The sequence below is a fragment of the Gopherus flavomarginatus genome, chromosome 2 (assembly GCF_025201925.1).
Source record: "Gopherus flavomarginatus isolate rGopFla2 chromosome 2, rGopFla2.mat.asm, whole genome shotgun sequence".
Taxonomy (NCBI): Eukaryota; Metazoa; Chordata; order Testudines; family Testudinidae; genus Gopherus; species Gopherus flavomarginatus.
The window spans coordinates 198,880,986-199,025,164 of NC_066618.1; the positions used below are offsets into that span (position 1 = coordinate 198,880,986).

At 39.0% G+C, this 144,179-nt stretch overlaps 1 protein-coding gene across 11 annotated transcripts; it reads left to right on the top strand.

The window, feature by feature from the left end:
* Nucleotides 1-32,996: 32,996 nt before the first annotated feature.
* On the top strand, nucleotides 32,997-118,476 carry NETO1 (neuropilin and tolloid like 1). 11 transcript variants are annotated; one of them, XM_050941818.1, is made up of 11 exons: nucleotides 32,997-33,030; nucleotides 33,496-34,509; nucleotides 40,733-40,786; nucleotides 43,251-43,388; nucleotides 52,050-52,298; nucleotides 88,447-88,488; nucleotides 88,597-88,724; nucleotides 95,949-96,177; nucleotides 110,392-110,505; nucleotides 114,712-115,270; nucleotides 117,774-118,476. In XM_050941818.1, exons 2-11 carry the CDS (start codon nucleotides 34,482-34,484, stop codon nucleotides 117,856-117,858), a joined length of 1,626 nt encoding a protein of 541 aa, XP_050797775.1. In that variant the 5' UTR covers nucleotides 32,997-33,030; nucleotides 33,496-34,481; the 3' UTR covers nucleotides 117,859-118,476. The 11 variants fall into 11 exon arrangements, 9 of the variants coding, with proteins under 9 accessions (XP_050797775.1, XP_050797778.1, XP_050797780.1 ...); XR_007772779.1 differs by lacking the exon at nucleotides 32,997-33,030 and adding an exon at nucleotides 116,458-116,546 and having other exon boundaries at nucleotides 33,114-34,509; nucleotides 117,774-117,821; XR_007772780.1 differs by lacking the exons at nucleotides 32,997-33,030; nucleotides 117,774-118,476 and adding exons at nucleotides 116,458-116,546; nucleotides 117,348-117,374 and having other exon boundaries at nucleotides 33,114-34,509.
* The last annotated feature ends 25,703 nt before the right edge of the window (nucleotides 118,477-144,179 follow it).

Below are 144,179 nucleotides of genomic sequence, written 5' to 3' on the forward strand. Positions count from 1 at the left end.
TTTCACTGTAACACCTTTTGGTTGCAAGCCACTTGGGAGGAATTGGAACTGTTGATTTGGAACTGAAAATAACAATAACCTATTGCTAATTTCCTGAGCCATCTAGTCCCCTCAGTAAGATGCAACCCTTTCTTAGACAGTCAGATTTAGCCCTGATATTGAAGTCTGTGGGTTTAACCCCTAGTATTTGAAGTTTTTCAGTCCAGTATTTGGAAATCTTCTGGGGACATGGACATGACAGATCTAAAATAACCTTTTTTGGGAGAGGAAGGGGGGATGCTTCCTCACCCACATCTTGATTAAATCAGGTCAAAACTTTAGTCCTCTATCATGTTGAGAATTTTGTAATATTTATAGGTGCGTGACCCTAAAATAACTAAAAATATAATTTACAGTTATGTACATAACGTATATATTAAGTTCTTACTCATTAAAAATAAACCCTTCCTAATTAATTGCTTTTCTTTCTAGTGTAATTAGAAAAAAAATCTGTTTGTTTGTGGGTTCTTCTATCGTAATGAAATCCTAAATTTCTAATTCCGTCCTAGTAAAATGCTCTTCGTAGGCACAAAAATGTATGCTATATACAACTGATTTCTTCTTGCATGTCTGATGCTTTACTGATGCTGTCAGCCATCTGTTTAATAGCCTAGGCCAATTCTTGAAGTCTTTGCTCAGGTGAAATTCTCATTGAATAACCACTGAAATGTTGTTGCTTCTATGGTGACATAGAAGTGCATGATGATGCATAGACAACTACTGACTTCATCAACATGTTCCAAACATTTACATGAAAAAAATACATTAATTATAGATGAGTGGACCCGACAATGTCCAGAACTATATGCCACCCAAGTTCATTTGAGGTTTTGAAGTTTTAACTTAAACCCTGGAAGTCACTATTCAAACAGTTCGTGAGAAGCTTGCCCTTTTCCTCTCTACATGCTTAACCTACATCTGGGGTAGTCAATATGTGGACCATGGGACAAATCCAGATGGGCAGATGCTTTTGAATGGACCCCAAAATCATTTTATTTACTCATTATTATTATTATTATTGTTTTTTTTTATTTTCTCTGGTATCTGGACCTTGACTATACCTTGACCAAGAAATATGGACCTTGACAAAAAATAGACTACCCCTGACTTACATCCATCTGCTTGCCCTCCTGGACACCTTTTCCTTCCTTGTGGGGCTCCCACTAACCAATTCTGTCTCTGAGGAAGTGGGCTGTAGGCACCAGTCTCTTTGAGGCTCTTCAAAGGCATTCCTTTTACTTGGACTGCCTATGAGGAAGGCAGGATGACAGGTCAGACAGAGCCTCCTAATACTACAGGAGGCTTCTGTGATCCATAGATGTGGCAGATAGTGCTCCCCACTGTTCTATTGGTGTCAGACAACCAACATAAAGAAGAAAACCAGTGGCTCAGAAGGACAGTGGCCTCACTTGACAGCTTCCCAAACAGCAATGGGGTTGTGATCCCAGACCCAGCACCATTTATAGTAAGTGAACTCCAGGGAAAGGGAAGATGCTCATGGGAGGGTGGAGCAAGACTAGTAATTGGGCCTAATTTCTTCTGAATCTTAGAAGGGAAATTCTTTATGGGGATTGTATCTAAAACTTTGAAACATAATTCAAATTTCAGTCTAGACCAAACACCACCAAATTTCAGATCTATGGATTCAAATTTCTTTTGCCAGCTCATCTTAAATACCAATCATATAGAATAAGATTTCTCATTTTAGATGGCTGGTGATTTAAAAGTTAACATTTGCCACATGGATAAGAGATCAGTTTTAAAACTTGCAGCAATCTCAAATATCACTGTATGGTGTTATCAAAGTTTTAATAATAACCATTATGTCTCTTATATAATAAGGACCGCTTGGGTGATCACAGTCAACATTCTGCATCATGTGGAATTACTTTAGAATCTACAGAATCCTTCTGATACATGTAACTAATCTTGACTCAAACACCTCTACTGACTTCCCCATAGCTGCTTTGTTAAGCAAGCTGATCCATTGTCTAATTGTACTATTTTTTCTTTTCATTTACAGCTGAAGAAACTCTCAACTGTAAACAGTCTTTTGACAGATGAATGTATCAAATGTAATATAAACTTGATTAACCATTACTTATTCATTGTTTTGCACAAGTTTCAAAACCCACACTGTCTTGCAAACAGAATATTTTGAATGAGACGTAAAAGTTTGCCTGCCATTCTGAAGAAGTAATAATTTTAGTTTGAAGGACAATGTCCAAAGAAGATAAACTCACAGAAGTTGCAGAAAACTTGAACTATCATTAAGCAGATCATCACTAAGCAGTCACTTATAGGCTGAACAGATGGTAAAATGAATTTGAAGGAACAGGTAAATAGTTTTTCAAAGATCAAAGTATTCTAAAGCATAATGTTAGAATTTTGTTCTCTTGGACTCTTTTGCTGAATTAAAATAAAATAAAAAAAAATCCATTGAATAGAGGATAAGATAATGTTCCCACACCTACTGTACCAATATGAATTTGTAAGTGAATATACTGTAAATTACATTAACATTCAGGTTAACTTTTTATTACTACTCATACGTCCTTGAATCATTCAGGAATGATTAGAAATTAAAAAAAATATATAAAATCAAAACTTGTAAAAAATACCATGTGCTTGATACTATTCAAAATTTGAAACAGTAGTGTGTGCTCTTACACTTTAATCTCTGATGTCTAGCTACTCATTAAGTGGTGTATATTTAAATATGTCTATAGGTAGTTATCCAATATTTTTCTCTTTAATACATAGTGGCTGTGCTCCCTAGAGGCTAACAGCTAAGGAATAGCATATAAATGCTACTACTATGGATAGTAATGGAGCTTTCAATTTAAATAACAGTGGTGGGGATGCTACTCTTGAATTCCTGGTCTCTAGCAAGTTGGATTTTTTGTTTGGGGACTGACTTAATGGTTCCAGTGTCTGGATCCTTCTGCAACACTCATGTGCCCACAGAAAGGTACATAATACCCCAGTCCTGCAAACTCTTAGTGGTGCAAGTAATCGTTACTACTATGGATAAACTTTTACAGTATTGCGCTCCTGTATTGATGCTAATGTAGCTTAGTATTTTGTGTTACGATTTTATCTACATGTAATGCCAAGTGCATACTGTACTGGAATAAACTACATAGAAATAAGAATCTGCCCCAAATCTGGGAGGGTTTAGCTTCCATTCTTTTGGGGAACATCAGCTCAGGTATGCAAATGTTTGCAAATGTAGGTTGCTGATGATGACACAGTGACTTCCATGCTAGCTATCTCCATTTCCCAGACCTCCCTCTCCTTACCTTTTTGTTCCATCTTCTTCTGGTGAGTTTTGGGAGCTGTGTGGCTTCACCCATGTCATAACATATTTCCCAGATTTGGACCTTAGCGTCCAAAATATGGGTGTTAGCAGGAAAACCTCCAAGCTTAGTTACCAGCTTGGACCTGGTAAAGCTGCCACTACCCAAAAAAATAGAGTGTTTTGGGGCACTCTGGTCCCCCCAACAACCTTCCCTGGGGACCCCCAAGACCCAAATCCCTTGAGTCTCACAACAAAGGGGAATAAACCATTTCCCTTCCCCCTCCAGGTGTTCCCTCCCTGGGTTCCTGGAGAGATACACAGAGCAATCTCCGTGAATCTAAACAGAGGGACTCCACCCTCCCTACAGGGTCAATTGCTTAAAAGAAATATGAATAAACAGCCTTATCCACAAAGAATACAATTTAACACATTCCAGCAACTACACACATGTAAATACAAAAAAACAAACCTATGGTCTTCCTATCTTTGTACTTACAACTTGGAAACAGAAGATTAGAAAGCTGGAGATAGAAAATCACTCTCATAGCCGAGAGGGTCAGACACAAGATAAAGAACTCACACACCCAAAACTTCCCTCCACCCAGATTTGAAAAGTCTTGTTTCCTGATTGCTCCTCTGGTCAGGTGTTTCAGGTTACTCCTTTCCAGGTGAAAGAGACATTAACCCTTAGCTATCTGTTTATGACAACCCATATTCAAAGCATTCCTAAAAATGGGTGCGCCTGAAGGAGGACCAATTTACTCTCATCTGAGCAGTGTCTTCAGAGAGAGTCACACTTGGTATGGGCCACCACCTTCTCAGATGATACAGATAGCTCCCAATAGTGCAGCTGAAGGAGAGAAATTCTGCAGTTCCTCCCAGGCTAAGTGCAGATATCATCCTTCAGAATCTGTAGCTATAACTGTAGAACCTCTGTGGGCTCATGAGCAACAGTGTACTAGGAAAAAGAAGCCCACAATGCTAGTTTATAGGCATTGGGTAGCCACCAGCAGCTTTCTAAATAAAGTATTTTGGATTATCACTACCATGGCAATGTCTTCAGGAGGTAGGCTCTCAAACTGAAATAAGAGAAGACTGAAGTGTTGCTGGTGGAAAGAGAGGGACACTTTTTTTTGTGAAGGTCCCCAGAACACTTAACTCTCCTTCCATTCATGGATTCCAAGGACAGAAGTGACTTTTTTCTGTGATTAACTAGTCTGACCTCTTGTGTAACATAGACCATAGAACGTTCTCAAAATAATCCCTCTTTGAATTTGAGCATACCTCTTAGAAAAAACATGCAATCTTGGCTTAAAATGGCTAGTGATTGAGAATCCATCACAACCTTTGGTAAATTGTTCCAATGGATAATTATTCACAGTGTTAAAGTTATGCTTGATTTCCAGTCTGAAGTTTTCTAGCTTCAACTTCCAACTATTGGCTCTTGTTGTATCTTTATCTGCCCAGTTTGAAGAGCTCAACTACATGGGGAACAAGTAGGTACTTATACACTGTAATCAAGTCGCATCTTAACCTTCTTTCTTCTCTTTATTAAGCTAAATAGATTTGAGCTCCTTGAGTATATTCTATAAGGCATGTTTTCCAATCCTTTAATCATTCTCAGAGCTCTCCTCTGAACCATCTCTAATGTATCAACATTCTTCTTTCACTGTGGACACCAGAACTGGACACAGTATTACATTAGTGATCATACCTATGCTAAATAACCTCTCTACTCCTACCTGAGAGCCCTGTTTATGATTCCAAGGATTGAAGGCAACTTTTGTCTGTTTAGCATCTGATGAAGCCTCAGAGTCTTGTGGGGGCTTCATGCCAATCCTGGATATAGAGATAGTGACAGTGGTAAAAATGTTTTTTTTTTCTCTTCATTTTACCAGGAAATTGTCATTTTATCTTAAATAAGGATCTATCCACAATGACCCAGGTTCTTAGCACCTCTGGATTAGACTATTATAATTCACTATATATAATGCTAAGGGTGAAGACATCAAGGAGCCTCTGGTTTATGCAGACCACAATGACTTACTTCCTTAAGTGGAGAAAAGTCAAGAACACCTCACACAAGAGCTCTGAATCGTCCATATTTCCACTTTGCTTCAGCTACCAAATCAAAGCCATACTTGATCATTAGCTCTTCTATTGGCTTGGATCTGCACAAAACAATCTGCCTATAATTCTTGGTCCACCAGATACCTATCTATGCTCCTCTGAAACAATACACTCATGCACTACAGATCCAGAGTTAAGACATTCTCATTTTAAGCCTTTAACTATAGAATGACATACTGGAGGAGAAAATACTGACCCCAATCTTGGTCACGCTCACCTTTCCTTGCAAAAAGCCTCCCTTTAATACAGGCTTTCTCAAACAGGGGTCACTGCTTGTGTAGGGAAAGCCCCTGGCGGGCTGGGCCAGTGTGTTTACCTGCCCCGTCCGCAGGTCCAGCTGATCGCGGCTCCCACTTGCTGCGGATCTCTGCTCCAGGCCAATGAGAGCTGCTGTAAGTGGCGTGGGCCAAGGGACGTACTGGCTGCTGCTTCCAGCAGCTCCCACTCTTGCATGCTACTTTCAGTTCCCTATAACTCATGAGTTACTTAAGTTTATCTATACCAAAGGTTACAAGCATCAAGCCTAACACTATCTACTAAAGCCAAATCTTACAGGACAAAAGCCTGTAGGTTCCTTGCATTACTACTAAATTTAATAAAGTAGAATAACAAAGCAATGAATATAACACAGGTAAACTGGCCCACTGGGTATGAGGCATATCTGCCCTGCACTCATGGAGGGATCTCTGACAGACTAACCAATTATATTTTCTTCTGATCATCTTAGTGCTCAAATGTTGCATCTAGCCAGAGCCCAATACCCTGTGGAGCACAGAAGGAGTATAGCCATTGTGCTATCTTCAGAGATTAATCCATGCTCATTCCCATCTGGTTCCAGTCAGCTCTCCTGTGCGGGGGGAGGGAGTGGTTGTGTTTTTTGTGGGGGAAGTAAGACCTCTTGGTCCTGTTTGCCTATGGTCCATCAGAAGAACTACAGCCTTGTGAGGTCTTTGTACTCCCTGATGCAAGCACTGCCACTGTGAGCAGTCCCTGCACAGTAGATGCAGAGAGCATGAACACAGTGAAACTGTTCTGGTTCCACTGAAGTAGAGTGAGGGTAAAGGGACAGGGCATAGGGAGCAGTGCATTTACATTCATGTGTATCGTGGAGAACCGACCCTTGGAACTCCATGCATTCCAGTACAGACTAATGCGCAAGTATGACACCTCTATGTGTATGGTATGCACAGTACCACAGGGGCTTCTGTAGTTCTGAGGCTGGCCTACTATGCACTTTTAAAATGGCTTTTCTTGCAGGCTGGAGGAGCCAAAATTCTCTCTCTTTCCCTATTTCCAATTTCCACATTGTGCAGAATTTGAACTATTAATTCCTATTTCCTCAATATTTATACTGCACCAATCAGAGTAATATCTGTGTGCACTTTACATGGCTTGAATTAAAAGCAAAAATACTTCCCTGATACAGGAAGCTAATTCTTCATAACCCCCTCAGCACCACAACTGTGAAGGACAGAAAAAAGGAACCTTTTTTGTTTTGGGATGAAATCCAATTTGCTCCTCTACCATGACTTCTTTGTAGTCAGCTGCCATGGGGTTAGTTTGTCAAGGGATCCTCTGACAACCACATTATTATTGCCAATTATAGCCGGACTTCAGTTTGATTTAAACCAGAGTGCAGTACCTTTAAATAGAGAAATACCTCTCTGCTACTTCAGTGCAATGTCAGCAGAGGACATGAATTCAAGTCCCAATTTCAACTTGAACGTACCCTAGTTGACCACTGGTGAACCTCATCAATCAATCATTGTGATTTTACTAAATCCAATATACTTATAGGATTAGCTGAAAAGTTCTGAACATTAATGAAAACCATCACATGCATGATAATCAGGGTAGGCTATATTTTAGGTAATTAATTCTCTATGAATGAATATACATCTACCAGAAATCTAGCCAATCACTGGATGTCACCTTTAATCTACTGAAACATATATACAGGAACATTTATTTGGGAGAACAAAAATTGATTAAAAAAAATCTGAGTCTTCACCAGCACTATATTTCAATGAATGTTCAGCTCCTTGCCTGTTCCATATGTGATGTGTCATCCATCTGTAAGCAAGGCCTTTGCCAGTTGATTCATTTTTCAATGTACCACCTCTGTCTGAAGATACTGCACCTCAGACACACTGGTTCCGGATGCTTGGCTTACTGAAAGCATCCTGATCTGTCTGGTAAATTATCTATATTTTTTACCCAGTATGAAGGATCAGCATTAACTTAATTGTATACATCATTGGAAAGGTAGATGTCCCAATTTCCACTGATGTACATAAGTTTATAGACTTGGTGCTTCTTGGAACATTGAACCTTATAATCATTTTTTGCAGGAAGCCCTCTTGTTGTTCACTAAATCACGTGATTTTAATGACCATTACGTCAGACTTTTAGAGCAAGAACCCATGTCATTTACAATCTGAAAGCTTGGAATCCTAGCTTTAAAATGGCATAAAGTCCTGAAGATATTCTAAATTGTGCCAAAGAGCAAACTACCTCCAAACAGCCCCAGGATCAGTGGTAGCCATAAGGATGGCATTGTCCTATCCCAAGATCCTACATAGAATGAAGCTTGAGTGAACCAAAGGACTGCATTCAAAATGTCTTAAGCAACAGGTAACATAGTTTGTTTTAGTAACGCACACATTACTAAATCCCAGGGCCAGCTTTTATCTGTCAAAACCAACTTTGGACATTAAGGGTCTGCCTACACAATATGGTAATGCATGATTTCTAAAGAACATTAATGTGTTGTGGGTTATTTGGCCCATACAAATCCTGCTGGTTCTTACTAAAAGTATGCGTAACAGTAGTATGTTAAAGCACCTTAGGGAATTTTTAGTGTGCACCAGCAGGGTCTACAAGACCTAATTAATGTGCAGCACCTTAGTGCACCTTTAGCAATCGCATCCTCATTGTACACATTCTTGCACTGTGTAGACAAGTCCTAAGAAAATCTGATGAAGTTAGTTGTCCCACCATCTTACCCACTTACCTCTCCTCATCTTTACCCCATCATTTTCATCTGATCCATAGCAACAATCATTAGGAACAAGAATTTCCTTAAACCAATTCTGTCATATCCTTTTAAGCTCTCACTGAATTGGTTGCTGCTGTGTTTCCAGAAACTTTTAGATAGTAGGATCCACTGGGGCCAATCACCACTCCCACCTCTTCACCACCTCTCTCATACAGGTAAAATAAGTTTTACTTTAGCTCCTTTCACTAATTCACTAATTCAGGAATTCTTAGCCGAGACTCAGAAGGAGTCTCAGAAGAAGATGATAGGCAGAGAGTTTGAATATAGAGCAAAAACATTCTGGAAGAATACCAGTTATTCAGTAACTTCTCTTACTTTTTAGAGATGACCTCTGCATGTTCTACTTGTAGGGTTATGGTGTCTGCATTGTGAGCTTCACTACATAAAAGGTAAGTACAGAAAATCTATGCCATTAATAAACTATAAAAAGACCACTGTACGCCACTATATTAGATTGCTAGAATAATTCAGAAATTATTCATAAAATGTCACTAACCATAATTTCTAAGACATGCTAAATAATTCAACATTAAAAATATCCATAAAATAGCTGAAGGAGGGGGAAAAAAGGAAAATTATACTTTTTTGTACTTTGTAATGAAGTCAAGCTCCTGAGGAAGCAGTTTGTAAATTCTGCTATTTGATATACAAGGCTGTAGTCCAGATCCAGGGTAGCACTTACTAAACATTATGTAGGCAGCAACTTTCTGGGGATCTACTGTGTAGAAGAGTATATTGTCCTGGTTTTAGCAATTATAAAGTGATTGAATTGCATATGAAAACCTCTCAAAAGATTGTAAGGGCTGTAAATTTCTAGAGAGATAAGGGTTAATGCAACTTTTGGGGACAATTCAGAGTCTATTCACTGTAATGTCCAATTACCTAATAAGCATATAACAGAAAACTACACTGAAAATATCACTTAAAATGCAATTTGGTGGCTGGGCTCTTTTATTAGTCTGTAACCTTCTAATGCTTTCTGGGTTCTCTTATATCTGCTTGGAGGAGAGAAATTCACTCATAACATGAACTTCTGCTATAGCTCTGGTGAGAGACGAAGTGGAGCTGGATAATTCTGAATCAGGAATGAGGTGTCAGGTTAAAAAAAAAACAATAGCAGATGTTCCATACTATCTTGAAAAAAATATTTAAAATGGCTACTTATGCAAGAAAAACAAATTGTCTTAGTGTAGACAGAACAACAGTATGCCATTTTAATTAGTAAAATATCCTGAGGAAAAAGCTATGGTAAATATGAATACGCCAGTAAAAGATAAACTATTAAATTGTCATTTGAGGTATATGCCAAATATACAGGACACAGAAGCAGCAACATTAGCTTGGTACCAGTTGCCAAAGGCCTAAATAGAAATAAGAAAGTGATCAACAGCAGCAGTGACAGTGTGTGCCAGTATGTCTCCTGGTTAAATTTATATTTGATTGCTCTGATAAATCCTGTTCCTGAAATCAGATTGTGGCAAACATTTGATGTAGCAGCTAAATCTTTGTCCCAAAAGGCTGCATTTCTACACTAAACAAAGCATGCTTTCAGCTAAACAGTGCTGAGTGTAGACACCAAGGATCTATCTACAGAGCCTAATAAAGCACAGAGCAGTGGGACTCTGTTTCCAAGCCTTTGCTTGATCGTCCACACTACATTATTAAGCCTGTGTTTATTATTCCTTGACCTGAGTCTCACAACTGTACCACACATCCAGGCTGTGTTACATAGCCATTCTGACTCAGATCTGTGGTTTGAGCTGCATCCACATGGCAAAATGATGGGTCTTGGACCCGAGTCACAACAGGACTTCGGCTCTGACTCCGCTCCAGCAGGGTCCTATGACCTGAGTCCTCAGTGCTTGCTGACCCGAGTCAAACAGATTAGTGTTTCTACAGAAAGGGGGCTTGGCCTCAAACTTGTCACAGAGCCTGGACTTAGTGTGCTGTGTAGACATACCCCAAGGGACCAATCCTACTCTCCTACTAAAGTCAATACAAATTTTTCCCATTAACTTTTGGGCCAGAATGAGCATTTAGCTGATAAAACCACTACATTGTCAATTCATTTATAGCTGAAAAAGCAGAAGTTAAGAGTAGGTTTGCCATATTTCAGCAGTACAAAATGGTGAAACAGCTACTGCAATGTGACTAGAAACAGGGTGACTGAAGTTTCAGTCACTGAAACTCTGCTGAAGCTGGCTGCAGTGGAAATGCAATGAGTCTGAGAGACTGAAAACAGAAGAGATTAGGGTGACCAGACGGTGACAGTGTGCAGTAGATGATTATACTGGGCATCAGAGACTTGTGCCTGGGCAGACAACCTCCCTCCCTCTTCTTCCACCATGGAATTGACTTTCTCTGTAAAGGATATTTGGCTCAAGGACTTGTGCAATTCAGGTAGGCTCACTGGAAGGCCTTGAGGATGTGTACTGAGAATGCAAGGGTGACACTGCATGTCTGACGAAGTGGGTATTCACTCATGAACGCTTATGCTCCAATACATCTGTTAGTCTTAAAGCTGCCACCTGGACTCCTTGTTGCACTCCATATTCTTCACAGTGATATTATTACGATTTATGACATAATTATAATTTATGCAAGATAAGTCATGTGAGGTGTCATTGGCAAAGTTATGATTGTGCTGAATATGATTATTGTATTTGTATGCATATATCATTTTTTTATCTGAAGTTATGAATATTGACTATATCAAAGGGGTAGCCATGTTAGTCTGGATCTGTAGAAAGTAATAGAGTCCTGTGGTGCCTTATAGACTAACAGACGTATTGGAGTATAAGCTTTCGTGGGTGAATACCCACTTCGTCAGACACATGTCATCACCCATGAAAGCTTATGCTCCAATATGTCTGTTAGTCTACAAGGCGCCACAGGACTCTTTGTTGAATATTGACTATGTATCTGGATTTCAAATGTAGTTACACCTGGGTAATGACCACTAGACAAGATACTTTCGGTATAGATAGTGGGTGGAGAAGGGTCTATCTATGGCAATTGGCCATTAGGAAAGAACAACAGACCTTTGGAGAAGCTTTTCTCCCACCTGGGGTGCCTTCCTGAGAATGCTACAGGCAGCCTCCGAGTTATGGCTGCTGTAACTCTACAAGGACATGTAATGAGCCCATATGTCTTTAGACTCCATCTTGGGATATCAGTATTTTTCCACAGACTGGTCTGGGAACCAAGCTTTGGGAGCAAAGGGTTCCTATATAGCAAAAGCTATATAAGGCAGGGAGTGACATCTGGTGTTCTTCGTTCCCCACACAATAAGACTCCTGGAAACACATGAGGAACAAAGACTGAACAGGTGGAAGTGCTGGATCCAGGCCAAAGGGATTTTTAGCCTGTCAATGAAATACCTGGGAATTCCAAGCTTACAACGCAGTTTTCCCCTTAAGAATCTTCAGCCTGCTTGTATCATCTCTTAGGGTGAGAATCTGCTCTGCTATTCATATCCAATCTATTTAGTATATTAAGCTTAGCTTACCTTTTATTTATTTGCTAGATAATCTGCTTTGGTCTCTTTGGTATCACTTATCACTTAAAATCTATCTTTTTTGCAGTTAATAAACTTGTTTTTGCTTTATCTAAGCCAGAGAATTGGAGTGAAATGTGTGGAAATCATAACTCGGGGGCAAAAGGCTGTTGCATATTCCTCTCCACATTGAGGGAGGGGGTGAATTTTATGAGCTTACACTGTACAGTTTCCTGTGTAGCACAAGACTGGATAACTTTGAGTTTATACTCAGATGGGATGTGTGCCTGAGGAGCTGGGAGTAGCCTTCCAGTGCAGGTCCTGGTTGGAGAGAGCCTGCTTGGAACTGCAGCTTGATGTGCCCCTACCCTTATGTATGTTGGTGAAAGTGCAGGCTGGAGGACTTTGTAGTGTGTCACAGCAGTACAGTGTGAAAGGTAACCCAGGCTGCTGGGTCAGGGGACTCAGTGGCACCTCAGGGTGGGAACCCATCACAGCAGGGTGTTGGCATAGGATATGCCTGGTTTATCTGTAAGGGGTATATATGCATAGATAATCTGCTGTCTGTCTCACCATTTCAGATGGTCAGTGACTCATTCATGTGGCCATTCCACAGGAAGCTGTAAATACAAAGTCACAATACTTGCTATTGTAAAACCAATGGGGACTATTCTGGTTTTCAGGAACAATAGTCATCTTAACTTAGAAATAGCAGTGCTGTAAATTGTAGTGTCTACACCACAATGTTAAAAGTAAGTTTGAAGGATAACTTAAATGCTTACAGTATGCATGGAGTAAAAAAATCAAGAGGTTGAGGCTACAACAATTTTTAAAAGGCAGATTATCTATGCATATATGCCCCTTATAGATAAGCCAGGCATATCCTATGCCAACACCCTGCTGTGACTAGTTCGCTGATAACTCTACCCTTCCCTGAGGTGCCACTGAGTGCCGATAAATCTATTGTTGTTCAGCAAAAGTATTGCATTTACTTCATAACTTTTTACTGGTTAGTTAAATAAGTTATCCTAAAATTTTCCTCAGTGATCTCTGAAATATTACAAGGACACCTTTCTTGACCATGATACCCATTTAGTGTCCTAAGTTACTGACTCCTCCTTCACACCGTACAAATTAGACAATGGAAAGGAGGGTTACATGGATATATAACCTATGTCTCTTTCTTACAGATAGCCCCCTTTCAGGGTCAGTAGAAGCATCCCTGCAGATCAACCCTATATAGATCAAGGAGCTACTGAGATCACCACATCAAGGGTGCTGCTAGGGCAAGGATTTGGTACATTGGATTTTTCAAATGAAACCTGTTGGGTAAAAATCTCTCTCCTCATGGAGTTTCAAATAGTTTTTACAGATGAGTTTCCTTAATGGGATATAACACTTTTCCTCTGCATTAGTTTAATGTTGCTTTCCCCTTCAGATTGCAATTATCCATAAGGCAAACACTGAATAGTCCCCTTAGTTTATTCTGCAGCCTAAATTTACACAGAGATTTATCCAAAATGAGTATAGCAACTAAAGTTTACAGATAGCTTAACTTGCAGTATGGGTTGTAACCTTTACAGATCTTCAGAGAATAGCCACAAAAATTGATAGAATAGGATCAAGTTTGAGAGGAAAGGCAAGAAAGTAATCAGAATGACATCTTTTAAAAGAGGAAGAAGGAGGATCTGGGGAACTACAGGCCAGTTAGCCTCACCTCAGTTCTTGGAAAAATCATGGAGTATGTCCTCTAGGAATCAATTCTGAAGCACTTAGAGGAGAGGAAAGTGATCAGGAACAGTCAGCATGGATTCACCAAGGGCAAGTCATGCCTGACTAACCTAATTGCCTTTTATGAGGAGATAACTGGCTCTGCAGATGAGGGGAAAGCAGTGAACATGTTTGTCATAAACAGATAGTTAAGGGTTAATGTCTCCTTTACCTGTAAAGGGTTAAGAAGCTCAGTGAACCTGGCTGACACCTGACCAGAGGACCAATAGGGGACAAGATACTTTCAAATCTTGATGGAGGGAAGTTTTTGTTTGTGCTTTTTTGTTTTGTTCGTTGTTCGCTCTCGGGACTGAGAGGGACAAGACGTACACCCAGGCTTTCCCAATCTTTCTGAATCAGTCTTTCATGTTTCAAAATAGTAAGTAATAGCCAGGCAGGGTGGACTAGTCTTATGTTTGTTTTCTTAACTTGTAAATATGTCTTTTTGCTGGAAGGATTTTTACCTCTGTTTGCTGTAACTTTGAATCTCAGGCTGGCGGGGGTGGGAGGGTGTCCCTCTAGTCTATATGAATCTGAGTATCCTGTAAAGCATTTTCCATCCTGATTTTACAGAGATAATTTTTAGCTTTTCTTTCTTTAATTAAAAACTTTCTTTTTAAGAATCTGATTGATTTTTCCTTGTTTTAAAATCCAAGGGATTGAGTTTGAACTCACCAGGGATTGGTGGGGGGGAAAGGAGGGAGGATGGTTAATTCCTCTTTGGTTTAAGATCCAAGGAGTTTGGATCTGTGTAAGCCTCTCAAGGCAACCCAGGGAGGGAAGAGTCTGGGGGGAAAGGAGGGGAATGGTTAATTTCTCCTATTTTTAAGACCCAAGGGGTTTAAGTCTTGGGTTCCCCAGGGAAGGTTTTGGGGGAACAGAAAGTGTGCCAGACACTAAATTCTGGCTGGTGGCAGCATACCAGATCTAAGCTAGGAATTAAGCTTAGAAGGGTCCATGCAGGTCCCCCACATTTGTACTCTAAAGTTAAAAGTGGGGAAAAAACCTTGACTGTTATTTCTTGACCTTAGCAACACTTTTGATACGGTCTCCCACAGTATTCTTGCCAGCAATTTAAAGAAGTATGGGCTGGATGAATGGACTATAAGGTGGATTGAAAGCTGGTTAGATCATCGGGCCCAAAAAGTAGTGATCAATGGCTCCATGTCTAGATGGCAGCTGGAATCAAGTGGAGTGCCCCAAGGGTCAGTCCTGTGTCCGGTTTTGTTCAATATCTTCATTAATGATCTGGAAGATGGCATGGACTGCACCCTCAGCAAGGTTGCAGATGACACTAAATTGGGAAGAATGGTAGATACGCTGGAGGGTAGGGATAGGATACAGTGGAATCTAGATAAATTGGAGGATTGGGCCAAAAGAAATCTGAGGTTCAACAAAGACAAGAGCAGAGTCCTGCACTTTGGATGGAAGAATCCCCTGTACTGCTACAGACTAGGGACTGAATGGCTAGGCAGCAGTTCTGCAGAAAAGGACCTAGGGGTTACAGTGGATGAGAAGCTGGATATGAGTTGACAGTGTGCCCTTGTTGCCAAGAAGGCTAACGGCATTTTGGGCTGTATAAGTAGGTGTATTGCCAGCAGATCAAGGGATGTGATCATTCCCCTCTATTGGACATTAGTGAGGCCTCATCTGAAGTACTGTGTGCAGTTTTGGGTCCCACACTACAAGAAGAATGTGAAAAAAATTGGAAAGAGTCCAGCAGATGGCAACAAACATGATTGGGGTCTTGAACACATGACTTATGAGGAGAGGCTGAGGGAACTGGGATAGTTTAGTCTGCAGAAGAGAAGAATGAGGGGGTATTTGATAGTTGCTTTCAACTACCTGAAAGGGGGTTCCAAAGAGGGTGGATCTAGACTGTTCTCAGTGGCATCAGATGACAGAACAAGAAGTAAAGGTCTCAAGTTGCAGTGGGGGAGGTTTAGGTTGGATATTAGGAAAAACTTTTTCACCAGGAGGATGGTGAAGCACTGGAATGGGTTACCTAGGGAGGTTGTGGAATCTCCTTAGAGGTTTTTAAGGTCAAGCTTGACAAAGCCCTGGCTGGGATGATTTATTTGGGGATTGGACTAGATAACCTCCTGAGATCCCTTCCAACCCTGAGATTCTATAATTCTATGAATCATGACCTCTGAGTTTTACAAATTATCTCACAGAGCTGGCTGGAACATTTTCAGTCAGATGAAATTTTAGTAAATGCTGTTTTGTCAAAGCCAAAATGTTTAATGGTGATGTATCAGTTTCCATAAAACTTTTGCTGGGAAGGGTTTTTTGGGGTGAGAGAAGGGAGCATAAGAAAAAGGTGTGCTTTTCATACCAGGGTGACTAGGGTACTGATGTGGGCTGTGGAAAACCCACTTTCAGTGTTTCTGCTCTGCCTGATAGAGTTTTCTGAGATGAAAAATTCTGCTCTGAATCAGGCACCAACTGAACTCCCAGCACCCTATGCACCAGGCTATGGAGTGACACTGTATTCAGGGTTTCGTTTTAGTCCAATTCAGAATGAATTTATTTTTTGAAAGTTGCTTGTAACCTGGAACCTGACCCTGAGGTCTGCTCTACTGGCAGACCCTTAGAACTAGAGTTAAGATTCTATGCCAGCTTTCCAGAGGCATTATCTTTTAACCTTGATGATTCATGAGATATTGGAAAATAAAGTGGTTCCTTATTGTAAGTCCTAACAGACCAAAGTCCTGATATCTATCCCATCATTAGTCAAGTTGGTCAAGAATATATATTTTCCCCCTTCAGAGTTAATGCATCACTGGCAATTTTTATGTATTCTCAGACCTTTTGGTGGTAACTGTTTTTTTCCTACTTTCTTTGTCAATATTCCACTATTTTTAGGGAGCTTTTATTCTTACCACCTATATCATTCAATCCTAAGTGAGAAATTCCATGGCTAATGTGAGCTGGTGAAATTGGTAAATGAACTCTTGCCTGTCTCTTTGATTACTTCTGGAGAGGCTTTGTGCTTTTTTTTTTATTCCTGTAGGAATGGTACTATATTTTGCTTGAGGGTATTCTGCAGAGAATAGTCTATTTTTTTTGCACACTATTTTGTTATACCCTAGAATACTCTGATTTAGTACCTCCGACATCATGCTACTGCATCTGACAAAGTAAGGTTCCTTTTTTCCCATATCAGCATTTGGCCATATATATTATACGTATGTCTTATTCTCTCATTTTTCAAACCACTATAGAATACAGAGACAAACTGCAATGAAACACCTGCTCTAGTATGGTGGACTGTAGATGCAAAGCAAAGAAGACTAATTAGTCGCCAGTCATTACCTCAAGGTCAGAGGGGCAGGCTTATTTTAGTTAGTATAAAATTATTACCATTACTATGCTATCAGAATGGCTCTCCCTCAATGTATTTTTCCGCCTCATATCCTCAGTATGCGCAGCCAGGGGAAAAGATTCCATGATCCAAGTCCTAGTTTTAGTCATCAGGTCTTCAAATAATAATTTAATCTCCTTGTGGAGTCTGGTAACCATGCAATCAACTGACTAGTACAGCTGTATGGAAGATCTGAATATTGCTTCTTTAAGCTGCTTTTCAGCAGGTGGATAAGTTGATGGCTCAGCCAGTCCATCTTGGCGTGCAGTTTCCTCAGTTTGGGGTCTTTTATGATGCATGTCAGGATTCTGCAACTTTAAGTATTATGGCCATCTTGTGTTTCTCTGCTTATATACATAATGAGGAAATAATTATTCAGCCTCATTCAAGCTTTCCTTTTATGATGTCTTTGAAGCATACTAATGTTAGATCAAGGCTAAAAAAAAAGTGCTTTCACCATTTCTGGTACATTGTGTGATGTCTGTCCATTCAGAGCTATTCAAAATTTCACCCCAAGCACTTTTTCCTCCTCCAGCCAACATTGTCATTTTGGTATTTAGAAACCCTGAAACACTCAAGTTTTGGAATCTGCAGAAGTACTCCACCCACCACGTATCATTCAAAAATGCTTCTAATGTACTATTTTTTTATGTTTATAGCACCACAGTTCAGATGATTAATTATTCAGTGTCAACAAAGGTGCACATACACTGTTTTAAGCATGTTTGTTTTATCTGTAAACAATAAGAACTCTTCTAATTGGGCTGTGATTATATCATGGTGTACTTTAGGTAGGGTAGATTAGATAGTTAGATGAGCCATTCGAGAAAAGGTCTCCTTTTCATTGCATAAGAATTATGTATGCACAGTTGTCATAAGCACTCTGGAGAAAAGTTCTACTTACTCTGGAGTGCAGCCAAATCTTGCTAATACTGTTCTTGATAATGTCAGTTTCACTGAGAAGCAAACACTCCCTTTCATTTACTACATCTGTATGAAATAATAAAAACCCATTAACATCTCTACTATGATTTCAATTTTATCCTACTGTCACTTTATTTGTTCATTCATACAAATAGAAAGCAGTGTCCTGTCTAAACTGCAATATCCTAAACTAAAATAGTAGTTGAAAAGTTATTCCGCCATACAACCAATAAGTTAACATGGGTGAAAAAACACAAGTAGTAATTACAAGTCTGTGCTAAATCAAGTAAAGAAAGCAAATTCAGACTAGGATATGGATTAACAGAATAGGATTAACAGTCTCAATCTTAATCCATCTTTAACTCACTTTTATTGTGTCTAGATAGCAGTGTGTCAGGTACCGTAAGATCACTGGATCATGCATTTAGTGAATCACAGACACACCCGTAAACATGTAGTGCAGAAGAGAAACAATTAACAGCAAAATTTCTGAATTAATAGAATTTCCTTCCATTTGTATGTGCAAGTCAGACAATTAACAGCAAAACTTCTGAATTAATAGAATTTCCTTCCATTTGTATGTGCAAGTCAGACCATTAAAGTTAATTTCATTTTTTCCCCTCTTTTTAATATAGCCTTTGGGGAGCTTTTTACGAGGCTGTATTGAGAGACAATAAACAGTTGAAATGAAGAACACTATTTTAAATAGGGAAGGGCATCAGTTAGATAAATGAAGAGTTGGGCTAAAACCTCATCTTGAATTTATAACCAAACTGGCCTTGAAACTTTTTTTGACATTATTTTAAAAACAAATTAGATAGATAGATCTTTAATGTTTCTCTGCCCTTCCTGGTGTCAGTCTGCCAGGACTAGAGTTGAGCTGCAGGTGGGTCTAGGTATAGAACTGAAAGCAAAGAGTTTGTCACTGTTTGTGCTCTCCGTGACTCCGCTGCTAGCATCCAGAAGCATGGAGGAGGCAGCCATTTGATTCAAATATAAAGGAACAGCTGCCAGACAGAGACTTGCAAGGGAGGGCCAAGCGAGAAAATTGGAATCAGGAGTCCAAGGGGTAGAGAACTAGGACTGGTGAGGCAAGGAGACCAGCTGTGGGAGCTAGAGATAAAATGATGAGCTGGGGGAGACTGAACTGGCAGACTTAACAAGGAGCCAATGTGCAGGGGGAGAACTGGGACTGACTGGGTGAAGAGACTGGGATGGATTGCTAAGGGAGGTGAGGACACTGAGATTGGATGAGAAGGCCATGGAGGGAGACAGGGATTAGGAGTCAGTGGGGGCAGAGAATGTGAGGAAGGAAGGCAACTGGAGAATGAGTGTGCGAAGGAACTGGCAGTAACTTGGGAGGAAGACTAGAGAGGAGAGAGAATTCTAGGGCTAGGAATAGGTGGGTCTGGACATCTGGAGAAGTTCAGACTAGGATTTACTGGGCAAAAAAAACCTGAGACTGGGAGAGGAAGCCTGAGGAGAATGGGACTAGGGTGAGAAGCTAGTAGAAACAGGACTAGGACAGGGACCTGTTGGAACAGACAGGACAGAAAATGTCAAGCTTGGGAGGAATGGGCAGAAGAGTCTGCATGTTCTCCTCCATAGCCTGGAATGGAGCCCAAAACCCCCAAGTCTGACCAACTCTGCTGTCAACAAACATCTCTGAAATTACTAGAAAAGTGTACCATGCCCCTCTAGTGCTGGCCCACATAGAGGATTACAACCTATTACTGCCATCAGTTACTGTGTTAGTGCGACTGTTAGAGGCCTTTACAGTGGATTGAAACATTCCAACCCTGCTGATGAAGCATGTGGGTGACAATATAATGCCACATGTTGAAATTTGTTTTCCCATTATGCGTTTTTCCTGTGTTGGGCGGGGAGTGATTATGTAATTAAAGACTGTATCATAACACATACACACAAAAGGGGCACATGACAGTTTCAGAGGTAACTTTACATCTGGCATTTCCTAAATTTTGAATGCTTGACTTTGCAACCTTAAAGGTCTTAAAGGTAACATAGGTTTATGTATATCCTATACAGATTTTTATACTGTGCTGATCACCACAGTAACTGAGGGTATGTCTAGAATAAAAGTCCCAGGGCACAGCTGCAACTGGTTGGGTCAGCTGACTCAGGCTGCAGAGCTAAAAATTGCAGTGTGGAGGTTTGTGCTCAAGCTGGACCCCAGGACCTGGAATCCACCCCTCTTGTAGGGTCCATGAGTTCAGGATCCATGAGACCCAATATCTACACAGTAATTTTACAGCCTGGCTGCCTAAGCCACACTAGCCCAAGTCAGCTGACCTGGTCAGCCAGGTGTACATGTACCCACAATGCTTTCCAATGAGTAGTACATCAAGCAATGGACTAACATCTGTCATGTGTGTGTTCTCGCCTCTTCTCTGGCGTGTGCAGTGGAGTTTTTTTGTTTTAGAATATTAGTATAACATGTTGCTCTGTTTGAGAAGGCAGGTCACAAGTGCAGCTTCCACTTGCAGCAGCAGATGGTGAGATTCGTGGTAGTGCTTAGTTCCTGTGGCAGTTCACTCCACTGTTCTGACTGACCCCCAAGATATATTTGTCTCCCGTACAGATGAGCTTTACTCGTGTTGTAGAATGTCCCATTGTAGTAGAGAGATAAAATTATCAACCACTGTCATCATCCAGAGTTTGTCATTTGTTTAGATATCCTGGGCCTGGGCCATTGAGAACTTGGAAGACAGATGATGAGACTATTGTGATTGGGGTGATTTGTGATTTAGTTAGTCCTTTTGGGCCGATGTTCTTGAATTTGATTTGAGATTCTAGGGGAAACCTGTGTAGAGAGCAGAGAACAGGTCTGATGCATTCATGTTTGCCTGTGTTGCTGAGAGGATGTGCTGCAGTGTTCTGAATCAGTTGGCGTTTTCTACGCACTGAAGGCTTCGTATCCAGATATACTGTATTGCTGTAGTCCGACTGAGAGGTGACTTAGGCATAAATAACTGGGATAAGATGCAAAGAATCCAGTGGCACCTTATAGACTAACAGACGTTTTGGAGCATGAGCTTTCGTGGGTGAATACCCACTTCTTCAGATGCATGTGGTGGAAATTTCCAGGGGCAGTATATATATGCTAGCAAGCAAGTTAGAGATAACGAGGTCAGTTCAATCAGGGAGGATGAGGCCCTGTTCAAGCAGTTGAGGTGTGAAAACCAAGAGAGGAGAAACTGGTTCTGTAGTTGGCAAGCCATTCACAGCCTTTGTTCAATCCTGAGCTGATGGTGTCAAATTTGGTTTTCACACCTCAACTGCTAGAACAGGGCCTCATCCTCCCTGATTGAACTGACCTCGTTATCTGTAGCTTGCTTGCTAACATATATATACTGCCCCTGGAAATTTCCACCACATGTATCTGAAGAAGTGGGTATTCACCCACGAAAGCTCATGCTCCAAAACGTCTGTTAGTCTATAAGGTGCCACAGGATTCTTTGCTGCTTTTACAGATCCAGACTAACACGGCTACCCCTCTGATACTTGGGATAAGATGGAGCCCCCTAATCAATCGGAGAAACTTATTCCCCCACTCACGTTCAGACTCCTTTGGATGCAGATGCCATTACTGCTATGTAACTTATACTTTGAGTAACCTGAAGCAGTTTTAATTTAAACAGGATGGAGATCATTTTAACTCAATGTTTCTAGGGAAGACTTGTTGTATGTTTTACCCTCTCTGTGAACTTGTAAAAAAGCAATTAGTAGAATTTCACAATTGGGGACTAATTCCTCCTGTAGAGTGAATGACCTGAAGGGAAGGGCTATATATACCAGTTGGTTTGCTCATAGTGAGTTGGAAGGAGATTAATGAGAGATGTCCCACAGCATAATTAAGAAACATTGTGTCTGATCCTCTCAACTCCCATTAAATTCAGAGATAAGACATTCAGGTCCATGCCCTACACTTATTTTCTCTTCTATCCTTAAAATTTTTCTTTTAATTTAGTTGAGTACTTCTGGCTTGTAAACATGAGGTTCTGGGACATTTTTTATTTTTATTTTTTGTTGTTTTTTTTTAAAAAGAAACATAGACTAGTCCTCAAATGGTTTTCTCGGGTTGTAAGTAGAAAGCAGCAGGACTTTAGTATTTAGTGTTCTTTTAATTAAAATAGCAGTTTACTCTGAGCCTTAGAATTAATTACTTCTTGAATTGCTTCTCTGTTTTACTAACAGTGTTTGGCAGTTTTGCAACTGAATATCTGAACAGGAGGCTGTTCATTTTTAGAAAGCTGATGCAGAATACACTGAGTAAGCTGAACTATAATTGTCATGTACAAATATGTACTATTCATCTTAAACATGAAAACCTCTGTGGAATTTGCATATGTGAGCTTTGAGTGAAAGCTTGTTCAAAAGACAGAAATCAAAGCTAATTTTAACATTAGTGACCTAATGTTAATACATTTTGCTCCAACAAGGACTTGAAATACAGCTGATTATCCCTCCATAGACCAAGCAGTTTGCATTTTATAGAAAATATGTGCTACAAAAAGAGATTTTATAACTAAATTTGCTGTTGTACAGAGACAGATTATAGCAGCTGTATATCAAAACACACATTTTAAATATAACATTATGAAAAGATTTCATCATGTAACTACTCATTCATGGAAACAATATTCATAAAATAATTATATGTATAGTTAATCTTGGAGAGATTGCAACCACAACAAAATTGTCAAACATTTTATTTTTGGAAAATATAACATGTTGGTTTACCTTATTCAGAGCACTGTTTGATATCAGTTTCCTAAAAGCCTCATGTATGCAGAACAAGGCAAACATCTGCTTTAATTAAGAAGCTTGCTTTCTAGGCTGGTGCTTGAAAAAATCCTTTCAACATATACCATTCAGTAATAGCTTAAAATAAAACCTCTTCTTAATGGGAAAAACTATTAGCAATATTTTGTGTCAATGGTTTGCCTCTGGTTTGTCTTTGAACTTTCCTAGATATTTTGTTCCTTGCACAAACTGCTGTCACTTAGGGTGAAATTCATTTCACCAGGGTAAAGCCAGTGTGAAAAGGCTTTTACACTGTTTCAGTGCAGTGGAGATAGGGAGATGAAATCTGTTCCCCTGCAACCAAATGCAAGAGTTCAGAGATACATCGTGAAGCTTCCGTCTAGTCCTATGCGTACCTATTTTACTGAGTCTGGTCCCACTTGTAGCAACCCTATCATTTGCTTGATAAACATGAACATGGTGGTTTACCTCCATTGTTAACCTCATTGCTAGGAGCTGAAAGCTCAAGGGACATCTGTGCAGCACACAGCCTGTGTGGAGCCCATCCCTACTCCACATGGTTCCTCTGCTTGTGGATTTTTGAGTCTCCCTTTCTTGAGTAGAAATCTAAAGTCGTGGTGTTGCATTCCTTATTTGGTGACACCATCCTTAGTAGTCTCACAGGGACAACACCCAGTGAAGTCAATGGAAAGACTCCCAGGGCTTTATTCACAAGGGAGATTTAGACTCAGCATTGTCATGCCTAATGTTTAGGCACCCTGCAACCTAATGGAATCCATGATACCAAGTTAGGCATCCAGGTCTCCAAATATAATGCATGCAGAGATATGGGCACCTAAAAATGTTTTGTACGAAGCCCAGCAAGCTGAGTGGAGAGCTGCCTAAGCTAGCCAATAGAAAGAAAATGCTGAGGAGAGGGGTGAGGCCTAAACTCCACCTCTCCACAGAATGTAGGTGTCTAAATCCAGGCTGGTCCGAGGTTCCTATCTCTACCTGATATTCATAGCTGTTAACCCTTTCCAAAAATTCAGTGCTTATGGCCTTTCTTGATAACCTTTAGCCCACTGGTTAGAGCACTCACCTGGGATTTGGAAGACCTAAATTCAAATCCCTACTCTGCCTGCTGTGGTGCAGGGACTTTGAACCTAGGTCTCCTACCAGTCAGCTGAGTGTCCTGACTACTGGGCTATGGGATATTCTGGTATACAAGAGGGGTCTCAATCTCTCTTGTTGAAGCTGCTCCACTTTGTATAAATAAAGCCATTGGAATGGGGACTTGAATTTGGTTTTCCCACTTTCCAGGTGAGTGTCCTAACCATCAGGCACTCACATGCTGTGCCTGAATAACCATTGAATTCATTTATTCAAAGTGGAACAGCTTCAACACCCCAGAATACCTTGTGGTTAGAGCACTCACCTGGGAGGTGGGTGACCTAAGTTCAAATCCTTATTCCACATCAGGCAGATTTGAACCTGCATCTCCCTCATCTTGTGTGTGAGCATCAAACACTGGGCTAAAGATTTATGGGGGACACCATCTCCTTTGGCCTTGTTTTGTGCAAAGTCCAATACTTTAGGCTTGCTCAGAACACACCTACTGGATCAGGCTCTGTAGGCAAGATAGGCAGGGGAAGGCCTCGTTCCCGGTCTTAGGCATGAACTATGTGCCCTGGTGTCAGGACATAGATAGATCTGCACATGCCCAGCAACAGAAATATAGGTGTCCAGGGGACGTCACCAGCAAAACGTAGGTTCCCAGGGATGTTAGGTGCCTACCGGGTTAGGCAGAGGTTGAGCAGGAGTTTGATTATCTAAATTTTGGATTTAGGCACCTAAATCCCTTTCTGAATTCTTCCCTTCTATTCATCTCCTTCTTTCTTCCCTGCCCCCTTCCTCAACAAAACCAAACCTCAAGTCTAAAGTAGATGTTAGTCTGGAAATTAGCAGTGAAGCCAGCACCTTAGCTGGTGTAAATCAATGCATCTCCATTGACCTCAGTGGAACTGTATTGATATATACCAGCTGAAAAACTAACCAAAGATATACGACAAGTTCAACACACAAATAGAACTCTTCCTCATCGACAACTGCTTCAACATACTTACTGGTACACCATCCAGTTACATTAACTTTGTCACATAATGGTGCAATTCTAGGTGCAGAAAAACAATTAAATAACATGCACCATTCAAACTTCTTTTTCCCTAGGGAGAACAGTACAAACTAGTGCCTATAGCAATATATGTAGAAATTAGTGTTTTTCGGGGCACCTACCAATAACTAATTTGAATCCAAGAATCAGTGGGATGTTTGGTCTATCGCTGTCCCATTTACTGTGTCTGAAGGTTGAAGTTTTTAGCAGGGCCACAGGATTTTCACAGTCCTCTATCTACCATATGATACTATGAACAGTCTACTTTATTTAAAGTATTAAAAAGGACCTACTTTTTCTCCCTAGAGTGAGGGGAAAGTATTTGTTCTAAAATTTAAATAAAATCCTATTAACAATCCCCTGGAAAATGTAATTAAGATATTCCCCCCAGAAAACTGATGAAATAAAAATTAGTTGAATTTTCCAATTAACTGCTTTTAGGATTATGTAATATAAGTTAGCTATATCACTGTAGTTTATCCTAATAAAAAGAGGTGAGTTTTTTGTCAAAGGCTAAAGAAATTGTGTAGTAAGCAACAATGGAAAAAACTAGGTATAGTAGAACCTCAGTTACGAACACCAGAATTACGAACTGACCGGTCAACCACACACCTCATTTGGAACCAGAAGTTTGCAAATCAGGCAGCAAAGACAAAGCAGGAGAGGGGGAGAAAATACTGTATTGTGTTAAATGTAAACTACTAAAAATAAAGGGAAAGTTTTTAAAAAATTGATAAGGTAAGGAATCTGTTTCTGTGCTTGTTTCGTTTAAATTAAGATGGTTAAAAGTGGGATTTGAGTACAAACAACCTCCATTCCCAAAGTGTTCATAACTCTGAGGTTCTACTGTATCCTTAATTGAATAGTAAGTTTTGCCCTAAGGTACAGGACAGAACAGGTAATTTTACTGTAAATCCTTTGTCTCTAGTTACACCAAATTATTTTTTAAAACAAAATTTCCAGTTCCGACCACCACTTGACATTTGGCATTTTTTCATACAAATGTATGCATTGAAACTGCAATGCAAGCAAGGCTGTAATGAGCTGTGTCAATAGTAAGCACAGTTGGATCAAGTATGTAGTAAGTTATTAAAATATGGACACGTGATGCTGCATCAACTACGATATCCTGTAAATTCTGTTAGTCCTTGAAACTTATATAGTTAGGCCATAAGTCAGTTAATCAACCTTAATGGACCAAGACCCATTGAAAACATTTTTCATTCACATCTCAAAGACAGATAGACAAAATAGTACCCTGTTTAGTTACTGCAAATACTACACACCGTAGTTAAATGTGAATTATAGAAGCATATTCTCTTCTGTGCCAGATTTCTGCTTGGCATTCCCCAGCTCCAGGTGGTGGGGGACAGCAGGCCCAGAGCTGGCACACTTACCCCTAGCTGAGAGTTCTCCTATTTCATGAGAATTCTCTTTTGACTATATTTGGCCAATTCCTAGACACTTTACCTTGTAATAAGTGAAGGCTTGATAAAGGCCCAGTATGAGGCCTGAGGCCTGAACTAAAGTAATGGTCAAGACTTAGCTAAAAGCAAAGTTAAGCTGTGAGCTGGAGGCTGGCCCTGCCAACAGAAGTTGGCAAGGAAAGGGTTGATGTTGCATAAACATATATTCACCTAGCATATTAAAGTATAAACACGGTACCAGAACACCCTATACTGGAACATTCCACTGATAACAAGGAACAGGCCGACCTATCCCAATGACGGGGGCAAAAGGGTAATATGATGGATAGAGTTGTTTTGTTCGAACCAACATGTACAAGGTAAGAGGCAGCACCTGACCATGTAGAAGGGTTGTACCTGGCTACGTAGAGGAGTTGCACCTCAATAGGTCAGGAGTGATGTGTAACTTGTTTGTACCTGTGTATAAGAATTCATCCCTGGGGCAGTGTCTTTGTCCGGCCTAGGGGGCAGTGGAAAGTCCCACGGCTGACTGAGACAAGTCCATTGTCAAGAGGCACGCTCTCGTAGCATGCCCGTAGACTAAGTAATCTACGGGGAACTACTAATGTGTCCATAAGGCAATAAACCTGGCTGACGTGCCTTCGTACCTTACTAGACTCTGTGGTCATTGGGGGTTCTCGTTGAGTCTGCTGTGTCAGCTATCTGCAGATCTGGGGCAGCACGCAGAGGGAACACACGCACGCAGCCGAGTGATACCAACATTGGAGAGAGTAGAGCACCACACTGGTAGCATCTGACAACACCTCTGACAACATACCTCTCCTAAAAAACATGGGAAAAAGACAGGTTTTAATAGAGAATCCAGACCAATTTCCATCCTCCAGTTTTGTTCTTTATAATTTTGCTAAATACATTGCTTTTGATACTTTCTTCAGTTGGTCTCATCCCAGATGTGACTTTTTAAAAAAGTTTGAGCAAAATGTATGCAGGAGCTCATTTTCATATATGCTTTTTGGAGTTATGCAAATATGAAAATGAGCTCCTCCAATATGTTCTGCTTTTTTCTCTTCATATTTGAACTGATGTAACTCATAAATAGATGGAAATATAATTTTCAGCGCTTGTTTTAGAGTCCTCATTGCAGAAGGTAAGAACAATTCCAGTCATAGGCACTGACTCCATGGGTGCTTCGGGGCTGGAGCACCCACAGGGAAAAATTGGTGGCTGCTCTGCACCCACCGGCAGCCAAATTCCCCACCCATCTCCAGCTCACCTCGGCCTCCTCACCTGAGCATGCCGCATCCCCGCTTCTCCTCCCAGCACTTGCCGCCATGAAACAGCTGTTTCGTGGCATAACAAGCTGTGGGAGGGAGGGGGGAGGAGTGGGAATGCAGCGCGCTCAGGGGAGGAGGCAGGGAAGAGGTGGGGCTGGGGCAAGGATTTGGGGAGTCCAATAGGGGCAAGGAAGGGGCAGAGTTGGGGCAGGGACTTTGGGGAAGGGGTTGGAATGGGGCAGGGCATGGGTGGGAGGGCGTGGGGCAGGGTCGGTGGGGGGTTCCAGCACCCACTGGAGAAGTTAGTGCCTATGATTGCAGTATGAATAAAATTAGATCTAATTTTTTCACATTAGGGTTTGTGTGCATGTGCTACACTTATGTTAGTGCTGTTTAGTAAAGTGAGTCTTTACAGATTAAGATGCCTTTGTTAAGGATGTCTCAGATTAACAGCACCATAGATCTGAAACTCAAGAACCAATGAGTTCTGTTATTGATTGTGTCCCTGTCTCATCTTAAGGTTGTGATTAACTGCTCTGTTCTTCAAATTTGGGAAGTAACAATAGTTATTTTCCTATCTTAAAAAGATGATGTGAGGACGTTCTGAAAATATTAATTTTCATCTATCATACTCCAGTAAAGTGGAGGCAGGAGGTTTAAGCATGAAGTTATTACAAAGGCATTGGAGAAGCAGTTATCAGTAACATAGTACTTGATACTATAAATGATTCAGCATTTTATGTTTTTATGAAATTACGTAATATAACAATCAGAAGGGAACATACACATCTGACCTTGCATTGTACAATACAATTACTTTCTACCCAAATTTCTTCATTAAGGATTGGTAACATGTTAACTTTCATGTTAAAGGGTCCTCCATAATTGGAATATGAAGATCTAAATCTACTGACTCTTCATCAAAAACAAACACTGCTGTATGTTGATCCCACATTCAGCAGAACTTTTCTACCCTGTTAATGATAGAAGGTTGGTGGTGATTGAACATCTAACATAGTGAATGTCAGTGAAAATGAGGTAGGATCAGAGGCTAAAATAAGAAAAGAACAAGTTAAAAATTACTTAGACAAGTTCGATTTCTTCATGTCACCAGGGCTTGATTAAATGCATCCTAGAATACTCAAAGAGCTGACTGAGGTGATATCTGAGCCATTAGGGATTATCTTTGAAAAGTCATGGAAGACGGGAGAGATTCCAGATGACTAGAAAAGGGCAAATATTTGCCCATCTATAAAAAGTGAAATAGGGACAACCCGGGAAATTACAGAGCAGTCAGCTTAACTTCTGTACCCAGAAAGATAATGGAGCAAATAATTAAGCAATCAATTTGCAAGCATCTAGAAGATAAGATAAGTAACAGTCAGCATGGATTTGTCAAGAACAAATCATGTCAACCAACCTGATAGCTTTCTTTGACAGAGTAACAAGCCTTGTGGATGGGGGGGGGAAGTGGTAGACGTGGTATATCTTGACTTTAGTAAAGCTTTTGATACTGTCCCACATGACCTTCTCGTAAACAAACTAGGGAAATGCAACCTAGATGGAGCTACTGCAAAACTGGTTGGAAAACCATTCCCAGAGAGTAATTATCAGTGGTTCACAGTCATGCTGGAAGGGCATAACGAATGGGGTCCAGCAGGGATCAGTTCTGGATCCAGTTCTATTCAATATCTTCATCAATGATTTTGATAATGGTATAGAGAGGACACTTATAAAGTTTGAGGATGATACCAAGTTGGGAGGGGTTGCAAATGCTTTAGAGGATAGGATTAAAATTCAAAATGATCTGAACCAACTGGAGAAATGGTCTGAAGTAAATAGGATGAAATTCAATAAGTACAAATGCGAAGTACTTCATTTAAGAAGGAACAATCAGTTGCACACATACAAAATGGGAAATGACTGCCTAGGAAGGAGTACTATGGGAAAGGATCTAGGGGTCAAAGTGGACCAAAAGCTAAATATGAGTCAACAGTGTAATACTGTTGCCAAAAAAGCGAACATCAGTCTGGGATGTATTAGCAAGAGTGTTGTAAGCAAGACACGAGAAGTAATTCTTCTGCTCTACTCCATGCTGATTAGGCCTCAACTGGAGTATTGTGTCCACATTTCAGGAAAGATGTGGACAAATTGGAGAAAGTCCAGAGGAGAACAACAAAAATGATTAAAGGTCTAGAAAACACGACCTATGAGAGACGATTGAAAAAATTGGGTTTGTTTAGTCCGGAAAAGAGAAGACTGAGAGGGGACATGATAACAGTTTTCAAGTATATAAGAGGTTGTTACAAGAAGGAGGGAGAAAAAAATGTTCTCATTAACCTCTGAGGATAGGACAAGAATCAATGGGCTTAAAATGTAGCAAGGGCAGTTTAGATTGAACATTAGGAAAAACTACCTATCAGAGTAGTTAAGCATGGGAATAAATTGCCTATGGTGGCTGTGAAATCTCCATCATTGGAGATTTTTAAGAACAGGTTAGAGAAACACCTGTTGAGGATGGTCTAGATAAAACTTAATCCTGCCATGAGTGCAGGGTACTGGACTAGATGACCTCTCAAGGTCTCTTCCAGTCCTATGATTCTATGGTTTGGGTGGGGAAGTGCCATTATGTGTGGCTCCTTCACTCAGACTTTTTGACAGTAATTATCACACTGCTCACCCCATTTGGCTTGATGGGCTGTCCAGATAGAGGCCAATATAAATACATTAGGCATTTATTATGTAAACTATTTACCTGTATAAAAGCTTGTGTAGTGAAAGGTTTATGCTGGCCAGTAAAGCTACCACGTTCCTTAAACTGATTATGTACATATACATAATAGGTTTTGTAGCTATAATCTGCAAAATGTTATACAAAGCATACATCCACTGAAGAGAGGAATTAAAAGGTGAAGATTACTGTGGTGGCTTGAGGCTTACATCTTCCAAGGCTATCTAAAAAGAATCTACTCTAGCAGAAACTGATTTGTGGCTAGCTTCTAATTATGACACTTCCACATATACTTTTTTCCTCTAACAGCTTCAATTTTTCTAAACTTATTTGTAGAAACATACTACTTATTTTATTGTAACATCTAACCTAATTGCAGAATTCCTGAAATGAAAATACTACCATAAGATAGCCATATCCATAGTCCATTGATTTAGTTGGGGATTGGTCCTACTTTGAGCAGGGGATTGGACTAGATGACCTCCTGAAGTCCCTTTCAACCCTGATATTCTGTGATTCATAGTAGCTGAGGGATACTATGACTGTCACTTCATTGCTGTTAATTTCCAAAACCCAGCTATTCTGAACAGTGTTCTGGCTAAAATGAACACATGCTATTCTGTATTTGTTCTGTGCCTTCCCCCTAAAAGCTTCTTGGGGGCAGAGACCTGTTACTTTTTTCCCACTTCACAGCATCCAAACCAGGTGCTATATAAACCATAATATTGTGCTGGTGCTCTCAAATTAAACAGTTGCACAGATCAAGAAGCCAAGGGAGCTTTAAAGCAACCAACACCTGTGTGGCAACATAAAGAATGTATCTAGCAAGAAGGAGAATAGGGAAGCATAGCCTTGTAAAGTGTGACACAGCACATTTTCCCAGAACAGCAAAATCAGCTCTTTTGTGTCTACTTGTACCTTAACCTTTTGTAAGTAATTATAGCTTGAAACTTAGCCATATGGATGTCTGCATTGCCCTGCAGGAGATGCGGCCAATCTGCTTATAAACAATCTTATTACAGATTGTTTCCAAGCCCTCCCTTTTCAATTGCGCTACATATTGCTTGTCTAAGAAAGCAAGACTTTGCACATCTGCATGATGGAAGTTGATCCTCAGCTGACTCTCAGATACACCGCAGATAAGGTTCTTTTTGATTGGGGAGGGAGAGCGAGCAGAGAGTGCGAGTGTAACCAATTTATTAAGAGTAACAACTGCCGTCTTGATTTTTGCCTCTAGTAAGAGGAGTAACAGAAAAACCTAGTGAATATCAGGCGAACAACGCGAACAGTCTCCTTGCCAGTCTTGTTTCCTCTGTATTCCTTAACACAAGTAGTTCGCTGCTGTGTCCGCCTCACCCAGCAGGATTTTAAAATACATAAAGTCAGGCAAAATGGATGGATTGACTTGCGAATCCCATTGGCCAAGATTACTTCACACTCTTCTTGTGTATGGAGCTGGAGCTAACAGAATGCATATTTAACTCTCTATGGCAGATACTTTCCTGGCTCCAGATTACACAGCAGAGGATCCACGGGACAACTGGAAATATGAAAGAGGAAAAGAGAATCTTTGATAAATCCAGGCTGGTTTGCTGTACAATCAAGTTTCTTGTCATCCACCTTTTGGGCTAAACAGCTATGCGATTCAATGGTGTCCTAAAGGTAACACAGAGACCTGTTTTACTAAAAAATACGTATTTTTTGTGAAAGGATCCAAGTCAGTATATCACGCATCAGCACCCGATAATCTAGTTACACTGCAACGTGTGCGGCCATTTAAGGACAGCTAACTCTGCACGATCACACATTAGTCATTACACTACAGAGGTTGTATTAAAGCCTCCCCAGAAAAACTGGGAGGTAACTGATTTGCCGAAATAGCCACCCACCTTCTTCTACAAGGCTGCTCGCAAAACAGAAGTGCAAAATCAATCTTCATGGGGCATTTTAGAAGCACAAGCAAATTTGCATCGATTGGAGACACAACGAAGTTTACATTAAATTAATATTAATGAATGACCTCTCTCCCCACTCCATTCCCAAGCCGAACCTCAGTCTGTTTAGTTATTGTCTATGTGCTTTCCCTCAAGGCAGGGGGTGAACACTTTTCTCTTTGCAGATGGAATGAGCGTGAGGTACGGAAATCAGGGGCTTTTGCTTTTTGCATTCGGTCTATTTCTTTTTTTTTTTTTTTTTTTGGAAGCCTGGAAAAGAGAGTTGGGTTTTTCTGTCTGATCCTGGCTATACTGTGGTCAGGACCTTCTCTCTCCAGCAGTCTGTTCGTCTCCCTCTTCCTCACCCCAAGCCCAGAGGGAGAAAGGAGGAGGAGATACACGCTTTCTTTCCGTGCCTCAGCTTCGCTACAGCAGCAGGTGCTGGGGAGTCGGTGCAGCAGGCGTGGGAGTAGCAGGACCAGGGGTGGGAACACCCCATCCTTTCTCGCTTCGGGCAAACACAGCTGTTCTTTCTCTCTTCCACTGCCCCCCGCGCCTCCCACTTTGTTTCTTCCTCCATTTCCTCCTGATCGGGTGTCTTGAGGGTGCCAGGGAGGAGGCAACGGGTGCAGACTGGAGGTCCCTGTGTAGAAGGCGCTGGTGTTGCGGACTTAGCCCAGGGCTGCTGCGGTGGGAGCTCCCCGCTACTGCCGCTGCTGGCAGGAGCAGGAGCGGAGGAGGAGACTGCAGTTCCTTTCCCCCTCTTCCCTTGCGTTTTCATTTCTTTCTTTCCGCCTTCCTTAGCCGTCCTCCTCTGCTCTAGATTTTCTCCTTCTCTCCCTCCTTTTCCCCAGTATTCCTCTGCCACCTGTATTTAGGCTGAGAGCTGGCTGGGGAGGGCGCTAAGGATGAGGAAATAGTGAGGCTGAAAGATTTCCCTGCCTGGCTGTGGGTTGATTGGAAGAGGCGATCGTATCTGCAGCCGAAGGATTAACAGCTAAACTTTTATTGCTGCCTCTGTGCTCTGTGTGTATGTGTGTGTGCGTATGTAAATGGGGGAAGTCTCAGCTCAAAGAGGGAACGTGTCTTGTTTCCTTTTGACAGATGCAGTTGGTGGGGTGGAGAACAATGAATATTTTCTTTAGGACATAAAGTGAAGGAGGACCCCCTTTCCCCCCCCTTCAAGAATCTACACCATCCTTCTTCCCCCAGCTGTGGAATGAATGGAAGCATCTCCGGGATTTTCTGCTGCTCTTCGCCCTGGACTGTAGGAGTGAGGGGATCTCTCTCTACGTACATCCATCTCTCTATCTCTCCATCCATCTCCGGGAGGATTTGAGCCGCTACAATGTGCTTTCAGCCGCTGGCTGCTGCTGCTGCCTGATACTGTGCAACACGCAGAGAGAGGGTTTTGCACAAATGGATTTGTTCGATTTTAAAGGATTTCTTCTCTAATACGGATTGCATTGCCCACAAATATGACTAAATCTCCTGTTTGGTAAATCTTCCTGCCCCCTCCCCTTTGGGCTCCCTCCTCCCACCCCTTTAGAGGAGCAAGCCCAGGGAGCTGATGACGGACCCATTAATCCTTCCTTCCATGCATCAAAAGAACCCAAAGGTCTGGGAAACGTTGGGCTTGAAATCCTACAGGAAATGCTTCGACCGGCTTTTGGTTTTGTATGAAACTGGTGATTAGGTGGAGTTGTGCGAGCGAACCCCCTACTCATTTGCCCCTGCTTCTTTCCTGGCCCCTTTAGATGTGCTCTTTGTCAGGTGCTTGTCCTCTGGTCTCTCTCTGGCCCGTCGCCGCCAGTTATGCAGACTCCCTGTCGTACTCAGCGGCTGCTGCTTTTGATATGATTCAAAGATGAGGGTGTTGATGATGATGATGATCGCTCTGGTGTGATGGGGTTGAGACGGCGGTGATTGTTTGGAGGCAAGGAGGAGAGAGAGGAAGGGCTGCTGCTGCTGCTACCCTTCGCTGTGTGTGGGTTTCAGTTTTCCTACTCCATCCTCTCCCCACCACTGGAAATCCTCCCGTATCTAAATGGAATTAGTGGAGATCGAAGCCCCTTGTGTAAGGAACAGACATGATCCATGGGCGCAGTTTGTTTCACAGTAAGTATCTTTCCTGAAGCTGCTCTGCTTCGCGGGGCAACTATTTTTCCTTCTTCCAACAGCACAGGTGGAGGAGACATCGTAGGACGGTTGGGAGGCTCACAGCTTTAAGGCGTGGGTTTAAACTTTCTCCCCCCTCTCAGTGCACTGCAGTATAATTGAAAGAGGTGCAAGAGAGGCGTAGATGTAGTCTGGCGTTCGCAGTGACACATGCACTCGTTTATTGAGTTTGTGGTGATAGCAGGGAGGACTGAGTATACCTGTAATTATATAGAGAGATAGTAGCTTTCAAAGTAACCAGTGGGCGTGCAAAACTAGCCGCTACAGGGTGCTGTAGGGACTGATAGGTATAGCAGGATGTACCATCCGTCACTATTTCATTCTTGATTCAGGTCTTCTGGTGTGTGGGATTCTAACCAAGGTTAACTCTGAGGCTTGGGTTTGAACCCTCAAATGACAGACTCGAGGGATCTTCAAACACGGAGCTAATTTCTGCTCTCCTCCTAAATAACATCGATGTTAATCCAGAATCGCTCCACTGATTTCAGTGGCAGTACTCCGGATTATCGCCGGTGTCACAGAGATCTACGTTTGGCCTACGGTAATCAAAATAGTTAAACACAATGTGGTGGATTAGAGGAAAGAGTTTCAGTCATAACTCGGAGTTTACTTTTTTTCCCCATCAGACCGTTAAATGAGATTTTCAGTGTTACGGGCGGTCTATTCCTGATGCTAGTATGTGTTCTGTATTGGTTTGGGAATCATCAACGGGAAGGAATCAATAGCCCTGGTGACTTGTTCGTGGTTATGAATCTATTCTATCGCTGCAGCGTTCCCCATCCAAAATCTGCTAAACTTTAGCAGTAAAGCATGTTACTCTTGTAGAGCATCGTTACGTGAACGTTGTGAGTTGCGCACTGACAATGGTACACATCCGTAATAATAACCTGTCCAAACAGGAATAGTAAGGAGCGCTAGGAGACGTGCTCCCTAAACAGGACTTGTGTCAAACAAACAAAAGCCTCAGTACTGAGGCCATTTGAAACACAAGTTCTTGTGTGACAATATCAATGGGGCCTATTGCACAGTATGACTATGGGTGGTCTGGAAATTGTCATGTTCTCCCCCACGCCCCAAGAAAAGAGAAGGTGTGGGGGTGGTTTAAACTGAAGCGTCTGCAGCAGTACTCTGAAACAATATCCTTTAAAGATACAGCTAATTTTAAAAATAGCAATAATATTTTTTTAGAACTTGTTTTCACAATTATTTACTGGGTTAGACCCTGCATATCAAGTTACATTCTCCAGCAACTGGTGTGGCCAAATGCTAAACCTCTTCAAATATGGATGTGTAATGGAAATATGCATATGTCCATAACCAGAGGATCTTTAATAAGCCTAATTACAGTTAGATTAGATGATGAGGAATCGGGGAGGAGGGGAGATCACAAGAAATTAGGTGGGATCCTGAGTTTAAAAAATCCCCATATCTACATGATTGCTGATATTGTTGTCTTCCTTCCAACAAAACTCCCTGACTAGCAGTTTTGCCTGAGTAAAGATTGCAGGATCAGGCTCTTCTTTTGGCTTTTTGTTTGTTTGTTTTTTGTTTTTTAAATATGGGAAAGATTGTATTTGTCCTGGAATAAGAAGGGAGGAAAAGGGGAAGGAATCAGTTTATTGCAAAATATTGTGTTTGTAATCCAGAGAATTTAACCCACTGGCAGATAAGCATATTCATCCTGAGAAATTTCTCCACTGGTTAACATTCAACTGCTTGACAGAAATATATTATTGAGTCTTTGCCTTGAAATTTTAAGGGGTAAGCTTCGATAATTCTTTAACAGTGAAGAAAGAAGTGGGTTTTGTGGCAATCTAAGTATTTTTTGTGATGTTGGCTTTAAAGCCCCGAATCCAAATTACTCTACTAAAAGTAAAGGGAACAAGTATTTCATTTCAACAGTACAGCTGTGTTGGATACAGTATATCACGATTAAGCAGAGTCTCCTTAAGATTTTCTTGTTTGTTTGTTTGTTATATTTTATTCTAAGTTTATTTTTTACCATTTATTGTCAATAACATCATGCCAAGTTGTAAGCACAGCTCTCCATGCTCTCCATTTTGGAGCAATATAGGTAAGTGAATTAAAAAGCAAAGATTTACTAGATTGAGGGGTTGGGTGGAAGAGCATACTCCTTCTCCATTGACTCATCAATGATTCCCATTCTCTTTGCAGAGCATAGGTCTTTCAAATGCTATTTTATTCACATTCAGAAAATGCACAGATCCAGAATCTCAAAATATATACACTTAGAATTAAAACAGTAATAAATAAATAACTTATAAACTGTGCCAGCAGAAAAGACATTTACAAACATGCCATTCAACCCTCACCCTCAGGCAATATGTAGTCTTCTCTCCAGGAAAGCCAGAGGAAACAGGGACACACTGTAGCATGACCTGAAGTTCACCAAATCTGGGTTCTGGGCAGGAGGGAAATATTAAGGAGTTGGGCCCCCTCACATCAATGCCTTGCTAACAGATTCCTCCCATTTTATCCACGGATCTATTAGCTTGAGTACCTCAGATTGCAATTGCCATGGATTCATGAAGAAAGAAAGAGCCTCTGCAGTTAGCTTTATATTGTAAGTCTAAACCAACATCTTACACTCTCCATAAATTAGCTGGCAACCAATGGAGATCATAAGCACAATTGCAATGTGCTTCCTGCATGGAACACAGCTTTAGTGAATGAGCAGCTGTATTTCACACTAGCTTCACATTCTGAGATGTTTGAACATGTACTCTCATGTACAACATGCTGCAGTAAGGCCGTGGATGACTGGAGAGATTCATATCTGAAAAGCTGCAATTTTCTTGCTAAATTAAGAATGCTTTACACCATTTGCAACTTCTACCTGAATATCCAGTAGCAGCTGCAGGTCCAACAAGACAGCTATACTGGATAAGTAATGGTGGATATGCTCCCAGTGCGTTGTTTTTTTTCATCATTTCAGTCTTTCTTTGTTTGAGACTATAAACTTTACCACAAACCTCTGCAAGGCTCAGATCAGAAGACCTAGAAATACAGATTTAGGTGTCATCAAGATACTGAAAGCACCATAGACTATATTTTCTCTCCAACTGTCCTAATGGTTTCATTTACATTTGAGCACAAAAAGTGACACAACAGAAAAGTGTTCAAAAGGGTTATTGATGTAGATGGCAATTTCCCAGTGTTATCAGGACAAAAAGGAAGGGAGCTATTCAAAAGCAACCTTATTTAGGTTTACTGTGATCCGTGAATATATCAAAACATTCTCATGGTCAGCAGTAGTGAAGAAGGAGAATCTGGGGAACTAGAGATGGGTCAGCCTCACTTCAGTCCCTGGAAAAATCATGGAACAGGTCCTCAAGGAATCCATTTTGAAGCACTTGGAGGAGAGGAAGATGATGAGGAACAGTCAACATGGATTCACCAAGGGCAAGTCATGCCTTACCAACCTGATTGCCTTCTATGATGAGATAACTGTTCTGTGGATATGAGGAAAGCGGTGGACATGATATATCTTGACTTTCACAAAGATTTTGTTATGGTTTCCCACAGTATTCTTGTCAGTAAGTTAAAGTATGGATTGGATAAATAGACTATAACATGGATAGAAAACTTGCTAGATCTTCAGGCTGTGTGGGTAGTGATCAACGGCTAGATGTCTAGTTGGCAGCCAGTATCAAGCGGAGTGCCCAGGGGTCTGTCCTGGGGCCAGTTTCATTCAACATCTTCATTAATGATCTAGATGGTGGGATTAATTGCACCCTCAGCAAGTTCGCAGATAACATGAAGCTGGGGGAATAATCTGGACCCTGTCCCTACACTCCAGTGTCCTAGACAAATTGGAGGATTGGGCCAAAAGAAATCTGATGAGGTTCAACAAGGAGAAGTGCAGAGTCCTGCACTTAGGATGGAAGAATTCCATGCAGTGCTACAGTCTGGGGACTGACTGGCTAAGCGGCAGTTCTGTAGAAAAGGACCTGGAGATTACAGTGGATGAGAGGCTGGATATGTTGCCAATAAGGCTAACGGCTTATTGGGCTGCATTAGTAGGAGCATTACCATCAGATAGAGGGAAGTGATTATTCCCCTCTATTCAGCACTGGTGAGGGCACATCTGGAGTACTGTGTCCAGTTTTGGGATCCCCACTAAAGAAGGAATGTGGACAAATTGGAGACAGTCCAAGGGAGGGCTACAGAAATGATTAGGGGGCTGGGACATGTGATTTATGAGGAAAGGGTGAGGGAACTGAGCTTATTTAGTCTGCAGAAGAGAACAGCTATCTGAAGGTGGGTTCCAAGGAGGATGGAGCTAGACCATGGATTGGCAACCTTTGGCACATGGTCTGCCAGAGTAAGAGCCCGTTTGTTTACCTGCTGCGTCCGCAGGTTTGGCCAATTTGTTGCTCCCACTAGCTGTCATTCAGGGGTGGCGGGAAGCAGTGGCCAGCACAATCCTCAGCCCGCACCGCTTCCTGCAGCCCGCATTGGCCTGAGACGGTGAACCGTGGCCAGTGGCAACTGCGATCGGCCAAACCTATGGACATGGTAGGTAAACAAACTGACCCGGCCCTCCAGGGTGCTTACCTTGGTGAGCAGCGTGCCAAAGGTTGCCAATCCCTGAGCTAGGCTGTTGTCAGTGGTAGCAGATGACAGAACAAGGAGCAGTGGTCTCAAGTTGCAGTTGGGGAGGTCTAGGTTGGATATTAGGAAAAACTATTTCACTAGGAGAGTGGGGAAGCACTGGAATGTGTTACCTAGGGAAGTGGTGGAATCTCTATTCTTAGAGGTGCTTAAGGCTCGGCTCAACAAAACCCTGGCTGCAATTATTTAGTTGGGATTGGCCCTGCTTTGAGCAGGGGGTTGGACTAGATGCCTCCTGAGGTCTCTCCCAACCGTAATCTTCTATGATTCTATGAATAGCAAATGGACTAGGGTGCAAGTTGTTCTCTACTCTCTTGTAGAGCCACAACTCCCTCCCGACCATGTGATCCAAGACAAGGTGATAACTGTAGAAACTGTCAATATCAAGAGATAATTTCTTGAACAAAGGTCTAACAATCACCTTTAAAGAAACTGTCCCCTTGCTTTTCTGAAGAGATACAGTGTTTCTGATAATGGCCCCCAGTATCTTCTTACTAGTCTTCTCTAGTCTAAAGTGCCATGGATTTAACTCCTAGTCTGCAACTTCCAGAAACTCAGGAAGCATTAGCAACTTGAACTGAAGCAAAGAAAGACTTAGTTGGTTTTTACCAGATTTGATCCGCCACTATGGATGCAGATATTTTGATCCAGATTCAGCTATTTTTTTCTGCAAAAGAAGTTGCAAATTCTCACAGCAAGAAACCATTGCCTCTGAAAGAAAGTTCAAATAAACCAGATGTACCATTTCCCTCCTCCCCCCACAACACACAAACACACACACTCAGAACAGTTCCTCTAAGCGGGACTTTGCAGATGCTTTTGGTCATGCTGTGAAAAAAAGGTTTCTCCTTCTTGCACAACCACCTCAGTTTTCAAAAGTTCTTTATGCAAGACTGGCCTTAGGGAAAATGGCACCCTGGCAGACCTTGTCTTTTGGCATCCCCAGTCCCTGATACCTCCCCATTGCCTTGAGCTCCCTTCTGTGGCCTCACACCCCAGGCCTGCCCCATTCCTTGCCTCTTGACCACGGTTCCCTGGGCAATCATCAGTGTTGTCCACCATAAGGCCAAACCTGTCTTTAAGTCACAACAAAGCAGATTTGAAATGAGACTTATGCCACCAACCCATTATAGCAGTCTTTCTTCTCACTGTGCTCGTAGCAGTCACTTGCCTTTTTATTGATCCCAAATCATGAACATACCAAAAAAATAAATATTGGCAGCCCAGTGTCTTATTTTAAGATTGAAAAGAGGGGTGGGGGGAAGGAGGGAGAACCCAAATGTTGGGAAAGGTCTTTTAAACTAAAAATATTTAATCTTTATCTAGACACTTTTATCAGGCTAAATACGCTTTTATACTTATTTTAAAAATGTCTATTTGTAATTTAAATATTGTAATGCCACCACAAAACAGTCTGTTTTTGTACTGTGGTTATCTTTAATTTGTATTATCTTGAGAGAGATTGTTACAGTTGCTTTAATTGCAGGCACAAACCTCATGTTGTACCTAATATATTTTTTTCTTTCAGTTGTAGCAAGTCTAATCATTCTACATCTGTCTGGGGCAACAAAAAAAGGAATAGGTAAGTTGTGTTATTTATGGGGTATAGTCTCAATTTCTGGACACCTGTTTAGATATTTAAATATTTAATAGTGTACTCGTATGCATTTTTTTCATGAATAAAGTGAACTGATGACAATTTAAATAAAAATATTTTATAACTTTGCAGATTGCAAAATTAGGCACTGGGTCATCTAATGCTATGGGAGGTTATTCTGAGTAAGGACTAGCGTTTGTCAATTAATCATAGTTAACTCACACAATTAACTCAAAGTGAATCACAATTAAAAAAAATGTTTTTCTACATTTTTCAAATATATTGATTTAAGTTAGAACACTGAATACAAAGTGTACCAGTACTCACTTTATATTATCAGAGGGGTAGCCGTGTTAGTCTGTATCCACAAAAACAACAAGGAGTCCAATAAATGGATTCAGATCAGACATCAGGAATAGTAACCTACAAAAGCAAGTAGGAGAATACTTCAATCTCCCTGGACACTCAATAACAGATTTAAAAGTAGCCATCCTTCAACAAAAAAAAACTTCAAAAACAGACTTCAAAGAGAAACTGCAGAGTAACAATTCATTTTCAAATATGGCACTATTAATTTGGGCTTGACTAGGGATTGGGAGTGGCTGGGCCACTAGACAAGCAATTTCCCCACTCTTGATATTGACACCCCTTCATCAATTATTGAGAGTGGACCACATCCATCCTGACTGAATTGGCCTTGTCAGTACTGGTTCTCCACTTGTAAGGTAACTCCCTTCTCTTCATGTGCCAGTATATTTATGCTTGTATCTGTAATTTTCACATCATGCATCTGAAGAAATGTTTTTTTTAGCCACAAAAGCTTATGCCCAAATACATCTGTTAGTCTTTATGGTGCCACTTTATATTATGTTCATTACAAATATTTGCACTGTAAAAATGATAAACAAAAGAAATAGTATTTTTTCAATTCACCTTATACAAATACACATAGTGCAGTCTCTTCATCGTGAAAGTGCAATTTACAAACATAGATTTATTTTACTGCATCCAAAAGCAAAAATATGTAAAATTTTAGAGCGTACAATCCACTCAATCCTACTTCTTGTTTAGCCAATTGCTCAGACAAACAAGTTTGTTTACATTTGCCGGAGATAATTTGGCACATTTCTTGTTTACAATCTCACCTGAAAATGAGAACAGATGTTAGCATGGCACTTTTATAGCAGGCATTGCAAGGTATTTACGTGCCAGATATGGTAAACTTTTGTATGCCTCTTCATGCTTTAGCCACCCTTCCAGAGGACATGCTTCCACGCTGATGCTTGTTAAAAAAATGTGTTAATTAAATTTGTGACTGGACTTCTTGAGGGAGAATTGTACGTCTCCTGCTCTGTGTTTTACCTACATTGTATCATATATTTAATGTTATAGCAGTCTCGAATGATGACTCAGCATATATTCATTTTAAGAACACTTTCACTGCAGATTTGACAAAATGCAAAGAAAGTACCAATGTGAGATTTCTAAAGATCTAAGAATCTGAAGTGTCTTTCAAAATCTGATCAAGACGAGGTGTAGAGCATGCTTTCATAGGTCTTAAAAGAGCACCACTCCATTGCAGAAACTACAAAACCTGAACCACCAAAAAAGAAAATCAACCTTCTGCCTTTGGTGTCTGACTGAGATGATGAAAATGAACATGCATTGGTCTGCACTGCTTTGGATAGTTATCAAGCAGAACCCATCATCAGCATGGACATGTCCTCTGGAATGGTGGCTGAAGTATGAAGGGACATATGAATCTTTAGTGCATCTGGCATGTAAATATCTTGCAATGCCAGCTACAACAGTGCCATGTGAACACCAGTTCTCATTTTCAGGAGACAGCATAAGTAAGAAGCTGGCAGCGTTATCTTCTGCAAATGTAATCAAACTTGTTTGTCTGAGTGACTGGCTGAATCAGAAGTAGGCCTGAGTGAACTTGTTGGCTCTAAAGTTTTTACATTGTTTTATTTTTGAATGCAATAATTTCGTGTACATAATTCTACATTAGCAAGTTCAACTTTCATGATCAAGATATTACACTGCCATACTTAGATGAATTGAAAAATACTATTTCTTTTGTTTTTACAGTGCAAATATTTATAATAAATAGACTTTGTATTATATGTTTGTAATTGAAATCAATATATTTGAAAATGTGGAAAACATCCAAAATATTTACATAAATAGTATTCTATTATTGTTTAACAATGCAATTAATCACGATTAATTTTTTAAATTGTTTGACAGCCTAGTAAGGACTATCCATTCAAGTCCTGGAACGCAAACCTGTTCCCACTGAAGTCAATAGTCAAACTCCCATTGGCTTCAGTGTAGGCAGGGTTAGGTCCTTAAATAGGAACTTATTATCTTAAGTAGTTATAAGTGTACTAAATATTTTGTGTGATGTGATTTTTCCCCTCTTTCCCCCACCCTCATTTTAAAGAAAAGCAAACCACTTCAGAAGGGCAGAAACCAGTGCAGTGTGGAACTTGGACAAAATATGCAGAAGGAGGCATCTTCACTTCTCCCAATTACCCCAACAAGTATCCTCCTGACAGAGAGTGCATCTACATTATAGAAGGTGACCAGCAAGTGACTCCCATTCTTCTGAGATTAACTAGGTTTTTCACAAATAATGTCTTTCATCTCATATGTGTCCTGGGAATTTGTGTATCATAATTCTAAACATTGGAAAATATGTTTTGATAGTTTGGCCAAATGAGAGACAAGATTTAGAGAAGCAATTCCTTGACATCTTAAATGTGTGCACTACAAGTACCTTTCCCACAAAGCAATCAAGTGGAGTCTTGACTAAAACTGAAGTAACACACGGTTATCCATAATAACTCACTAGTGAATAATGACTACAATGTAATTATGTAAACTCACTAGGGGAACTGACTCTATCTAAAATCAGTACCATAACATTAAAAGACCCTAGAATAAAAAGAGATTAAAATCCTTTAACTCATCATGGCAGCTTCTTAAACGTACAATAACTGAATCGTAGAAGGTATGCATAAAAAAAGAAGCAAGAAGGCAAGATTCAAAACCAACCCAATGCAGCTGAACAAAAAAGTGTGTGTGTGAAAGGAGCTTATTCAACCCAAACAGGTGCCTGTAATTAAAAAAGAATTAATAATAAAAATAAAGTGATTCCAATAAAAAGGACTATGTGCTATGGCAGGTAACATGGGATATAGAAGAATGAATAGCCAAAGGTATCAAAACAACTAAGAAATTATGTAAGTACATTAGGAGCAGGAAGTTTCAAAGAAAGCATTTAAGGACATTACACACAAGCTACATGATTTCTTTCCTTTGCAGTAAAGATTAATGGACATTGAGGAGATACTTGAAAAGATGAGGTCTGGGAAGGTAATAAAGATTCAGGTACTGTCAGTTTACAGGTAGGTGCAGGAACAGACTGATAAGTCATAAGGACCAGATACAATTTCTGTAAGAGTTGGGAAGGCAATCAAGATGCTACAGTGATGATGGTCCTATGACTGACTAGATAGATAGAAACATTAGGTAAGAATGAAGTAACTGAGTGCCAGATATATAAATGTACTTAGATGCAGATAGGTGTCTAATGGGATTTTCAAAACCACCGAGGATAGCATTGATTTCAATGGGTTAGGCACCTGTCTGCATATTTAGGCACCTCCATACTTTTAAAAATTTGGCCCAGTGTTGCTAACAGTATGCTATCTTATAAACATCTACTGCCATCCCAGAAGACTGAAGGGCAACAAATGTTGTATCAATCTTTTTATTTTCGAAAAATAAGTGAGACAAGGTGCGGGAGGTAGTATCTTTTATTGGCCCAGCTCCTGTTGGTGTAAGAGACAAGCTTTCATAGAACTCTTCTTAAACCAAGTGGTAGAGAGGATCTTGGGAGCTCTAGATTACTGAGCTTTACTTTACCAGGCAAATTGATTAAAACAAGAATTAGAGAGAATTATAAAATGCGAAGATGAATATGATATGGGGACAAACAAGCATGACTTCTATAAAGGAAAACTGGGCTTCTCTAATCAACCGGAATTCTTTCTGCTCAAGAATCTGTTAAGGAAACTAAGCAGTCATGAAGTAACAGGTTAAATTCTGTCATAGATTAGAAATTGGCTAAGAGAAAAACACAAGAGTAGGTCAGTTTTGAATATGTAAAAGGTTATTTCACTTCTTTCCATTACTGTGGCACTTACGCTTCTAGAATCTGAGCTTCTCGCATACATTAATGTATGCATCCTCACAACATCCATTTGAGGTTTCTTATCCCCATTGAACTGGAGATGAATGGAGGCACAGTGCCATTTCTCAGTTACAGAGGAAGCTTGTGGAAGAGATGAGAACAAAGCTCTAGTCTGGTGCCTTACCACAAGACTATCTTTTCTCTGAATAATGGGGTACCCAAAGGATCAGCCATTATTATTTGAATATATTCACAAATGATCTGGAAAATGGGAGTGGACAGTGCTGAGACAAAACATGCAGTTGACGTAAAATGATTTAGGACAGTCAAAACTGCAGAAGTCTGTGCAGAATTTCCAAAGCATGTAACTAAGATAGGCAAATAGGTTGCAAGATGTAGATGTAGTTCTATATTGACAGACACAGTGCAATGTACAGTGTAAGGAATAATTTGAACTTGTATACGTTACTGGGTTCTAAATTAGCTGTAGCTACCTAACAAAACAAAGCACGAACCTAGGAGTCCTTGTATACAGCACACTTAAGTTCTCTGCTTAATGTATAACTGCTGTCTGTTTGTTTTTAAACAAACAAACAAAAACCTGAAAATTAGGATATACATGGAATGAGATGGCGGTGGGCGGAATTGCTGAAGCCTTATGATGACATTATGGAATGTGATAGTAAGCTCTCCCCTTCAATGCTGTGGTCAGTCCTGGTCTTGCGCTCTCTCTCTTCCTCTTAAAAATAAATAGAGGCAGGACACGAACAGGTCAAATGGTGGGCACCACAATAACTAAAGGAGTAGAAAGACTTCCATAATAAGAGAAACTGAAAAAAATTGTAATTGCTTACAGAAGAGACAAATGGGGACAGGATAGCAGTCTATAAAATAATGGCGCAGCACAGAAAAAGTAAATTTTGTGTTCCCTTTTTATTCTTTCTACAAGACATAAGTATGACAGTCAATGAAACTGAAAGAATACTTTTAAATATCATATTACGCGGTGTAACTCCTTGTCACAAAATATTGATGTTGAGGGTTTTCAAAACAAAGATTAGACATTGATATGGAAAAGAACATTTAAAGTTACATACAGTACACACTAGAGACAAGGTGTGAGTGAGGTAATTTCTTTTAATTTTGTCTCTCTAATATCCTGGGACCAGTATGGTTACAAAAACACTGCTTATAAGGGGAAAGTTTGTTTTAAAGGAACGAATGGCTGATAAACTTGGTAATGCCGTTTAACTCACATCATGCAGATGACACTGTCTAGTCTGTGGAAATCTCTCTAAAGCTTATAAATAGGACATAGTAATGTAGAATTCCTATACGAGATCCATCTAATTTGGTATCTTGTCTCCAACAGCAGCAACTAACAGAAACTTCAAACAACAGTGCTAGAATCCCTGTAATGAATAATAAGGAATAAAGTGCACATAGGGGAAGGTTCAAGCTAATCTCTATCTCTGTGGATGGTTTATGCCTTTGTTTTCAAAGCCTTATATGCCTTATACATTGTTATCCTATCTTATGTAACTTGTGACAACGAGTTTCACAGAATAATATATTTAAATGTATTCTTTCAATTCTGATATAGTACTAATATAATAAATAATACGTAAAAATATAATAGGGCAATAAAAACAATAGCACAAATCCAGAAGTCTCCACTGAGGCAAAATTTCCACTGACTTTAATGGGACTGAGTAAGAATTTCAGAATTTGTCCTGTTGTACTGAAATGGTATTTCATTTTGCTATAAAAGAGTTTCAAAATACTGTAGCTCATCTTAAATGTATGCCATTCTTTTAGCATTTTAAAATTGCTTTGATAAAGAATAGGTGGCCACAATAGGAGCCAATAGTACCTAAATGTGGGGGGAGGGGATTCCATTAGCAGCCAGTTCTTTAATCTAGCCTTCAAAGACGTAACAACATCCAACAGTTGGAAGCTGAAGCTACACACATTTAGACTAGAAATAAGATGTAATTATTTTAAGAGTCAGGGTAATTAACCATTGGATCAACTAGGGATGTGGTGGTTTCTTCATCGCTAGAAAACTTGATTTAAAGATTGGATGTTTTCTAAAAGAGATTACGGGCTCGATGCAGGAATTCCTGCTTGAGGTTCTATGACCTGTTATGGAGGTCAAACTAGAAGATCAGACCAGTCCCATTTGGCCATAAAATCTATTAATATGGGTGTGGTCTTGCCTTCTTTAGTGGACTAAGAAAGTTCAGTGTGCTTAATTTCATATTGGGACAGATCCTGCGAATGCATCACACATGCACAACTCCTGTTGGACAAAATTCACTACTGGCATATTCAGGAATAACTCTAGTAACTGCACTTACTTTTGCCAGCAATGAATTTGTCCCATTGATTTCAATAGGAATTGTGCACATGGTGCATCTTGAAGAACTAAATCCTTTACTTGTGTCAAATATATTCTGAGAATGACACAGCCAAACGTTTTGTGCTAGAAGTGTAGAATATTACTTGCATATTTAGAGCACTTCAATAATTATTCTCTAATTAAATGTGTAGTTATAAATATAAGGAGGGAGTGCCTGGGACCTTTTTTATTAATTTGAGAAGAGTTGTCAATTAAATCTTCCTATATATATTTTTGGCCTTAATATTTCCTGCATGCGTCATTTATTATCAATAGAAAACTGATGGTAGATCAGTTGAAGGACATCAGTGCTTTTCCAAAGATCATTAACTTTCTTGTATACTCTTTCTCTATATATAAATCATGTAGGGCTGTCATATTTCACTATACTAAAAAAACAATCTGGTTGAGTAACAATATACGTGCATTTACATAGTATATTTCATGGAGTTTCATGTTTTCATAACTTATTTTCCAAAAGAAGTAAAAGATCTGAACAACTGGAGATACCAAGGATTAAGCAAATCCATTAGTCCTGCAGCAATTCACATTTCTGAGGGGTAGCTGTTTAGATTATTCCAGACAATCTGCTAAATGAAACAGATTTTTTTCTTAGCTTTAGCTGTCACTTAACCTAGACTTACAGGCTGCTCAGAATTAAAACCGTAATTGTGTGTGTTTTGCTCCAACTGTTAGAACTAGTTAGCAACCAATGTTTTTTTTTCCCCAGCAAACGTAAAATCTAAAGACAGCACTTGTGTAAGCTCATTAAATTAAAGAGATGACAAGACATGCAAGCATTAAGCAGTCTTTCCATGGTATTAAAAGTCTCAGAAGAAAGATAATTAGAAGCTTAATAAAGAAGATTTTTAAGATTTGATGAGACACCAGCGGTGTTTTTACTCACATCTTTTGCCTAAACTGTAACTATAGGCAAAATTCCTATGACCTTCAATGGACTTTAATCATGAGTGAGGATTCCAAGATTGACCCTCCCAGTAACTAGTACATTTTCCTGTACATTGTGAAAGAAAGTATCATCTAATAGTTGTGGTGGGCCTGCTTGAGAGCAGAACTGTGTTTGCTGTGCAGTAAACTAGGGCACAGGAAGGGCTTCCTAGAAAACCTGCTTGCAACAAGCAAAGAAGAAGTTTTGTAGAACTCATACTCTTGTGTTTTGCCCTTCAGTATTTAACCAGAAGTAATTATTTGAGCTGCGGGTTTTTCAATCATCTATAGCTATTTTCAGGAACATTGGATTACTTTGTTGCTCAGACGGGATGTAGTCAGCCTGAAACTTTGATCTTTAACTCTAAGCACAGTATCCAAAAAAGATGATGCATTTAAAAGCAAAATATAATATGGTCTGAAACAGTTAAGGGCCAAATTGTTCTTGACCTATGCATGGCAGAACAGGAGAATGGAGTAGGGCCTGGGACCCCTTCCTCATTTGGCATATCCCCTGAAAGAATTAGGGATAATCACAGTCCTTACAGTTTGGGGACCACAAAGAGCTGCATCCCAAATAGAGAGGGTGAGGGCGAAAGCTCTGTCCTCCTCTGTACTGGGCTATCTCGTAGGCTGGGCATAATAGGAGTAGTAGATATTCCATCTTTAGATCAGCTGGTGCATGTTCTGTACACAAGGGAACTCAGGGCGAGCACAATCCCTCCGTGAACACCCCAGGAGGCAATGGGACCCTGTGCAACCTCTACTCAGAGCTACATACTCAGATACGCAAAACAATCTCGACTTGGTTTAAAAATAAATATAAGGAGAGGAAAATAAACAGTAGCAATATTCAAATCCTAAAACCAATATTGATCTAAGATTCAGAATGCTGTTGTACAGAATGAACTAAATTTTGCACTCCTTAGTCAGTCAGAGCTCTCACTAATGCCAACGGGAGTTTTAAAGGAGTCAGGACTGCAGGTCTGATTCTCGTTTACCTTTTACACCACTCTGGTAGTGTAATTTACTTATCAATGACAAAGCGATATAAAAAGATCTTGGTATAAGTCAGAATCCTCCCTGCAGTGTTTCTCACAATGTGTTTAATAATCCTTGGAAATCAAGCAATGTTTGGTCAAGCATTTGTTTGACTATGAATCATCACCGGCAAGATTTCTCGTAGGATGTATTGGCATGATGGAGAAAGGGTTTTCTAACATAGGCAGTTTAATTAAAAACAAACAATACATGAAATTAATGTCATGCTCCCAGAAGCAAAAGCAAAGGGCCCACATAGAGCCAGATCCTTGTCTTCAGTGGCAGTGCCAATTAAGGAAATGTGGCTATGCATGCAGAAAGCTCTGTGCAACATGAATAAAGGTGTCAGAATCTGGCCCTACCTGAACTAACAATTCATTGTCAGTTTTTGAAATAAATTGCAAGAAGTTTGATAGAATTACATATGAATAACATGGATAAAAGATGTTCAAGTCATCAGCGACCATTTTTATTGTGATGTAAAGGCACACGGTCAACTTAAAAATGCAAGGGCCTGATCCTGCAGTCCATAAACGAATTGAGAGTTGATCTCTAAATATCTCCTTAAATCCAACATTAACATGCAAAATATGGTCCCAGTTTTTCAAGGTGCTGATTCCTCTCAGATGCTCTAGCATAACTGTTAGTTAACAAAAAAGTTTAAACAAAATTAATCAATGATATTTTCAAGTTATTCTGTTCATCACTGTAATTGAAAAGATCTTTCTTTGAACCTTATTCATAGTAGATTAATAAAACATTCTTTACAAACTGTAGATTAAAACATGATTTTGTTTCAGTTTTAGAGCCTTTGTCATATTCACAGATTATTTTCTTTCCCAGGAACTGTGAACGTGGTTCATTTCTATGTAAAGATATAGGTCTACTCCTGTTGTTTACTGCACAGGAGTAACGAGATGAAAAAAGTGTGTGTGTGTATCTATAGTTAATAGTTTCCTGACTCTAAATGTCGAATTTGAGGGTAGATTATTTAAAAATTGAAAAAAAACGTATTTCACAGTAAACGTGAAGCACATATTTAGATGAATAATTTAAAAGTCAGTATATTTCACCATAAAGAATTTCTCCTTTAACTCTAATTTGCATACAATATTTTTTCTCAGATTCTCATATAATTAAGTTCTCATACATTTGTGCTATATTTTTTCCTATCGCTGTGCCTCTCCTTTATGAATAGAATAGTGTCTCAAATCACAAGTGATTCTTATTGAATATTGTACCAGTTTTATTGTTCCTTAGTATGCAGTAATTTAGTATATTGCAATTAGTCTGCTTTCTGAAGTCTTTCTCAAAAGCTCTCTTTTTTAAATGACTAAAAAGTTGTGTGTTTTTTAGGTTTTGTTTGCCGAACTGTTTTCTAACATTTTCTTGTCACTCTACCATGAACCCTTGCCAGGGATGAAGGGGTGAAAGATACACCAGGATCAGAATACTGTCTGTATTTAGTTCCCATACTCAAATTATGCACTAGGCCCAGAATTTGGCTTTAAAGTTCTGATTGTGAAAAGCATGGTTATTCCTGCAAATATCCTTTTGACTTCAATGAGAGTTTTATCTATGTGTAGAATCCAGGACATGACCCAATAAGAGGAATGTAATAAAATTGTCTCAGAAAATGCCTGATAGTAGAAGGTTCTCTAATCTAACAGAAGCATAGTAATATCCAGTAGTTGGAAATCAAAGCTGGAGAAATTCAAATTGAAAATAAGACACACATTTTTTAACTGTGAGAGTAATTAACAATCTGGAAAACTCAACTAGATAGATTCTCCATTACTTGCAATCTTTGATTTTAAAAATTCTTTCTGAAAGAGATGCTGTAGTTCAACCACAATCTATTGGATTTAATGTGCAAATTACCGGGTGAAATTCTCTTGTCTTTGTATACAGGAGGTCAGACTAGATGATCAAAATGATCCGTATTGGCCATAAAAAGCTATGAATTTAGTATTTCTTTAATAGTCAATCCTTTGATTAAATGACCTTTTGAAAGTATCTTCAGGGTTTCCAGTAGCATATTGTTTGATCCTTAGTTAAGGTAACTAATTTTGCTTGCTCTTTGAGTGGTTTCGTAAATGATGTTTCCCTGTATTTAATGTTACGTATCAAATAAGATGGTAAAATTATTCAAGGCCAAATTTTGTTGTAGGATTTATACACAGGCTTCTCATTGATTCCAGCGCATCTGGGGACAGAATTTTTCTTTAGTGTTATACTCTAGTTCTGGAAAAGGAATTCCTCATCTTCATAAGTACTGGGAAAAAAAGGAGATCTTCCTTAAGAAGAGAGATTTTCACACATTAATTTGATTCTTTCAGAACTTCTCTGTGAAACAACTATTGCCAAGTCATATTTTGTTTTTCGATGTAGATGGTTTTCTTAGCTTATTTAAAAAATAGTGTTGGAAGTGCTTTTTCATAGGAAAAGAATAGGCATGTAAGTTAATGTAGTGAAATTTTAGTTAGGCTACTGAAGATGTCATAATTTTCAGATACTGACTAGAACCATTGATTTAGGAAAAAAGGGTAATAGTATATAGAAAAATGTACACATTCTAGTTTATCAAAATTCTGAAAGTAAAAAATATTAGCAATTTTTTAACTGCACAAATTTTGTTTTCTTTCCCCCTCTAGCTGCCCCTAGACAATGTATTGAGCTACACTTTGATGAAAAATATTCTGTAGAGCCTTCTTGGGAGTGTAAATTTGATCACATTGAAGTGCGAGATGGACCTTTTGGCTTTTCCCCAATCATTGGACGTTTTTGTGGACAGCAAAATCCACCTATAATAAAATCTAGTGGGAGATTCCTGTGGATTAAATTTTTTGCTGATGGTGAGCTGGAATCTATGGGTTTTTCTGCTCGATATAATTTCACACCTGGTGAGTACAAAGTGTTACACTTTTGGCAAATGGTTTGATTTTTACAGCTTGCTTTGGTGGTGATGTAGAATTGTGACACACTTCAATATTTTTAATGGGAATATATTTTTATTTCAAAAAGTATATATTTTTTAATTTAAACTCCTAATGCCCAGTTGGTTTATCCATTTTGCACAACACACACAACTTTTTTCACAAAATTTATTTTTCAGTACTTTTTTATGCTAGCTGGACATCTTGATCTGAAGAACTTGTGTAATTGTAAAACACTATTTCAACAGAATTTTATTATAGGAAATCATTTAAAATCCTTTATGAAGAAGTATATGGTTTATATTTGAACATTACGCTGTGTAGTTTTTCCTTCAAAGTGATCAGCAATTAAAAAGTATTTTAATAAAAAAAAGGAATTGTCAGAAAATTACATCACTGCTTTTTCACTCTGCTTTATTAGAGAGGTCCTACCCTATACCTCTGCTTATAAGGGGAGATAACTGGAAAACTGCTGCATGCATTCCAAAAGGAAGTTTAAGATCCAGAGCATAAAGTGTTCAGCTAACTGTTCCAGTGAAAGATGTTTCCAAATTTCATTTACAGTTGTACAATTACACTTTCTTTGTCAATTTGTCTGTTTAATTTATTAAAGTAAAATCAAGATTTCTAGTCATACTTCCAGTTAAATGTTGCCTCAGATCATTACAATAAAAAAAGTTATTTATTTTATTTTTTGGCTTCAGTAGCACCACACTGCAGTCTTTAGGATTTCATGGCATTCTATAGGGTCTATGACATATGGAGCAATGGGTCATATTTTAATATATCTTGATCAGAGAGGTTGTACTTTGACAAAATTACGTAATTATGTCAATTATGTAACCAATGATTCAGTTAAATTGTATTGGGTGCAGCAATATTCTTTTAGAACATAAGCAAAAATCAGTCAGACACAAATCCTGCTTGCTTCCTTATTCCAGTGGTACCACAGAAGTTAATAGGACTACCTGTGTGTAACTAAAGCAAGCAGGAGTTAACCTCAAAGGGCTCTACACAGCTTTATTTATCTGAAACAAGTACAAAAGATAACATAAAATTAACAACTGGGTTTCAACTAGATATTAAGCTGAAGGATATTGTCTCTTGAAGGGGAAAGTGTACCTATAGGACATGCATTTCACATACACAATAGCAGGACTACTTACTGATGTCTGTGGGAAATTCTTCAGTAAGCTGGTGGGCATATACAGCCATTTGTTTATAGAAAAAAAATTGTGAATGGACAGAACAATATTCCTTGGGTGAAATTTTACTGAAGAGCCACATGTGCTTATCTCTAAAAATTGGATTAGCTATGATCTGTCAGTAACAGAGGCTGTGTGGGCTTTTACCATATTCCCTCACCTCCCTGCCTCAGAAAAAGTACTTAATATTAGATCTCCATATCCCTCATATTTCAAAGGACCTATGGTACTTTGGTTGAAAGGGATGGTGTTAGCACAATCCACAATTTATTCCATCTAAAAACTTCCCAACTGAAAAAAAACAATTTCAGGTACCATGTTCTATTCCTCATTCCTCTTCCACTGATGTGAGTTTTTTTTTCTGAGTAAAAATCAATATCAGTAAATTGCTGTAGCAGCATAAATTATTCCAGACTTCAGGTGGAATAACTCTTTTTTTGATAGCCTCCTATATGAGCACTTGGAAAAAATAAGTGAGTCTAAGAATACAGGGCATAAATAAAAGTACAATTCATCTGGACACAATTCAGAGTAGTGTTGTCATCTTCCTTACCTTTGATTTGTGTATTGAGAAGGTTAGGGATAGTTAGATCCATAGTCAGTTATAACTTAAAGAGTTGGATGTAGAGGATCCCACTCATATCTTCCTAGATAAAGACAAAGCTACATCTCTGAATTGTATCTATATCTATCTATCTATCAGATAAATAAATAGATAGATAGATAATCTTAGGTCTACCTCATGTTTTTAGCTGGAGGACTGGGATTGAGGAGGGGAAGCAGAGAGAAACTCATCAGCAACACAAGAGAAGTAGGGATGAGGATCATAGGTCTTCTAATTTGAAGAGGTGATAAGGGTGGGATAATACTCTGAAACAGGGCTGGCTTCCATGAAAGGTGATTTTCTCCTCTTCCCCACTTCCGATGTTTGTGTGTGAGGGATCAGGGCTGGATTTCTCAAGACCTGCAGCCTGAATGTGTGGGTGTAGCATAAGGGAAGGTAATTGGCAGTCCTACCATAAAGACTGACAATCCCCAGTGGAGTGTTAAAGAGGAGCAACGGGAGGAGTGGCTGGCTCATGTGCCTCTGTAAATTGCACTCCTGAGCCTTCAATGTCACTGAACTTATTCTTATCCTGTGCCATAACTGTCTCTGATACTCACTTTTTTTTTCATACAAAGTAGAAAACTGACAACAAGGCTTGCAAACAAATCAGCAGAAAACAGATTTAAACAGAGAGACATTTGGAAAACATTGATACATAAAGAGATGTAGGGGTTATAATGGACAGCAAATTAGATTGCAGATGGCTTTGTGGTTTGGTGGAAAATGTAGTAGATGCAATCAGAGCTTTCAGTGCAGAGGTTTCACGTGATAATGAGAGACTAAAATTCCTTTTTGCATCTGGATTGCCTCTAGAATGCTGCATTCAGCGCTGGGCACCTCAGTACCAAAACAATGCAGACAAATTTGAGGGACATTTAGAGAACTAAACCAAAGGTGATTATAGTGGAGGGACTGATTTATAAAGAAAGATTGAAAGAAAGAAATGTGTATAACTTGGCTAAATAATGGCTAAACAGAAAACACAACTGTTTATAATTACTTGAAAGTTGTGTGCATGAGGAGGGAGAGGATTGTTTAGGTTGTCTAAAGGATGTATAATCACGCCAAAAGGGATTAAGTTAAGAAAAGAGAAATAAGGTTGGATATCAGGACATACAAACTTCCTAATGGTAAAATCTTTTAGTCTGGGGAAATTATAGAAGCCCCATTAGTTGAGATATTTTAAATCTAGGCTGGATGAAGTACTAGAAAGGAAATGATATAGAACAATCCTGGTGGAGGAATGGATTAATAATTTACTAGTATTGGACCTTTTCTGTCTCTAACTTCTTTGATTCAAGAGAGAGAGCTGCCCAGGAGGTATTTGGAAACCTAAATTTTTGCACACAGACTCTGCTGTATCTATTTAACGTAAAGGTTCCAGTGCAAACTTCAGAAGTCTCTTGTGGATTTTATTCATTAACAACTTTTTTTTGGGAGGGTGAGGTGGGGTGGGAGAGGGTGGTCTGGCATCTTGTGACAAATGATACCATTGTCATACTATTTAAATGGAACTGTAGCTATTTTCTTCTAATTAGTACTCTGAAATTAAAGTATAAAGTAAAACTTTCAGCATGAATAAAATCAGAAATAAACACACTACAAATACGATGCTACACACAAACCTTCGTATTTCCCACTAATAACTGGGAGAATTATTTCAAATTACTGCATTTTGCAAATAAATCTTTTCTAAGGAACAGTAGTAAAGCAAAATGTGGATTAATGAAGTCATATGTACAAACTCCTAATTTATTTCTTTGTTTTTTACTTTTGAAATTTCAGATATTTGGGCTGAAAAAAAATTACACTGCTTTTCTGTTAAATGTTTTATGACTAAATACTTGAGATTACAGAATGCAAGATGGTTATACAAATGTTGAAGCATTTTGAGAATGTAAGGTATATTTTTTAAATAAATGTACTCATTGCTCACCCTTTCAATTTTATTTTTTAATTCTCTAGCTGCTTTAGTTTAGGCCTACATGGAGCTCTGTGAATGTGTGGAATTCTTCCTAATTCACAAACCAGTGTGTTCACTCTTTTTTTTTTTTTTTTTTTTAATTTTTAGTTGTTTGCAAAATTTTCATGAAAACTGAATGATAAATGTTGTACTCCATTTTTAGGGCCCTGAGCATTTTGAAGCTGCTGTTGTCTGGCACACTTTGATCTTAAACCATGTTGGCTGGAAAGGTGTCTCAACTTATGCATATGTTTTTGGTGTTTCAACTTGTGCATATGCAAGGGAACTATACCCTGTACCCTCTGGTTTCCTAAAGGGTGGTATTTTAACATGGTCAGACAATCACTGATTCCTCCCATCTATGGCTTCCGTTGTACTGTCAGAGCCGTTTCCTCCTTCCATACAATGTACTTTTCTGAAATTCTCTCTGTGTTTGGCTACATCACACAGGCCCATTCTCCAGCCCGACCTTGGAGCTGCTGTGGCTTCACACCAGGTGTGCACACATGCACCTCTTTGGGCTCATCTTGTTTAGAAAACCTTATTACATTAAGACACATTAATAACATGATGTTAACTGACCTATCGTTGTCTACAATGAACAATTAGTTAGCTAACACCTGTTATAACACAATGCAATTTCCTCTTATAGACAAAGCCTCTATAGTGTCAGCCTTCCTGACACTATAATATAGTTAATTTCACCAACCTAACCTTCCAACATCTCTGCAGTTTCTCACCCAGCCCCTCTCTGCCCCCCACCCCCACCCCACCCCAGTATGGAATTATGGTTCTCACACTGTTCTCTAGGCCAAGGCTAAATACATTGTGGCAGTGACTACAGTGCTAAGACAAGCTCCAGCAAATGTCAAGTTACAGAAAAATAGTCTTAGACACCAGACCTCACTCTGTACCTTGGGTGAAATCCTGGTCCCACTGAAGTCAATGGCAAAACTCAATCTTCAGTAGACTTTCACCCTTGTGTGCAGCAGGGGCAGGATTCTCACAACCACCTGTCACCACCATTGCTACCGGCATCTTCTAAGCCACTTTAGATAGTTATTCTATGTAGTCTTCCTCCACACTGATTTTTAAGTTTGTGTATGTGTATATTTCTTTTGGCTTTTTATTTTAAGTTTTCTGTCTCCACATTTTAGATGTGCCTCTTTTTCCTTTCTGACCCTAAAACAACCAGGATATTTTTCAATATGGCCACTGTGTAGTTTGTGGATTTTTCACAAGGCAACTCAGTCAGGACTTTAGGAAGATCACAACATATAGTTTATTATAGCATCAGCTCAGCAACTTTGAGTATGTGCACTGCTTAGATGGCTGTCTCAGAACTGCTCACAGCTCCCCCTAATGCATCTGTTCAGCTAAGCTGGGTCCAGCCCTTAAAGGGAAATCCTGACCACCACTAATTCCAATTCAGTTTCTGGAAAAACAAAGAACCACCACAAAGCCTTTTGAACCTGGATGACTGTCCATCGCTCAAAGGTTCACAATGAGTATGGAAATGTGGAAAATGGGTTAAGTGGAACCCAAACTTTTTTTTTTTTAATGTCAGGGACCACAAACTAGTTCTCTTGGGGAGGGGGGAGGAATGAATGAATTTTGTTTTAATCTCATTTTCGAAAGGTTTACAGTGCTGTAATGCACAGAAATTCAAATGGTTATAAATAGCATTTTCAGGTTATACATTTGCAGAAGGACAATACACTACTTCAGTGCTATTTAAACCCTGTTTAGAGAGATTAAGAGGCTCATAGACCTTGTGATGGCTTTCCGCAAGGGAGTGAATTTCATTTTGATGAATAAGGCATTTCGTATTTGCACTTAGAAAAGTTAGATGCCTGCAAGTCACCAGGGCCTGATGAAATGCATCCTAGAATACTCAAGGAGTTAATGGAAGAGGTATCTGAGCCTCTAGATATTATCTTTGGGAAATCATGGGAGACGGGGGAGATTCCAGAAGACTGGAAGGGGGCAAATATAGTGCCCATCTATAAAAAGGGAAATAAAAACAACCCAGGAAACTACAGACCAGTTAGTTTAACTTCTGTGCCAGGGAAGATAATGGAGCAGGTAATCAAAGAAATCATCTGCAAACACTTGGAAGGTGGTAAGGTGATAGGGAATAGCCAGCATGGATTTGTAAAGAACAAATCGTGTCAAACTAATCTCATAGCGTTCTTTGATAGGATAATGAGCCTTGTGGATAAGGGAGAAGCGGTGGATGTGATATACCTAGACTTTAGTAAGGCATTTGATACAGTCTCTCATGATATTCTTATAGATAAGCTAGGAAAGTACAATTTAGATGGGGCTACTATAAGGTGGGTGCATAACTGGCTGGATAACCGTACTCAGAGAGTAGTTGTTAATGGCTCCCAATCCTGCTGGAAAGGTATAACAAGTGGGGTTCCACAGGGTTCTGTTTTGGGACCGGTTCTGTTCTATATCTTCATCAACGATTTAGATGTTGGCATAGAAAGTACGCTTATTAAGTTTGCAGACGATACCAAACTGGGAGGGATTGCAACTGCTTTGGAGGACAGGGTCAAAATTCAAAATGATCTGGACAAATTGGAGAAATGGTCTGAGGTAAACAGGATGAAGTTCAATAAAGATAAATGCAAAGTGCTCCACTTAGGAAGGAACAATCAGTTTCACACATACAGAATGGGAAGAGACTGTCTAGGAAGGAGTATGGCAGAAAGAGATCTAGGGGTCATAGTGGACCACAAGCTTAATATGAGTCAACAGTGTGATACTGTTGCAAAAAAAGCAAACATAATTCTGGGATGCATTAACAGGTGTGTTGTAAACAAGACACGAGAAGTCATTCTTCCGCTTTACTCTGCGCTGGTTAGGCCTCAACTGGAGTATTGTGTCCAGTTCTGGGCACCGCATTTCAAGAAAGATGTGGAGAAATTGGAGAGGGTCCAGAGAAGAGCAACAAGAATGATTAAAGGTCTTGAGAACATGACCTATGAAGGAAGGCTGAAGGAATTGGGTTTGTTTAGTTTGGAAAAGAGAAGACTGAGAGGGGACATGATAGCAGTTTTCAGGTATCTAAAAGGGTGTCATCAAGAGGAGGGAGAAAACTTGTTCACCTTAGCCTCCAATGATAGAACAAGAAGCAACGGGCTTAAACTGCAGCAAGGGAGATTTAGGTTGGACATTAGGAAAAAGTTCCTAACTGTCAGGGTAGTTAAACACTGGAATAGATTGCCTAGGGAAGTTGTGGAATCTCCATCTCTTGGAGATATTTAAGAGTAGGTTAGAGAAATGTCTATCAGGGATGGTCTAAACAGTATTTGGTCCTGCCATGAGGGCAGGGGACTGGACTCGATGACCTCTCGAGGTCCCTTCCAGTCCTAGAGTCTATGAGTCTATGAGTCTATGTTGTAATAAAAATCATGATTCACCTGCAGAGACTTCTCTCAAAGTTGTGGATGAATCACGTACTATTCACTGTGTTCTGTAGTGTTGGCCCATATCGGGAGCAACTGCAGAATCAGGTCCTAAATGTAGATGATGTGTATAGATACAGAGCCTGATCCTGAGTGGCCTTTACACAGCCTCATGGCAGCAGACAAAAGCACACAGGAGAAGCCTCCTTTCTCCTTGTGTAAAGGGCCTCTCAATACAGCAAGTCCCAGCAGTGGTTGAGTGGTGTTCCTGAAAGTGTAAAAGTCTGGAAGAACTATAAATTCTCACTGATTTGAGCTGGGTTTACAAGTAAAAACATGGGCATGGAAGCCACTGTTGAGCTCAAACACTAATATGGTAGGTGTTTTAGAAATACCTAAATCAGATAGGGAATGTCCTCTCATGGATCAGTAACTGGGTATAAGACAGGAAACAAAGGCTAGGAGTAAATTGTCAAGTTTCTACAATGGAGAGAGGTAAATAGCGAGGGTCCCCCAAGGATCCATACTGAGATCGGGGCAATTCCATATATTCTTAAATGATCTGGAAAAAGGAGTAAGCAGTGAGGTGTCAGTCTGCAGACAATACAAAATTACTCAAGGTTGTTAAGTCCAAAGTTTACTGCAAAGAGTTGCAAAGGAATCTCACAAAACTGGATGAATAGGCAACAAAATAGCAGGCGAAATTCAGTGTTGATAAATGCAAAGTAATGCACATTAGAAAACATAATACCACCTATACATAGCTAATTTAGATGCCATCATTTTGTATCAGCACCCAAGAAAGATCTTGGTATCATTGTGGATAGTTTTCTGAAAATATCCACTCAATGTGCAGTGACAGTCAAAACACCTAATAATGTAAGGAACCATTAGGAAAAGGATAGATAATAAGATAGAAAATATCATAATGCTTCTAAATAAGTGCATGGTACACCCGCACCTTGAACACAGTATGCAGTTCTGGTTGCCCTACCTGAAAAAGGATGTATTAGAATTGGAAAAGGTACAGAGAGAGGCAACAAGTATAATTGGGTTCAAAAATTAATTCTATTAGTTCATGGGGGATAATACTATCAATGGCTATTAGTCATGACAGTCAGGGGTGTAACCTTATGCTCTGGATGCCTCTAAGCCTCTGATTCCTGGATACTGGGACTGGACATGAAGAGATGGATCACTCATTAGTTGCCTTGTTCTAATCATTCGCTCTGAAGCATCTGGCATCTGCCACTGTTGGAAGGCAGGATCGTGGACTAAATGTACCATTGATCTAATTCAGTATGACCATTTTTCTATTAAAATTCTTACGATACCTGACTTTTCCCAGAGTTAGGGAGTAGAGTAGAATTTGGCCTAATATATGGAACCATACTACCATGTTGCTAGGTGTTACTTACAAAGGAATAGTATCCCCGTTCCTCAGATCAACAGTCTGATACTTCAGAAGAGAATAACTCTTGAATGAACTCATAAATACATCTGAAAACACATCTGGTATCATCTTGAAAAACATCCAATTTCTAGAATGAGCCATGTGGGTACAGCAGTGTTCTGTCACTATTTCAAAATATCATAATACTGTTCACCACATAACTGCTTCCCTCATTTTTGTGTGTGTGTGAGAGAGAGAGATACAGGGGGAGGAAGTGGCATCACTTGCATCCTGCTGCATGAATGTCAGTAAAGTGCATAAAAGCTAAATACCGTTTCAAGCTAGAGGTGGGCCTGAATCTAAACCCCAGATTTGAACAGCTCAGGGGCTTGTGGTAAATTTGATTTGTAGGTCTGAACACACAGCTTAATGTTGTGCATTGCCCATCTCTGTTTTAAAACCTTGTCTCTCCTGTGCTGTGTCTTCTCATTGACTCTCATTTTGCCCCTGATGTTTCATAAGCAATTAAGAATGGTTTAGCATCAACTGCATGGGAAGTCTGGGTGGCGTGTTTTTTCAGGCTTCTGAAAACACCTAGTTCTTAATGAGTATTTTCAGAGGCTTAACATGTATTAGCATAGTCACCCCCACTCTAGTAGTTAGTTATTATCATTCTTGACATTTCCCCTTCCCCTTTTTAAAAGTTACTTTATTTCTTCTAAGACAATACTTTTAACCTAATGTATATTTGGTTAATAGATTCTGAATATTTTCAGATTACAGAATTATTACAGTTCACATCACTCCCATATCTGGCAAGTTTTTCTTTTTTCTAATAGCCCTTTCCAGATCTACTCCAGGATGATTATGTTGTAGTTTCATCCTGGCACTGCTGTGGTGTATGATAAATCTACACTTGGTGATGTGGAAGTCTGCAATGATTCTGCTGGAACTCAGACAGTTCTTTTTCCTCTCCCACTTATGTCTTCTTTAAGAAGTTGATTTTTTTCACTAAGATGTCCTGTATCAACAGATATCCCAGGTGCCACAAAGACTGCAAGTAAGGCTGAACAATTGCCCTTGTACTTCCGACAGTCTATTTTCTACACATAGGATTGTGGCCCTTCTGCAGGAGCAAAGAAGGGTGATATCTCTTGCTCATTTTAAGCTGTTGCACTCAGTTTTCTTACGGACTGGTTGTCAGGTTGTCCATTTAGATGACAGTGGTTTTGTATGCCTGCCAAAGATTTTTTTTTTGTATCTCCTTGTCTTTCTTCCAGTTATATTTGTAAATCTGGTATTTGCTTAGGTCTGAGTAGCTGAGGTCTTTTGGGACATGAAGACTTTGTTCATGTTTCCATTAGCATCTGTTCCTCTGTTGATGTATGTGACAGACACATAATCGCCTGCAATATGCTACAAAGATCTTTTTGAATTAAGTTTAGGTATGATTATGTCAGGATTGTATGTAACCCTTCGAAGTGGAAGATGTGATAGATGTGGGACCTAGGAGTTCAAAAGACTATACAGAAAATGTGCCAGACAAGTATGGAGTTTTGGAATAATAAGTGTTAAGTGGATTTTCTGGGGAATCTCTTGGAAGAGGTTAATGCAACTTCCCCAACTCCGGTTATGCAAGTATCCAGCCTTTTGAAACCATGCCCAGAGGAGAGGGTCATTTTCTGTTGATTACCTGTTACAGAAGGCCAAGATCAAAGACCCAAGCAGTGTAAAGAAATGGCTGATCTGACCATTCTAAGTTCTGGTTTTGGGTTTAGGAGGGATGTAATTTGTAACCATAGAAAACACAGTTATGGGGCTTATGAAGGACTAAAACCTACCAGGTTGAAGTTGAGGTGACCTCTGGTGAGATTTTTAGTATACATGTAGGGTTTTTATTTTCTCTGTAATTCTTTGTCTTAGAAATTAATACCCTTCCTTAGAAAGAGCTGTGTGGTAACTTAGAACTGGTCTTAGCCCTCAAAGAGAAAACAAAGCACAGGTGCTGGCCATTTTTGGCAATCTGGCTTGCTGGGGTATCACAATGTAAGGTGGGGAGCCATGCAGCCTTAAAGTCCCCAGTCAGAAGGGACTGAGACATCTGTCTCTGTCCAAGAGAAGAGATATCTGGGAGCCAGAAGCCTAAAGTGGGTGCCCTTGGTGGAATATTTTATCAAAATACAGGTGTGATTACCCTGAAGCCATGACAATTTTTAAGATCCAGCAAGGATAGCTATGGTTCCTTACTGATATATTTAGCTTTTTTCATAGATTCTAGGACTGGAAGGGACCTCGAGAGGTCATTGAGTCCAGACCCCTGCCCTCATGGCAGGACCAAATACTGTCTAGACCATCCCTGATAGACATTTCTCTAACCTACTCTTAAATATCTCCAAGAGATGGAGATTCCACAATCTCCCTAGGCAATTTATTCCGTTGTTTAACCACCCTGACAGTTAGGAACATTTCCTAATGTCCAACCTAAACCTCCCTTGCTGCAGTTTAAGTCCATTGCTTCTTGTTCTATCCTTAGTTTTCTCCCTTCTCCTTATGACACCCTTTTAGATACCTGAAAACTGCTATAATGTCCCCTCTCAGTCTTCTCTTTTCCAAACTAAACAAACCCAGTTCTTTCAGTCTTCCTTCCTAGGTTATATTCTTGAGACCTTTAATCATTCTTGTTGCTCTTCTCTGGACCCTCTTCAATTTCTCTACATCTTCCTTGAAACTGGACACGACACTCCAGCTGAGGCCTAACCAGCACAGAGTAGAGCAGAAGAATGACTTCTCGTGAATTGCTCATAACACACCTGTTAATGCATCCCAGAGTCATGTTTGCTTTTGTTGCAACAGCTTCACACTGACTCATATTTAGCTTGTGGTCCACTATAACCCCTAGATCCCTTTCTGCCATACTCCTTCCTAGATGGTCTCTTCCTATTCTGTATGTGTGAAACTGATTGTTCCTTCCTAAGTGAAGCACTTCTTTGACAAATGTTTCACTTTGAATAGCTATTCTGGTGTTCCTATTACTCCATGGTTATTTTGAAAAGGATGTGAGGTGTGCAAACTGTGATAAGACTTAAAAAATTTCAAAACTCCACACCTCAGAATAGGGAGTCTTTTGCCAGCAGTCAAAATTTCTAATTTTCTACATTCTGTTCTTAGTGACTTTTATAAAGGCAATAGCCACTGCTAGTTGTTTGATAGTGTTGAAATGTCCATGAATTTAGTGAAGTAGTCAATTAATAATGTTTGTCAAATTCAGATTTGTCTTCTAAACTTTGATACACTTTCTCTGGTATTTAATGACCCTGCAGTGTGCATGATTTAAGAAAACAGTTACATATAGTTATGTGAGTGCTCATCCCAGGCATCTCTTGTCCTCTGCTTACATTTTTCAATGTTTAGATAACTGCTAGTGAGCATTTTTGTTCAACTTTTTCCTGTTATCAAAATATTGCCCTCACTAATTTATTCATTAAATTGCCTATGTTGGCTCAGTTACTGTCAATGTGACTCAACTCTTTTGGGGATCCTTGCAAAAATCTTTCTGCAAAATGGGCTCTCTGTTTCAATATGAAATGCAACTAAATTTGGAAGCAGTAGTAGATATGTGCCTCATCACATGAATACCCTATTCATCAATCTCACTAATGATATTAGTGTGGCTCTGCCTACCAACCTGTTGAAGTATCCACTAAATGTAATTCTTTCAACTTCAGTACTACATTTGAGTTCCCATGGTGCTAAAGACAAAGACCCAAATCATATCCACAGAAACTTTTACATGGATTTTGGTAGCACCAGGATTTGCCCCAAACCATTTTTAAACAAACTTTTAAATGGCTGGTAGAAGATTTCGATCGATATATATATACTGTTTCTTTCTGTCTTATATCTACCCATTACCATAGTATATGAGCACATAACAATCTTTAATATATTTAATCACATAACTCCTCTATGAGGGTGGAAGTACGATTTATCCTTCCTCTTGCCAAGCCTTTTCTCTCTATAAATACATTCAATTATAAGTTACTGAGACATACTCAAACTTAATATATATTAACAGCAGGGGGTTAAGGTTGGGAGTATATTTCAGTAACTTGAGGGTAAAAAATGATACAGGGATGTTACTTCCCAAACACAAGTATTACTAACCAAGAAAATTCAAAGCTTTTAAGTTAAACTCAAAAGAGAGCCAAATGTAGGCTCATGGACTTTAAGGCCAGAAGGGACCATCATAAGCATCTAGCCTGACCTCCTGTACATTGCAGGCCATAGAACCTCACCCACCCACTCCTATAATAGACCGATAACCTCTGGCTGAGTTTCTGAAGTCCTCAAATCTTGATTTTAAAGACTTCAAGTTACAGAGAATCCACCATTTACTCTAATTCAAACCAGCATGCAACCTGTACCCCATGCTGTAGAGGAAGGTGAAAACCTCCAAGCTTTCTGCCAGTCTGACCCTGGGGTAAAATTCCTTCCTGACCCCAAATATGGCAGTCAGTTAGACCCTGAGTTTGTGAGTGAGACTTCTCTGTAGTAACTGAGTCCTCACCATCTAGTGACCTGTCTTTGGCAGTTGGAGATACTTGCTAATAATAGTTGCAGATGGACCATATGCCATTTTAGGAAATCATCCTACCATGCCCTCCATAAATTTGTCAAGATCCATCTTGAAACTAGTTAGAATTTGTTGACGTCATTACTCCCTTTGGAAGGCTGTTTCAGAACTTCACTCCTGTGGTGGTTAGGAACCTTTGTCTAATTTTAAAACCTAACCTTATTGAGGGCAAGTTTATATCTATTTGTCCTAGTGCCAACCTTGGCCCTTAAACAGTTCATCTCCCTCCCTGGTGTTGTTTAATCTTTTGTATTTATAGGGAGCAATTATATCTCCCCTCAGCCTTTGGTGAAGCTAAACAAGCCAAGCTCCTTAAATTATCTCTTGAAAGGCAGGCTCTCCCTTCCTCTGAACATCCTAGTAGCCCTTCTCTGCACTTGTTCCAGTTTGAATTCATCTTTCTTAACGTGGGAGATGGTAATTGCCCACAGTATTCCAGATGAAGTCTCATCAGTGCTGTGTATGTTGAGTATGGAAATGTATAGTTAAGGGATCCAGACAGGCTTAAGTTTGTCCTGCTGTATTGCCATTAAACAAACATATGTTTCTGATGACTATGTTTCAGTGTTTGTGGTCCCAAACTAAGTTCAATTAAGTTTTAAGAATTCGTCCCTCCCCTCCTCCGACTCTAATTCCCATTATCCAGACACAGCTCTCTCAAATCCTCGTGTAGCTAGCAAGATCTACCTGTTAATATGACAGCAGCATTTCACTCCATTTTCATGCAAGGTCCAAGTACCAAATATCAGGATGACATTACAGACGTCACCTCAGTACAGTGTCCTAGAGTCTGCCATCCTTTTATAGTATGTCTTCCTAATGCCAGGCAATGTCATTCCCCCTGTTTGTTTTTTTTTTCAGTATTTATTGGCTCTAGGTGTCTTTGAAATTAATTTTGTTGGATCATTTTTTGTTCCTGTAAATATCTGAAGATCTTTTTAACATGCTGGTGGAATCTCCTTCCTTAGATGGTTTTTTAAGGTCAGGCTTGACAAAGCCCTGGCTAGGATGATTTATTTGGGGATTGGTCTTGCTTTGAGCAGGGAGTTGGACTAGATGACCTCCTGAGGTCCCTTCCAATCCTGATGTTCTATGATTCTATGATTTGCTGAATAAGACAAATGACTAAATTAAGGCCCAAATTCTGAAAATTTGTTTTTGTCTCTGTTCAAGAAATGGTAGCCAAGTTCTCAGTTTCCATCAGATAATTTGTTTTATGGCTTCATTCAAATCACATGGATTGATACATATCCATACTATATTTGCCTTTTCATTCACAACCATACATTAACACAGTTTTGTTCTATTAATCATTCAATCCCCAGCTTTTCCATATTCTCATGTTGAGTTCATTCTGTGTATAAGAGGGCAAACTGAATTTTCTTGGTGAATGAATCACCAGAGTTATGTGAAGACAGACAAATCAGTTCTACCCTTCTTCTAGAAATCCTAGCCTTTGAAAAGATCCCAGATTTGTCTCTGCTCTCTACATGCAAATAGGTGGCATTTACAGCAACTGTTTTTATAGCTAAATTCACTGCTAGGCTTAGTTGTTTATTTGTTTTAGTTTTTGGTTTTTTAATCCTAAGCACAGTTAGTACATCAGCTTTTATTACAGTATTTGTAAAATTAAGTGATACTCATTACAGCAACAATCTGTATTTATTTATTTGCCCGTCTGCTGGAATTTTGTGAACTGAATATAAAATAAGCTTTGCTGTAGACTTTTATATTCTTTCCCTTGCTATGGTATTTCTTGGAATAACATTGCATTGCCAATTGAGATATTTAAAACTGGAATGGATAAAAGACCCGGGTATATTGAACTGCGAGGAACAACCCTTCATTTAGAAGGGAATGGCCTAGATGACCTATTATCTATCATTTATTTATTCATAATTTACTACATACTAAGCATAGTTCCTGTGCTCAGCATTGCACAGACATCTAGGAAGACTTCCTTTCTCCAATTATTTTTCATCTACATCTTTTATGTTTCTATGGTTGTGTACGTTTGGTTTTTTGTTTGTTTGTTTCATTTGAACTTTTTGGTTACAGAACAAATCCCTGTATTACATACTAGTTATTACACATTCTAAATTTTAAACAAAAATTCAGAATAGAAATTTAAGTTTTTAAAGGCCAAAAATACAACCAGGTATTTAAAGCTAGCATCAAAATTTTGACTAGTGATTATTAGATCAGGCATGCAGTTTTCCTCATGCCCTCTTAAAGCCTTCCTCCAGCTTTTCTGTAGCTAGTTCTTCTAATTAAAATTATGGTGTAAAAAAACATTGCTGGAGCACTGCAAATTCACTGGTTGCAAAGTGCCTGTGCGGATTTCCAGACAGGCAGATTGGTCAAATTCTTCTCTGATGTAAGTGCAAGTCCATTGACAGCAACTGAGTTGGACCTACTTTCAGTCAAGTTGAATTTGGTCCTGTATCTTTTACTGTTGAAATATAACAGTTTGGCAAAATAATTTAAAAATAATTAATATGTTAATACAATCGTGAATTTCATAAGGTTTCATGAATCATTGTGACAAAGTATAAAACTCACAATGACATGTTCACTGTTTGTGTGGTGGGTGCAACCCCCTTGGCAATAATGGAATGGTTCTCATTTATGCCAGCTTTGAATTTGGCTCACAGGAAAGCTTTTCTTTAAAAAAAACGAAACAAAACACAGAGCCCGAAAGGGATGGATAAATGAATAAACTGTTCATCTACAAACCCATTTTATGTGCTTACTTCTCATCAATTGTTGTATGAGTGGTCCTTCCAATCTGACTGAAAAGTGAATTGACAATTGTATTTGTATAATACATTGCTATAGCTATTAATACAGAACCTTTTATTCAGAATATTCCAGTGGTATGCAAATAAAACCTGTAATATAACTGTCAACAGCATTAGTCCTTCCCTTACAGAGCCATTTAATATTAAAAATCATAGCATAATCAATACAACAAATATTCTTGCTACTCTTTAAATTGAGAGTGTCAGGCTCTGACTGGATTTAATTATGTGAAATATGCACTGTTTTCATGATCATGGTCTGCTATTAAAAGGGAAGGAGTGTCTTGTATATTTGTGCTGGAATTCATTTGTTGGTGAGAATTAAGCTTCAGTGAGATGTAGTATACAAGCTAAAATATGTACTAGACTAGCAGAAATATTGCAATGTTCAGGTTAATAAGAGTTCTTGCTACCAAACAACTCAGAAAGCCATCCTAAGGGAATGAAATTCCTATAAAAATGCCAAAGATATAAGCAATTTACAAAATGTTCCTGACCGGCATTTTAAAAAGACTGCTTCAGAAGTCATTACATGTTAAAGATTTAGTAAGATTATGTGAATACACTGATAGTGAAAGACTAGCTCTAAAACCTAGTATGGCCTTGCATTAAGAGTTTTGAATTCCTGGACAAAATTATAAAAATTGTACTTCCAAGGAATCTTAAAGAACTAATATTAAAAAAAAAATCACCCTGGCACATCTATTATTAAAAATCCTTACTAACATGACAAAAGCAGGCAGTGTAAAATGTGTTATTCTGGTCACATATCAGTCCCCTAGATGACACTGAAAAGCCAGAAGATGTTGTGTAACAGGACTTACAAACATCATTTGCCAGATGTTATCTAGTAGTTGTAGCTCCAGAGGCAATGTTATCAGATCTGCTGGTTGCAGTATGTGGGTTAATAAAAGATTGTATGATACTATTACTACTTGGCTATTCCCCCTCCCCACCCTCTTTCTTTACTGTAGTTGTTTTCTGTCCGATACACAAACATTTTAAAAAAGGGAATAGAGGACAATTTTCTGGAAAAGTTTTTGTTCTAGAAGTCATATATAGATTTCATTATAGGGATTAAGCAAATTGTTATTACTGACACTGGCCATAAACTTCAGTATAAAGTAGTTTTGAAATAAGAAATTTTAATTATAATGTATATGAAATGTGTACTGGGTTGAGGGTGGCTTAGTTGTTTAAATACCAGGTTTGGCTTTTTAGAATCTCTGGATTCGTAGGTTCTAACACCATAATAATAATATTTAGCATTAACATAGCTTGCTGTGTGCTTGGTGGATGTATCACAATGATGATTTATGTATGGATCAAGAGTTTGTGAAGTGCTTTTAAATTAAATGTTTTATTTAAAAGTGAAATTATTACTGTAGTTTTAAATGAGTCTTTTAGATCAAGCTAGGAAAAAATCCTGTTGTTTGACAGCCAAAATCCTGATCAGATAGAGTGAAATTTAATTTATTGCCTTCCCACTGGATACACTGCTGACCTACACTTAAAACTCCTGAGTGCACTGGTGGACTAGAATGTTTGACCTGATAATGAAAATGGATTTATTTCCTCAGTTCCCTTGTAAACACTACCAAATAGCAGATAATTTGCTTGTCTAATCCACTACTTTACTAAATATATCCTTTTTTCTGTTCACCCAGTTAAGGTCTATATAATATTTGATGAAGAGTACACAAAAAATTATGAATATTGTCATTTGGAAAAAAATGGCATTGTCCCACAATTGCCATTTTATGGTGTTTGCAAATGGAACTCTTTCTTTGGGCAAGTCACAGCCCTTCCCTTGCCTCAGTTTCCCCACCTGTAAAATAGAGGTAAAAACACTGACCTTGTAGATAGATCATCCATTCTACGATAATTATGAGTTCTCTCTAGACTACTCCCATGGATTTACAAGTGGCCAAAATAAGCATAAGTGCAATCAACTCCTAAAATCCTGGATATCTGATCATAAGAGTAGCCATACCGAGTCAGAACAAAAGTCCATCTACTGCAGTATTCTGTCTTCCGACGTTTGCCAACGCCAGGTGCTGCAGAGGAAATGAACAGAACAGGGGAATTATCAAGTGATCCATCCCCTGTCACCCATTCCCAGCTTCCGGCAAAGAGAGACTAGGGACACAATCCCTAATAGCAATTGATGGCCCTATCCTCCATGAATAATACCTAGTTCTTTTTTGAACGCTGTTATAATTTTGGCTTTCACAATATCCTCTGGCAAAGAGTGCCACAGATTGACTGAAGAAATACTTCCTTTTATTTGTTTTTAAACCTGTTGCCTATTAATTTCATTTGGTGACCCCTAATTCTTGTGTTCTGAGAAGGAGTAAATAAAACTTCCTTATTTACTTTCTGCACACTGTCATGATTTTATAGACTTCTATCATATTCTCCCTTAAGCATCTCTTTTCCAAGCTGAAAGTCTGAGTCTTATTAATCTCTCCTCATATGGAAGCAGTTTCATTCCCCTAATCACTTTTATTGCCCTTTTCTGCACTTTTTCCAATTCCAATATATCCTTTTTTTTTAAGATGGGGCAACCAGATCTGAGTGCAGTATTCAACATGTGGGTGTACTTGAATTTATATAGAGGCTATATGATATTTTCTATCTTATTATCTATCCCTTCCTTAATGATTCCCAACATTCTGTTAGCTTTTTTGACTGCAGCTGCACATTGAATGGATGTTTTCACAGAACTATCCACAATGACTCCAAGATCTCTTTCTTGAGTGGTAACCACTTAGTTGGACCCTATTATTTTATTTGTATAATTGGGATTATGTTTTCCAATGTGCATTACTTTGCATTTTTCAACAATGAATTCCATCTGCCATTTTGTTGCCCAATCACTCAGTTTTGTGAGACCTCTTTGTAACTCTTTACAGTCTGCTTTGGACTTAACTATCTTAAGGTGTTCTGTATCACCAATAATATGTTTTACAAAATTCTGATGAAAAAATCACACTTTTTAAGATCATAATTATTGGGAAGGAGGGAGTTAATGCTACCCTCCCCAAATAACATTAATCTGCTTGGATATTGTATTTTGTTTTGTATTCTAAAAAGTAATGTTCGTAAGAAGTATTTGAGCAAATTTAGGATGAATTATACAATCTAGTGGAAGATAAGAGTTAAAGAGAAATACCTTGTTGCCATGAGCTTGAATGAGGTAAAAATATTTCCAGTGCCTTTTGCTCCTCTATTGCACTGAGCACAGAAAGAAGCTAATGAGAGTAAAAAGAAGTAAAAATGCCTCAGTTGTAGGACTGGGAGAGGGAAGAGAATGGTGTTCCAGGTCCATGAGAACACTTGTCCAATGTCTCATCTTAAGCTGTGGCGATCTCTGAAGTGAGCTGTTTCATTTTGATAATTATGAAATATTTTCTTTTGATTATGACCTTTTTTTCTTTTTAACTTATTGATCATGTAAATTAAGTTTATATTCCAAAATAAAAAGTAATTCTTAACCAAAATACCCCAACTTTTCATTTAGAAAATGTCTAAATGAATTTGTAAACTTTCAATATTTTTTTTGGAGTCAGTTTGAACAGGACCCTTTCTTGCAAAGAATTTGTTTTTACAAATTGGGACTTTTTGATGAAACGGCATTTTGTCAAAAAAAATTCCTGTCAGATCTTTCCCTTTATAGTTTATGGAAACCCTTCTGTGCTCTTTCTCTTGCTGGGACTTTGTAAGCTTTGGAGAGAGATGCTAGAGAACTGCTGCTGCAGGGCCCTCTCAATCACCAAATGATTTAAAGCAGAAATTTATACAGTAGTAAAATGTGTAGTGACCAACGACAGGGGGGAGAGCCAATGAGAGCCTTGGCATGGCTTCTGAGAAAGCTGTACTGCCAGGGTACAGCAGGAATAGAAGTGCAGAGGATCTGGGTTTTCCTGCTGATGTTTCTAGAGTCTATGAGGATGGGCTTTTTTCCCTCTGCAAATTCTTCAGTCCACAGCTTTTAAAGCTGCACTTGTAGCTGACTGTCTGGGCTGGCTAAACCTTCCTCCTCCAACCTGCAAGGGGCACATGTGTTGAGAACTAGAAATGAACTCATAGAGTTGAATAACGGTTTGTCTCCTTGACTAAGATATTGTGTTTGGGAGGAGAGAATTTACATCTCAGTGAAGTAGAATGACAATCCAGAGCTGGTCAGTGCTGTGCATGGGCAGATTTCCATTCCTGATGGAGAGTAAACCTGCACGGCCTATGATGCTGGTTTGGAGTATGAAATAACTTTGTTATAAGAGAGCTCTGCTGTGCAGTATGTACTGTAACCTTTTAAAATCCAACATCATTACACACTGAAATAATTAACAAGTATTTTTTTGCCTATGAATATTTCTTAGAGTGCCTTTGAGTCCAAAGGTCTGCAGGAGTTATAGAGACTTCACCACCTCTCTTGGGCTTACTTTCAGGAGCAATATGTCTATTTTAATCTACTACGCTGTATATTGTACTGCCATAAAGTGAGGCAAATATATATACCTTTAATGCAAATATTGTGATAAGGGTGGTTTATACACATTTGGGATCCCTTGCAGTGCTATTCAATTGGACCCTTCACTTCAGATCAAATGTTCATTGTGATCTGCTTTGCTATGCCTCCTAGATGAGAAGTTGGGGTGAAAATAAGGGGACATTCAAAGCTGGTGTCTGCATTTGTAGAGACTTCGGGGTGAGGTGCCCAACTCAAGCTGAGAAGCTAGATGGAATCTCTCAATTCACCTTGAGGTTCCATTTTTACCACAGAGCCTGTCCTTGGCATGAAGCTGCTCTTATTCCACATGACATAGCACTGGAGCATGACCAGGAAACATCACACTGGCACCTCAGTTTGTCCCTTCTGGGATTGGGTCTCATTACGAGGTCAGCACCAGATTAGGCAGTGCTATTTGAACCCACCCAGATATTCATAAATATAAATGGCTATTCTAAGTTGTTAAAATGGGTTAATTATGTTCATATGTAGCCCTGCAAAGGAATTAGAGCATTGTGATGAATTTAAGGTTTCTGCTGTTTATAGGTTCTCATTAAGTTTTCCAAAGTCTAAATCCTTCCCTGTAAAGCACAACTGGGAGAGAGCCTTTTCCTTCCAATAATGTAACCAGGAAGGATCCACTAAACAACCTCAGTAATTTGCTATGAGGCCGGATGTAACTCATGTGCCAAAGTGAGTCCCTGTGAATTCGATCTACAGGCTAGGGCAACTGCCCAGCTGTCAGTCCAATTGACCTATGTACTGCGACCAGCAGTATGTGTTAGACTTTAGCAGAACTCCTGGGTAAACTGATCCATCTTAGAGAAGCAATGCCTAGCAGATGCTAGGCAGCCTACCCTGTGCCATCTATCTCTGTACTGTAGGATGACTGTTGTGCTGAATATGTAGGCATTAATGAACCACTATTTCCATCCCAACCATGCCACTTTTCTTAGGGAAGCCTTGAGTTTGTCCCTGAAAAGTGAATGAGCTAAATCCTGAGCCCTGTTGGTTTTGTGATATTAGAATGGCTGAAGTTACATAACTCAGACATACTCTATAATGTTTTCTATCCTGAAGGGTTAATGACATTCAGATGTGGCTGTATAAGGCCTTTCAGGTTGTCCAACACTCTTCCAGGCCAGGTTCAGAGTCCATTATTCCAGGACACCTGACAAGTGGGGTACTATCTTGAGGAGACACTCAGAATGTTCAGTGCCTCCCCCGTATTCACATATGTGTGGCTTGCTCCGCTGTTGATTGCCAGTCAGGGAAACAAAATGGGCTGTGTGGTCCCAAGAGTGATCTTCTGGCTCAAGCCTGATCTACACCTAAAACTTTAGGTGACTTGCTACTTCGCTCAGGACTGTGAAAAATGTTCAGGCCCTGCCTAACATAGGATGACCAATGCCCACTGTAGACACAGCTACGTCAATGGAAGAATTCTTCCTTTTATCTCCCTACACCTCCCTATGTTCATGGAAAGCTCCCTTCTGTCTGTGGAGGAAGCATCTATGCAGCTGTGCTGCTGTAGTGTAGATGTACAGATCTTTGAAGTAGAACAGACTATTGGGCTTGTTAAGGCTGATAGATAACACTGATCAGTAGATCAGAGGATGAAAGGGGACATGACCCCAAATTTTTGGGCATGGGGCCAGCTTTCCATGTGTTTGTACAGTGGGTAGCATTAGAGGATCTGATCCCTGAGTGGGGCCTCTGAGCTTTATGGTAATACAAGTTATTATAATTATTAAATATGTATATCTCCCTAGGGATCCCCACCCAGGTAATATATTTGGTCTTGATTTAATGTTGAGGACCCCAGACTTGGTCCCTCTCTCTTTCCCTCAAGAGCCTTAGGGCATGATCTTACTGCCCCTGCAATCCACTCTGCACTTGGTCCCCATGGAATTGATTCAATGGCCTGAGCAGGTCAGCCTAATATATAGCTGCATTAGGCGGCTTTTGGGCTTATGTACCCTTATGGTCAAATAAACAGAGCTGAGGAGTTGGCTACAGGAAATATTTTTTTTCATACCATTTAAATTTTTCATTTAGAAACATCAATATCAAAGGACCAAGAATACAAAAAAAAACCCACCACCACCCTATATGTATATGACTGAATGCTGCCTGATGCAGTTTGTACAATCCCATTGAAGTAAGTGGAGTTGTACAAGATGTACGTCAGGGCACAATGCAATTCAGTTTTTGATGATGAAAGTGGGTCAAGATCAAGAAAGGTGAGACAAGGAAATCAAACTGAGGCCAACAATTTTATTTTGAAAGTTTAAAAGCTCCTTTTAAAATTGAAAGTTGGAGCTATTTTGACAATTTCATAAGAAATATGGTGAAATAAATATATAAAAGCATTGCTTCAGTCTTTTTAAAATAACTGTTTCATATGTGTCATTCACAAATAATGGGCTGTGTTTCTGTTAATGAAGCTTAATTTGTCACATAACATAAAAATCATTTTACTTGTCACAGGACTTTGCAGCATTCGTTATGCTTCCCATAAACAAAGAGAATCTTTTTACTCTCTCTTCAATGACATTTTTTGGGGTGTTTGTAGTAAGAAAAAATTAAGATATCCATGTGAAAGTGCTGAGAGTGTGTCTCTTTCCTTTAGCAAGCTACATCCACTAGGCCAGCATACAATGGGGTCTTAGACATGGTACCCAGAAAACAAAGATTAAACACCAGCTTATGTTTATTAACAGCTGTAATGATTGTAGAAGTTTCCCAGACTTTCTGTTGAAGAGAATCATAGAAATGTTGGGCTGGGAGAGATCTCGAGAGGTCATCAAGTACAGCCCCTTCTGCTGAGGCTGGCCCTGGTAAACAGAGACTATACCTGACAGGTGTTTGTCCAACCTCTTCCTTAAAAACCTCCAGTGATGGAGATTCCACAACCTCACTTGGAAGCCCATTCCAAGGTAGAATGTTTTTCCTAATAGCTAACCTAAATCTCTCTTGCTGCAGATTAAGCCCATTACTTCTTTTCCTACCATCAGTGGACGTGGAGAACAAATGATCTCAGTCCTCTTTATAGAAGCCCGTAACATATTTGAAGACTGTTACCAGGTCTTCCCTCTCAGTCTTCTTTTCTCAAGACTAAACATGCCCCCCAGCTCCTTTTTAAAAAAATCCTTACCTCTTAGGCCAGGTTTTCTAAACCTTTCATCATTTTTGTTGCTTTCCTCTTGACTCTCTCTAATTAGTCCACAACTTTCCTAAATTGTGGCACCCAGAATTGGACCACAATACTCCAGCTAAAGCCTCACCAGTGGTGAGCAAAATGGGCCTGTTATATCCTGTGTCTTACATAAGACTCTGCTGTTAATGTACTCCAGAATATTTGCCTTTTTTGCAACTGCATCACATTGTTGACTCATGTAATTTATGATCCATTGTAATCCCCAATTCCTTTTAAGGAGCAATACTTAAGTACTACTAATACTAGTTATTCCCCATTTTGTGGTTGTGCATTTGATTTTGCCTTCCTAAGTGTAGTAATTTGCACTTGTTTTTATTGAATTTAATTTTGTTGAATTCAGACCAATGCTCTAATTTGTGAAGGTTGTTTTGAATTCTCACCCTCAGTCTTCCAAAATGCTTGCAGCCACTCCTAGATTGCTGTTGTGTGCAAATTTTATTCGCATGCTTGTTGCTTCATTATCCAATTTATTAATGAAAATATTGATAAGTACTGCACCCAGGATTGACCCCAGTAGATATGCCCTCCCAGTTTGACCACAAACCATTGGTAATTACTTTTTTGAGTATAGTTTTTCAATCAGTTTTGCATGCACCTTATAGTGATTTCGTCTAGATCACATTTCCCTAGTTTGCTTATGAGAATGTAATGTAGGACTGTGTCAAAAGCCTTACTAAAATCAAGGTATATCATGTCTGCTGCTTCCCTGCATCTACTAGGCCAGTAACCTTGTCAAAGAAGAAAGTTAAGTTGGTTTGGCATGAATTGTTCTTGACAATTCTATACTGGCTATTCCTTATAACTCTGTAAAAGCAGCAAAGAGTCCTGTGGCACCTTATAGACTAACAGACTTATTGGAGCTTGAGCTTTCGTGGGTGAATACACACTTGGTTGGAGGCATGTCATATAACTCTATTATACTCAAGGTACTCACAAATTGTTTGTTTGTTTTTAATAATTTGTTCCAGTAACTTGCCAAGTATCAATGTAGGCTGACTGTTCTATAATTCCCCAGATGCTCTTTGTTCCCCATTTTAAAGATAGGCACTATATTTGTCATTCTCGAGTTCTCTGAGACCTCACCTGTCCCCCATGAGTTCTCAAAGTCAGCTGCCAATGGTTCTGATATTGCTTCAGGTAAATCCACAAGTACTCTAGGATGAATTCTTAGTAAAAGCACAACATTCTTTCTTTTGAAGATTTCCTGGTACCGTAAACTAACATGCAGGGATATTTCTTGGAATTGAAGTATGACTGTACAACTGGAAAGAACCATGAGAACAAATTCCCTTTAAAACATCCCCCACCAATAACAGTTGGAATTTAGATTGAGATAGTGATGTTTTTTAATTTAGTGGGTGAATGGGTGGTTGCTTCACTTACAGGAGCTTTTTCTCTTTCTTATAGTACAGCTTAGTCCCCTTATTTCTATAATTTACAAAAGAGATGTTTTCTTTTCAGGAATCTTCTTCTATATCTGAATTGCTTCTGAGATTGCTTTAACATGCTTTCAGTTGTCCTTTAAAATATTCTGAATTTGTCATCAGTTTTACAGGCAGTATTTTCTTTGTATCCTCAAATGCCAAGTGACAACCACATGAAATATCTTAAAATAATCCTACTATTCTATATTGAATTGTGCAAGCTCTGTGATTTTTACACAGGAATATTATGATCCTGCCATTGGAGAGTGTAGAACAGATTAAATTTTTGGAAATAATTTTAAGAATAATCTCACTATGCGCATTTGTACATAAGATCTGCTAAATTCTATGACGGACAAGTACATGTAACTACTGGAATTTGTTACTAGCTGCTTGATATAAACTAGACTACTTACTGCTATTCAGTTTTTCAATCAAGGCAAAATTAAATGCTTATTTTTAGCTCATGATTTATTGAGTCAAATGGAATGGTTTCCTTATTTATCATTAGCAACCTGCTGTTTTTACATGTAGAAACTAGATGATATGGTTTACTTATCTTTTAAAAATGAATAACAAATTGGTTAAATTTTTGTTTATATGCAAGTCACAATCCAACTAGCAACTTTAGTACGTTACAGCTGTTCCTTGGATAGTTTCCTTATGATTATGTGCCCTGCTGCGCCTTTGATCAGTGATTTTCAGTAGCAGTGTCTGTTTGGCCTGCACATGCACTCTCCATATCCTCATGGCCCATATTGAAGCTATATAGGGTAGGTCAGGAGAACCACCCTCGATCTTTAGCTTGAGATAGTACATCAAGCATGCCCACTTCAAATTTTCATAGCGTACTTCAGCTTAGTTTAGTTGCTATAGATGGAGTTTGATGGTGCTGGTTTCTCTTTGATTATTCTTCTCCGTTTGAGGGGTTATTCTGGGCTTTTACTCTTTGGGGTAAGCTGGGATCCCCAAGCTTTAAACGTTATCTTTCCTGCTGGGAACTATTCCAGTGAGTCATGGACATTCTCGCTGTCTCCGAAGTTTGAGAGACCTGCATATAGCAGCTAAGTGTAAGATCTGCTCCTCATTCAAGAGCAGATCTTGTAAAACTAGGGAGATAAGGTTCAAGATCTTAATGATGGGGCAAGCCCTATAACCAGCTTCTGACCCAGGCTCCAAGAACCCTCCTGTACCATGGCCACTGAGCACATTTAGTGTCCTTTTTACCTCTGGATCCCATTCACTGATTGCCTTGAGGAATTCTGCAATTAGTATTTTATTAACTTCAGAGCCTTGGTCACCAAAAGCCTGGGGGGATGTGGCTTCATCTGTGTTCCTGGTACTGAGAGCCCCACAAAGGTGGACAGGTACTGAGAAGAAGAGCAGGGGTCTCAGTCACCAGCTCCAAAGAAGGCTCCAGAAACCTTAGGTCCAAGGAAGTACTGTTGAGGGTCTGAGTGATTCTGGTACTGGAAAGTCATCTAAAGCTACTTCTATGATCCGTGCTTCTACAATGTGAGATACAGTACCGAGGACCACTTCTACTTTGTATGTTCATGCCCATAAAAGCATGCACTATACCTCGAAGAGAACTACAGCATGCACACCGAAGTACCTATGTCAGTACTCCAGACTTCTATAATGGAGTCTAATTCTGATTGGAAGCATTTGGTGCCCATAGCTTCAAAGCATTCCACACAGGTACCTGTGTTGGTACCAAACCCAGAGTCCACAGAATCACATTCAACTCCAGTCTATGCACCATTAGTATAGCAGGAATTTAGTGTTCAAAAGATTGTGTTGAAGGAGCTGAGAGTCTCCATTATTTACCGTTACTGAAACACCTTTCTGCACCAAGGATTTCTGAGTCACCACCTTCACATTTTTCATTCGGACTCACTACTTCACCAACTTCAACCCTCCAGAGTGAATAGTGATCACCTCCCCTGGAATATGTTGAAGAAGACTCCTCTGACTCACAGATTTTGGTTCAGGGATCTCTTGTCTATGCTGTGGGAAATCATTCTCATACGTATTTTCAGAGAACGGAGGGAAGACAACCTCATTTTTGGTCTATATTGTATGACCAGAAGTGGATGCTACCTCCTTTTGTGTGTGGGTCCCCCAGTAGTCTTATTGGACTTTTGGGCCATGTAGTGTCAGCAGTTTCTAAGGGACCTCAGTCATTTTCGCAGGGAGCATAGGCAGACCCATTCTCCTCAGACTTCACTCCCATTGCATCTACCAGAACCAGTTGAGGAGCACTTAAGGAGTAGGAGCTGAAAAGGAAGCAACTTCTCACACAGATATTTTTTCATCACTGTCAGATGAGGCTGTAATGCCTCAACTACCTTCCGTAGCCTTTAGACAATTCCAGGAGCTGATGAAGGGCATCAGTGATATGCTTCAGATTCCTCTGGAGGAGGTTCAGGACTGTCATCATTAGCTCCTGACATTTTACATACTTCAGCTTCTGCACAAGTGGCCCTTCCTGTAAATGAAACTTTACCAGAGCCTGCTAAAACTATCTGGTTATGGCACCTCCTACTTGTAAATGTGCTGACAAAAACATTATGTTTGGTGAAGGACTCTGAGATTTTTTTTTAACACCTGACCCCAAATTCTCTGGTTGTAGAAGCAGATGCATAACACGTCTACCCCTTTAATAAAGCCAATACTGCAGCCTAGTCCACTTCCATTATGACCATGATGCAGCAAGCATCCTGGCTTTAGTTGTTCTTTCTGATGATCACAAGTTGTTTTGGGATTCTACAGACCACTTTCTTCATATCTTGAAGGATTTAATAGTCATTCCTAGATGCCTCAGGATTTATACACCTGCAAATAATGGAATTTAGCAGGTCTCAAACAGCACAGAGATCTCACCTAGCTCATTTCTCTAGTTTCTATAGACCAACTGAACTATCATCTAAGAGACCACAATATTCAAAAAAAGGAAGTCAGCTTCTGTCACGACTACTTCATCTCAGTCATCCACGTCATCTAAATGATAGTTTTGTTGGCTTGGTCAAGAGTCCAAACCATCCACTCTCCAGAAATCTAGTGCTGCATCATTCCACTTTCCTTCTCCCTCTTTGGATACCATTTTCCCCATTTCCAACCTGCTTGCGAGAGAATAACAACATCTGATAAATGGGGTTTGGAACTCATAACATAACATCTGATTATTCCATCCATTTCACTTCCATCCCTCCCTGCCACCACCCCCTTTCCTTTTCCTTTTCAGGAACCCATCTCATGATTAGTTGCTGACACAGGAAGTTGCCTCTCTTCTACACTTAAGAGCCATAGAACCAGTTCCAGCCCAGTACAGGGGGAACCGTTTCTGTTCCAAGTAGTTTCTGTTCCCCAAAAAGGAATGGGGAATGGAGACCAATGTTAGATCTTAGTCATCTAAACAATTATGTGGAACAACAGAAATTCAGGATGGTGACTCTTGCAGCTATATTTCCCTTTCTCCAACTCTTGAACTTCAGGATGCATATTCTCAGTTGTGATTCACTCCTCTCATAAAGTTTCTTCATTTTATAGTTGACCATGACCATTCTAGTACCATGTGCTCCCTTTTGGCCTCTCCTCTGCCCCAAAGCTGTTCTCAAAGATCCTGGCAGTTGTAGCTGCCCTCTAGGTCAACTAGGGATAAACATCTTTTCTTATCTCAACAATTGGCTACTTAAGAGTTAATCTTACCAAGAAGTCCTATTGGCAATACAAATTATAAGGTCTCTGTTCCACAATTTAGACCTTTGACTCCATCATGAAAAGTCCGCTTTGACACCAGTACACCAGATAGATTTGTTCGGAGTTTCATTGGACAGTGTGACAGAGTCACACCCCTAAAAATCCAATTTCAAGGATTCAGATAATTCCTCAAACCTCAGCAAGAAATTGTCTCCAACTATTCAGTCCTATGGCAGCATATACCTTCATAACCTGAGATGATTGCATCATCAGTTCTGCTTTGGTTACAGCTTCAAATTATGAACCAAGAATCACAGTCGAGACTAGCAACTGTCTGTTCCCTGTCAGGTTCTGGACTCACTCAATAGGTGAAAGAACCTTCAAAGGTTTGTGTGGTAGTCCCTTTCATTATGGCTCCTCCTACCATCATTATAATATTAGACACATACCTCTTAGGATGTGTGATATATATATATATAGGGTCACACATTATCTAGGGCAAATGGTCTCCATGAGAGCTTTGTCTTCACATAAGTCTTTTAGACCTGAAATTAGTCCAAAATTCTTGCACTCATTTCCTCTCATGGATCAGAGCCAAGTCCATGAAGGTCATGAGAGACAATGGGGCCTTCATGTTCTGCACTTGCTCCCTCTTGCGTTGTGCTAAGGCAATAAAACTCTCTGGAATTGGTGTGTAGAGGGCAGACCGTCATCTCTGCTTCCTACTTCCTTGTAACTTGGCCAATTATCTCAACAGACATTTCTCATAGAATTTCAAAGGTGAGTTGGACTCATGGATCTTCAGCAACATATTTCAATCATAGAGGTTTCCCGAAGTGGACCTATTTTGCCACTGCCATCAACCCAAAGTGCATTTTTTCCTTCAAGATGGGACCCTCAATTACTGAGAGACAAATGTTCATCTTTACATATATCCACCAATTCCATTACTCTTGAAAGTACCAAACAAGATCAAGCTGTACAAGGCCAAGGTCATTTTAATTGCACAAATTTGGTTGAGACAAATTTGTATCCCAACCTCATTTGAATTGTTTCTCATCCACCAATGAAACTTCCAGTCATTTGCCATTTGGTTGTCTCAGCATGCCAGTCAGATACTTCACCCTAATTTGGAAGTTCTGTACATTGATGATTGACACTTCCTGTTCAATAGAGGTGCAAGAGATGGTGGTAAACAACAAAGTGACTGAGACCATATCATCTTCCAAAATGAATGAGATATTAACTTTGGAGTACCAGTTGACAAATTTATCCTATTCATTCTTCTCTTCCCACCATCATAAACTATCTGCTGAAATTAAATAAAAATAAAGAATCAGGTCTGTTATCAGGTTCACTTGGTGGCTTTCCTGCTCTTGTTGAAGGCTTTTCCATTTTTGCCAATATAAATATTCCCCTGAGGATTGATAATCTTTTCCCACAGATTAGAGAACCTATTCCAATATGGGATTTGAATCTTATTCTTAGTTGCCTTATGAAACATCCATTCGAGCCATTAGATGTGTGTGAATTGCTACATCTGTTTATGAAAACAGCTTTCTTCATAGCCATCACTTCAGCCTAGAAGATTGGACAACCAGGGGCTTTACAATGTTCTTCAAGGAAAAGGTCTCATTATGACCATACCCTGAGTTTCTACCTAAAGTAACTTCTCATTTCATATTAACCAGACCATTCATCTGTGTTTTACCACCCTTCTCCCCAACCACATCAGATAGGTAGGAAACTGTCTCCCATACCCTGATTATCAGAAGGGCATTAGTCACTACCTGAACAGAATCAAACTGTTCACACTGAAGTCAATGGGAGTGAAGGACACTTGTCCCTAGAGTTGAACCAGGTATTTCCTAAGATGTCTGAGCAACACATTCTAATGTATGACCATACCATTTCAATTCCAAGCCATTGGCCTAGCTCATTGCTTACCCCTCGTTGTATTTACATTTCATAGTTTCCAAGCATTTAAGAAGCCAGATCTGGTGTTTTCTTGTTGGAAAGAATGTAGAAATAAAAGCAAGATAGATTCCACAATTCAATTGCAAAATAGTTTCTACTTTCTCCCAACACATGCTCCAAATACATCATACATTAACATAAAGCATGCACTTATACAAATTCCAGAATATATACCAAATATTTGTTTTTGAATTTGGAAAGTCGGTGAAATCTGTGCTGTAATGTGAAATATATTTGTTTTTCAAATTTGTATGCAGCATGGAATCTGGTTTTATACTGCTTGTTGTCATGAGCGATGTCTCCTTCATGGTGGTGTGTGTTGTGTGAAACTTTGGTTTTATTTCAGCACAATGGAGAAACATCTACAGTAGGCATTGGAAAGTTATACTGGGCATATTTTGTACTTTTTTTTCCAGAATGTTGAGTTGGTGCAGAATTATTTTGAACATGTGTTGGAGAGTTTGTTTTCCTTACATGTTATGACAGTATAGTAATTGTACATTTTGTTGCAGAATTTGCTACATATATGTTTAAATAATAAGTAAATAACAGAATTGTCCATGTTTTCTTGGTATAAGTATGTGAAGTTTGAAACTGTGTGAAGTTGCTAATTTATAACACTCTTGTGAAGTGCTGTGGGGGCTTGGCATCCACTGAAGTCAGCAGAAGTTGAAAACTCTCAGCACTGCATGGGATTTGGCCCTAGATGTATTTTGTTATGAGTAAGAAAAAGGGAATCAGGGATTACTTCATAAGTTGTCTGACCAAAACATTAACTAGGTAGTTTAGTTCTTGGCCAGGCTGCAGTGACCTTCAATGGGCTATGGGATGTGCCTGTGTGTGGAGGCTACAGTTTGCTTAAACTGTCTGGAAAAAATGATGTTGATTTAATTTTTTGAAGACTTAACTAACATGCCCACTATAGTGATCCCTGACAAGCTCCTGCCTGTGGAAACACCTTTAATGTTTTCCTCCCATCTCCTATTGAGATCTGCAGTGCTCTCATACATCTCTTATGTAAGAGTTGTCATCAATTTTTTACAAACACCATAGATAACCCCCGCCCTTTCTTTATGGATCCCAATGAACTCTCACACCTTTCTTGTTCTCCTGCAACCCATTGTAAACATCTCAAAGCACTCCTTTACTCTCTTCTAAGAAGCTGCAGCTGTACTTCTGTTCCTCAGAGTCTTTCCAGTGAGTATTGTATGTATTTGATTTTTAGGAATTCCATTAATTGTGAAACGGGCTCCAACACCATCCACTTTAAAGGTGCTTTGACACCTCTCATTCCTTTCAGAGACCTTTGCTGCTCCTGTAAATACTCAATATGATCTTCTTTTTTTAAAGCAAACCCAATATGTGACAAAACTTTCCGTTTATAGACTCAAATGCATTCCTGCACCCTCCCATGGAGATTCTTCATACTTTTCTCCATACTATCTTTATAGAGATTGCAAGGCATCTGCCCCTTCTAGAGATTCCCTCCAGAGACTTTCTGATGCACTCCAATTTTCCTTAAAGATTCCTCTATTCTATCCTGTTTTGCTCCCTTGTAGATCCTACTGGATTTTCCCATTGTTTCCTCCAGCTGCAAGCAACAGGAGGTTTATCACCAATCAGAAGATTTGGTCACTCAGTATATAAATAACTTAACAAAGGTTCTGCTCTGATTTACTCTGACTGAGCAGAACTAATAATAAAACAAGCACCATCTGTTTTATTAAATCATAAACAGCAGCCTCTAAAATAAACCATTTAGTGTTATGTTATTTCAGAAACAAACAATAAATCTACTCGCTATCTGTTATTCAGATAACAAACTGTTTGAACATGGTTCAAATTTCAGCCTCATCTATAATGTATAACTTCCATTCTAGGCTGTTGCTTTATTTATTTATTATGTATTTGTGTATCCAATATTTATATTTTATGGACCCTATGTGGAGTAGCACTTGGGCACCTTAGTTTTTCTTTAATCTCAAAATCAAACCTCATTATTTTGCTACAGAAAAGCTTCAGAAGAACAGGTTTTCAAAAGTCCTGAGTAGCCACATCTCCAGTAGATGTCAATGGGAGCTACAGGTTTCCAGCATCTCTGAAAATCAAGCCCAAGGAACTTCCATATGAGTTAATTAAAATCCTATTGGAACAAGTGAGCCTGTACTCTGGCTCTGATTGGACTTGATACAAGACTTACTGGGTGAAATTACTGGGCCTGTGTTATGCAGCAGATCAGACTAGATGATCATTACGGTTCTTTCTGACCTTAAAATCTATAAGCCACTTGAAAGAACAAGTTACACAAGAGAAGGTCATCTAGTGAAATAGCATGTCGAATGAGTTTTACATCAAGAAACTACAGAAGTGTCTCACTTTATCTTGATACATTAAGGCTTGTGCTATTCTGTTCCAGTTTAGAAGTTCAGTTTGGAAAAAAATATATATATATTTTTTTCTTCCAGCCAGGGGCGGCTCCAGGCACCAGCACACCAAGCGTGTGCCACAGGGGGCGCTCTGCTGGTCACCGTGAGGGCGGTAGGCAGATTGCCTTCGGCGGCTTGCCTGCGGAGGGTCTGCTGGTCCTGTGGCTTTGGCGGACCTCCCGCAGACGTGCCGCTGAATCCGCGGGCCCGGGGACCTCCCGCAGGCAAGCCGCTGAAGGCAACCTGTTTGCCATGCTTGGGGCGGCAAAATACTAGAGCTGCCCCTGCTTCCACCTTGGAAATCTTCACTAGATCTTTATTCAAAGTACAAGAATTCTTCCAATTCTTCTTCTGTCAAGGGCTTACAGATTGAAACCTTTGTTTCCTAGTCCATCAGAGTATATTTTCTATTCCTTCATTCAATACTTTATCCTTAGGAAACTATCACCACTTGCCACCTCTGTAAAAGTGTATGGAACTGTCAGAGACTCTACGGGGGGGGCAAGAGAGGCCTTGAAGGGTCTGCCCCCTATCCTTAGCAAACATAACATATCACCAGGATGACCATCCTTCTGGGAGCAGCTGTGGCAACCCTCAAGGAGGGTGTATGTGTTGGTATGAAGACACTCCCTGTTGCTCACTGAAGATAAGAAGTTGATAAGGCACTTGTACTGCCCCAACTTATTTAAATCTTATTATGAATATTCCAAATAACCCCTCACTTGTAGATTAAAATGAATAAAACTGCTTGGGCCTGAGTCTCCACTCCATCTGAGATAGGCGCCATGGGGAAGTTGTTGTGGCTACGTTATTCAGAGCCTCTCAGCCCTTAAGCAAGATGTGTGTGCATAGGGGCAGCCGTAACTTATGCCTACAAGGATTTGTGCAGCAGAGTTCATCTTTTCCAGGCTCTCTCCCACCTACATCATGATCCTCTCCCTCCTCACGTTGTGAGGGGGCAACTGGAGCAGGAGATGACAGCGCCACCTCTACCACTCAAGAGTTAACTGTTACAGGAAGAATTCTCTACTGCCCTTCTCCTGGCATAGTGCATCACATAAGCAGTAAAGTGGCCTTAAAATTGCCTCAGCAGACCTGAAAATCCAGCCCATGAAGATTTAAAACCAGCTGTTAGAGAAAACTGAATGGCTGCATTGTACGTAGGACTCTGTGGTTTGGATGTTAATTTGAGTTTGTAGTTAAGTTAAATAGATTCCAGTTATATAAATGTCTTGCTTTCAGCTATAGGTATTGGTATCCAAATTCATTAACTGGTATATTTAATTAAATGTAGGATTGTTTTTTAAAATGTCTTCTTAAAAATGCTGATTATCTGCTCAGATATATCTGCAGTCCCTTTAGTTTATGGGCATTTAACTAAGACCTATATTCTGAAACAACAAAAGATCATTGCAAAGAACATAAACGCACAATGAAGTGTATAGACACATGGTGTCATGAGGTGATTTTACACATTTAATTTTTAAAGCCAATATATCGTAACTGATCCAATAAACTGAACATTCTTTCTTGTTCTTCTGTTTGTATTGACTAGTCCTGGTTGAGATGGCATTGCAGAAATTGTGCAGCATTTCCTTGTTTCTGAAGAAAATTTTTCGTGCGTTTAAGCTTTTGATACAGTGATCTAATTCTGAGACAATTAAAATAAAATCTATTGAATATAGAGATTCACTGGACCAAACTCTACCATGGCTTATATCTTGAACTATTCCAATGAAGTCTGGGCAAAAGGTGGCTCAGAATTCTAAAAAGTCCAGGAGAAGTTGTGACAAAATGTGTGTCATAAGTATTTGTCACCAATCTGGGGAGAACAAATCTTATGAATTTTGACAAAAATATCAAGACCAGTACCTTTTTTTTTCTTGTTTTCTTTCTCATGAAGTTAAAGAGATAGTCTATTGGAAGCTGGAATACGCATGTCAAGGAGAATGATGATGTGATACACTGTGATTCCTGAACAATGACTAATTTAATCTCAAGATTAGATCTCTTGAAATATTTTAGTCCCATTCACATTTCAGTTTTGGGCTTCTCTTGAACAGTGTCTTCAGACTGTGCCAAATTTTGTGAAATGCTGATTTGTATAATGTGGATACTTGTCTACTAGGGCACAGAGCTGTGACCAATCTCGTTTCACGTAAGTCATGCACTTGGCTATAAATAGGGTACAAAGTTTCTCAGAGATTAAAGATAGTTGTGTGTGTGTATGCACTAAAAGAGCAAGCTGCAATATTCACTTTGTTCACTCAATGTATCCCGTGGCAAACTTGTGTTTATTTATTAACAGCCACAGGGCTGATTTTTGGCAAAGACAGTGGCTCAACTAGTGCATTATCAATTGGGGTCACAGATCATTCAGATATCATAAACTGCAGTGAGAGTTCCTTTAGCTATGGTAACCATGCTGTGCAAGGGTTTGTGAAGCAGGCAACGGGATCTGGTGTGCAATGTCTGGAAAGATAACCACTTGCATTAGATTGCTGCATCAAAACACCAAAGGGATAGCTGTCTGGTGCTCTTGCCCACTGGTGTATCCTGAAAACATCTCTTGTGTTCAGTGATAAGAAATAGAGAGGGAGACAAAGAAAATTATGACCATAGCAGATTTTCATAATGGAAAATTAAAAAAAGCTAAATAGTAAAATGGCAACATGTTTTTCATGATCAATTGTTGCTGTGGTCTTTAAAAGTTTCTGGGAAATAAGTGTAGAGAGATTCTCCCACAATTGCTTGTAATATTCTAATGAAACTCAAGTAAATGTTATAACCAAAATATTGAACGAGACTGATTTTTCTCCTTTCTAAATTTTTAAGATCCGGACTTTAAGGACCTGGGAGTTTTGAAACCATTGCCAGGTTGGTATGCTAGATATTTCATAAAACTTAAAGGCCTTCGTCTTCTGCTGTAGAAAATATTTTTTGCTTGCTGTTCAGGTTTCATTTTTGTGGCATTTTGTTATTCAGTTTGTGAGTTTGAGATGGGAGGACCTGAAGGAATTGTGGAATCTATGCAAATTGTGAAGGAAGGAAAAGCTTCTGATACGGAGGCAGTTGACTGTAAATGGTACATCCGAGCACCACCGCGATCCAAGGTCAGTCCTGCATCTACTCACTGATTTGGCACTTAATTTAAGAGTATGAATATAGTGTACATTTCTTTGTGCACATGAGTCTTGCTTAGCAATTTTTCAGTGTTGAACTTTTAAACTGTTCTTTTCCTTCAGCATTGGAAGGTAATTTGTCACCTCACTGTCACAGTAACCTTCATTTGCTATAAATAACAATGTGGGCAGCATAATGGGTAATTTTCTCCAACATGTCTTTCCTCTGAGCTTTAAAGAATCAGGAGCTCTCTTTAACTGTGAGGTGATGTATCCATTTATTTTCCATATTTTACACCGTGTCATTATGTTGACACTAAGATCATGTGTCCAGTATACGTAATGTTTAAAAAACATTGCCAAATCCAATAGTATCATCTTCTGTTTGTTGTTCTGGAAATTACTGAAAACAGAGCCATGGTAAATTCATATATCTTTAGTCTGAGCCCTATACTTCTGAGAGTGAGCCATTGATGAATAGACTCCGCATTCTTATTTTTCCTCCATAATTGTCAATGTTTTTGTCATTGTTTATCAAAAAGAATATAGGAAAAGGATGTTTCCCTTAATCCAATGGCTCCCTTCTTTGGTTTTATTATAGTGTCTCATTTGTCCAAAGCCAACTCAGTAGCACTGAGAAATTTTTTTTCAGATAAATAGTTGATTCATCCAGTTTGAGATCAATAAAAAATATTCAGAAATTTAGATTGAATTCAGCTAATAGTTTTGATTACTTTTTTTCAAAGTCAAGATGTTTCATTTTGATGTTTTTGAAATGAAACATCTTGACTTTTAGTTTCAAACCAATGTTTCATTTTGAAATTTAGCTAGTTTTATTTTAAAAAAGGGGAAAAAACCAAAATAGTTAAAATGAAACAAAATAGTAATAAAAATTTCAGTTAGACTTTAACCGGAAACAACTTTTTTTTTTGTATTATCTTTCAGCCACCATTACATTATTTTTGTAGCTTACTCATCAGTGAACACTTGGATTAATTACAGATGGATAGCACACCATTTCTCCTCTTTTCTAGAGTGGAATAACTTTGTGCTCATCACCTATTTTCACATGTCTTCTAAAGGCAGCATAGTAGTTGATGTTCAAAAGAAGTCTTTTATCAGTGATGTGAGGGCACTACCCCCTCAGCAGAACTGCCTCAGACTCCAGGCTTTGCAAACTAGTATGTGTGCGCACACCAGCTTTGGAAAGCTGAGAGAGAAATAATTTTGTGTGTTATTACAGAGCAGAATGAACAGAATGTACCTATCTGTTGTAACATTTGGCATTCAGTACCCAAAATGAAAAGTTTCCTGAGAGTTACATAAAATTAGATGAGAGATTGGTGGCAGCATTTCTCTATTCACTGAAAGTTTGAAGGAAATGTGGAATAGTTGTGTGGCAAAAGGATGGAACAGGATTATTGCAACTATCCACTTTATATCCTATTTATTAGGTTATTTTCATATAATTGCGATATAAATACAGGTTTTCCACTAAATAGATGAGATTCTCATTCTCTGCGTAGACTGAAAACGATTATTGCACCATACTGCGAAATTAATTATTGATAGGTGTATCATCAAAAAACCATTTGTGCTTCCCTATTTCTGGGCTGCTTCTGGAGCTGGCATAACCTGCAAAATAAGTTAGGGCAGCTCCCAGTGCTGCTCTGATTTATAGCAGCTTTGCACCGATGCTTTTGTTCTGTTCCACAGTTCAGAATAGCCAGAATGCAAAGTGCTCCAGCCACTCACCCTTCCTCATCCTTGATATGCTCCTATTCCAGGAGCTGCACAGGAGGGTGGCATAGGCCCACCTAGGCCCCAGGGAAATTAGCTGCAGCAGAGAGACAGGTACACAGGATTTTGAAGTCAGATCTAGACTGAAAGGAGCTTTTCTTTCACATACATTATTCTTGGCAGTTGAACAAATCCTTTCTTTATTATGTGCTTTGTTTTGGTGCCTTATAAAGAACTGATTTTCTGCACACAAATATTAAGGAAGTTATTCTGGGAAGTGGTTTGAAGCTTTTCCTAATCTGCCTAATCAATCACATTGTCACACCAAACCTTTGGTGAACGATTAAAAAATAACTCATCAAAAGTGATTCACAAGGAAGAGATTATAATCTGACTTTTTTATTGAAGTTATATATTATTCATAGTTTACAATCTCTCTTTTCCTTTAGTATATTCAGACAGGGCTTTCTGCTACTTTCAAAGCTAAATAAAAAATAGTAGAATTTAGCCAGCATGTCTTTTTTCATTATGATGATAAAAATACAAACTTAAAGGTGACAAGACAATTATTTAAACTGTAATGCGATCAGGGGATATAAATTATATATGCCACAGCTACAGTGAAGCTTTCTCATTTTTGTTGCTAATAGCATTGGCATTTACAGTGACATCTCAAAGCTCTGCAAAAACTAATACTCTAAAATTGTGCTGGTACATTTCTCCCCACTCTCCAATGTAACATGGGATTGGTGGTTTGAAGAAAAGGGTTTCACTGAAATTTTGTGACATAAATGTGGAGAAAGAAGATACAGTGGTTATGTTTCTACTTTATAGCATATTGTGTAGTTAAATAAGAAAAGCCCTCATAATGCTAAATATGGTCACGTGCAAGTGCTTACTTAAAATATTAGCAACCTAGTTATTCCACGTTGAAATCAGTGGCAAAACTCCCAAAGACCTGAATGGAGGCTAGACTAGGCCTTACATTTATTTTAAAGGACTCCATTAACTTTTGTGTGAAAGTTTCTTATGTACTGACATTATGAATAGCACTTAAAATCAGAATAAATGAGATTAGAAAAATAAGAAAAAAATTCTAATTTTCAGTTGGATCACTTTAAGCCTAACCCAAAGTTCAGTAAAAATCTTGCTACTGACTGAGGTTTTTGATCATGAGCATTGTGAATTAGACTGCATAGTCAGTTTTACTCTTTCTTCCAGCATATTCAGTTTGCTAGTCGGCTTTCGCTATTTGTTTGGGTGTTTCACACATCAGGTTAGAGAAATAAAGGAATATATAGTCATAAAACTACAAAAACTGGCAGAGGCATGAAGGAGCAGGTTTAGTACTAGAGATTACTTTTAGCTCTTTTTTTTTAGCTGACCAAATACCAAGTTGTCAGAGCCTTTTTAATTGGGATTCAATTTTTAGTCATGCACTGAATAATTTAGATCTTTGATCTTGTGAAGCATTGTGGCACTGATCCAAACCCAACTGTAGTCAACTGAACGACGCTGATCGATTTCAATAAACTTTGGATCAAGCCTTGGTTTCCTCATGTGAAGTTCTGAATGCACTCAACTCCTGTGATGATCATTGAGAGTACATGGAAACTCGCAGGATCAGGCCCTCCTTGGCTTTAATGTACAAATCTGCATTTTGTTTTTGGAACTGCTCTCTCTTTTGCACAGATGACATACAGTTTTAAGCTAATTATTTGAATCCAACACAACAGTGTTGATTTCTGACAAATCTATATTTACTATGCCAAACTGTGCTCCCAGATACACCAGTAATGCCAGAGCTGAAGTCCTGTGACTGAAAACAGAATTGGGACTAGGAAACAAATATATTTCATTTATGAAGTTCAGATTGTTGGCTTGTTTGCAAACACCAGGGAGGTGAAAATCCACATTATCATGCTTTTTGTTCCTTGTCTGCTGCCATATAAACCTATTTTTGGAAACAGGCTACTTTTTTATAAGGCTAAAGTGTGGTAGGCCACTGGACGTCTTTAAAACAGAAGCCTGCAGAAATAAAGAGGAACATGTGAAGCAAATGCCTATAGTGAATGGATGAAGAAATTGCACAGAGTGTTACAACATATTGTGAGAATGGTAGTATGTAAAAGTGATGAAAATTGCCCCTGATTTATTTTGTTGGGAATGAAGGCTGTTACCCCTACACTAGCCTCACTGTGATTATTTAGCTTTTACAATAATATATTTGTGTGGTGTTTTGGAATGGGAGAGTAGTTGGTGTGAAAGATTCAGCCATACTTTCAGATGCTCTTTCTTGGTGGAGAGTGCAGTTGGGGTACAAATATAGTTATTAATTGCAATGATGAGGTGAAGGAACTCTAGGGTTCCCTGTCAGAGCTCCTTTACAATAACTTGTAGCCATAGTACCCATCTAAGGTGGAGGAGCATAGGGAAGTAAGATAAACATTTACATCTCCAATCTGAGCAGAAGGTTATGCAGAACTACGCCAGTGCAGGGTGAGCACTGGTGAGGATTGTGCTTCAATGTATGTTGTACTTCTCCTTGCGCACAGGGGGTGAGCAATCTGTTCTATTCAGTAGAATGTAACAGATTGTTCTCTACGGTATGTGAGCCATCAGTATAGAAGTGGCATGACTCTGTCTATTCCACCAACCTCTTTTTTTTTTCCAAAATCTTGCTTTGGCAAGGGCATATACTTCCCAGAGAGTATGGGGTGCTACTGTTGCGAAGCCCTTCACAACCATACAAGGAGGCAGAAGGAGTCACTCACAATCTGGCCCTTTAAAAGAAAAATAGTTGCCCAGGATTCACAGTCATTTGCTGGTGACCTGTAGAGATCTGGCTGGGGGCTTGTTGGAGACGCTTTTGTTTGTTTCCAGCTCCTCCTACAGTTATGCTGAGTCTTCCTAGCAAAGAGAAACCTGGAGCTTGTAAAAGACTACTGCATACAAAGTAGTCTGTATCAGGGGCAAATACTATTTAAGAAGTGGAGGAGAGGAATTAGGAGCTACTCTGAGGACTGGAATCCCCTATGGGACTAGAGAAACCAGCTGTCAGCAACAGAGGAGCATCTGGGGGAGTTGGGGAGAAGGAGGAAGTAGGAGGAGAATGAAGAGTTGAGGACCAGAGGGAGAAGAGGAAGAGGTGTTTGGGCAGCATTCATGTGCAGGAGAAGGGAGCCAGGGAAATAGAGAGGAACAGAACAGAAATTAAGGGATGTGAAAGAAAAGCAAAATATGGATTCATTTTTTACAAATACACTTATTTTACATAAATGTCTCCTAATTGCTACTTTGCCAGGTAAGTAATTGCTATAGTTGCCCCAGGGATGAATTATATATACTCATGAGTGGTAGCGGAGGTGGTCCCCAGACAATGTACCTTAAAAGAAGTCAATGCAATGAAGAAAGTTGGACAAAACACTAAAATGAATAATGTAATAATTCTTCTGCCAACTTCAACTATTAACTGTGTGTGTTACATGCAAAGGATAGTACTGTAGATAGAACTCAATGAAATAATATTTTGCTGACAGAAGGGTTTATGGATTAAAGCAAAGTGTTCCATTTTTATAGAACAACACAACTTACGTCTGATCAACCTATGGTTTCTTATAAAATCCAGCTAAACTGTTCATGAGAAAAAAATTACATTAGAGCAATTTGGTTGTAACAGAACCCTCTCATTCATGCTCATCAGTGTATGACCACTCCAGTGCTACCGCTGAGAAAGAGCTTGAGCTAGTAGCTAGAGAATGGGATTGGAGGTCAGGATTTCTGGCTCGTAGTTCTGGTACTGATACACTGTTACTTTGGTCACTTACCGGCTCTGTGCCCTGGTCTCCTCATTTGTAAAATGGGAATATTAACATTCACAAGATTGTTGTGATGCTCAATTTATGTTTGTAAATCATATTTAAAACCAGCGATGAAACATAAAAAAGAATGTACAATATTATTAAAATAAGGACTAGATGAATATAATGAAATCAAGCAACCCTATTTTCATGTTCTGGCTTGATTATCACAAATCCTATTAAGAACAGCATTCTCTAAAGAGAGACTACCTGTCAGGCATAAAAAGTACCCATGGATTCCAATACTGTATCTAAAAAATTAATAGGTGATTTAGAAATATACATTGTGAAGTGGGAGGCTGTTAAATAGTGTCCATTCATTCTAAGCAATAGGAGTTTGAAACATGAGTGCTGAGACATCTAGATTCCTCCATGTTGTCTGGGAGGAGTTGTGCTTATATACTTTCTCAAAGCCACAAAACTAGGGAGATCGTGCTCCTCCCCTTCTGTCTTTTCATGGGAAGAACTATTTGAAGTCGAGATTTTTTTTGTGCAGACAGTTCATTGGAGAGAGAAGTAATGCTGATTGCTACTTCAACTAGAGGTTTTTTTGTTTTGTTTTGTTTTGTTTCAAAGTAAAGATGCATCTTTGGGATACATTCAGTCAAATACATGTATAATTTTTTTAATTATTTCTGCTGTAATCTACCTTTCTTCAATATTTTCCTAAGGTGTGCTGGTTATTCTGTATGGTCTTGTTGTATATCATGTGCCTGCCTAACCTCTGATTTACTTTCTGTAATATTGGTATGTTTGATTTTGCTTTAATTTATTAGGAACATCTCTCAAATCAGTAATACGGCTTCCTCTATTGGAGGTCAAATAGAATTTAATTGAGAATAAGTTTTGCTTAAAATTAATAAACAAATGTCCTGGATTCTTTAGCCAGGATGATTATTTTAGTTACATTTGATAAAATGACTTAAAATTCCAGAAAAAGATGTTCCCTTTTTATTAAAGCCTCGTGGGGTTTTAGATTAATTTCTCTGAAACATTGTTGGTTTCATCCCTGTTGACGTAATGATCAGGGCTTTGTTGATAAAGACCGAGATGGTGGCCAGACTGCTTACGGAAACATGAAAAAGATTAATGTTTGGGTTCTGAATGGTTTCTAGATTCTCACTTCCTGAGTCAGTGTAGCTTAGCCATGTCACAAGGATGACACACATTGACTCTCTGGAGGGAGCTGCAAGTATTATTATTCTTCTGGTTGGGTGAGTAATTGAGCAATATTGTGTCAGTACAGGAAGAAGTTTCTGACCTATCATCAGACTGGATGATTAGAGGACACACTTTGTTTCTCCTAAAAGAGATACATTTAGGAGTTTAAATTGGAAGCCGAGGGTCTCAGAATATGGAAGAAAAGAAACATTTGGACATTTTCTGGACTAGACTTTAGAACAAAACAAAATGAGATGAAGAATAAACAGTACTCCATTACTGTATTAATGCAGAAACAATAGAAGTGGCCTGTGTTTTGTCACCGCTAATAGCAAAAAGATTGTGATCTGATTACAGTTCAAGTGTCTATTTTTCATCACAGGAAGAAGTGCTGTTTAATTGTTCTTGCTCCTATTTTGGTTTATGTGGTTCTTTTTTTGTTGTTCTTTTGTAGATCTATTTACGATTCTTGGACTATGAAATGCAGAATTCAAATGAATGCAAAAGGAATTTTGTGGCTGTCTATGACGGAAGTAGCTCAGTGGAGGATTTAAAAGCTAAATTTTGTAGCACTGTTGCTAATGATGTGATGCTGCGTACAGGTCTTGGGGTAATCCGCATGTGGGCAGACGAAGGCAGTCGAAACAGCCGATTCCAGATGCTCTTCACATCTTTCCAAGAACGTAAGACTCTAAGCACTCTATGTTTCAATATGTCAAATGATACAAGTCTCATAAACTGTTAATGACACTTTCTTCATACAGAGTAAGAACTGAAAGAACTTCCTTAACAAGCTATTAAAATCACAAACCAGATTTTTATTTCATATGTTATACTGTGGGTATGTCTTCACTACCGGCCGTATCAGTGGATAGCAATCGATTTCTCGGGGATCGATATATCGCGTCTCATCTAGACGTGATATATCAATCCCAGAATGAGCTCCTGTCGACTCCGGAATTCCACCAACACGAACGGCAGTAGCGAAGTTGACAGGGGGAGCTGTGGACGTCGAACCCCCACCATGAGGACGGTAGGTAACTTGATCTAAGATACTTCGACTTCAGCTACGCTATTCACATAGCTGAAGTTGCATATCTTAGATCAATTTCCCCCTCTAGTGTAGACTAGCCCACATGTGTGATAGTTTGTGGGACAGTGGTTAGGCTACAGGACTGGGAAACAAAATGTCTGGACATCAGTTCTAACACTCAATGGTTCTATGACCTTGGGCAAGTCTCTTAACCTCTGTCTACCTCAGTTTCCATTTATTTAAGGTGAGGCTGATCAAACTGAACAGAGGTTTCTGTGAGGCCTAATCACTGACTGTTTACAAAGTGCTTCGAGATATTAAGATGAAGGGCACTGGAGAACTGCAATATGATTATTTTATCACTAGATGATGTGTATATATTAATAAGCAGGTACAGCATCTCCTGTTAAGTAAGGGATGATGGTTTAAATCCTTTGATTTAATGTTTTAGTAACCATAGAAATTATTCAGAAACTTTACATGAAGTTATGGTTTATAAAAGATGCAAAAACTTAAATTTGAATAATATTCATTTTTGGCAACTTCTTGTTGTTTAATTTGTAGAATAAAAACAGCAACAATTCTTGCACTCAGAATAAGAGGAAAGGACTATATGTTTTTATTTATTTATAAATTATGATTAATGTATTTAGAAATATAATCTTTAGTGCTCTGCATCTCACATCTGATGTACAGTACAATGAAGTAAGTAATAAGTGTCCTGAGGAGGAAGGGATTAGTAACACGAATATAGGCGATAGCAATAACTTGTAGCCAGATAGCCAGAGTTCCACAAATAAAAAGATTTGGTTTACCAGAATGCCATCAGTGACTAGAATGTGTGCATAATCCCATCAAATACATTCTTCATCTGCATTCTGTATGTACCCTATGATGAAGCAATGAGACTGTAGCCGTGAGCCTTTGTAGTTCCTTAATTTGACTCTGATTAAAAATTCCTGATGCTCTACTGACCTGCAACTGTGTTTGTCACAGTTCTCTCACACTGCAGCCCTTAAGGGTAGTTTGTGTTTCTGTAGTCTATAAATCAAGTCTGTGCCTAAAATATAGAGAGAATCCTCTTTTGAGATTATGCCGCTTTTTGCTTTGTTTCCCTGGCTGGTGAAGTCTTGAATATTCAAGGTCTGATTCATTGGAAAAAAGAAAAAAAAATCTTTCTCTGTTACCTTAGAAACAGAGAAATAGGCATTGAGGATTCATTGCTTCTAAAGAAGCAAAGAGTAATGCGTATAGGATCATTAACTTATGACCAAGATTTGAGCAAGTATACATTTACAAGGCTTTGAAATTCAATCATAGCCATGGAAAACCATTTTTTAAGATTTGTATTCCATGAAACCTGGAAACAGTTCTGTAAACATTGTTCAGCACCCTCCCCTTGCCCCCTCCCCTAAAAAAAAAGCTAGTGAGTAGCCACTTTATTATAAACATCATCAGGTGTTAAACCGTATTCTGGAAGGACAGTTGAAAATCTTTCCATGTCGTATTAACTGGTCAATTTCCTCTAAACTATCACTGACATGTTAAAATCTTAGCACACATTAAAGGTTAAATTCTGCCATGTACCACATCAGTACATGTACCACATCAGTTGTCCAGAGATGATTATGTACATAGATGATTGTTGTGTGTCTGAGTTCAAAGTTAAAACAGATATCTGATATGCCAACTATAAGACACAACATGTGGGGATGAAAAGTCTGAATCTTTTAGCAGCACATGGAAATAATGAGATCATCCACACACAGAGGATGAGATTTGCAGCTTTCGTTGGCACACATCATTCAGCAACATAAAGATCAGGGACAGAGAAGCCACAAGGGTAGGAGGGGAGACCTATGTCACCACTGTGAGAGTAACTGAGAAATAGCTGTTCTATTCATTCAGAGCCAAGAAGGAAGGGAAAAAAAAAAGGCAATTCCTTAGCAGGGCAGGTGGCATTTCACTGTGCTATGAGTCTTCCTTATTGATCTCAGTTTAGTAAGGGTTTCACATTATTATTATTTATTTCACGTGTGCATAGACAAAGTAAAATGATGAAAGAGTGGCAAAGTAAAATGTTCTTACATTTTATGGTAGGGGTCACCAAGTGGCACAAAGCCTTTCAAGTTCCATTTCTTAATGTGCAACGTTCACTCTTTGGAACACATACTGTGATGGTATTAGTTTTTGTTATGTAAGGCTGTGTTATGGCAGTGGTCCTGATGGTTTGCAAGTAGCAGGAGAATTTGCTTTCTGCCTCAATTTCTCATTAGAATCAATTCTTTAGGCACAGTTGCTCCCTGGGAACTGGGTATTAATTCTAGGCAGAGAAATCTGAAGGAAGGCTTTGCCTGCATGTTGTTTAAGGAACACAGGTGGTGTGAAACAAATTTATGCTTTAGAATATACATGAACTCTGCATCACTGGTTTCTCCTACAGTAGGAAGCTGTTCTGCAAGACCCTGAACATTTGCTATTGCTCTGCAGAGGAATGACAGCGGTATCTTATATATGGAGGGGGACTGAAAGGGACCTTGCAAGGTCATCAAGTCCAGCCCTCTGTCTTCACTAGCAGGATCAAGTACTGATTTTTACCCCAGATCCTGAAGTGGTCCCCTCAGGGATTGAACTCACAACCCTGGGTTTAACAGGCCAATGCTCAATCCACCGAGCTATCCCTCCCCCCACAATTACAGTTGGACACTAGTGTCTGAAGTAAGGGAAACAGTATTATACAAAGTGAGTCTAAATTGATTGTGCCAACAGAACTGAGTGACTGATTCTAATATGACTGAAAATAGTAGCAGAAACTCTTAACATGTTAGTATTCACTCAGTATTCAGCCGTATCAAATATTAAGTTTTGTCCATTTAAGCTGTTCAGTTCATCTGGCCATGGTCCAATCTCATTTTATGTTCTTTCAAAATATGACTTCTTTTTAAAATGCCCTTTTACCATGCCCCAATAGTACTTAATAATTCCTGAATGTGATAGTCAGTGACTGCAGCATACTTTAAATGTATATTTACATGTATATTTAAAATTGGAATAACTGGAGCATAATGAAAGGATAACAAAGGAGAAAAAAAGGTTTGTTTGCATGTTCAGGTGAGACTTGAAAAATTATTCTTCCCTGAACTATCCTTATAAATATTATAGGTGTTTCCTTCCCCACTTACTGGCTGTTCACTTCACCTACCTTAACTCTAACAGTGATCTGCAGCCTGATTAATGACAGACATACTTTCTACAGACAGCTACAGCCCCTTCAATGAGCTTTGCTTCTGAATAGCCACACCTACACTTTAACCTAAAAGCAGACTTTCAGAACCTGGATATATAGATAAGAGAAAATTCCCCTGTATGCACAGCAGACAAGATGCTCATTCTATCACATCTGACAGCTATTTATTAATACTCCATCCCTCTATCTGTAATCCTGAGTGCACTGGACATTCTTGCCAATAAGGGAATCGCCTTCATCCAACTCCTATCAAAAAATATCACTTTCACCTTCCTTTATCACTATCCTCAATTTAAAAAAGGATTGCACTGAGCCTTTTAGAAGTCCTATTATGCTTGGCTGTCTTAAAGGAGGCTCTTCAATTCTTCCTAGTTTCAGAATATGTTTGGGTTTAGAGAAGGATAGTGGAATATTGGACCAGATTTACTAGTGCAGTGCTACCAGCCAAATCCATCCTTCCAGCCAAACTAGCCTGCCCAAAAAGGATTGCCCAGTGTAAAGGCAATCCTCCAATGACATAAAAACAGTGTAGAGACTCTATTATTTATTATGTTTATTATGTTAGTTCATAACCAAGCATGTGTTAAGCACTGTACATGTACATAGTAAGAAAAAGTCTCTGCGCTGAAGAACTTAGTGGTAAATAGACAAAACTCATGCTACTCTCACTCCTTCCCACTAGCATAGTAGGAGAAAGAGGGAATGTTTGGGATACCCTTTGCCAGACTAATCCTCAACTGATGTTTGGCCCTTTAGGGACATTTTGTAGCTAGCATAAGTGAGAGGATCTCTTAGGCTGACCTAATACCAAGCAGGGTGACTGATTCGACTTCACAGAGCTATACCAGGATTGGGGATAAATTAAGCCATCTTTGTATGCACGCTCTCGAGCTACACTCTGTGCAAAACAACCAAACCCCAGGAGCTAGGCCATAACATCACATTCTTCTGGGAAAAAAAAATCGAATTTCATGATCTAGACATAGACTCTGTGTGTTTGAATATAAATAGTAAATATGCGTATGTGTGTATTACAATAAATGTGTATGTAGATATGCAGTACATTTCTGAACCATATGTTTGTGTGTGTGTGTGTATGGTAGTTGAGGCTGCACAGAGGTTATTCTTCAGAAACTCCTACCTTTCTGAAAAAATCTCTTCTTCCAAGCTGAAATTTTCCACATTTGGAACATTTTAAGAAATTTAAATGAAATCTGTTCACCTATTTTTGAGTTATGCAAAGGGAGAAAATAAAATATTCATTACATCCATCAGCTGGAGAAAATGGAAAGACAGTTTTTTTCTCAGGCATGGTGCAAAAGAGAAAAACTTCAAAAACTTAAACCTTCTCGTTTCTAGCCCAGTTTCTAAAACTAACCCAAAGATCAAATCAAATATGGATGCTGAAGTATTGACTCTGCACTGTGGGAGTACACAGGAAGTGAGAGATGAGAGTCCAGGTTCTGCTGACAGTTACATTGGTGCAACCCCCTTGACTTCAATGAGGTTTCACACTCTTACCCCATGAGGCTACATTCACAAGATTGCGGTGTTTTGGGTTACTAGTTAGGCTATTAAACATATACCTTAATATACAATAAGTTCAATTCTGTCTTCCCAGTTAACTTGAATGAGAGAGTCAGGGATGTATCTGAGGACAATTTTGAAGTCTTATGGGCAATATTCTGCCCAGATTTACACTCTTGCAACACCATTGGCTTCAGTCAGGTTGCATGCATATAACTTGGGGCAGAGTTTGTCCTCTTAGGGTTTTCCATTTCCTAACTCAGGACATGATTCTGCTTCCAATAACCCACATTAAGTAGTATGCTGCATGTAGTTCTATTGGTTTCCATGGGACTATTAATGGAATAAAGAATGGCTGTAGTGATAATTGGCCTATCCAGCTCGTGAGTCAGCTCTGGGAAAGTGGATTTATAAAGTGTCACAGTACCCCATAACAATAAATGTTGGTGGGAAAAGGTGAAAAAGGTAGACAGACTGAATTAGTCTGAACAAAAAGGCCTACAGATATAATTCAAGGACTATGTTAAGATCATGCCTGATAAACCAGACAAATATGGGACTGGAAGTCAATGAACCAAAATTGGTATGTTAGAAAATAGGCCTAACTGATGAACAAAATAAAGGGAAGATGACCTATTCCACCCATCACTCCCTTTTGTGATTCTCCAAAAAGAAGACTTTGGAAGAAACTTTGGTGGAAGCTAATGCAACAATTGCTGACTGAAACAAGGGGAAAAATTGAGCTTCACCATCAGGGCTGCCACTTCTGCAATCTCCTGGACCCCAAGATACACTGTAACAATGTTGGACTTCCCTCAGCCTAATACTGAGGAATGTTCTGACAAGAGTGAGTCAGAGAGAGTGGCCAGATGACACCACTAGCTCTTGCTAAATCCCAAACAGCATCTGGGATGTGAGACTTTGTTGCTCCCCCACCTCCATGCGTCCTTTTCCTTCCTTACCTAATTTCTTCTTTCCCATCTCTCACCTTTTCCTTCTATCTAATAAGAGGCTGGCTTATCTAGCCAAGATTGTATATTTTGCAACTTATCTGGAAGTCTATAAAGAAAAAGAAGTAGGTAAAAACAATGCTCTACATAGCCTGATGTAGGTACAAGTTTCCCAGGCCCTGGAGTGGCTCTTAAGACTGAGTGCTGTGCTTCTGGCTTTCCAGTAGTAGGGTTGAAAATGGGTCAACACCAGAGACAAAAGCTGCATTTACTGTCTCTTCTCTTCCCTCTGTGTTTGTTTTTGTTTTGTCTTCTAAAAACTGGGATTGAAATTTAACAGCAGCATGAATAACATCTCCATCCCATCTCAAGTAACTTCATCTCTCCTTCCATACAGAAAATAGAGTTACCATCTTTAATGCCATCTAAAACTATTAGAAGAGTTTCCTTCTAAAATCTCTCCATAACAGGAGAGAAAGGGAATAAGGGGATGTTGTTAAAATGAAAACCTTAGTTAACACTTTACATTACAATGGTTTTAACTGTTTTTCCTCCTTTTTCTGTATCTTTATTAAAGGGTTAAAAGGATTTGTCATGTGTTTGCCATGGCACTAAGCAGGCTGAGGCCTTTGTATACTAAACCCTGATTCCTGTTTAAAAGTATTGGACAGAGTCATGTTAACACCTTTGACTCTCTTTGGGCCTATTTATGCCGTCAAAACTGATACCTGACCTATCATGTAAGAGTGGCAAAATCTTGACCATAATCCACATTATTTAATGTTAATCAAACAGTTACAAATTAAATTAAATTAAAAACAATCCTAAACACTGATGTGTATCTACTGCTAACCCTTAGCAAAATTCCCATTTACTTAAATTGTAAGCTTTTTGGGGAAAACAAAGTATTTCTGTCCTGTGTTTGTACGTTACTTAGCACAATGCGGTCCTGGTCCCTGACTGGGGCTCTGAGTACTATAAAACAAATATTAAAATAATATGTAAACTGACCAAAAGTGCTTCAGGGTAGCCATAAACAAGACAGATTGGCATTAAGTAAAATATTGTTACTGACAAGTTCCTAATGGCAATGAAGGTGTTGGGTGTTTTTAGGTAGTATGCGGTCATTAAAGTTAGGAAAGAAAAGTACAGGTTATACCACCTTCATGATTAACAAGAAGCGTATTGTACTGTGTGCTATTTTAACAATATGAATGGCATAAATTAAGTGGAAAGAGATGTAGCATTTCTTCTCCGGAGTATGAAGGAAAAAAAATTTGCTCACTGTTTCAAGGATGGTGGGAAGAGTACCTGAAAGATTTTGCTTCTCATGATCTTGTAAAAAGAAAGTCCTTCTTTTTCAGTAAGGAGGAGTGGGGAATAAACAGTCCCAATTGAGCTGTTGGTTAAATGTAAATATCTTACAGTGCTGTGACTTATTTGATGCTCAGGGGGATTGTGTGAAATGTGAACTCACTTCCCAACACCCCACTGCTGTGTGTTGTAGTGGGGGATAGAGTCACTAGCTCAGCTTTTGGGGTTTCATCTTCACTGCAGAGATCACTCTGGTGATCAACACCTTGGTCTGAGCACCTGTGTATGGGCATCCCCATTGCAAAACCCTACCATTATTGCTGTGTCCTCACTATTTCTACATTCAGCTGTGTCTCAGGGAATATCCCATGGTTCTTCGTGTCAAAACTCCCAATTTTTTCCAGTCAACTATCAGTTGCAAGAGAACTGTCTTTCAGGAGAATTATGTAAAAGCACTGGAGGACAGTTGGCTTTTGATTTAGCCTGCATCCTCACCACAAAGTGGGGGGTTCCAGCCTGAGTGTAAAGCAGAGCACGGATTCTAACCCACACCCCCAGCTGGACCAGTATTAAAGCACCTCCAAACCTGAGTCAGAGGTTTTTCTGTGTGGATGGTTAGGAGGGAGGTTTGGGCTAGAACACAGGTAAGAGTCTGGGTTAACTGTGCAGTGAAGAAATATCCTAGGAGAAGAGATATGGCAGGGGGAGGATGGGGAAGAGCTGCTCCATTGCTGTTCCTGAAGAGGGCATGCCTCTGAGAATTCACTACCCATTCTATGGTAACTGAGTTCAGCTGGGTTGTGAAGCTCTGGCCTCACTTGTTCAATGACAGGTCAGGATTTGACCTTATACAAATATTTTGACACTGCTGTATAATAGTTTGTTTTTTAGAATAGCCATGTAAGCTTACAGAAATTTGGTGAAGGTAAATAATAGTATTTCACTCACATTATACACAGAAATCAAATATACTGCATGTAAATATGTGTGTGTATCACACAGTCTTTTTGGGGCTGTAGCAGAGGTTTGGGCTATTCCTGAATCATAGTTGCCTGAATTATGTATAAAACATTTCTTGCTGAGAGGACCATTAGCTTTTCTTTACCTTATCTATAGGTAAAAGAAGCAAATTAGACTTTGAACAAATAAAAAATACTGCTTTCGTTTGTTTTGTATTATATAAATTGGGCATATGGAATGATTCTGAATTAGAGCTGTGCAAAAAATTTTGGATGATTGGTTTATTTGCTGAAAAGTGTAGTTTGATGTTGAGCAAAATCATTTAAGAATTTGACATAAATTTACTGAATAGTGTTTTGGGGAAAACATCAGAGTAGATTCACAAGGGGACTTAGGATCCATTACAAAACAGAAGGAGATTGTGCCTGATTTGGAGCAGAGATTTGAACTTGGGTGTCCAACTTTGCAGATAAGTGCCCTCAAACACTAGGCCTTCAGGGGAGAGGCCATTTTGTACCTTTTATATATGGGGTTTTAGTCATTGTCCCTAATGAGTGCTGTAAGAAGAAACAGTTTTTTTTTCTTCTTTCTGCGAGGTCATCCATTTACTTCATATTCTGAGCGTTGAATGTGTTTTTAGATCCTCTGGTGTTAGTGCACCATCTTGTGTCCAACCTTTTCAATAGCTGAGAGGATGTGAATCAAGCAGAAAACAAAGATTCTCTGTGTTTGTAACATGGCATACACTGCAGTCAAATAATAATTAAATGACTGGGCAGCAATTCAAATGGCCGTTGGGAAAAGTGTTAGATGGTTTTAAAACTACCTTTAACTGGTGCATTAGTTTGATATGGACTATTTAAAACATTACAATTTTAACTCAAAACATAAGAAAATTCTAGTTTTAAAGTTATAAAAGAAAAATAGAGCAAGTTAGCTAATATGATGGGTTGTGTTATAATTTTGGTCATTGTGCTGAATGAGTGTACATTATGAACTTCTAGTCCAATCTCCTTCTGGGATCTTTATCTAAGCCTGCTTTGGGATGCAGGGGAAAAATGAGTGTGGGTATGTCAGTCTACTGTTGCAGAAGCGTGTGGAGAAGCGTGTGCTATGTTTTCTCACATTGCACTTAGCTGTAGCTAGTGATATAAAAAGCTACTTTTTGTGAGCAATAGAACTCTACCCCCAAATTTAAAATATTCCCTAACATTAGTGACACACAACCTGAACTCTGGTCTTTTTCAGCATCATTTTCTGAAACTTTCAGGCATCTCACCAAACCTTATGATCAGCCATCCCACTCTACCTGATGCCATCTTCATTCTATCTTCTGTGCTATCTTCTTCAGGGGACCCTAATGACCAGCTAAATCTCATCATTATATTCAGCGGATGCCATATCAGGCCCAGTCATCCCTAGTCCTCTCTGTTACTTTCTGGAGTGACTGAGATGCCCACATTCTGGAGTACTGAGGCTCAGAAACTCCTCTGCTGCTTCTCACTGCTCTGTCTCTTCAAAATGCAGAAGTCACTCTGGAGCAAATTCCCTTGTATACTGGGGGACTGATAAGCCCTCAGTGTTGCTGCTAGATCTCATCCTTTGGTCCCAGAAGAATCACTAATCAAAAAATCTCAAAGGGTAATTGACTGTTTTATGCCTTTCCCAAGGTTCAGGGCATCATATTGAGGAGCAGACTATTTTAAACATCTAAATCATGGTGTATATTCTTATGAATTTGTTACATTTAGATTTCTATCCTGTCTTTTTTCTTTTAAACTAATGGAGATATCCTGCTTCCTCGAACTGGAAGAGACCTTGAAAGGTCATCAAGTCCAGCCCCCTGCCTTCACTAGCAGGACCAAGTATTGATTTTGCCCCAGATCCCTAAGTGGCCCCCTCAAGGATTGAACTCACAATTCGGGGCTTAGCAGGACAATGCTCAAACCACTGAGCTATCCCTCTCTTACTATCCTGTTCCTTACTGTATTCATCTTCACCCAGACTGGCTCTGAGGCTGTCCTCCTTCTCTATACATTTAACGCCATGACCTATCCTCCACCTGCTTCCTCTTTTCCCCATAGTTCCATCACTCAGCTGTTCTTTCTTTTATTCTCAACCTCTTACTCCTTTCTCTTTTCCTTTGTTTGTTCTTGTTTCCTCTGCCTTTAAAAAACTCTTGCTTAGCTCCTCCTCCATTTCACTTTTAAGCTTAACATATCAGTTCTTAATATACTAAAGTCCCATCCTCACCTTGAAAGCCTCTAACCTGTTCCTCACCCTTGCTGCTTTTCTGAAACTGCCCTCAGTAGGGGCATCACTTATGATGTCCTTCCTGTCTAGTTTAAAGGCCTCTTCTACATACTCCTCCTAGAACTGTCTGTTACATTCAACACCATAGACTAACCCCTGTCCTGAAACCCTATCCTACTACTGCTTTAGTGGTTCCTCATTTCTTCCATCCTCACTTCAGTTGACATCCCTCAGGATTCTGTCCATGGTCTATTCCTTTTCCACTTTTTCCCTTGGTGATCTCCTCTACTTCCATATCTCCAATGAAGTACCTTAAATATCCCTTTGAGTGTCCCACTATCTCAACCTTAAATATATTAAAAAGTGAACTTTTATTTCCTCTAAAACTGTCTTCTACCATCTTTCTCAAAATTGAGAATTCCTTCACCACCCCCCCGTCACAAGTTTCCAGTGTTGATGTCCTCTGATCCCTCACTATCCTTCCCCGCACATGTCCAGGCTCTGCTTCTTTTTCTAAAATCTGCTGCCACTTCTCTAAACTACACTTTCTTCCTTACCTTCCTCTTTCTCAATGCTTAGAACACTGAGGCTTGTCTTGTCTCTCCCTTGACAACTGTAACCTGTTAGTTTCTAGCCTCCATGTTTCTCACCTCTTTTCACTCCAGTTTATTTAAAATTCTGCTGCTAGAAATTATTTTCTGCTGCTTCTCTCACCATATTGTCTCCCATCCTTGAATTTCTTCAATGATTTCCTGTTTAATTCTATATAAAATTCTTGTCATCCCCTTTCCAGCCCTGCCTACATCTCAGCTGTCACTTCTGCCTAGCTTTTTTTCTGGGGTACCCCATGCTCCCCTCTCTCTCCTTAATGCTGCTTTTATCTCCTCCTTGTATTCTTTAACCCCCCCCACTCCATTCTCACATTTGGATCTGCCTCTATTTCTGTGCATTGTAACATCCTATTCTTCCTTTAAACCACTCCTCTAATTCCCCTTATTGGGGTTGATTTTCCATCATTAGTCTCCTTTCTGGTGCTTAGAACCACAACAGCTAGGATTTACTAAGACACCTATGTCTTGTTCTGGCATAAGTGTCTCTACACTCTCAGGGGCAGAATGCTGCTTCAGACCTTTCTCTCCATGGAGCATGGACTAGCTTTGCTGTTCTTTTCTCACCGCAGGTTTTGATTATTCTAATTTGTTGTTTCAAACTTTTTATTGTTTCTCCTTTCCCTTCCTGTTTTCTTCTCTCCCAATCTATTCTTTTTTGGTCCCCTTCCCCTGTGTTCTACTTCCTCCTTGCCATATATCCACATACCTCAGCATGACTGGCTGCTCAGCATGACTGGCTGCGTGAATTTTTTTTCCTTGGAGCATAAGCTCTTAGAATCAGGGGCTGTCTTTGTATATATATGGTGTATGGATCCCAGTACAATAAGGCTTCTTATTTTGACTGGGATCTCTGACTATTGCTATAATGTACAAATGCAGATGGAGGCAACTATTCGACATAACATGGTGTCTCCACCAGCCCTCACCACCAAGTGGCTCCACACAACAGTAGCAGCAGAAAACAAGAGAGACTGCGGCAGTAGCACGTATCTGCTGATAGGAGTGCATCCCTACCAGCAGGTATGGGCTACTGCAACACAATCTCTCACTCTTCCCACTCTCAAGACTGATGATCAGCTATTGTAAGTGTTTCTGTCTAATTTAGAATATTAACCTCCTTGTAAGAAACTTAAAACTCAGTCTGGGGCCATGGCAAGGTTGGGGAAGTTTTTCCCAGCCTTTTGAACAAACTGGGCTGAGATTTTAGCAAAGCTGCTCTGTTCTGTTGGTTTTCTGTGGAAGCCAGGTGAAATCCAGCCATTTCAGCTTAGTTGAACTTTAGTTTTGAAATGCGGTGTTTAAATTCCAAACTCAAATGGTCATGGGGTGGAACCTTCAAAGATTCAAACAGAAGAATAGATCCCCCAACCTCGGGAGTCCATGTAAGACAAATAAGGCAAGTTTTCACCCAGCTGTACTTTGACAAGTATTGTACATTTTACTCTACCAATTTATAGGGTTGGCTTTTTTTAAGAGTAACACGCTGATGAAAACAAGCGGGGGGCGGGGGAAGTCTGAGGGTAAACATGAAAAGACCTTTTAAAAACATTGAGGTACTATCACAAAAATACATGTTTATGATCAGACGGATACATATTTATGCTTTTTTTTAAAAGGCATTTTATTTAGCTGATGGAGCATACCTGCTCTGTTGGAGTCATTATAATCTGCTTGGCTAATTAAGTGGCTTTTGGTGTATGTGCTAAAATTGAAAATACAGATTATAGCTGTTATGTTCTATTGGGTGACTGTATTTTTTTGGGAAATGTACAAGTTTTGATAACATTTATTATTTGCTTAACAGACTGTAGCAGCTCTGAAGAAGCTGTTCCAGTCAATTATGGAAATCTGCAGTTAAGCACTTTTTTAAAAGTGGATTTCTTTTTATGTGACATAGGAAGTCATGAAGTTCCACAGTATAAATCCTTTGTACTGTTCTTAGTTTGTTAATCTGCAACTGCTCTAAAGTACATCTGTCTCAATGCCAAGCATGTGTGTGACCATAAGTCCTACTTAAAAAAAGCATAGGACACATGCTTTCATGAGAATAACAGTTGGCTTCTAAAGTCATTATTGTGACCACTACAATCCTTTCAGGTTAATCAACGTGATTAGAACATTTAACAACTTTCAGGTTTTTTTAAGCAAATTTTTAAGCAAATGCTTTTAGTGTTTTATGAGCACAAATGTTTGCTTAAACCAATGTGTTTATATTGAATTTCTTCTTTTAGCAAAAGGAATGTTACTGAAATGACACTTTGTATATGTAGCATTAAATATTTTAATTTTACCCTTTTAAAGCATTTTGAAGGAGAATTCTTACCAGGCTAATGCACAAGTACTTTAAGCAGTTGAACAGCATAGTTCATTTATAAACATTATCAATTCCTGTTGATGGCACTGATTTTGCATGTGCAGACTGATAATATATGGCCTTCAGAACAACTTTCATCTTGAGGCTTTAGTAGTATTATTGACTTGATTCCACCAGCCTATGCACCTTAGAGGAACTATGCACTACCCCTGGTTCATAGAGCTTTATAATCTTTGTACATGTTTTAACAGAAGGACGAATTTGCATTGTAGTTCTCCTTTCTTATCATTCAGAGTATTTTATCTCCTGTGGAATAACTATGTTCAGATGCTGGTAATATGAGTCTAAGTACATAGGTAGATCAATCTCTTAATTCACTGACACCAGTATTTTATCTAGAACTGAGTTTCTACACATTCTAAACTGGAATATTTATTAGAATTAAAAAAAATGGGACAGTAGTCCCATCCATCTTAAACATGAGAGAAATCCTGTGCCCCAGATTAGTGTGCTGTGAACAATTTGAGAGTTGAGTGGTGCAACTAGTATAATAAAGAATTACTGCTTCTGAGGAACCTCTGTCATATAGTTAATTGCTGTTTAAGATTACATCATTCCTAGATGTTCTTAGTATTGAAAGGTGAGTGATTTACTGCTTAATATTGGTTTTCCTTCTTTTTGTTTTTAGCCCCCTGTGAAGCCAACTCATTTTTTTGCCATAGTAATATGTGTATTAATAATACATTGGTCTGCAATGGACTCCAGAACTGTGTGTATCCTTGGGATGAGAACCACTGTAAAGGTAATTTATAGGTATATAGAGCTGGAATTGTCAAGATATTTAACTATGTGGGGAACAGCATGATTATACTCAGTGATTTATTAACCTATGTGCCAGACCTATGGGTTAAGGCTTCAAGCAAGGGCAAATAGGGGGTAGTATACAGCAGGCAACCAAGAAAAGAAAAGAGATGAAAACACTGGTGAACCTGGATAAAATGTTGCCATTTTGCTTTGCTTTTAACTTGGTTGTATATGTTGTGACCCATTGGCTACCTCTCATGTATATGTGAGGTTTAGTCTGTTGTTCAACTTTGGAGTCCATGTCATAGATACCTTTACAGTAGTGGGGCAGGAGGTGGGGTATAAAGGTGTATTTGTTCTTGTATGAAGTGGGCTAGGAGGAGAAAGAAAGGGTTAGTCTATCACTAGCTACTTTGACATTAATGTGGATGGCTGGGGAAGTAGGGAAAAAGCATCCCTTATCATGTTGGAAATCAGTTTTTCCAGTTGTTATGCCTGTTGCTAATAACAGCAGCACTGAAACCCCAGGCACAGCAGGAGTAATTCTGTATCAAGCAGCCAAATCCATGTATAATCTCACAGTCAAGTTGAAAGCTAAAGAATAGATGCAGGAAAGCAGGCATGATGTCTGTGTCATGGAGAGATATTGGCACTCCTGATCAGGTGGTGGCATTGGTTTCCAGGTGGCCTATGTCAGATTCCCTTTACTTTTGAAAAATTCAGCATTGTTTTCTTCAGAAAAAATGATTTAACTAACTCTCCTTTGAGGCTGTGGACACCATTTGCTTATTCTGTCACTGCAGATTTGATCTTGGAAACATGAGATAAGCCAAATTTAGGAACCAATTAAGGGGGGAAAAATGAGGGTGGCTTAACAGTCAGTTTATAAGTGCACTGAAGTCTGTAAAATCCTCTGACAAGCAGGGAAAGAAAATAAAATGTAAATGAACTCATACCGGCAATGAACACAATAAGGCACTTAAAAGAAGTAATATTCCTTGCAGAAGCTAGGCTTACAGTTGAAGAAAAGCTTTTCTTTTTTCTTCATAAATTAAAAAAAGGGGAGAGACCCACTCCTCCCTTCAATTTCTAGACTGAATCTCATTTCACATTGTCTAAGTGCCATGCTGAAGCAGTACCGTTACCACTAAGGCATGTTTTTATTTATTCCCCCATTTATATTTCTTACTAGAGAAGTAGATTTGCTGGCTCCAGCAAACAAATAGGCTGATTGCGGTGCTTCTGTTTTTTGAATCTGGTGCTGCTGCCAGGTCTTCTTCACTTAGTTGGGAGGACTCTGGCCCAATCTACAGTAGCAGGCCAATGGGGAGTGAACTATCACTTTAAATACCATGAAAGCCACAAGATAAGGTGCCTGCAGGCCAAGCAGTGGGTGTTACTGATTTGTTGTGAATGCCTTTGATTTTGAAGTAACACCAATCTGTTATGCATTAGTATGACAGTAGAAATGAGGCTGAATTAAAAGTTAAACCTTATTCACAATTTCCCACTGAAAATCACGTACCTAAAGTTCCTGTACTGAGAGGTGCTGAACTCTTTCAACTCCCATTGAACTCCATCAGCCCACCCTAGTGCCTGTAAATTAGGAAGCAAACCACAGTGAAATACATAGAAATGGGAGATGAAATGAAATTCCCTTTCTGAGAGTCCATTGAACCTTTTTAATGCTGGGACAGGTATTTTAGCAGGCAGGGAGAGATTGGCACTTGGCAGCCCATAGTAAGGTACAGATAGTGTGTAGGATCAACCTTTTGAGTTGGGGCTAGTGGTGTTCTGAAGGGTTATACTCATTAAGCTGGTTCTAGGAAATAAAATAAATAATGGCTGATAGAGGATTTTTCCTGGAAACCTTATTTTGAATAACTCCTCCTCCATTTTCTCCTGATTCAGCTCAATCTTTGAATACCATCAACTCAGCTCATTAATATTAGGAGTTCAGATGAGTTCCAAATCCAAATAAATATGTATTTTTAAATCCCCATAAACTGTTCCTGCTTTCATTGATCTCATTTCCGAATCTCCTATAGCTAGTGAGGGGTGATGGAAGCAAAACAGAAGTGTTGTGTAGCAAGAAGACTTTTTATCAATACATTAGAAGCAAGAGGAAGACTAAAGACAGGGTAGGCCCACTGCTCAATGAGGAGGGGGAAACAGTAACGGGAGACTTGGAAATGGCAGAGATGCTTAATGACTTCTTTGTTTCGGTCTTCACTGAGAAGTCTGAAGGAATGTCTAGTATAGTGAATGCTTACGGGAAGAGGGTAGGTTTAGAAGAGAAAATAAGGAAAGAGCAAGTAAAAAAATCACTTAGAAAAGTTAGATGCCTGCAAGTCACCAGGGCCAGATGAAATGCATCCTAGAATACTCAAGGAGTTAATAGAAGAGGTATCTGAGCCTCTAGCTATTATCTTTGGGAAATCATGGGAGACGGGGGAGATTCCAGAAGACTGGAAGGGGGCAAATATACTGCCCATCTATAAAAAGGGAAATAAAAACAACCCAGGAAACTACAGACCAGTTAGTTTAACTTCTGTGCCAGGGAAGATAATGGAGCAGGCAATCAAAGAAATCATCTGCAAACACTTGGAAGGTGGTAAGGTGATAGGGAATAGCCAGCATGGATTTGTAAAGAACAAATCGTGTCAAACTAATCTGATAGCGTTCTTTGATAGGATAACGAGCCTTGTGGATAAGGGAGAAGCGGTGGATGTGATATATCTAGACTTTAGTAAGGCATTTGATACAGTCTCGCATGATATTCTTATAGATAAGCTAGGAAAGTACAATTTAGATGGGGCTACTATAATGTGGGTGCATAACTGGCTGGATAACCGTACTCAGAGAGTAGTTGTTAATGGCTCCCAATCCTGCTGGAAAGGTATAACAAGTGGGGTTCCGCAGGGGTCTGTTTTGGGACCGGTTCTGTTCAATATCTTCATCAACGATTTAGATGTTGGCATAGAAAGTACGCTTATTAAGTTTGCGGACGATACCAAACTGGGAGGGATTGCAACTGCTTTGGAGGACAGGGTCAAAATTCAAAATGATCTGGACAAATTGGAGAAATGGTCTGAGGTAAACAGGATGAAGTTCAATAAAGATAAATGCAAAGTGCTCCACTTAGGAAGGAACAATCAGTTTCACACATACAGAATGGGAAGAGACTGTCTAGGAAGGAGTATGGCAGAAAGAGATCTAGGGGTCATAGTGGACCACAAGCTTAATATGAGTCAACAGTGTGATACTGTTGCAAAAAAGCAAACATGATTCTGGGATGCATTAACAGGTGTGTTGTAAACAAGACACGAGAAGTCATTCTTCCGCTTTACTCTGCGCTGGTTAGGCCTCAACTGGAGTATTGTGTCCAGTTCTGGGCACCGCATTTCAAGAAAGATGTGGAGAAATTGGAGAGGGTCCAGAGAAGAGCAACAAGAATGATTAAAGGTCTTGAGAACATGACCTATGAAGGAAGGCTGAAGGAATTGGGTTTGTTTAATTTGGAAAAGAGAAGACTGAGAGGGGACATGATAGCAGTTTTCAGGTATCTAAAAGGGTGTCATCAGGAGGAGGGAGAAAACTTGTTCACCTTAGCCTCCAATGATAGAACAAGAAGCAATGGGCTTAAACTGCAGCAAGGGAGATTTAGATTGGACATTAGGAAAAAGTTCCTAACTGTCAGGGTAGTTAAACACTGGAATAGATTGCCTAGGGAAGTTGTGGAATCTCCATCTCTGGAGATATTTAAGAGTAGGTTAGATAAATGTCTATTAGGGTTGGTCTAGACAGTATTTGGTCCTGCCATGAGGGCAGGGGACTGGACTCGATGACCTCTCGAGGTCCCTTCCAGTCCTAGAGTCTATGAGTCTATGAGACTTGTGTTTTGTTGTGGAATACAATGAGGATTTGGGGATGAAACTGAAGACAGCATTTAAAAACTAAACTAGCCTTTCATATCTTTGAGTTTGGTTACATCCTGATTATCACTTGGCAAAGGGGAAAGGTTGTGGTATCTGTATATGATTGCTCTATCTTTTATTAATATTTCTTTTTAACTGTTTTTACAAAATTGCTTCTGTAAACTTAAACACAGAATAAAAACAAGGTTATGCTAAGCATCAAAACCGTGATAGCGGTGTTTCTTTTTTAATTGGATATTAATGCTGTGCTTTTCTTCTTTACACAGAAAAAAGAAAGGCTAACATTTTGGACCAACTTACCAATACCAGTGGGACTATAATTGGGGTGACCTCTTGCATTGTGATCATCCTCCTTATTATCTCTGTTATAGTACAGATCAAGCAACCTCGTAAAAAATTTGTCCCAAGGAAAACAGACTTTGATCAAACAGTATTCCAGGAGGTGTTTGAGCCTCCTCATTATGAGTTATGTACTCTTAGAGGGACAGGGGCTGCAGCTGACCTTGCAGATGTAGCAGATGACTTTGAAAATTATCATAAACTGCGGAGATCATCTTCAAAATGCATTCATGACCATCACTGTGGATCACAACTGTCTAGCACTAAGGGCAGCCGTAGTAACCTCAGCACAAGAGATGCTTCTGTCTTGACAGAAGTACAACCCCAGCCTGTAAAGCCCCTCATCCAGCCCATGAACAGGAGAAATATCCTTGTCATGAAGCATAGCTACTCACAAGATGCTGCAGATGCGTCTGAGATAGATGAAATTGAAGAGGTACCAACTACAAGTCACAGGCTGTCAAGACATGATAAATCTGTCCAGCGGTCAGTATCAATAGATTTTTGATGAAGACTGTTGCATAAGGACTTGATTGCCCCTAAAATATTCCCGTTTTCCTCATTTTTTTATGTTTCTTTTTATTTGTAGGTTAGGCCATTATATTTTCTCCTGTCTTTCTCTCTCTTTTTCACCCCCCTCCACCTTCTCCCTTCCTAAAGCCCCCTCACCCCTGTTCTTTCATTTTCTCTCTCTCTCTCTCTCTCTCTCTCTCTTTCTCTCTCTCTCTCTCTCACACACACACACACACGCACGCGCGCACACACACACACACACACACACACACACACAACCTCTCAACTAAGAGTGCGTACAATGTTTACTAAACCAAAGAAGTTTTTGATAATATCTAGTTTTTTGAAAGAACTACATGCATGTAGTTTCCTTATAGCTAAGAGGTGGCCTTGATTACTGTCCATAATCCATGACAAGAGTAAAGTACAAATGAGTAAAAAAGGGGATATTGACCTATTTTGGTGCATGACAGACCAATGCAAAACACTCTTCAGAAAGAAGGAAACCCACTTTCTTATGAAACACTGTTTTCTACAAATTGAATGACAATATTTTCAAAATATTACAAAACTTGTTCTGTTATTAACCATGAGATCACTGCTTGTCATATTAACATCTCTTTCTCTCACTTAAAATGAGACATTTCAGTGCTTATTAAATATTCTTATATATTTACATATAAAAATGTTGTTGAGAAGAGTCTTTCTAATCAATGAAAAAGAGCAAAGTCTGATATTATTTAAATACAGAAGCTATTTTTACTGTGTATTGCATCTTGAATGCCTGTAAATAAGAATGATTAAAAGTTTACAAGTAAAGAAAAAGGAAAACAGAAACACTTATGAATGACTTATTTGGAAAAGAGTACTCAGAAACTTTTTATATGTATTTGTGTTTTGCCTTGCATACATTATTGTTGTGCTTTTGTGTTTTATATGCCCTACATGGTTTGTGTGTGTGTGTTTGCGCGTGCACATTTAAGCTATCTAAATCTCTTAAAAACTCGTCAGTTATTTTAGTCTAGTTGCATGCCAGTGTAAATGGCTTGATGCTATTGGTACAAATTGATCAAATTATCAAGAGATATACTTTTTATTAAGTGTATATATGCATATATTTCTTTTTTTCTATGCAAACATTATTATGTTGAATGAAATAGCCATAACATTCCAGGTTCTGCCTCATTGGGTCTCTAAGCAAACATGAGTCTGAGTACAACACAACTAGGGTCTAAAAGACAAATTCAAGGTAAGTAAACATACATGAATGCCACGTGCACCATCTGTTGCATTCCATTATATATTTTTATTTGACAAAGTTTGATAGTTTTTAATATATATGCTAGCAAGCTAAAATCTTTGTATCTAGAAAGTCAATTTTGAATATATATACAGAGAGAGAGAGAAAATTTAAAATTGCAGATGACTGCTTTAATGATATAAACTAAACATTACATCTATTAAAATTCTTATACTTGATAGCTTTGTAACATCCCACTGCTAAATATGATCTGCATTTTAAGGACATTATAAAGACAGATGCTTTGCATGGATGTGGTGTTTCATGTTTCATTTATGAAAATTACATTTTAAAAGTCCTATCGTGATACAGTATGCAAAATCTGGCAGCCTAATTTATTTTAGTTATGAAGATATGAAGCTACCTGTTGTCAATTCATTTGAATAATTCAACAGAGTCAAGTGCGGCAAGGCAGAGTTTTATTAGTTTGGGGAGTCAGTAGTGTCATTTTAATATTTACCATTTATAAATCATTTTACTTGTCATTTAGTAGGCTGTTCATTTGAAATTAATTTATTACCACCACTATTTATTTGAATAAATATCTCAACTTTCAAAATGAAGTTACAGCTAGATCATAGGCTATACACGTTATATATACAATTATTATACAGATGTTTATAAGTGTATATATCTATTTTGTAGGGAGAAAGTGTAAATACTTTAATGTTTTTTACATAGATAAATATATTTGTCTACCTATATTTTTCTTTATAGGGAGAAAACATTTTAACTCTGTTTTGTTTTCAGAGAAGAAATATTTACACAAACATGGGGACTGTGAAAAGAAAAACCTATAGTGAACTATTTCAACGGTCTGGAAAAAAAGTGGATACATTTCTAAATTTCATTCCACTGCCTTTATCCAAACCTAAGAGTTATAGATGTTTCTTACTTCCTCAGCAAGATATTCCCATTGCACAATAACATGTTTCTTTTGTAATTTGGTTGCTGGCCACAAAGTGCTCCTTAGTTTTTAAATACATTTTGAGATTTACTGGAAACTTGAAGAAGAAATTAGTTCCTGGCTGAAACTATCCTAGTTTTATTTTTTATATTAGTATTATTTCAGTTAATACATTTTATGTCTTTATCAGCTTGTCTGTTGTGTAATATGTGAAAGAAGATTATTATACATTGAACTTTTGTTATATGTACATTGTTTTCATTATATAGACTGCTTGAGAATAGTGCGCTCCTGAGTGATTTTGAACATGCTACAATGAAATGTGAAACTATGGACCATGGAAACACCAGCTAGAGGTTTTATGGACTCTCTGACCACCTTTTCTCATATCATGATAAAGTTCAGCAAACTGTATTGAGTAAAATTACTAGATGGCAATAAGACTCTAATTATCATCATTATTAGTCATTTTTCTTTTTCTTTTTTCCTCTTTTTAAATTTGGTTATGAAGTAAGATACCCAATTTCAGGAACAGTTTATTGAAATCAGGTATTTAACCATTCATAATCACGTCAATAGAAATGTTTGTTGGATATGCATCTAGCAAAATGATTGAATTTGACCAGTGAGAAAATAATCTGCATGTATGTTACTGAATATTTGAGTTGGCAAAAAAAAATCCCTTTTATTAGATACATTGTAAAAAGCATGCATTCACAATTACTGTTGTTACTGTTCTATTTCTTTGTGTCATATGCTTGCTACTTGTAACTTTTTATATAAAGATACATAAAACAATGTATAATAATTTCTTACCTTGAGTTTTAAGATAATGTTTTCATTTACTGAAGCAAAACAATTTTACACAGAAATTTATGAACCTGTTTCTACAAGGTTATGCTCAATATTCAGCTTTCAGGAACTAAAAATCAAACCAAACAAATACTTTAGAATCACCTTTGCCCTCCAACATTTCACCCTTTATAATGTATTAAAAGGTTATATTATATAAATGGAATATTAAATATAATATATAAATGATATAGTATATTGAAATAAATATTTTCATATTATGTAGAAGTACAAATGAAATGAAACATTTTGACATTGCCAAAACAAAGTTTCACTTTTTTCCCTTCAAAAGTTTCATTAAAATCAGTATATTCCCACAAAAACCTTTGATTTTTGACAAAACTGCCTATTTTTGACAGAAACTTCTGTCTACAACATTTCAACCAGCTGTATATAGAACATCCACAATACAAGTACAACACAAACAGCAGTGAAAGATTGCCTATGCTTCTCTGCTAATACTTACAAGGGTGCTAAGTGTGGCATTGGAGATATTTATGAACTTGAAACTTGTCCTCTCAGAACTAGACTGAGGGCTGGACTATATTAATAAAGTTTCATCTGTTTGACTAAATTGATTTCAAGCTGATCTAGTTAAAGTGGTGTAAAACCCTAATGTAGATGCACTTAAGCTGATTTAACTTCTGGGTAAATCAGTTTACTTAACTCTGTAGTTTACTGACGTAACTTATACTGATATAAGCAAGGGTTAAACTGATTTGTGTGTGTTTACATTTTAGATTTGCACTAGTTTAATTAGATCAATTTAGTTAACTCAGTGCAATTTTTCTAATATAGACAAGATTTCAGCCCAGCTTGTTTATTTCTCATGGTGGGGTTTTGTACCGAGTGGAATTACAATAGTATTGAGGGCTGTTTTGGTTTTGGTTTTGTTGGCTGTAGTGCTTTGTACTTCCTTTTCCTTTTAGGTGATAGTGTCAACCAATTACCCCTTTCAGTGTATTTCCCTGGCTCAAACATGTTCTAAGTCCACAGAATCTCCGCTTTCATTAAAATAAAATAAGTTGCTACGAAAGAAGCAAGTTTCTAGGACTCATGGTTGCAATGTAAGCCATCCAAATAGGAGCAAGGTATAGATGGAATCCATCTGATTCCCTGATTCGTCAGACAACTTAAACAATTGCTCTGAGAAGTGTGACTATCCCATCCTCCATGAATATCTTTGGGGTTTTATCTCTAAAGCCTAACAGTGATGTGTTAAATGTCAAAAATAATTATTTCAGTGCTGACTATTTTAGTGGGTGGAACAGAAATGGGGTAGGAGTGAGAGTTGCTGGAGAAAAGGAAATGTAGAGGGAAGAAAGGTAGAGAGATGGGGAACATGCAGAGTAACAATGAAGGGAGGATAGGCTGGGTAACTACTGGAGGGTGTTGGGAAGACATGTAGGTGTCACTCGCTTCCTGTAATAAGTTGGTTAACACACTAGTGACTGTGTTAAGATGCTGTCTAACCCTCCAGCATGAAGGAAACAACACAAAATACTGAACATTTCAGAACTGTGTATAGACCTGCTTTTGTTGTGCTTTACAGAATCATTGTCTTGCAAACGAGGATCGGGCCTTAGTTTTGTGTTTCCTTGGCCTCTGTCCCTCCTTACATCGTAGGTCCCTGTTGACACCCAAGAACATTCCAGTTAAGGTAGCAAAAATAAAGAGTTTTCTGAGTTGTCACGGCTCTTATAAAATTGTGCAATTCGGAACTTTGTACAAAGAAGTTTCCCATCTGACCCCTAAGCCTATCGCCTCACCCTCACCTCTGCATATAACCTACAAACTGCAATAAGCTGTCTGGCCCGCTCTAGAATTCCCTTTCTGACCATTACCTTGTCTCCTTCAGCATTGCTCTTGTGCCCACTCTTTCTTCTTTTGCTATCCAGACCTTCATGACTTTGCCATCTTGCATCTTGACTACCACTACCACCTCCTTTCTTGACTCAGCAAATGCAGTTTTGACCCTCTCAACTCGCTTCAAAATTCTACTGCTTCACCTTACCCTGTGTATAAACTGCAATGCATTATCAAGCTGTTGCCCTGGCTTTATCTTCATTCGGCCCATGATGCCAGTCTTCATCATTCTTTAGACCAATATTTCCACAAGTGCCTTCATGCTTTCTCCCATACTGCACCTTGTGCTTGGCAGTAGCTCCCTATAAAAGTCTGTAAATGATCTTAACCTCCTCCACACCCTTTCTTAAAACTCACCTCTAATGGGAAGCCTACAGAACAATTGAGAATGACTAGGGAATCGAGATGCTGTAACTGCTGTTTATTGTACTATATATCACAATTATAGTTAATTTTGCCCTGTTTCTGTTTCCACCTCATGTTTCTCTATTATATTTTAAGACAGTAAGTTCTTTGAGGCACAGATTGTGTCTTTTTAATTACATGTGTTGCTGCATCTACCAATTCATAACTGGGGCCCATAGAGGCTACCCCAATATATAATAATAAATGTAAACCCATTTGTTAACCCACTTTCCATTGGAGATTCTTGAGAAAAGCAGTTCCCATATCAGAGGCACTGGGTTAGTAGTTGAGGAAGCTGAAACTGCCTAGCCTGTGTGATTGAGACCCAGGCTCCGAGTGGGAGTTGAAGCAGAGAAAGGGAGAAGTTGTTGCTGGGATAGGAGCCTGATGGACATGCCTAAACAATCAGCCTGACACCCAAAATAGCCTACACAAGGTAAAGAACATCCAAACAGGGGCAGCTAGCCCAAATCAGCACAGTGCTTGGGAGGGGAGAGGGGGAAGCAAGGGAGTCAGCTTCCAACAGCAGCAGGAGATGCAGCCTCTCCCCCCAGTTCTCTCTGCAGGCGTAGGAAAAGGGGGGGAAACCTGACCATTTTGCTTCTCAGCAAGAGGAGCCCAGTTAACACGAAGTACTCAGCTTCATTAGCAGTGAACCCACTTAGTTAGCTGACCCTCAAAACCTGAGCTACCAAAGTCATAGAGAAGTCAACTCTCTTCCCTCTCATGTCCCAGCAATCATCACCAACAAATTGGAACCAGCAGCTGCAGAGGAAAGCCAAATTGCCCAAATCTGGGCAAAAGAGAGCGGGAAAGGAGTCCTCAGACTCCAGTTTTGGGGAAGAGCCCTAAATGCCAGCCTCTCCCAGTAGGTCTCCCATGCACCAGAAGTCAATCATGTCAGGGTTTAAATCACCCAAGAACCTGTTCTGCTCCAGAGACTGGGACATCACAACTATGTATGCTGTCTATGCTACACTTAAGTCACTAGAAAAATCACTCAGGTGAGTTAAAAGACCTGGTCTGTGTGTGCACAGACAGCTCAAGGCTCAGATGTATTTAAAGATGTGTCAGCACTACCATGCAGTCTGGCAATGTCCATGTCTGCAACACTTGCTTAAATATATTGTTTGTTAAACCTATTAAGCTCTCATTCAAGGGACAGTGCATATGCATGACTGTTTATGAGGGTGGGGGAAGCTTCCTCTGTCTGCTATAAATCAATGTTTAGATTTACTTTTGTGATGTGAGTGAAAAGCAGCAGTATTGTTGCTGCCATTAGTGTTGCAGGGGAAACTTTTTGTTTCCTTAACACAAGAATCTGAGTAAAAAACTGCACCCTGTCTGTTACTTCCAATTTTTGCTCTAGCCCCTAAATTCTACTGTGTAAATGAAGAACAAATCTAACAACTGCAATTGTACATAAAAAAAACTTCCAAAATGCTTCCAAACCATGACACACCCTGGCACAAGAGTACCTCAAAAACCCAGCTCTGGCCCCTGGATCCTGCGGCTTTGAGTTCAATGACATTTATAATGAAAAGAATGTCTGAGTTTGGACATAAAGAAATTAAACAAGTTAATGACTTTGTTTTGCTTCTCTTTGTGCGGTGCAGAATATAGTTTTATATTGGAGAGTGAGGAAGCATCATAGTTCTTTTGATTTCCTTGCTCCATACTGAAGGACTTTGAACTGTCACAGAAAGTATCACTCTGAGCTACTCTCTCCATTCACTTGTAAAACCACCAATTCAGTGGTGTACTGGCATAGCCCCGGCTTAGCTAGTCCCCTGAGAATGGGGAAGGAAGACACCAATACCAGAGGTAGCAGTAATCTTAAAGTGAGCATATTTTCTTAGTGAGTGATGCTGAATGCAGCAGTAAGATACTGAACAAATATTGATAACAATGGAAAGTTTTGGTTACTGCATAAAAACCATATTGTACCTCGGATCTTTGTTTAAATATCCTATTGACATTAGCGGGAGTTCTGCTGTGGATTGAGGGAAGTATGCAGTCCTACATTTTCTCTCTCTCTCTCTCTCTCTCTCTCTCTCTCTCACACACACACACACACACACACACACACACACACACAGAGACCATACTTAAAAATGAAATGTGATGCTACACAGAACAAGTGGTTACCCTTACTGTTTAAGTATTTGAGCTCAAATGAAGTTCTCTTTGGCTGGTTGGATTAATTTAATTTCTTTACTCTCCTCTCAGGGCTAAGGACACTGCATTGTGTGTGTTTTACATGCCAAGGGAGACATTATTACATGCTCTCCCGCATTTTTGTTTTCTCGTTCCTTTGTTCTGATGTTCCACTAAAATCTCAATGGAACACACTGGTGATGTGTTTTGTCTAATATTTCTTGGCATATTTGGCATCTAGGCAGTAGTGAAACAATTCATATATTGAAGACATGTCTGCAAGATAAATTTGTACCCAAAGCCTAATCTGATTGCTTTCATATAGGTATGTACAACATTGGTTTAGGCCCTGATTCTATAAGCACTTCCATGTTTTCCTCACAGAAATAGTCTTATTAGCTGTAGAGATGTTGCAGTATCCAGACTAGCAAATACAACTATTAGTTAATTTGAGTTAATTGGCAATCAGCTTAAAAACAATTCTACTAGAGACAAGCCCTACCATGGCTGCATCTTGACAGTTGAGAAAGATGGAAGTAAAGAAATTTCATCACATAGCAGAATGTAGCAATAATTGTGGAGACCTTAAAATGATAGGTGCTAAAATTAAAAACTGTGATTTTGTTCCCTGTGTTCAGCCATCATTTTTAAATTATATTTTATTTTAAGGAAGACTTCCGCTGTGTATATTTCTATAAGATAAATATCCCTTTTGCAAATTATTCTAGCAGCCTATGTCCCTTAGGCTCAGGAGGGAAATTAAAATGTTTTGTTACAGTTCTACTCAGGGCAGGTCTACACTTAAAATGCTGAATCAGTGCACCTGTACTGATGCAGCTGTTCCGCTGTAGCACTTAAGTGAAGATGCTTCTACACTGATAGGAGAAGTTCTCTCACCAACATTGTGCTGTCTACACTGAGGGTTAGGGCAGTGTAACTACATTGCTCAGGAATGTGCATTTTTCACACCTTTCAGTGACGTAGTTATATCAATATAAGTCTGTATGTGGATCTGGCCTTAGATAGTATGGAACCTATGCAGAATAGAATAGAACTGTGAAAATGCCAAATAATTTTTCAGTCACTTAGAACATTTTTATCTAATCAGCTTTGATGAAAAAATTGACAGAAACCTCAACAGGCGCTTCTTATAAATCTTATTTCAAGTTTTAAATATTTGTCTGTTTGGAGTCACTTGAGGGAGTAGTGAGCAGGAATGTCTAGCAATTTTTTTTAATGAATTTGGGAGATCCATAGTCTTTCAGTGTCATTCAGTGGAACCTGCCCTGCTAACACTTTCCAGTTGAGGAAAAGGCATGTTAAATTTCAGCCTTCAAATATGTTTAAAAAAACATTTATGAGCAAGTGAAAACAGAGGGTCATGTCAGAATTTTTTTAGCAGCTTTAACTATAGCATTCATTAGCAGGTGGAAACTAATAAAATGTAAAAGACCATAATGACAAAATGCAAAGATTAATATCCCCACTTATTTCCCCTAAATTGAGGTACCAACTTAAGCTGTTGCTTATTAAAAAATAATCCAGTGCCCACTGAAGTCAACAGGAGACTTTCCATTGACTTCAGCTGACTTCAGCAAGCACAAGATCAAGCTCTTATGTCCTAATGCAATCAGCTTCTCAGCACCCTAAACTCCCACCGATATCAGTGGAGTTGAAGGCCCTCAGAAAGTGCTTGGCATCTTCAGGACCAGACCCACTTCCATTCACTAGTAACTCAAACCCAATTTACACATGTGTGGGTGACTGCACAAGGGGTAGGGTAATGGAGAATCAGACCTGATCAGGCCTTGTCTTCCTAAGATATTAAAAATCAAACTGGGTATCTCGAGATAGCTAACCCAGTTGGAACACCTCTTACTATCTAATGTAGACACAGTTTAACATCTTTAAAGTCACCTCATAGAATTTTTATTTACTTTTAAGAATACACAGTACCTCATGTTACAGTGGCCAAAATGGCAAATAGTTAATTAACCCACCTAGTTTGTGCCCTGCCTCTGACAGTGACAAATGCTGGATGTGGCTGGAAGGTATAAACCTTCATGTTGAATATTAATATATTAATAAGCTCCTTCCTAATATGGAAAATGGCCCAGCCAGAGCATTCACAATCTTAGCAACACAGCTAAAAATACTGACATTTCAACCTGCTAACCTTATTCTGTAGATGTATTTCTCTTATGTGAAAACAACTCCATCATTCCAGGCTACAGGAATGAAGCAGGAAGAAATAGTAGCACAACCTAAGAGAAGAATGAAGAAGAACAATGGCTTGGAACAAGAAAAAAACTAAAATGTGGTAAGTAATAAACCCACTCTACAATATCCAGACTAACGTGGCTCCCCATCTGATACTCTACAATATGTTCACACAAAGGAACTGCTTCCGAGCCTGTTGAAATCATTTCAAATCTCCTATTGAACTGAGAGAAATTTTAGGCCCAGATGGTGAGTTGGATTCTAATCCCTCCAGTTAGATTTGTTAAACACAATCCTGTGAGATGGACAACACCTTCTGAAAGTTGCTGAGCATTCTAAAGTGTTCTCAGCACCTCACAGAATCAGCTCTCTTAAACTCATATAGCAAACAGATTCCTATAAACTTAGTTTAGATTGCAAGCGCCTTAGGGCAGGGATTATCCATTTGTTCTGTGTTTGCACAGTGCCTAGCACAACAGAGTCTTAGGCCATCACTGTGGCCCTTGGGTGTTACCACAATGCCCACAATAAGTATTATAACTTCAGAAGGGGGAAAGTTGGTTCTACCACCTTTCTATCTTTGGCATTCCCAAAGATGGGCTGGTAGAGGGCAAGGCACACTGGTCATGGCCTGACCATGTTTAAGCAGGTACACATGGACTGTGCATACAATGATCTTGTAATTAGTGGGCTCGCATGTCATGGCTAGATGTACACTGCAGCTGACACCTGGGCCCTGAGCTGAGTGCACAGTGTGCTGAGCCATTTTTCATGTGCCATTGTGAGGCAGAGAATAATTTTTTATCTTTAAAAATAAGGTTTTGTGTTCAAAACTAAAGTTTAAGCAAAGATCTCCAGGTAGACCATTCATGTACTGGAATTATTGTGGATGCTAATGCACTTCAATGTGTAGAAATCTCTTTAAAAATTCTGTGGCATATGTTAGTGCTGTGGAACTTGTCAGCTTTCTATCATGGCACACGTTCTGTTACATACTGATTACAATCAGCGAACATATTATGCAGTGGGATTTTACAGAGACACTCCAGTATTGGAGCCTGATATTCTGTCACTCACTATGCATGCGTCCAAGACACATGGGTTCCTTAATATGAATTTGCATTCACTAGAACACAATAAACTGTCATCCACTCACTGAAAACCTCAAGTGTTCCCAAGCCAGTGCTGCAAGTGATTGCATTGGTACTACCTGCAGAAGTTGGAACAGAGTGATGCAAAAGAAGGCTTTCATCTATTTCCAGATATTTCACGCTAAGCATTACAAAATGTATTTCATCTGCTGGGATAAAGACCATAACTACATAACAGGGGGAGAGATAGCTCAGTGGTTTGAGCATTGGCCTGCTAAACCTAGCATTGTGAATTCAGTCCTTGAGGGGGTCACTTAAGGATCTGGGACTCAATGACCTTGCAGGGTCCCTTCCATTTCTATGAGGTAGGTATATCTCCTATTATTATTAAACTTAAAAGGATTTATCAGTCTATTTGCTGAGGATATTGTTCACATTCCACTCAGACAAAAACGTACCCAATTACAATGCAATAATATTCAGAAAACATTTGTTATACAAAACAGATTAAATACAATCAGCATTGATTTTCCTTTGTCATTGGGTTTGGTTTTTCTAACCCAGTCTCACTTAATTATAAAAGCTGTCAAGCAAAGCTACCTAGCAGATGCCAGTTGAGAGTGGCTTCAAGAAACATTTAAGTGAAATGGGGATTTTTTTGTTTGGGTGTGAGGAGTGAGCACCAGTTGAAGTTCATAGGCTCTGTGGGTGTTCAGCACTTTTGAAAATCAGAGGTATCATACGTATTGGGTGCTCTGACCCAAAAGGTAATTTTCAAAGCCAAATATGGGTGATGATCAGCTCTGAAAATTTGCTCCAAGTGCTGGATGCCCAAAGCAATACTGGGACAAAAATGAGTGCTCAGGTGGCAATATTTTCCCACCGTCACTACTCCTGTAAAGCCATATTCCCCATTTAAGGTAGCTCCAAACACTGCATTAGTTGTGTCAGCTATGTCATTCCTAAGTACAAACTTCTTAGGAAACTGCCATTCCTTCATCAGCTCCAAATATAAGAGAAGAGCCCCTTAGCTAGGAAAGCTGGTAGTGGGGTGGTAACACAGCACTGACCTGTAACAGTAAGTGTAGGCAGCCCATCTCCATTAAACTTAAATCACTGGGTCATGAGACAATCGAGGAAGGGAAAATGAAGGTATCTTAGAGGTGGATCCTCTTGCTTGGAGTGGAGGAGTTAAGAATAGATGCTGGCAGTCTGTTTTTGTATCAGTCTACAGGACCCTGCAAGGTGGGAGAGTTCCAGAGCATCTACACAGGAATGAAACAGCCCCACAGCCTGAACCCTGTGAGCCCTTGTCGGCTGGCATGGGCCAGTTGTGGGTTTTTCCCTGCTGTGTAGACATACCCTTTGTGGCTGGAGGGTCAGGAATGAGTGGGATCTGTGGCATGTGAGAGGTTGATGGTTGATTGGCAGTGGGGATTGCAAGCACAATGGAATGATCTCCCCTCTCTTAGCACAATTCTGCATGTGCTTCAAAAATGTCCTTGATTTGACCAGATCCTCAAAGCAAGGTGCCTAATCACTTTGAAGCCCTGAGCCATTGAGTCAAGCTTACCTCTTGCCAACAAGGAATCCCTGTAAGTCTCGGTAAGCCACTGGAATGGGGCAGGAACTGATCAAAACTCAGAAGTTTTGGCTCACAGGAAACAAATATTTTGAAAATCAAAATTAGGTTGAAGTGGAATGGAAAGAGATTTCCCAACTTTCCTCTGAATCAGAGTTTCTCGAAAAAAATGATTTTGATTAAAAAATAATTTTGAGATTCTCAATTCTTGTTTCAACATTTATTTTGTCTCCCTGCCCCCTCCCCTGATTTTATATTATTTTTATATTATTTCATAAGATGCCAGTAATAGAGAGAGATCCACGATTACTACTGACATGTCATAATATGACCGAGTATAATAATTGAAATAGTGAATTCTTTTGAGTTGCACTTAGTCCTCATTAACTCTAGAGATTTGCTGTGATTACAGGCATTGGTGACAGAACACGGGTTCAGCTGCATTGGTGCAAACTTGAGATAGGCAATGCCACTATACACTGAGATATACACGTCTGAATAGAGCTAGGTGAATTGTTGATTTTTTTTTTATTTGATTGACCAGCAAACCCATGCTCCCATCTCCCATCCCCAAAATCAGAAAAAGTATTCAGTTCAGAAAATATTTGGAATTTTTTGGCAAATTAGAGAAGTGTATATTCCCCTGTAACCCTTTGCCTAGATGTCAGGATATTTGCCTAGCATGTGGCAGACCCAGGTCTGAATCAAGCAAAGACTTGAACTCAGATCTCGCCTCTCTTAGGTGCGTATTCTAAACGCCAGGCTACCAGCTGTTGTAGGTTCAGTTACTCTCAATCACTTCCATTGAAGCCAAAGAGTATTTAAGTATTTATAGAATGTGAAAGAGAGTGAGAGCATCTGTCCGGCCTTTGATTAAGGCACTTACCTGAAAAAGGAAATTTGAATTTCCATCGCCTGACTCCCAGGTGAGTGCCTTAATCACCAGGCTATAAATCACTCTCATTCTTTCTCTTTGGCCTAATTAATATTACTGTACTTATGCAAAGTGGAACAGCTTCAGCAAGAGAGATTAAGAACAAAATGTACACCAGAGTGGGGAGTTGAGGTCCAGTCCCTGCATTGGGGTGGAGATTCAACCATGCGGCCCTCTCACTTAACCACTTGACTAAAGTGTGTGTGTATGTGTGTGTGTACACACTACCAAAACAAGGCACTGCACATGCAACTACTTCTGAGAAGAGGATGAGAGAACAAATAACACGACAGATATGCAGTCACGTTGCTTAATGCATTACTAGAAGGTGCGCAGACACTACTGGGAGGTGCATGATACATTAAAACCTATATAGAACAGAATAGATAGTCAATGGTCCCTACACCAAGATACAGCCCAGATACAGATTCTGCACAGTTTCATTTGTTACCCCCCATGATATTTATTCTGTGCATTCCCTCATTTGAAATTTGTTTTGTAACCAGTTCTTAATCATCTACTGGTGGAGCACAGTTCTTCTGCTTTTTATCTTATTTGAAATGTCTGTCATATGTATAAACTGGAAATTCAGGTTAATGGTATTGGAACATCAATGTCACCAGAGTAATTTTTTATATTAAATTTATATAGTGTGATTTGTCGGTTAGTTTAACTCTTTTCTAGCATATAACTGGTGAAGTGGTTATTGTCTAGTTACTTTTGCACATACAGGCCACTGCAATTTTAACTCAAAGAACCTCAGAAAATGTAAGCATTCAGTTCAAATCTACCTATCTTCAGTAATAAACGTTTGAGGATATTGATGAAGAATTTCTTCTGTCATGTAATGATCCCAGAAATGGGTTGAAACCTGATAAAATGTGCCCCACAAATCTGTTGTACAACTAGTCATGTTAAATGAATTTGTCTTGCTCTGCTATGGACAAGAAAAAAACAAACAAAATGTTACGCTACCTTAGTGGTATAAACTGTAACAACTTGCATCATTTCATCCATCTACAGTTCCAAGCTATATATTTTCATATCAAGAGTGAATATTACATGGTAGCAATACCAGTTCTTCATAAGAATGTAATTACTGAAGGCTTTCAAAGTGCCTAATTATATTGCTGTATTTGAATTTGTTGTGGCCTTGTTCATTGACCTCTCTAGATCCTTGAGAGACACTAATTGTTGCTCTGAAAGTGTAAAGTTTGTTATTAACATTGATTTTTTTGAAATCAGCCTAAAATAACAGATTGAGATAGATTGTTCCACTTGGAAAAAATATTGGACTATTCTGATTGGAAGAAGTTTTCTATTTATTGTACTACATGAACAAACCTGACTGGATTTGGTCTGGACTGACTGAATTTAAAGGAGCGTCACAAATTGAGGTTCTAGATTTCTGGGGAACTTTGTGACATGGGAATTGGAATTTTATAATACCTGGTTAGTAGAAAGAAGTGGAGTTGCTAGACTAAGGTCTTCCAATAACTCCACATTATTTTACTAGTCATGCTAGATAGTCCTCAAGCAAGCAGTTGTTAAATCCTTGCTCAATGAGCAATCTCTTGAACCTAGTGATCTCACTAATTGTTGCTATGTCCTTAACCTGTAAACTGAAAAAAAAAATGTAAGCAACAGCAAAGCAAATTAATGGCTTTTATTCAAGCAAATATATGGTATGTGAACCTATATCTATTCCAGTGATCAGTATGCAAACTACACACAGCTCAGTCTTGTTTTTATCAGATCCAGATGGTGTGAGGTTTTTGTTTTCCCTCTGCTTTGCAGGACCTTGAACTTGGATAATATAGAGATGGTGAGATCTTAATCCAGGCAAGAATGATGTGATGCTGGTATGTTAAGGGAAGGGTCTTAAAAAATGTTCCCACCCTTCATTTGTCCAGCAGGTTTGCAGTTTGGGGTAGCTTTGGTATTCTCATATACTACAGGAAGCTAAAATGGCGTAAGTGACCAAGAATGCCTTTTTTCTTTTGAATATGATAAGACATATGGCCATGTGTCTCTGATCTGGGCCTCAAAACAGTTATTCATGCTTATGTGGCCCATGGATTGAATTATGTGGTGTACTCTGTGATGCTGGGATTCAGCTGGTGCAGCATAAATCTGTGTGCCTGCTTGGATGAATTAGCCTTAGGAAGCACATTACAACAATTTGTCACCATCTGCACTAGCATGTGTGTATGTGGGAGGGCGGATATTTTACTTCTGGGAGCAAGATAACTTTGTAGCCTTCTTATTCGCGCATGCACACACACTCTCTCTCTCACACACACACACACACACCTATGTGAGAGAGAAATCTACAAAAGGTATCTTGAGCCAAAACCACTCCTGATTTATCTCAAAATAATCCCAAATGACAACAGATGCAAACTTTAATTAAAACAATGCCACACCCTTTTTTACTGTGTGTAATAACACAATATAAAATATACATAAAAGTAATACAGTAACTCCTCACTTAAAGTTGTCCTGGTTAATGTTTTTTCGTTGTTACCTTGCTGATCAATTAGGGAACAGGCTTGTTTAAAATTGTGCAATGCTCCCTTCTAACTTTGTTTGGCAGCCGCTTGCTTTTGTCTACTGCTTGCAGGAAGAGCAGCCCATTGCAGCTAGCTGGTGGGGGCTTGGAACCAGGGTGGACCGGCAGCCCTCAATCAGCTCTTCGCTCCCCTAAGTTCCCTGTGCAGCAACTGCCTGCAGTTCAGCTGTCCCTCCCACCACTGCCATGTGCTGCTCCTGCCCTCTGCCTTGGAGCTGCTCCCCTAGACTCCTGCTTGCTGTGCAGGTGGAAAGGAAGAAAGGGGGTCTAATGTCAGGGTATCTCCCTCCCCCCTGCTCCTGCAGTCCACTTACCCCATCTTCCACAGAACAGGGGGGACACAACAGGACTCAAGAGGGAGGGAGGTTGCAGCAGTTGCCTCTCAGCAAGCTGATCTAATTAACAACACAATGTACTTAAAGGAAATGCACATATCTCCCTCTTTTCCTGCTGCCTTTTGTAGAGAGAGAGTTAACACTTGAGGGCTCAGCCAATGGCTAATTCATCATTTAGCAGTAAGGGAAATATTCTACCCTCTGACTCCTCCACCTCAACCAAGCTTCACAATCATCATCACTGTGTACCAGTGTTAAATTGTTTATTTAAAACTTATACTATGTGTATATAAAATATAGTCTTTTTTCTGGTGTGAAACAAATTTCCTTGGAACCTTACTCCCTCGTTTACATTAATTCTTATGGGGAAGTTGGATTCGCTTAACATCATTTTGCTTAAAGTCTCATTTTTCAGGAACATAACTACAACATTAAGTAAGGAATTACTGTACCATGTTTCTTTGTCAGATACTATTTGCTTCATATAATTTTCTTTTAAAGGAAAAACACTGCGGTATAATTAAGTATTCCATTGAGAGGAAAATTCATCTCTTCATCTATTGAACAAGGTACATTTTGACAGCTTCTCAAGAGAACACCATTGGAAAAATCAGAACACTGGGGATTTCTGTGTACTGGCTAGCTGGTAAGTGGCTAATAACATAAAGTCTGATTTAAAGGGAATGAAATGTCAAAATATTCTGATTTGAGGCTTTAAGGTAGCTCTCATCTGCACAGCTATAGCTAATTCAAATTAGTAGCAAAGAGTCCTGTGATACCTTATAGACTAACAGACATTTTGGAGCATGAGCACATGCATCTGATGAAGTGGGTATTCATCCACGAAAGCTCATGTTCCAAAATGTCTGTTAGTCTATAAGGTGCCACAGGACTTTCTGTTGCTTTTACAGATCCAGACTAACAAGGCTACCCCTCTGATACTTAATTCAAATTACTATTCACCAAAAAATACCCTAAATATTTGAAGCTGGAATGAAGAAAGTGTACTAATCTTGGCCCTATTGAAATCATTTGTAAAATTCCCATTGACTTTGACAGTGCCTGAATTTCACCCTGATGAGTTACAATGACTGGCATTAGGTTATTTCCCATTAATATTTCCAAGTAAAATTGGTAACATGATTTTTAGAAATGCTCCAGTATTGAGTGACTTTCTTTTTGCAATAGGGATGATAAGTGTCCACTGTGAAATAATGAGCATCAACAATTGAAAATGAAATGAGCAGTAAAGTACAGGTGATGGTCAATGATGAGTGGGTATAACCAAGGATATGGTAGGAGAGCTGGTGTCTCTAGTTTTTAAGCCAAAGAAGGGGATGAAGAAAGCTTTTACATTTAAATTTTTTCAGGGAATGATAGTCAAATGAAAAGACAGAAATTAGGCTGCCATTATAGATTATATTTTATTTTTCTATGTAGCGCTGAGTAGAGATTCTGTCTATCTTCTAGTATAGAAAATCAGTACCAATATAGTATCTCTTCTTCTTCTTGAGCCAATTATGTCTATCAATTTGGGTCAAGATTCACAATGGTATGCAGTTCTAAAGCTTCAAGTAATATCTTTCTGCCAGTTCACACCATTTATGAATTTGTGTCACTTTGATATGAAAAGAAAACTGGCAATTGAAAAACTTTGAAAATCCATATATCTTGTCATGTAAATGTGTGAAGGATTGATATTTTAATTATTAATTAACACATGTTTTAATGCCCAAGTCTTGCAATCTGATCTGTGTGGTTGGACCTTACACCTAGCTGGAGTCCCATAAAAGTGAATTGAACTCTCTGTGGATGAAATGATTCACGCACATATATCAATTACCAGGATCAGGGCCTAAATTCAGATTATGGAAGCATACATTGGGACGTAGATGTACCCTCTGTCCCTCTGTTGCTATTTTCCCTTCAGTATTCCCTTCAGAGGCTGGTGATGGAAATGGAGGGGATGAATGAATTTCAATGCCTCTGGTTAGCATTCCAGCAGTAGTTGCACCCAGTGCCAAATATAGAGGAAAAATAATCTTTTTACTCCTACTTCAGATTCTCCTGTTCATGCACCCAAGGATGAATCAGTTCTTTTGGCCATAGCGTTGCACTAGGAATTCATGTTCAACTGATTATCCTCCATGACACCCAAATCTTTTTCAGAGTCGCTGCATCCCCGGATTGAGCCTTTCCACTGTGTAAATATGGCCTACATATTTTATTCCTAGATATATACATATCCACTGAACTATAGTAAAATGGATATTATTTTCTACTGCTCACCTACCAAATGATCCGGATTGCTCTGTGTCAGTGACCAGTCCTCTTCATTGTTTATCACTCCCCCTATTTTTGTTTTTATCTGCAAATTGTATTGGTTATGATTTCCTCCCGGTCATTAATAAAAATATTAAATAGTATAGAGCCAAAAACAGCTCTGCAGGACCCTGGATCACTGGATAATTACCTGTTCTGTTCATTCCCTCTGGGGCACTTGGCATTGACCTCTGTCGGAAAACAGGATATTGGGCTAGATGGACCTTTGGTCTGACCCAGTATGACAGTTTTTATTTTCTTATGACTCCACTAGAAAAACACCCTCTTGATTTATGATTCCTCATTTACAATTACATGGAAGGTCTTCTCATGCTACGGTGATGGGTGGCAATATAAAATCCTTAGATTTTTCTATCATAAAGAGGAATAGTCCGTGGCATTTGCTAACTCTAAAAATGGGATTTAGCTAGGTCACAGCGGAGATGAGGTGTTCATTTTATATACTAATAGTAAGAATCACCGCTGTATCTGTAGGATCATTATAAACTCCACACAAGCGTCAAGTCTTCTGTGGTGCAAAAAATGCGGGATTACAGCTGGTCAAAATTTTAACAAAAATGATGTGAAAATTCATATATTTTTGACCAGTTTGGAATACAGAATACAGTGGATGTTCTTAAATCTGCAGTTTACACTGCAGGGGTATGTAGATGGGCCCTGCTGGAGTAGGAATCCAAATATGAATGGTACCTCATTATCCAGAATTCCTCTTGAGGAAAGGCCATGGTAATTCTCTTTCCTATATTCTCCCATGAAAGGATGCAGCATGCTCTCCCTTTCGTAGCAGCCCATCTAACACCTCCCTTTCCTGGCATTTTTGGGAAAATTTATGGCAATGCTGCATCTCCACAGAGCACAATGGAGAAGGAAAGGATCCTTGTGCTTTCTGTGCCACTTGGGCTATTTAAACAGAGCTAGCCGCAATCTGACCCATAAATTCACTGATATTTTAAAGAGAAAAATAACTGGCTAAACTGCAAGGTTATCATTAAACTTCTTTTTTGTCTTATTTTAGTTACCCACATAATCTCTTGTTATGAGATATGGGCTAATAATTTAATGTTATTTTTAAAACATATACAGTTGGTGAATGGAAATAATTAAATATTACTAAGCAATGTATGATTGTATCGTAGTTCTAGATGGATTTAAAACATTGAGACTAAAGTATTAAAAATTTTAAAGCATTCTGCACACAAGCCTTATAGTTAGTTTTAAGTAGAAGCTAAGAGACTTAGAGACAGTATCTCATAACATATATATCTTTCCATATTTGAAATAGCATTGATTAACAGGTAATGAACACAGTAATGCATGTTGGCTGTGGACAGTATATTTGTTCTATATTTCAGGTTGGGTAAAACATTTATATGTTGAAAAGTCAATGTGAAGTGTACATCTTCAAAGTAAACCTAGCCAAAACGTGTCACAGGGAATTTAATAGCTTTAAAGGTTTGTCATCTGCTTTATTAAGATGTAAATATTCACGGGAATCAGAAGTACACAGAGAAGTGATTCAACATCATATATGAAGAAAGGGAACAAATAGAAACTGAAACCAAGTTAATCATTTATTCAGCTATGACATCCGGCTAGTGTTGAACCACGCTTAGCCAACGGGCAAACAGATTATTCAAATGCCTTTATATTGCAATGCAGTTACTTAGACTATAAAACCATTAATGAATGAGTAGAGATGTCTCACATAAAGACCAGAAAATTCCACAATTCTCTTTGTATATTAGAGGAATTGCAGAATTATGCAAAGTCAGGCAAAGATATTACACCCCACCAAACAGAATAACTTCAAAACAGGGTGCTCCAATTGAACGCAGGTTGAATTTGGTTATCAGTTGCTTAAACTTGTCAAAATTCCAGAGTTGAGATATTCCGAGAGGTTGATGTGTGGAGATTTATAGACTGTGAAAGCTGGAAGCAAGACTCATAACAATTATAATCACTTAAAAATACAAAAGAAATACCTTGTATCTTCAATGGATTATGGAAAAAGTCAGATATAAAATGCAGCTTGTACTCTGGACCACATTAGCTTATTTAGTCCATACTGATTTAGTCCATAATAGGAATCACGGATCAACATTCACATCTTACTCCCCATCAGTTCCCGTCCTGGCTTGGGGAAGCTAATGATCCAACCAGAAGATCAAATTTGGTGATGAATACTTGACACTTGCCCCATGAGGCACATTGCACATATGCTAAGAAGTCCATAACCACTTTTCCAAAGGAGTCAGTGGGCCTTTGATCCAAACTGAATAAAAAATTGTCCAATGCCTTCAGCAAATGACTTCTCTCAAGTTGGAAACACCTGGGCCGGATACGAGATTGAGAACTGGATCTTTTGTCCAGGCAGAGAGGTCACCACCTACTGATAACTACAAAGAGTCATCCTGATTAAACATTTTAATAATTTTTTTCTCTCAGTCCCTAAGGGCAGACTACAGTTAACCAGAATAAATCAGTAATACAACCTCAAACTGCATTTAAGTTTTTACTTTAACCAACCGAAGCGAACTCTGAAATTGAGCTGAAGAATTTTATACAGCAAAAGTAGATGTGAATCCAAGAAGGCACATTTATATATTGTAGGTGCAAATTCTGATAATTACCTGACTTCAGCATTTAAATTCTATTCCAACATTGCAGCTTTTTGCTGTTGTTTTAGGAATGCTTTTTTTTTTTGTAAGGAGAATAATCATAGAACTGGAAGGGACCTTGAGAGGTCATCTAGTCCAGTTCCCTGCACTTGTGGCAGTACTAATTATCTAGACCATTCCTGACATTTTTTTCAATCTTCTCTCATTGGTCATTTTTTCTAGACCTTTAATCATTTTTGTTGTTTTTCTCTGGACTCTCTTCTATTTATCCACATCCTTCCTGAAATGTGGTGCTCAGAACTAGATACAATACTCCAGTTGAGGCCTAATCAGCATGGAGTAGAATGGAAAAATTACTTCTTTTGTTTTGCTTACAACGCTCCTGCTAATACATCCTAGAATGATGTTTGCTTTTTTTGCAACAGCGTTACACTATTGACTCATATTTAGCTTGTAGTCCACTGTGACTCACAGATCCCTTTCCGCAGTACTCCTTCCTTGGCAGTCATTTCCCATTTTGTATGTGTCCAACTGATTGTTACTTCCTAAATAGAATACTTTGCATTTGTCCTTATTGAATTTCATCCTATTTACTTCAACTCATTTCTCCAGTTTGTCCAGATCATTTTACAACCCCTCTTAGCTTGGTATCCCCAAACTTTATAAGTGTACTCTGTATGCCATTATCTAAATCATTGGTGAAGATATTGAACAGAAGCAGACCCAGAACTGATCCCTGCAGGACCCTACTCGTTATGCAACTTCCAGCATGACTGTGAACCACTGACAACTACTCTCTGAGGATGGTTTTCCAACCAGTTTTGCACCACCTTATAGTAGCTCCATCCAGGTTGCATTTTGTTAGTTTATTTATGAGAAGGTCATGAGGAACAGTATCAAAAGCTTTACTAAAATCAAGATATAACACGTCTTCTGTTTCCTCCCATCCACAATGCTTGTTTCCTTGTCAAAGAAAGCTATCAGTTTGGTTTGACAAGATTTATTTTTGACAAATCCAGGCTGACTATTACTTATCACATTATTTTCTAGATGTTTGCAAATTGATTGCTTAATTATTTGTTCCACTATCTTTCTGGGTACGGAAGTTAAGATGACTGGTCTGTAATTTCCTAGGTTGTCCTTATTTCCCTTTTTATAGATGTGCACTATACTTTTCCAGTCTTCTGGAATCTTTCCCATCTTCCACGACATCTCAAAGATATCGCTAATGTCTCAGATATCTCCTCAGTCAGCTCCTTGAATATTCTAGGATGCATTTCATCAGGCCCTGGTGAAATCTACCAACCATGATTTAGGATGTGTTCCTTGGCTAACAAAGCTATTTGTTATAGTCTCATCACAAACTAGTTGAAATGTAGATTAACAATCTTTTTCTAGATAGTCCACAGCAGCTCCATTTCAGGGGTTATTTTACTAAGGATTAAGGAAGGATATGTGTCAGACAAATTGTTTCAGTTTCCCTCTCTGCATATCACACTTTGAAAATAGTTTTATAAGGAGATATTTAAAAGTAAACTCAAATTATATAGTCCTGAAATGTGGTAACTATAAGTAAAGTAACTTTAAAAGTTTTTGTTCTCTGACATTTTTCCTTAAAAAAAAAATCTTACTTTTTTTTCTTATCTTCTTTTCTATTTGCTGTCTGATCAGCCCCACTGACATTTGCAAACAAATATCAATATTGAACATGTGACAGCTGCCATCTTGGCTGATGCACTGGGGATTGAACTGGGGACCTTCAGAGCTACAAGATCAGCAGGCTAAAGCTTTATAGCTAGCGATTGTAACACCCCCCCACCCTGAGTAAAACCTGGAACTGGGGTACTGCTGAGCCCACTGTCTTATTAATCTGGGTTCTCTCTCACACTGACATTGTGACAAGCTGCAAAGCCCTCCAGGCTTGCCCTCACACAAAAATCCATAGGCAGGGGCACACCCAGCTGTGTTCATGAATTCTATGCCAGCCACTGCATGAACCAACAATAGAGAGGCTCTAACCAAAATATGCCCAGCTCCCCACTTTAGGACCCCAGAGCTGTACCATCCTGCCCTGGTCAAAAGCACAACCCGTAAAATGGACATGCACCAAACTGAGCTGAGGTTTTTCCCCAAACACTTCACTCAAACCACACTGTTTTAAGTAAAACATATGAATAGATTTATTAACTACAGAAAGATAGATTTTAAATGATTATAAGTAATAGTGTACAGACAAGAGAACATTACCTAAGAAATAAGCAAAATCACAATTTACGTCTCATACACTAGACAAGATTTGAATTAAAGCAGTGTCACACCTTGTTAGATAGTACAAGTAGTTTGCTGATGTTTTATACACAGGCAGGTCTTTCTTCTTTCCTGCCTGAGACCAGCACTTCCACCAGTTCAATCTTTGTGCCTAAGGTGTTTTCAGGTGCTGAGTTGTAGAGGGAGTCAGGACCCTTGGTGATGTCACTTTCCCCTTTTATAGTTTCTTCCATAGGGTGGGAACCCCTTTGTTCCAAGCCAAGTTTCCAGCCTAGTTTGTGGAAAAATACAGGTACCAAAATGGAGTTCAGTATCATGTGATCTAGTCCCATGCCCTTGCATGCTTTGCTGATTCCTAGCAAGGGTCAATATTCATATTCTAGCTAGAACATCCTCAGGAAGGTCCATCAGATGTGGATAGTCTTCTTCCATGATTCATTGTGAGGTAAGTGTTCTTTGATGGGCCATTCAACTTAAATAGTTCCTTCACAATGTGCTGGCCAGACTAGTAAAGCTTTGTGGGTGTTACCCAGAGCAAGCACATTGGAAATACAGATGCATAGTCAATATTCATACTACAGATTCCAAAATGATACATGCATACAAATAGAATAATCATATTCAGCAAATCATAACTTTTTTCTGTTGATACTTTACATGACCCATTTTGTACAATGTACATCATAATTATGTCATAAGCATATCATAATCATACCCCTATAGTGAATATGGGGTGCAGAGTGTCACAGGAGTATAATAAATCCACATCCTTTGTGCACTGGGCACAGAGGGGACTTTAACCCAATGGCAAGTGTGTGTTATATAAGTATGAGCATCAATATAGTGCATTTTCCTTCCAGAAGCCCTACTATGTGTTCATATGAGAGAGAGATGCATGGAAGATAAAGGATGTATCATGCCAATGTGATTGTGCCAGGTAAATGTTTGTTTATTGAGTAGCTGTTCATTTTGAACAGTCTTTTATAGCTGGACACTAGCATGTCAATACTTTTCATTTGTTTCTTTTCCTTGAGAGGCCCAGTGAACATGTAACAGGATGCAGTTAATTTTGTATATTAATTATCAGAGCCTTAATATATAGGCATAAGTGTTTCTATTGTTGTAACAGAAAAATGCATCTTTTTGGCCTGTGTATATCTTGGAAGTATTATGTTATTTCATGAACCCATATGGCTTCTAATTAGTGTGGTAGTTGCTTGCAAGGACATTTTTCATCTCTGACAAACAAGTCCTTTTTGCACGTACATGGCTCTCAGGTGTACCTAACACTGTTATAACAGAGATAAAATTCTATACTTTTATTCTACACAACAAAAAGAAATAATAAAGTAGCTACTGATTTGTCTCCCATTTAGAAAATGAATGAACATTTGTCCCAATTCACTTCTATATATGGCTTTATACTATACACAGTAGTTATTTAATACAGTAATCTTTTTATTATTTGGTCTCCACTACTATGCATTTTGATTTTCCTCCATCTTTCAAATAAGCACTTAATTGGGAGACCTGAGAACTTGTGACAATTGTATCCCACATTGTGCTTTTCCAAAGACTAAGAGTTTTTTTTTTCACTGTGATATCCTGAATAACTTCCAAGTATTACGTCTATTGTACTGCATCTAAAAGTCTCCTTTGCAGTTTCAACAGGAGAAATTATTCTTCACTTTGTTTTGTAAAACCATGGGTATAGTGTTGCAGAATGGCTACTGTATTTCACCTAAAAGTTGACTGAATTTGAAGTGATCCCTTTATTGTCCAGGGTAGCTCCAACAGATAGCAGCTCAAGTGAATTTGGGCTCAAAGGCAGCAAGTTTAGTATGCTATGATACTTTAAATCCAAGATTGGCAAATGATCTCTCTGAGGCACGATCAGTGACCCAGAAGTCTGGAATGTGAGCTACAAATATATGATTGGGGTATTTTATACTGGTGATCACTGGTAAGCTTCAGCTTTGTATTTAGCATGGATAAGGTTGTCTCAACGCTTCTGTTTCCAAATCTGGTAACTGCAAGAATAAATGGCTAATTAGGTGCATTTGGTATCTGGCTTGTTTATGTAATAAAAGTAATTGTGCAGCAAATATGCATGAAAATTAGGCCACAAAGCTATAATATATGTTCAGACATAACCCTCATAATCCATTACAAATATTGTAGGTTCATTCAGTCTAAATTTAAACATTAACTAAAATAAAAACTGTCATAATAGACCAATCAGTGAAACTTTAAAGGATGAGTAGAACTGAGACACTTCATTGCTGGTCCCCCTAATCTCATCTGATCAGCTCTGTTAATCATGTTCTACCATTCCTTTGTGTGTCAACTCCATTGCTGACCCAATGTAATTTGCAATCACTAGTAAACTGATTGTCTCTGTATTGTACCGTAGCTGCTGGTTGCCTATATTGTGATATACCTTATACTGAATGTCATATGAATTGTAAATTGTATAATTTATCTTGTAAAATGTACATAGTCTTTTCTTCCAATTGCTTATATACAACAGGAAGTCTGGCTTTAATGAACTCATTGAGAGTTTTGCCATTAATTTCAGTAGGGCCCAGATTTCACACCTGGTGTCTAAACCAGCTGCAGGCAGCAGCATATCTATTTATATTCACAACTTGCACAATACCGAGGCTTGGTTTGAGGGACGGAGTTCAAGTTCTGCTCCTCATTCTGAGAGTAATAGATCCAAAATAAACTTTGACATATATGGCCAAATTGGGCCCAGCGGCTCAGACAAAGAGTACAGGGGAGAAGGATACAAGAAGATTTTTTCCCACAATGGCTGCAAGTTTGCTCCATTCTTGTAACACTTTGAGAGCCGGCCATCTTAAAAAGAACTGTGTGTAGCCAGGGCCACAGATCCACTCAACTCAACATCAGTTAACCAAGCTGGCCAGGCAGACAAGGAGAAGTATGCTGTGCTGGCTGGTGGGGTGCCAAGAAATGCCTAGAGCTGAGAGAATGTTGACCGAACATGAAAGTTTACTTACTAAACAGGTTAATAAGATTGGCTGAGTTCCACAGAAAAATGATTAGAAAAATAATAGCATGATGATTGCTTTCTGTGGTGGAGCTATTTATGTAGATCAGCATTTGGGCCAGCTCTGTGTCATGTCTTATTTGCTCTATGGAGGATCTAGCTTGTATTTGGGTACTGTCTAAATTGCTATATAAATAATATGTATAAAGTGATGGTGATTGGAACCAATGAGATATGATTAAAGGAGGCAAAATCTTTTAGGTGTGTTTTGCTATTATTAAAAAAGATTAGCAAATAAAAAATAGTTGACTGCAATTTTTAAAAGCACTTCCAAGAAATATTATCCAAATGATTGATTTCTGAGAAAATATTTCTGACCATTCCTTTGCAGTCCAACATATCCTTATTATCAGTATGAATGCAATTTTGTAGACTGCCCTAATGGTTTTGCACTAAACTTAGAAATATCTTTTGCAGAATGCACTTTACAAATTAGGTCTTATGGGCCAGTCATTATGGTCCTTTGCTGTGATATCTCTAAATATAGTGTATACTTCCCATTGTTTTTGACCCTCTTTGCATCCCTGCACTCACTTCCTCTTCTCTATCATATCAAACAAAAGTTACTTGTCCTCACTTTCAAGGCCCTTCACAGCCTGTCCCTCTATCTATCATCTCTCATTCAGTACTGAAAGGTTGACTCCCACCTTCCATCTGTCCACGATGCCACTTGTTAAACTTTCAGACAATCACCTTTGCACTTTTTCCCCATGGTGCGCCTGACTTTTGGAGGTACTATCCTTATACAGCTGCAAAATCACTTAATTGCTCTCCTTCAAATCCCTCCTTAAAACTCTCCTTTGCCAAGAAGCATATAAAAAACTCAACAATGGTTAGGTAGCTGGTGTGCTGAGACCACTGCCTCTCATGCTAACCAGTACTGTCTCATTGTTTCCTTGTGCTTGCCTGTAGGTCTCTTTGAATCTATTTATTGTCTTATACTTAGATTGTAAGCTCTTTGGGCCAGGGCCTGTCTCTTTGTTCTGTGATTGTGCAGAACCTAGCACAATTGCGTCCTGTCCCATGACTGAGGTCCTAGGGGCTGCGATGATACATAAGTCTTTGTTAGTACATAGAAAAGAACATAAACACTGCCTAATTAAGTGTAAAAATGTAATAAGAAAAGCCAAAGAGGAGTTTGAAGAACCGCTAGCCAAAAACTCCAAAGGTAATAACAAAATGTTTTTTAAGTGCATCAGAAGCAGGAAGCCTGCTAAACAACCAGTAGGGCCCCTGGACGATGAGATACAAAAGGATCACTTAAAGACGATAAAGTCATTGTGGAGAAACTAAATGGATTCTTTGTTTCAGTTTTCACGGCTGAGGATATTAGGGAGATTCCCATGACTGAGGTCCTAGGGGCTGCGATGATACATAAGTCTTTGTTAGTACATAGAAAAGAACATAAACACTGCCTAATTAAGTGTAAAAATGTAATAAGAAAAGCCAAAGAGGAGTTTGAAGAACCGCTAGCCAAAAACTCCAAAGGTAATAACAAAATGTTTTTTAAGTGCATCAGAAGCAGGAAGCCTGCTAAACAACCAGTAGGGCCCCTGGACGATGAGATACAAAAGGATCACTTAAAGACGATAAAGTCATTGTGGAGAAACTAAATGGATTCTTTGTTTCAGTTTTCACGGCTGAGGATATTAGGGAGATTCCCAAACCTGAGCCGGCTTTTACAGGTGACAAATCTGAGGGATTGTCACAGATTGAGGTGTCATTAGAGGAGATTTTGGAATTAATTGATAAACTTAACAGTAACAAGTCACTGGTACCGGATGGCATTCACCCAAGAGTTCTGGAAGAACTCAAATGTGAAGTTACGGAACTATTAACTATGGTTTGTAACCTGTCCTTTAAATTGGCTTATGTACCCAATGACTGGAAGACAGGGCTGCCCAGAGGATTCAGGGGGCCTGGGGCAAAGCAATTTTGAGGGCCCCTTCCATAAAAAAAGTTGCAATACTATAAAATACTATATTCTCGTGGGGGCCCCTGCGGGGCCAGGGGCCTGGGGGCAAATTGCCTCAGTAGCCCCCCCACCCCCCGCCCCGGGCAACCCTGCTGGAAAATAGCTAATGTAACACAAATATTTAATAAGGGCTCTAGAGAGGATGCCAGTAAGTCTATTACAGACCAGTAAGTCTAACGTCAGTACTGGGCAAATTAGTTGAAACAATAGTAAAGAATAAAATTGTCAGACACACAGAAGAACATAAATTGCTGGGCAAAAGTCAACATGGTTTCTGTAAAGGGAAATCGTGTCTTACTAATCTATTACAGTTCTTTGAAGGGGTCAACAAACATGTGGACAAGGGAGATCCAGTGGACATAGGCTTTCTGGAAATCTAAGTAC

What these genes read in the sequence shown, in the direction of transcription:
- NETO1 (XM_050941818.1), top strand. Translation starts at nt 34,482, where the DNA reads ATGATCCATGGGCGCAGTTTGTTTCACA. An exon ending in GAGCACCACCGCGATCCAAG is followed by an intron (nt 88,725 to 95,948) that starts GTCAGTCCTGCA and finishes GTTCTTTTGTAG; the next exon opens with ATCTATTTACGATTCTTGGA. An exon ending in CATGATAAATCTGTCCAGCG is followed by an intron (nt 115,271 to 117,773) that starts GTCAGTATCAAT and finishes TTCATTATATAG; the next exon opens with ACTGCTTGAGAATAGTGCGC.